This window comes from Triplophysa dalaica, chromosome 18 (assembly GCF_015846415.1).
Source record: "Triplophysa dalaica isolate WHDGS20190420 chromosome 18, ASM1584641v1, whole genome shotgun sequence".
Lineage (NCBI taxonomy): Eukaryota > Metazoa > Chordata > Actinopteri > Cypriniformes > Nemacheilidae > Triplophysa > Triplophysa dalaica.
The window spans coordinates 15,082,615-15,226,793 of NC_079559.1; the positions used below are offsets into that span (position 1 = coordinate 15,082,615).

General features: G+C 37.8%; 3 protein-coding genes and 1 long non-coding RNA gene across 8 annotated transcripts; 2 read left to right on the forward strand and 2 right to left on the reverse strand.

The window, feature by feature from the left end:
- Window positions 1-3,726: 3,726 nt before the first annotated feature.
- On the reverse strand, window positions 3,727-78,553 carry slc15a4 (solute carrier family 15 member 4). Its single transcript, XM_056772980.1, is given in 10 exon segments — window positions 3,727-5,652; window positions 25,578-25,736; window positions 45,100-45,258; window positions 59,853-60,033; window positions 68,784-68,861; window positions 70,256-70,397; window positions 71,576-71,616; window positions 71,618-71,869; window positions 77,486-78,103; window positions 78,389-78,553. Coding segments are annotated over 9 exon segments (1,731 nt in total). The 5' UTR covers window positions 78,053-78,103; window positions 78,389-78,553; the 3' UTR covers window positions 3,727-5,500.
- Window positions 47,135-47,963, forward strand: LOC130440102 (uncharacterized). The gene is made up of 3 exons (XR_008909520.1): window positions 47,135-47,291; window positions 47,535-47,653; window positions 47,863-47,963. It is a non-coding gene; the product is annotated as an uncharacterized LOC130440102 (long non-coding RNA).
- A 1,840-nt stretch (window positions 78,554-80,393) lies between the features above and the next one.
- Window positions 80,394-113,016, forward strand: glt1d1 (glycosyltransferase 1 domain containing 1). 4 transcript variants are annotated; one of them, XM_056730080.1, is made up of 13 exons: window positions 80,394-80,585; window positions 80,886-81,037; window positions 81,475-81,580; window positions 83,121-83,172; window positions 84,957-84,993; window positions 85,096-85,152; window positions 98,081-98,179; window positions 98,500-98,549; window positions 106,147-106,190; window positions 106,364-106,484; window positions 107,373-107,471; window positions 112,062-112,147; window positions 112,341-112,482. In XM_056730080.1, the coding sequence occupies exons 1-13, from the start codon at window positions 80,518-80,520 to the stop codon at window positions 112,348-112,350; spliced, it is 981 nt and encodes a 326-aa protein (XP_056586058.1). In that variant the 5' UTR covers window positions 80,394-80,517; the 3' UTR covers window positions 112,351-112,482. The 4 variants fall into 4 exon arrangements, with proteins under 4 accessions (XP_056586058.1, XP_056586056.1, XP_056586055.1 ...); XM_056730078.1 differs by lacking the exon at window positions 112,062-112,147 and having other exon boundaries at window positions 112,341-113,016; XM_056730077.1 differs by lacking the exons at window positions 106,147-106,190; window positions 106,364-106,484; window positions 107,373-107,471; window positions 112,062-112,147; window positions 112,341-112,482 and adding an exon at window positions 102,721-104,558.
- A 1,620-nt stretch (window positions 113,017-114,636) lies between these two features.
- Window positions 114,637-142,804, reverse strand: LOC130440353 (transmembrane protein 132D). 2 transcript variants are annotated; one of them, XM_056773431.1, is made up of 9 exons: window positions 142,423-142,804; window positions 139,373-140,279; window positions 133,084-133,221; window positions 127,962-128,151; window positions 122,548-122,691; window positions 118,900-119,105; window positions 116,739-117,003; window positions 116,467-116,658; window positions 114,637-116,350 (listed from the first exon to the last, which is right to left on the reverse strand). In XM_056773431.1, the coding sequence occupies exons 1-9, from the start codon at window positions 142,496-142,498 to the stop codon at window positions 114,986-114,988; spliced, it is 3,483 nt and encodes a 1,160-aa protein (XP_056629409.1). In that variant the 5' UTR covers window positions 142,499-142,804; the 3' UTR covers window positions 114,637-114,985. The 2 variants fall into 2 exon arrangements, with proteins under 2 accessions (XP_056629409.1, XP_056629407.1); XM_056773429.1 differs by having other exon boundaries at window positions 139,373-140,282.
- Between the last annotated feature and the right edge of the window lie 1,375 nt (window positions 142,805-144,179).

Here is a 144,179-nt window from a genome sequence, read left to right on the forward strand (position 1 = left end):
CATTTTAAGATGACGTATAGCCCAAAATATTTTTCTCCGTTTATATGCATCCTTGTTTTTCATAAGGGTTGACGGGTCTATCTGCCTCTTGCTAGGTGAAGGCTATATATGTTGAACATCAGCATTTTTAGTCAAGTGATCAATGTTCTCCATCTTAACAGATCCTACCTTAACTAAAGGTCTCTGACATCTAAATATGGCTACTTTCTTATTATAGCTTATTAAATTGCTACATAATCAGTATGCAAAATGAGTAGTATGTCCAAACGGTAGTAATAGAAGTATGGCATTGCTAAGAAACCACGAGCCGCACTCACCGCGAAGGTGTCGGCAAAGGCTTACTAGATTTTCAGCACTGGCATGCATGGAAAAAAGTGTGCTGCGACTGTGTGGCTCTCTATTCGAAGGCACTTGTCACATGTCTACATTTAACATAAAAAACTTGCGTACGCAGAAGACGTGAAATGTGATTATTCGGATGTTTTTTGTACAGGGAGTGGTAATAAAAACATTCAGGGCTTTACTAAGTCATTCAGAGCTTCAGCCCCCTAGCCCACCCATAGTGCCCCCCCCTGTTTAATACTTAACTCTTAAAAAAAAAGATCTTTAAAAGGTTCTTCACAGCAGTAACATAGAATAACCATTTTTGGTTCCACAAAGAACCATTCAGCCAAAGGTTCTTTAAAGAACCATCTCCTGCTTACTTTTTATAATGTGAAGAACCTTTTCCACCACAAAGAACCTTTCTTGATGGAAAACAACGACATATCTTAACATATATCAGTGCGATTGTTTTAACTCAGGATGCACACTGGTCTAGTCCTGGCTTTAGCTTATCCCTGTCTGTGAAAACGCCCCATGGTGTTCAAAGTATCAACACAATATTAGTTAACATGGATAATATATTTGAAATAATAACAAAAAAATATAATGTATTATGTGTTAAAGTTATTAGATCAAAAAAGATAATACAAAATTTAAAAACTGTGAAATAGGGAAATAAAACGTGCGGTCACATGACAATCATACAAATATTTGACATTTGTATAGAACTCAATACACATATTTTTTATTGTTGCTTATTTCAATAGCACAATACCTTAATGGTACATCACTGTCATACTCACTGAAATATTTTTGTGTTATTCACTGCAACGATCTGTGTGACGTGGGTCCACAGTTTATAAAATATGTATTACATGACAGTCACTGTTTGCAGATGACAAAATGAAATAGCATTGCTGTAAACTAAACCCAACCTGTTCCGTTTTGCATGTTTCCTCCAAATATTCCCCACTCAGAAATGAATATTGTAATGACAGACACGTCTAAGATAAGCAGACAGGCTGTCAATTCATTAATTGACAAGCTGTCTGCTAACAAAAGCAGTTTATTCAGCGTACTGAAGCATCTTCTTTATTGACAAAATAGCCTCTTATCTGCTTGCCAGCGGCGTTCAACTTTATTTTGCTAACCTTGGAGGTTCCCCCTTAGGGAGGAGCTCTGGTCAAACTACAGACGTCCTGTTTAATTTTAGCTTTCTTTTATCTGACGTTCAGCTTTTGCCTGAATACAAATGAAAACGGTGAGTTCTTTTGTAACAACAGACTAGAAAAGACAGGAGGAATGTATAACAGGATTTCATATTTAGCATAAATTACTCTTTAAGGATGGGTTGGCAGATTTGGTGTTAAAGTGTTGGTTTATTGATAAATTTATGTTTTCCATCTATGATAGACAAACATACAAACGATTATCTGTGCTGTTTACTCGAACACAAACACACCTTGCACACAAATGACCTTCAACTCAGCATGCGGATAAACTTAGTGATCCATGTGCTAATAGGAAGTAATAATGTATAGACGAAGGTGTCGTGTCAAACATACCATTAAAAGCACACTTGCATTAAAATCAAGAGAATGTGAAGTGTTCTTACGCTGTTGGACACGTGTATTGGAGAGCATCCACAGGACACAGACCGAGGATTAAGCTTTAGATAGGAAGAGCACTGAGATAATACTGTGGAGCCTATCGTGAACCCTTTGTAGCTTTGCAGTTTGTCTGTGACTATATTCTATATAATTGAACAAAACTAGAGTGGCATATTCATGTACGCCATATGGATTCAAAGTCTGGCTCCTCAAGTCTTTGGATGGTAATATTAGATTCTAACTTCTTAATCACAGGACTGTGTTGAAAACATGTAAGAACTCCCTGTAGCTACTACCAAGACCAGATATAGAGTCAAACGGTTTAACTTCCGCTATGTGTGTGTTGATGGTTCTGGCTAGTGGTTAATAATTTAATTTACATTAATATTAATTTAAATATAGGCAAGAATTGGTTCTTTTACTGGTAATCCAAATACTGGCTAGATATACTTTTGACTTGCTAGCTAATCTAATTTACTTGTTATTTCTTTAACTTGCTATCAGAAATAATCTACAGGGACTGTTCTTTGCAGATGTATACCGGAAGATAAAAATTTGGTCCAAAATTGCTTATGCGCAGTATGTTATGTTGTTGCTTTGAAAGCGTCTATAGCTGAGAAATGCCACTCTATTAGTATGAGAAGAACAAACTGGAATGGGCAGTATAGCAGCTCTAGTAAATAAACTAAAATGGTATTTGTTAACAATAGTTAATGCTTTAGCGAATGTGAACTAACAATGATCAACATGTATACAGCATTTATTCATCTTACTTAATGTTACTTTTAGCATAAACTGCAACATTTTACAATCAAACATTGGTAAAATATTACAAATAAATGCATTGTCCTGACAAAAACAAGGCTGATACATGTTTAATTGCTCACTGTTTGTACCAAATCAGCCTTTCCATGTCAATTTATGCTCAACTCTATTGCCGACTTTAAATGTGCTAAGAAAACATGAATTTGGCAAGCTGTCTGAGAGTTTCATATTTATCGTTCAACTAGATAGGATCTGTATTTGTGTGACTGAACAACCTTGTTGGAGTGTGCTTCCAAGATGGCCTCAGAGTGAATGGACTTGCCCCCGAAAGTAAATCTTGAAAAGTATGTGAATTACATTTCAATATGTTCATCATTTGCTCTGTGCAAAAAAAGATTTAAACACTGAGGACTTAGACACAGTTTATCTTTCCATTTATGTATTTGACAGATGCTTTTATGCAAAGCCCTTTACAGCGCATCTATACACATATTTATCATTACATTGATTCTTGTATCAGTTCATTCCCAGTGTATGCCAAACACAGTTTATTTAGTTTAGTTTTAAATTATAAATGTTAAAATAAGTCATGTTAACAAAATCCTGAGCCTGTGTTATCTGGTAACCAGCAAGTAAATCATGTTTCTATAAATAAAGCATTTACCTTATTAAATCTACTACTTACCTATAAATAGAGCATAACACTGTTAAAAACTCTGAGACAGCAGGGATCTATAAGATGTGTCAACAGAGTGACTCAGAATCAGAAAAGAATGATGGAGAAAAAAAACAAGATAGTGCAGCTTAAACATGACACTGACGGTCACACTCTCAGCAGGAAATGTCTAGTTTGTATCTTAGTTCTGACATGCTTGAGTGGAGACTGATGTTCTGATTTCACGCCCAAATGCAATTCAATGTCAGAGATTACAGGGTTTCCATATAAACTAAGAAAATGTGGAATGTAACTATATATGAGTAGCTCACTATATATATACACAGTGTATAAATAAACACAAACACCAACTCTCAGATGCATTTTATTAAGATAAACTGAAGATCGTTTATTTCCTTTCAAGCAAAAACTGAATTGAAAGAAAAATAATTGAATTGACATTAGCTTCATTAAAGATGCTCCAAAAAAATGGCTTTGCTTACCAAAAATATTTCAACAAAGCTTTTATAATACTGCATATTGACTGTCTGTCAAAAGTGACCCAAAGGATTTTCATTATAACAATCGGGTAATTCCCGAGGTTAACATTAACAACGATGTGAGAAAATGCATCAATCACAACATTCACAAAGAGCAACTTTAGTATTAAAGGCACAATCTGCAACTGTTGAAAAACTTAAAACAACACGTTTATTCGAAACATAACAAAACAGAAGTAAAATGGGTGTGTTGTTACTATTCTGTGTTAACGCCGTCACGGTACAGATAGAAAACTAACAAAAATAGCAGCCAAACAGGTTTCATTATTGCAAAATTAGCATTCAATTTCAAGCAACAGACAAATTATGAAGCCGAGGTTCACACGTGATGAATGTGAAACTAAGCCAGCATGTACGATTCATGATTTCATTTTAAATACGCAATAACAAATATGTTTGACTTGAGATTAGAACTTCATAACTTCATCCTGATGTTTGTTATTTATTAAAAGACATTGCACCGTATAATCCTATAAAAGTCACAAACCATAATAAATAAGCAGCAGTTTTTTTAATCCTTCACCGAGATATTTCAGTTGTAGAAGAAATCAACTGAGCTGTGAACATAATTAAGAACAAATTCATTATTTCTCTGGTATACTCAATATCATAAGCATTACAAAGAATGCAGAAGTGGTTGGTATTTGACGCTAAATCATAAAATAAAAGCTGATAGAAAATGAATGCCTAAAATTCTACATAGTGAGACAAACTCATGTAATGCCATAGGTCAGGTACCACAGTTTCAAACTATAACATGACAGCATTAAACATTAAAATTGCTTTTGTAATACAGTTTAGTTTTAAAACTGCAATTTTCAGTTTCAACATTACTTCACTGATGTTTCAACAATACTCCCAATGTGCTCAAGTGACTTCATTGGATACTCATTTCAAATATTGAATAGCCAACCATATTGCTGTTTCAGATATTAGTATCAATTAATAAGTGATAAAAGATACATTATACAGTGCAAATAGCTTCTGAAATACATACATGGAGAAAAAACCACCAACACACTTATATTAATCATTAAAAGTATCTTAAAAACAGTTTAAAAAGTATCGCAACATGCCCAAAATGACATTTTTAATACATCGAGATCAAAACAACAGTATAGCCTTACCTTATTGAGTGCAAACCACAATGCCAAAACACAAAATTTAAATACAATTTTACTACGTTCACTATAAACTCATGTCTTTATGAATGGTAACAATGTAAAGAACATTTGCCATTGTTTTAAACAAATTGTATAAATGTTCTTATTCTCATCTTAATCTTATCACCCCAACTTAATACCGTGCACTTCATATTTCAGTTTGCTATTGGAGTTAACCAACATAACATTATATAAAACTTTATGAGCAACTTAAGCATTTTAACCATGAATTAAGTTTTGATATCTGCCGAATTTGAACAGTTAAAATCAGACAGTTCAAGTAAACACGTTTTTTATAGTTAAGTCAATTCCTTAATAAACAGGTAGCATTTTTAAAAGACCTGTAAAAGTTTCAGGCACATGTTTTGGAGGTGGAGGAGTGGTGAGGGTGTGAATACGGCGGTGTAAGGCTCATGATGGGGGTTAGGAGTTGGTCAGAGAGGCTCTGTTGCTGCTTGCTCTTGTTTTCTGTTTGTCATATTTCAAAGAAACAATGAGGAAGATGAGGAGTGTGACTCCTTGTATGCCTGCCAGCAGGAAGAAGTAATAATTCAGTGTGCAATCGTTGATGTTTCCTACAGATGGAGATATAGAGAAAGAAAGACATACAGATGTTTAGCAAAATAAACGATACAACAGATCGCAGGAAAAACAAATAAAACAAATAAAATTGATAGTGCTTGCATTGAACACACTTCTGACACTCTTCACAGTCATCTGACTGGTCCAATTCTTTGGAAATTACATGGTTGAGTTGAAATTCTTCGGTCAAACACATCTGTCAAGCATGTGTTTTCAATGGAAAAGTAGCGCAGTGAAATGGAAAAACGTCAAAGATATTAATATTAACAAGATGCGCCACTGCCGTTACAATGAATGGCGAGGAATGCACAGCTCAAATTGGCCGCTCTAGTGAAGGAAGTCTTGCCTTCCAGTAAAACGATCAAATCTATAAAGACTGACGATTCTTGTGGGCGGGGCTCTCGCGAGGAACTTACCAGCCTGTGCGCAGTCGCAGTAGATCAGGCAATATAGAAAAAGGGGATTTTTAGTGCGATTTTAAGCTTAGCAAAATCCAAGTTATCATACAGTCAGTACATGTCATGTTTAATTATTGATGAAGAATATGCTGTTTAATCGCCAGCGTTTTTAGAAATAAATACCTTTTCCCAGGACTGTGGACTTGCTATGATGTTAATAGATGCCCAGAGGCGTTGCGCAAACATGGCCGCAGACTTCCGTAAACGGACTTTGAAAACGTGTTCAGTTTGAACCACCCCTAACTCTGTCAATTGCTACTATATTTTATTTAATTTTCACTTTTTCCGTAGTTGGATAACTTCTATAAAATCACATTATAAAACAGAGCGTAGTCCTGCTTTAAATAATATTTATAACAGATTTATTTATTTCATCACCCACCCTCAACGTTTAAGCATCTGTGAGTTTGCTATTATAAGTGTGTACAGGTAGATGGCGTGAATCTGAACATCTGTGTGTATATGGTGCTGCATTCATGTGTCAACCCTAAGAAAGAACAAAACTGTATTTCCAAAAGCAATAGAGCAAACAGGCAATCTGCTCTGCTCATACTACCCTTACTCTACTTCGATAAGCGTGTCTGTTCTAAGCACCCACTGGCAATCTGCAAACCCATCGACTCTCTGGTTTATTCAAGCAAAACCTAATCCAGTATCCCTTCGGCATTGAATCTCCCTCTCATGTCCCCCTCTATGAGCACTATATAGTGCTTCAGAGCAGTCAAGGGTTTATATCAATAGTTACAGAGGAACCATAAACAAAAAGCTACATCTTATCAAGATGGAGGAAGAGCTGAGAATGGATTCACCATGTTGGGAGCTAAAAGCGATAGTTCACCCCCAAATTCTCTCATAATTTATTCAACCTCTTGTGAGTTTAAACCTGTGTAACTTTCGTTTTTGTTTAGTAGTACTTTCGGGTTGTTTAGTAAAGGCTGTTGTTTAGTTACCAGGGTCCTTTAAAATATCTTCTTTTCTGTTCTGCAGATGAAAGTTTTACAGGTTTGAAGAAGGTGAGTAAATGATGACAAAATGTAAATTTTTGGGTCCACTATCCCTTTAAGCAGAGTTCACAGAATCTGTTGGCATTTTGTGCGCCTCATCCTGAACAAACTAGTCTGACTCAGTCCTGATGGGCAGTAGTACATTAAGGGGAATTCAGAACACAAATGCAGAGAACCAGCTCACACATTTTTCCTGTATAAGAAGGTTGTGGTCAAACCTTAAAGGGATACTCCACCCAAAAATGAAACTTCTGTCATCATTTACTCACCCTCAAAACTTGTATAAACGTATTTGTTCTGTTGAACACAAAAATAAATATTTGGAAGAATGTTAGGAACTGAGATTCATGGGACATCATTGACTGCCGTAGTAGGATGTTGAACACAAAATAAGATATTTTGTTGAATTGAGGGAAGTAAACAGTTCTGGGGCACCTCTGAGTACCATAAAATGTTTTCCTACTATGGTAGTCAATGGTGTCCAAGAAATGTTTGGTTACAAGCATTTGTCCAAATACATTTCTTTGTGTTCAACCGAACTTGATACATGTTTTGAACAAGTTGAGGATGAGAAAAAAGATTACAGAATTTTCATTTTGGGTAGAGTATCCCTTTAATCAAGAAATGTAATTGGTAAGAAATTGTCAATACTCTAGAAGGTTTACCAGAAGATGAAACCGAACTGCTTAGCATTATTGTGCTTTTGTGTTTATATAAAATACGTTATACATTTTTAGAGATACACACCTTGCTTAAAATGCATTCCACCTTAGAGGAACAAACTATGAAAAAAAAAAACGTAACTTAATAACTTAAAAAAGCATCTACAGACCGCAAAAAAGATTTGTTGTCTAACAGCCGATCGGTCTGGAAGTTCATGAAGCTCTATTTCCACAGTCTCGAGGAGCATAGCTGGCAGAAGATAAGTACTTTACAATAGACATTGATTAAAGACATGAAACGTCATGAAGATCAAAGTCCAAACACTGTGAATGAGCGAGTGGCAAGCCCATTAGATACTACATGAACCTGTTTCTTTCACCGTAGGCACATTTGTTATAGACATCTGAAAACAGCATTTACTACCTCAATGAAAGACCTTGTATGAACCAAGATCTACAAGATTGCACATACTCAGAAACGTCCTATCTTCCATACTTGATATGCATGTCTGTGATGTACAGCCCATGACGACGAAGAGACTTTTTGTTATTTTATGATTCAGAAAGCGAGTTTAGCAAGTGTATCATCTGATGGGGGTTTGTAGTCATTTGGGATGGTGCTATTGGAGAGGAAGGTGTTTGGCTGTCTAAAGGCTCCACATGAAGAGCTCACAAGAGAGGTGCAGTTTTGAACCCAACGTACTTGACGTCCCAAACCAATTCCACTTTCACTCCCCAATCATTTCCTGCCTCCTTCTGCTGTATCCATCCAATAACCTGTTGTGACTTCGAGAACCGCAGGATCAATTTCTTAGCCGTGTTCATGTACTCTGTAACAGAAGGGGCTCCCCAATGACAACAAGTGTTACAAGCAGGTGGACAGTTTGACTGAGAGAGCAATAGAGCTTGGGATCTCGCCGCCCTCCGGCAAGGGAAAACAAATGCCCCTGTCTGTGAAAAACGCTAAATTTAAAATACCAACATGCCACAGTACAGCTAAGAGCAAAACGACGATAAATACCAACAAACGGGTAACATTCATGCAAAGGGGCGACACAAAGTGATGGAAATAAGCAGAATAAAATATTACGTGCTGTTGTTTTTAGTTTGTTACGAGCCACCCTCGATTCTTTGTACTGGGAAGTGACGAGGCCGTTCTTCCCATGCTTCTGACAAGCTGACATGATTTAACGGTAGCGCTTGGCAGGATATGGAGGTTCCGGTCGCCTTGCTGAAAGGCAAGACCGTTAAGAACATTCAGTCAAAGAACATAGAGAGATATATATCACAGCGACACGCTCCGAGGAAATTGCTCGCGCTTCCCTTAGGAAAGTGGCAGCTGTCGCGGCTTTGCGGGCGTTTGGGCTGTAATGGAAAAATAAACATTACTGAGGCACAACTTCATGAGCCTGACGTGAATCTCAAACAGGGTGTGTAGTACGAGAACTAATGCGAACAGAAGCAACACCATACTGAAATGTTAAGTCAGTATTCGGTAAAAGAGAGAAAGAATGGGGAAGTCGATAAAAAAGTTTCATGATGCAAATGTTCAAGTCGCCCCAAGAAGAAAAGGATTAACCCAGCCATGTCAATTTTGATGCAAAACAGCAAACTGAAGTAGCCTTCTGAGCTCAAACAAAACAGTGTCTGTCAGTGGTAGTTTAGTTAAATTAATGCACAAGACAAGTCTTTGTGCGAAAAATATCTGATACCAAAATGGTTCCAGGCTTTTAACAGCTGCGAGAACGTCGCTATGGTTACCAATGGGTCCATCATTGAAAATGTGGTAGTGACTACCTGTTCAGTACACACATGGAACCATCGTTTAGTGAATTCACTCCCTGTATTTAAAAGCAGTTGTCACTTCCAAAAGTTTACAGTGTGTTTATGGCCATGTTTTCCTGAAAGAAAATTAGGCCTGCATAACAATTAGTCGCGACTAATCAAAAGCAAAATAAAAGTTTTTGTTTACATAATAAAAATGTAAGTACAAATACACACATGCATTTGTTACGTATAAATATTTAAAATACATTTTTCCTAAAATTATACATGCATGTATCTGTATATATATACATAGTATTTATACACATTGCAAATACATATATTATGTAAGAAACAAGAAAGAAAATTGCTAAGATTGACTTTTTTTGTAAAAAAATGTAAAAAATTTAGTTAATAGTTAATTCTACTAGTTGTTATTTCAGTTTACTTAAGTAATAATAAAGTAAATACTTTATGATAAAAAGTAACTTTCAATATTTGAATTGTTTATTATTTTATATTAATATTTTAAATATCAATAAATATATTTTATGCATAAAGTTATTACTATATCCTTTATGCATACAGTTATTCCATATTTTCTTTCAGAAAACAGGAGTTAACCTCTTATTTTGCTTCAAAGGAAGATGCATTTAAAAATGTCTATTTGTACTTCAAAACAAGACAAAAATACTAAGTAAGGAATTAATTTTTACAGTCTAGTTCTGTTGACTTTAATTTATTCCAAATGCACAAAAAATCTACTTTGGACTGGTAGTGTATATATATTTTCACATGCCCTCATTTCACGATACATTGCACTGGGTTCTGGAGGGTAGTGTCAGTGTATTATAAAGGCAGCTACAGCAGATACCATAAGGCACCTGGAGGTCTCACTCTACAGGGGCCGATGACTGCATTTGTCTTGCTGCGGGCCCTTCGCAGTCCATCATGTAGCGATTTTATTAACCTTTCCTTGGTATGACGTCCCGCATGACATGCATGCTGCTCTTTAGGTCATTTAACATTCTGTATCTGTATTTATCACGTGTGCTTCAAAAGGGTATACCTGTCACGCGTGAGGGCTTATCTGGCCTAATTTGGAGGTGGTGGGAAATTAAAGATGGAGAACTGAAGGGGGATGTAAGGGAATTCATTTGGCCCATTAAAGGTGGCTTACGTGTCATCGGGCGTAACCGGCTATGCAAATGAAAATCCGACACCTTTAATCCACTCCTGAAAGAGCAGGATTCAGAGAGAAAGAGAGAGAGTGGGTTAAAGGAGGTGGAAAGGCAAAAGAGACAAAAAGCCAAAGTAATGCCCCAAAAATTTAATCTTCACTCTTTCTTTTAAATATCTTGAAGCTTAGCTTTGAAAAGGCTTGGCAAATAAAAACTGCCAAAGCAGCAGAATGACAACAAAACACTGCTAGAAGAGAGAATCTGCAAATATTAATAACTTATAAAATTGTAGTTAATGAATGCCTTATTACCAGTGAGTTTTTTGTTTTTCTGTGCATTTTTTGTATACTGAACAACACCCACATCAGTCCTGTCAACCCTAGGATCTCCGTTTATCTTCAGAACGCAAATTAAGATTAAGAGGTCCTTGACCTCTATACACTGGAATGCAAACAAACTTCAAAGTGACATTGTAAAAACAGTCCATTTCACTCCAGTTGTTCGGCTTTAATTATATAAATCAACGAGGATCCCTTTTGTGCACACAAACAAAAACACAGACTATTATCAACAATTTCCTGAATTCTGTGTTACTTTCCAACACAAGTTCATGAGAGCATCCGGGGTCAACTCTGCACGACGCATGTGCCTAAAGATAAACGGAGGTCCTATGGTTGACAAACGACTTGAGGGCAAGTAATTCATGACAGAATTTTCATTTTCTACCAGAGGATCCTTTAACATCTGACAAACCTTTGTATTACAAAAAGGTCGACAGATTCAAATAGCGGGATTCTGCGTCCACATCACAGAGGTCAAACAATCTAACAATTTTGACCAATATGTTCAAAATTAAGGATAACAAGAGCTCTGACAAAAACTTTGCCCAACAACCATGGTTACTACACGTTTACTATAGTAACACCATTGTAAACAGTAAGGAAATAAACAAACAATAGTTGAATCGACATATTTAACAAAGATTATTGCGGTTTTGTTGTGCCATTGTTTGGGGCTTAAGCTGATCATGTGATATTGAGCGCTCTGTGCAAGGATGTGATCACATAACAAACTGATGCGGGAGAAACTATCATACATAGTATATAATCGAAAATTATAAATATCAGTTGGATCATTTAAAAGTGCGGTGTGCGGGCATAACTCTAGGCAACAGACTAGAGTGCCGTGTTCCGATGGCTCTCGCTAAATCCATGGCTGCATTTTAAAATGAAATTAATTTATAGGCAAAACGGCTTTTAAACTGACCGATGTCGATAATCGAAAAAATGCTTAATATCGATGTGGATAATCGCCCAGTTCGGTAATCTGTCGACCCCTACTCTAGATATAGGCTATATGAACTCAATGCAGCTGTGAAACGAGTGTCAATCGCAAAATAAACTAAAACTAAGTAAATAAGCGGTGCATCATTGATTAACATCAAACAAGAACAAGCACAAGGACAGACACACTTCACACAAACAAGCCGCTCTGTCTAATGTACTTGCAAAACCGTATTGCACGTGTGCGACCTCTTAGCACGGCGAGAGTGATCGAAAAGCATACAGAGCTCTCTGCTCTCGCAATGCTTTAATGTCATATGCCAATGGGTCTGTGCAGTAGGGCTGGGGGTTGTGATGATGTTATCGTATATCGCAGATGTCTCGCAAATATCCAGATGTCGATTACATCAGACAGATACCAGACGATAATTGATAGTAATGGAAAAAACACGTTATAACATTATCATGCGATGAAGGCCTTAGCATGAACTTCATGTTCATATGCCCAGTCAGTAACAGTGACAGAATTTTGGAAACGCTGTTTTGTTCGGTCGGTTGAATGTACTGCTGTTTTCTGCAGGTCGCTGTACAGATAGACCAAGAGAAAGACCAGCTGTGGCTGCAAAGTAAAACCTCTCTACCTCCAATATAGAGATGCATAACATTAGATCCAGGGGATTGATCATTACTTACAGGTAGAGGTTGCCCTAGACTTTTTTATCGTAGGTCATTTTGAGAAAATCTGTTATAATCTATTATTACCAATCACTATGGTGCAAAGTTGCGTTACATGGTAATTAGCATGCTCGTGAAGTCATCACGCTGAACTTTCGTTTACTCTCGGAACTTGCTGTATTTTAATACAACTGAATGCCCAATAAAGCCGTTGTTTTTTATAGTAATTTATATATTTCATGTTTCTGTTGTAAGACATAAAATAATAATTACAAACAAATGTGTTCATATGTCTACTCCGTAACAATGATAGGTGCTTGTAAATGGTGTTTTGAACACACTCACTAACTAACAAGAAACTATGGATCCACCGATACCAAGCTCATGTACTCTTACTCATCCTCGTAATGACACACCGATACCAATGACCGATACCTGACATGACAAACATAGAGGCCTATGATTTCTGCAATGCTGAAAATGCGGACGGAATCGAGGAATCCAGGCATAAAAACAGAATTTGCTGTACAACACGGAATGGCACGGAATCTGCCAAATGTATAATTTCCTAACAAGAAATAAGCACAGAACCGTTAACAACAAACAAAATATTCAGATACTGTTTAAATATGTATTCTGCTTATTTGCGTGATTGTGTGTGAAAGAGTGATGCAGTTGCATGTACTGAACCTGAACGCATTGTGCTTGTGAACTTTAAGAGCCAGTGTTTCACTGCACGAGGACACAAACAAATATCAAACACTATTTGCGGCGACCCGTCAAAATTAAAGTCTGGATAATTTAAACAAACGCTCTTTGCGGCCACCAGTCAAAATATAGTTATAATACACTCACAATTTACAACATCACCCCCTTGAATTTTTTATAATTCGACCACAGGGTATATTGTTTACTTGTTCTTGTAAAATTCTGCTACTTATCATAATCTTTTTAACTTAATTTAAAATAGTACTTCAATTTAAGTAGACCTAAAAACAAAAGAAAAGAGCTGTCCCATTAAGATACTGGTTTATTAACATAATTGTACATTATACTGGCATCGGTTATAGGTATCGGTATCAGCGACTACCCAAAAAAATATTGGCACTCATACTCTGTCTTTAAAAAAAGGTATCTGTGCATCACTACAAGTAACTTCAACTGAGTTTGGTGATGAATGTGCTGCTTCTTCACTGAACAGAGAAGACGCCAAGAGAGACTGTTTCAGGTTTCATGTTAGGGTTTATCCAAAAAGACGCTCGTTGCTTTTCTGAAGGAAAGAACTCTGTAAACACCTCACCACTGCGCCCCTCTGTGTGTATGCGTGCACGCAACGTGGTGGTCTATGACGATACATCTACACCGCGAGTCTCCGCTGACCGCAAGCGCATGCAAGAAAGCTAAGGAATGGAAAAACACACGTCCCTTCGCAATCGTGTTCAGGGCAGGGGTAGTAGCCTATGATCAGGCTCTAATGAATGGAAATGACAAAATGGGGAGTTACAAATTGCCTTTATTGTAATCCGTCAAAATGACGGACGGCCCTCAGATTTCTCAGTTGAATACAGTTTACCTTAACACTAAAACACATAATCACACACACTGTGCATCTGATCTGTGGGTTCAGGGAGTGTCTGCTATGATCACTCTTCTAACTCTCTTGGATAATACAATAATCAGTCCTAAAAAAGTAAAACAATGAGCTCAGCAGGTTTGCCACGTGTAGGTGGAAGTGAGTCAAATGATCAATAAACCCTTTTAAACACATGACTATACAGCAGACTGAGGGGACAGATATTGGTTAATTTAACACCTTGACGGGAAGAAAGAAGCCAATATTAAAGAAGTTCTTCCACTTTAGGCTGCCAATCGATTTTAATCAAACTAATTACGATATGACAATCAAATTTAATCCCATCAATATCTACTAAAAAATGATTCAAAGACCTAACGTTTTTTTCTGCATGACATTAAAGAGTACATAAAACGAGATCATGAAAATAACATTTCATGCAGTGTCTAATGTTGCCGTGTTTGAAAGTAAGCAGTGTGCCAAGTTGCAAATCCGAAAGAGAATGAATAACAAAGTTATTGGCTTGGAAAAAAGGGAGTCGACTCCGAATCACGCAAACGAGTCCCTAGTCTGGTTCTCGAACCGCTGTGGAAGAACGTCAATAAATATAGTCCCCGCCTACGTTTTGCTAGGAGTGCCCACTCATCTCCCACAAACACTGTAGCTCATGAGCCTCATTGGCTGTAGACCAATCACAGCAGACTAGACCATCTGACCAATCACATCAGACTAGGCTAGCAGAAAGGAGGGGATTAGACAGATGAATCGCGGAACGAATCATTTGAGAGTCAGTCAAGAAGTAAGATACGAATAACTACCTATTATAACGAAATAATAGTGTTTACCACCTATGTACATAAACTTTTTGTTGGACACTCCATAAACCAAAGTAGGACCTTAAAAATCCCTAGTTATGTACTCTTTAAAGGAATAGTTCACCCAGAATTGAAAATGCTGTCATCATTTAGTTACCCACCAAACAATAGCAGTACCCAATTGACTTCTATTGTATGGACACAAAACAGTAAATGTAAATGGTTACCGCCATTGTTCGATTACCAACATACTTTTAAATATTTTCTTTTGTGTTCTGTGGAAGACAGAAAGTCGTACAGGTTCGAAATGACGAGAGTGAGTAAATGAGGACAGAATTTTTTATTTGTGGGTGAACTATCACTTTATGCACACAGTATAATACAAAAAAATGATAAAGCCTATGCTATTTTGTTTACTGATCATTTCAATATCATAAGATTTTTTTTAAACATATACAAAGGATGAAAGCATTTGATAAATGTTCATTTTGCAATCAAGGTTGTTACATGTGAACATAGTCACACATTCACAAACAAGAACTAATCTTGTATTACGTCTGTCATACTTTTTAAAATAGTTTGTTTCAGACGTACCACAGACACCACGTGGCATCGTTGTTTTCCTTGCTTTTTAAGACACTGTTCAAAAACATAGTCCCATTTGTTCCATCATTGTACATCTGTTTTGGAACGCAAGAACAAATCCTGTGTGAACTGCAGTGCCAGTTTGTAAGCTTTAGACTTTAAGCTTGAGTTGTTTCAATGAAAATTCAGAATTTACAAACGAATCATGAGGAAATAACTGTTCCATTCACTATAATTTAGCATTTTTTACATCATAATTTGATAATTAAATTGACAGCCCTGGTTTCATCATCTTAAAATACAATTAAAAAAGCTCTTTACGAAGGGACACGCATCACAACAACATATTATAACACAAAGAACAACTAAACTTACTGAAACAAAAATGGACAAGAAGTGCTGTTTTTGTTAGCTTTATCTTCATTTATTTTTCAATGCTTTTGCTGGCCACACGCTCCTTATTAGAGACTTAACAGGCTGCCAAACGCTTTTCAATTACATCCACAAAAGACAAAACAAGAGCTGCCCATAAAGGACATTAAGCAGCCCCATAAACACTTGGCAGGCTGAATGCGGAGAGTGAAAAAGTACAGCTTGATTTATTTAGCTGGAAGTATGCAAGACTGCACCGCAGGAGATGAAGACAATACAGTACTTTAAATTTCCTCTTCCTCTCTTCTACAGTCTCTGACACTCATTATCTTTTTAACTTTTGCCCCCTGGGTGCAAAGTGTCTCTATGACAAGAACAAATCACAACAGAAAGAGAGAGAGAGAGAGAGAGAGCGAGAGGAAGGTCAGAACGGCTTCACTCTCGACACTCAGAAACACGACCTAACAAATAATAATGTTGCTCACAACACATCACCTATTTCCCCTCGTAGCTCTATCTGTGCGTGCTGAAGCCAACAACAATCTTTCAACAGCACTTGTCCCGATGCCTTGACAGCTTTTCTACAGGAGATTACACGAGTCAGCACACAGAGTTCAATGCCATTTGTCAGGGTCTAAGAAGGCAGAGATGTTCATATTTTATAGCTTGCTTGTCCGGGGGACGAGGGACTCTGAGCAACAGTGATGAAACTGTGAATAAATGCTGTCACATCGCTGTCACTTTACATTAAAGTATGCAGGTTAATAAATAACATGCAGAAATGTTTCGTTTTACAATAACAAGTAATTTCTTATAATTTCAATTATAAATTAAATTACATACTGCTTTTAACAAATATACTATCAGTTAAAAGTTTGGACACATTTGGCTGAATTTGTGTTTAAAATGCTCATGTTAAAATGTATAAAATGAGTTGTGCAAACCCATAATTGTCTTGATTACACTTCACAATAAGATTGTATTCGTTAACATTAGCTAAATAAATATTTTAACTAACTAACATAACAATAAACTCTACATCTGCAGCATTTGTTAATCTTAGTTCATGTTAATTTTAACGTTTACTCAAAACTATTTTAAATTAAAATATTTTAAAGTAAACATTAGTTGATGCACCATCAACAACCATGAATAAGTGTTACATTAACAAAGACTATAAATGCGGTTAAACTATATTGCTCATTGTAATTTCATGTTACCATTTTATGCTTTTTATGTTAACAAACACTACTGTGCCTTATTGCAAAAAAAAATCCATTTCAATAATGTTTAATAAAAATAAAAGTTTATACTTTGAAAGATGACTTTAGGCTGAAAAGAGAAGCGAGGTGTTCCGCTTATTTTAGTTTTGTTTTTGATTTTATTAATATTTGTAATAAGCTTTTAATCTTAGATTTTTAAATAATATTAAATCTCACAGTTTTGTTATATGCTTTTGTCATTAAATATTATTTTTGTTAATTCTTTATGCTGCTATTTGAGATCTAATTAAATTTTTAATTTGTTGTTAGTTTTTGTTTATTACTGTAATTTTAGTGTCTTAAACTTATTTCGGGAAACACTTCAATTTTCAAACATTTAAATAAAAAATAAAATATACATTTTAGTAATTGGCTTACGCATGTACTCCCTTAATATGGTTTCAAAGGCATCCCAAGATGCATTCAGTGAAGTTGAGAAAAAAGTCCAGATGATGCTAAGCTTAAATCTATTGGGTTGAAAACCTTTAACTGGTAATATATTGTTCAGATGATGGGAGACATACATATATCATATCAATTAGCACAATAAATGTGCTGCACGTGCATAAACACATTTTCCTCTTATGTTATCGATCCTCACCATATTGCTAGACATTTGAGGGACTCTTCACATGTGTAAAAACACAAGGATCAACCAGCGACACAACAGAGAAGAACTACCTCTAACTTGTCAACATCATCATCTCTGAGAATCCCAGCAGGAGGTCGGTTAGCTCCACTCAAAACATGAAAAACACACACTTTATCTTCACCACTTTTTTGATGATACTTGTCTGACATAATCCACTGCAGGCAAGTTTAACAGACAATGAATCAAATATTCAACATTAAAGTCTTGTTCGAGGAATCAAAGGCAGAATGAGCATAAGGCTTCCACAAAGACATTCATAAGAAAGCGTTTTTATTCTTTTGTCTCGGTCCGCTATCATCTCGTTTCCACCCATATTCTTTTGTTGGAACTCCTTTGAAAGACATCTTTCTTTGCTTTTGTCATATTCAGTGAACATACTTTCCTGAGACTCTTGCCCTTGGTTAAAACACTGACATTTCTGTAAGTGGCAGATACTGATTCCGGGCCAGAAAGTGAGGGTCACGTCTGCAGGCCCTGTGGTTCTGTGCACGGTTTAAGGTGACCTGTGATCAGACACACTTTTGGGAAAAACGGAGCAGCTCCCCGAGAGGGCAGAGAAAGGATTTAAAAGAATTTATTTGACCAACACCGTGAGCCAAAACCGAGTTTTGGGACGCCTTCAGTCCTGCAGATAAAATAAAAGACGAGAGAATACATCTCTGCAAGTACTTATCAAAGTCTACATCACAAGTTGTCCAAAAGTAATACAAGTTCTGGGAATCAGAGCTGAGGGAAGTTTGTTATAAAGGGTACATTTACAACACGCACATAACATCCAATTTTCCACTCAAACCAGATTAGAAATCACACAGATAGCACCTCTGTTGACTCTGTGTTACTAAAGCAAACACCATAGTAAAGAAACGAAAGTTTGTTGATGCTTTTTGAAAATTCATATTTGTGTGAGAGGGTCTGCAACAAGCCACAAAAGCTGGTTTAAAACTAACAAGAGGTCTACAAGACAAATCAAAATATCAGATGTGCATATCACAATAGGCACAATGCAATGGTTTGCAATAACTGAATGATTTTAATACTTTAAAAATAAGTTTTAGCTCGATGTAGATACTAAAGAAAGTGATGTTTTTCCCTCAAAAATAATAAAATGTTGATCATATAATTAGGTTTCCATGTAGAATGACATTACTTGTGCATAACAGTAACAGAAAAATACAATAAAGAGAAAACTAAATTCTTAATACATAATTAATAATATTAATAGAAGCTCTATTATACACATTACTTAAAAATATAAAATATTAGATTTTTTTTTAAAAACATTGAATAGTTTTAGTTTCTAGTAATGTCATTTAAATTGATCTTACTAACTTTAAGCAATAAGGTATGGCATATTGATCCAATTTTTCTTCAATATTGAGGAGCGCAATGAAATAAAATATTTGTTTTTGGTGCCTTAAAATATTTAGTTAATTCAACTTAAAAATATAAGTTACTCAACGAGTTTAATCAACCCAACAATATTTTTAAGTTTACATGTACATTTATGCATTTGGCAGACGCTTTTATCCAAAGCCGCTAACATTGCATTATACTATACATTTGTTTCTTAAGTTTGTGCAAGTTTTGTTCCCTGGGTTCATATATGGTGTTGCTAGCGCCATGGTCTAACCACTGAGCTACAGGAAAGCATATTTACCGGCTTATATAGGGAATACAAGTTGACTCAACTCAAAATTTTAAGGCAACCAGGTACCTTTTTTTAACAATAAATATGTTTTTACAATACAAGAGAACATCAACAAGGGCAACAGAGGGGATTTTGGCAAAACAACATCACCGTGGTGCCCACATCTCTCGAAGCACCGCATGATACACAAAAATGCATGCGATGCTTGCATGTAAGCATCCGCTTGCTTACATTTCAAGTTCTAAATTTGATAATGCAATTAGTGCAAAAATCGTGAAAATACGTATGCTGGGATACAACTACAGTTGGAGAGATCAACAGTAAACATTAAACATGTGCAGGCCGGCGAGCTGCGGTCTTGAACATTCACAGATTAAATGGAAATAGACTGAGAAGATCCAAGCAGGCGGAAGGTAATAAGTCACTTTGAGGTACCTTCTATCCATCTTCTGCCTTTAAGCATAACAAATGCAGCAAAGGATCAGCGCGTAATTACACCTGTTCGCCTGTGGGGGCAGCGGAAGCTCTGCAGTGTCTTTGTGCTGATAAGCAATCAGGATCTGATCCAGCGAGGATGCGCTGACTGTTGCCGATGGCCTCCACCTTTAAAGACCTTCATCAAGCGTTGGAGATTTCGAACGGATCGTGTCTCTAACTCATCCTCGCACACAACCAGAGAGGTAAGTTTAATTTGCTAAACTGTTTCCCGGAAGGGTGATCAAATTTGGGAAAATAAGTGCGAGCGAGTGTGTTATGGAGCTGAATGCTATGTAATCAGACCTGCGGCTAGTGATTAATACCTGGGCGCATGAGCCCGTATAAGCCGTAGTCTGTATGTGCATCCGCAGGCACGCCACAGGCTTGGACACTGTCTGTGTGTACACACACACTTTAAAAGTTTTATGCTCAATACTGCATAAATTCTCTCTCTACATTTCCTGCAGAGGAACACCATAGGAAACAAGGAGAGCAGTTTTAGAGTAACCAGCAGAGATAAAGAATAACATTATGCTCGGAGCCGAAAAATATCATTGTAAAAATTCTTGAAATGTTTTTTAAACGTGACACGGTTGCGTTAATTAAACTTAAAAATATAATGCAAAATTGTTATGTTTAGTAATATTTTTAAGTTGAATTAACAAAAAAATGTATGGCAGCCAGGTAACTTATTTCTTAAGTTACACTTTTTTACAGAACAACACCACAAAACCAGACCTCTTTTTGAACACAAAGTCATTAATGGACACACCTGAGAATCTAACTCTGATTTGAAGAGTGTCCGTGTTTGTCTCTTTGACTTTTTTCTTTATTAAAAGAAGAGGAGATAAATGATGCATCTTGAGTCGACATCCTCCCCTCATTTTCAGTCCTTTCTAACCTTACCGATAAAAGCGGCACAAGGGAAAAAAAGAATAAAAAGTGTCATATAATTCAAATTAAGACTCACTCTAATATCCCAATGACGCTTGCCAAACAAATCGTGCATGAAAGGACAGATTTACATGCGCATGCACTCTTGCGCTTATGCCATTAGCAGAAATGCCTCGCACCTGTCTGAGCCCGCTGTATTTATGGCCGCCGAGGCAGTTTGTGGGTAAACTGTTCATTTACCACGGATACAAAGAATGGGTGGGTGTACATCTGGACCATTGAACTGCCATTGCGCTGGAGATCGCATCCATCTATTGTCTCCTTTGTGCTATTTATTGTCTCCGCAGAGACAGATTTACAAACCCTTTCTGCTGTAAGCCTGACACGGCCATTCATTTGCATACACATTCTTAAAAGACGATCTGGCACTCAAGTTACCTTTTCCTTACACTTTAATCACAAACAAAGTATCTAAAAACGCAATGTGCTATAAAACAAGAACTAGATTTGTCATATTATTCTCTCCCTGAAACGGAACATGTACTGGTACTGGTTTTGATTAAAAGTTGCAGGGGGTGAAACATACTACGTGATTATAAGGTTAATATTTGTCTCCGCCTGTGGGGGTTTGACAACGTCAGCAGAAAAGCCATTTTAGAAGGAGACAGTTATGTCGAAAGACATTAAAACAAGCATTTTTTGCTAAAAACGTATTTATGTTAACTTAAATTATTAAAAGGTTATATAATTATTTCTGATAACAATCAAAAGAAACCGAGAAGAACCGTTACTTGGCTAAACTTGCCTCTCCAATAATTTGAATTTAGACAGCGATACCAACCTCGACCGCTAAATATGTACACTCTAAAAAATGCTGGGTTATTTGTTTAACCCAACAGCTGGGTTTAGCCTGTTGGGTCATTTTGTTGGGTTATTTTCTTGGTGTTGGGTCATTTTTTGAGTAACCCAAACGCTGGGTTACCAGTCTGGTCAAACTGAGTGACAGTTGAGAGAGTAAACCCCTCCCACTCCTCGACACATCAGACAAACTTTACCTTCGCGGGCATTTTGACCCACCTCATCTCGGAAAGCTGTTATTCGGAGAAGAAAAGGTATGTTTACGAGTTTTTAATGTATAAAACTATTACTGTACAAAAAAAATGCAAAAGTATGCAAAATTCGGCTGTTCGCATTAGGTTTGAAAGTAACGTTACAATCTAGCTTCGTTAGCTTTGTATAGCTAGTCTGTAACGTTATGCCCACGTTGTTCTAATTTACAGCTTTTTAATCATTTAAACTTCATTTTTGGTCAACATTTCCTCTGAAATGTGTGACTTGTGTGTGGAATTTAGTTCATTAACTTACGCATCTTGATATTAGTTTAAGGTTGACACGAGAGAGCGTCGTGTAAAAAGCAAACATCCAGCTCATTTTTTTTTATAAATACCACTAATGTTCGGTGACGGAACTTAGATTTAAGAGTCTTTTAGACGAGAATGTAGTTGTTAAGAACACAAATACGTGATTTATATATAAACATAACGCCTCTTTGAGATTTTGTTAAGACGCTGTCGGGGGTGTGAGCTTCAGGCTGTCAGCGGTCGTGTCGCCGTGGAGAGCAGCTCTATCTCGGCCATTGCTTCGGGAGTAGCCGCTATTATAACGTTAGTGGTTAACAATGCGATATAGTTAATTTTGGGTATATGAGACTAACAATTGTTGCTCTTTTTAGACTTATACTTATTCCCGAGTGTGTCGAATTAGTGTAGAGTTGTTTTAACGGTTATAATATTATTTTTTAAGACTGTATTTCGCTTTCTGTACTATATCCCACTCTTCTTTTTTCCCCCACTGACAGCGTGCAGAATAACAGCTAATATTAATGGATCATTCTATTCAAGAGAAAGTCAACTGGAACGTGGATGTTTTCATAACAGGCTTAAAGGTAAACATTATTTAGGTAAAATGTTAATGTACTTCTTTATATGTTTATTATAATCCATTGTGCTCTGGGTAGCCCAGTTTCCTTACATTCTTCTCTTGTCTCTTTTTCTCTTTATAGATGAACAAATTGATTAAGAAACCCTCCTGCTGGACATCCACTTCCAAAAGTGCACACCACACTGTTGTCTACAACTCCGAGGAAAAGAATCCTCTTTAGTAAGACTGCTCCGTGGATATGTCAGGTTAAGCAGTGCTGAAACCGAAAGAACTAACGCTCTTTAAAATGTTTCGTGAGTTTATATGAAGAGGAAAGTTACGGTGTCCCTTTTTCACATCCATAACGCTTGTTTATTTCTTTTTTTTATAGAAAACTTGTGCATAGACTTATATTTTATCATATAAATGCGGTTCTATCAACAAGGGTTTAGTAAAATACTTTTTATAGTGTTTTGAAGTGTTAAGTTGTCTAACTATTTATATTTACTTGTGCCACTTTAATAACCTTGTTAAATGTATATGTTAAAATCTAAACTAATGTAATTTATTGAAGTTAATTTTCCTTAAATATGTATAAACATACATTTCATCAAAGTGTTTTATATGCCATTTTATTGTTCATTGAGCATAACATATTGCATGTTTTTATGAATTCCTTTTGTCTTGCATTTTGATCCTTGATAAAACTTTGATTCTTACTGATGCCTCGAGTATTTCTCTGTGATTTTGTTATTACTATTTTTAAACATTTCGGGTTTGTTTTAAACCATCAATGTAATTTTTAAGCAAAAGTTGATTTAAATAAATCAACCCAGCATGTTGGGTCAAAGATTTAACCCAACTGGCTGGGTTAAAATAACCCAACGCTGGGTTTGTCCATATTTGACCCAATGTTGGGTTACCAAAATAACCCAAATTGGGTTGTTTTAACCCAGCCTTTTTTTATAGTGTACCATACAGTTTCTTTAAATGCGTCAAACTACAGGACCCATTCAACATATTGTTAATAAAATAAAAAATTTAACAAATCATTTATTTAATACAATTATTATACAGTAAAATAATAATACAAATTAATATTAACACATTTTAGACACTAGCCAAACACAAACCGAAAGTTAACTGGGGGTCGGGCGCGCGCCTCCAATGAAACGGTCTATAGAAGATAATGTGCACTGAAGAATTGTGCACAATAAACCGACACGTAAACAAGATTTGTTTTGCTTGTTATCTTCAAGCATAAAAGATCCAACAGGAGTCATTTCTGTGCTTTTTGAAAACTTGCAATTATATTATGTACTGAATGAAACATTTTTAGAATGCAATAATGTTCATGTCCTGATGTACACTTGCAAACTGTTGCACTAGTGCAGTAGATCTTAACGCACAATAAAAGAACAAAAAAATACAGCAATACTTCACAGTTTTGTATCACAGTGCTTGTATCTTGTAGTGCATGTATAGAAGTATCATACAGCTACAGACATAATATTCTTCATAAATCACTCAGTGGACCAACAAATAAACAAATACACTGAGGCATACACATGCAAACAATTGCTGAATGGACACTCACCTCACAGGTTTAGTTACAGATGACCACGCTCAAGCCTCTGTGCATGCACACGTACACGCAATACACACATCATCCATCAAACACATGCCCCGCACACACATGCACTCCACACAGGGGCTTTAGAGCTGTGACCACTCTTCAGCTCGCCATAATAACAATAAATTACACTTAAACAGAATGCTGATCAGGGACCATCTTTCATCATGGATTTTTTCATCAAGATGGAATGTGAAACTGGTCGAATTTGGGGTTATTTTTACTTCATTGAGATTGTTGGCATTAAAGCATTGGTTCTCAAAGATCCAAGATGCAATTATGGTTTTAAGGAAACAGTTTAGTGTCTGTATATTTTAGTGTCCTGACTTCTATAATAAATACAATATGGACAAAGAAAATAGAATAAATGCTGCCGGTCTCATTCTTTAACTCTTTCACCGCCATTGACGAGTTCTCGTCATTTAAAAAAAACGCTTCCACGCCAAAGACGAGTTACGGCAATCAGTGTTTACACTGTTGTACAGCAGGTTGCGCTATTACACACCTTTGGGAAAAAGTACAGAATCCCAGAACCTAGAACGTATATGTTTTAGCAGTTTTTAATGATTGTGTGATGAAATGAGTTGATAATGAGAGTAATCTGGGCGGAATCTTTGACAAAAAACGTTAATGAAGAAACCTACCCACATCTACGGAGTGATAAAAAAAAAATGAAGATAGAAGAATACGGTTGTTTAAAAGCTGAGACTCTGTTATTTCATTTGACATATTGTTTGTCCATATATTCTTTACAGAAAATTTACTGTGAGCAATTATATTTGGGTGAAAATGTAAAAAAACGCTGGCGTAGGCTGGCAACTATTTTTTAATGAGGCTGGCAGCGAATGAGTTAAAGCCAAAAATCAGGAAAAAATATATTATAGTAATTCATTGTAAAAAAACTACTTTAAATTGTAAAGTATTTTTAAAATGTGTTATACACATTTAAATATTTCTTATTCATCTAAATGAGAACGTCCACAAATCCCACACGAGAAGTATAACCCTATGCAACCGTTGAGGACAAATTTTTCTGCAAATAATAAAACACGAGACTTACCGAAGTCTGTGTGTGAGGACATCCAACCGATGGCTTTAAGAGAGACAATAGCAAGAAGTCCATATCCCACAAATGATCCGATGCCAGAGAAGAAGAAGAACAGGCCCATTATAGCACTCTGCATCGAGCGTGGGGCTGCAGAGTACGCAAACTCAAGACCTACAAACACAAACAGATGCACAGATCAATTAACAACATCTTAAATACATGATTCAAATCCTTTAAGGCATCCAAGAAACTTTACACAAATGTACAGCTAGAGAAACGGCAAAATGGTAATTTTTGTTTCATTCTGTGAACTACTAACAATATTTCTACCAAACTTTAAGTAAAAATATTATTTCTATTTGCAGGAAATTAAACTGGAGAAACAGGTCAAAATAACAGAAAATATCTTCTGCATTTTTTCAGACCTCAAATACTGCAAAGAAAAGAAAATATTCACTATAAGGCAATACAACAGTAATATTTGTACATGGATTAAGGAAAACTTTAGGAAATTTTTTATGTGATGACCTGTGAGTTTATTATCACAGTTTTCCTGTGGTTCTTGTCATGCTGTGAGTCTCTCACATTTCTGTTGAATGTCAATCCTGAGGTTTAATTTTGTTGAAATTCAACAGACATGGTAGTGAATTGGCCACAATACATCTAGAAAAGTTGAATAAATGAAAACACTGTTGTTCATGATGCGATGAATGGCTACAATAATAAATAAAAATGTACACAAGCTGTTTACCACCCAATTTCCTCTATCAATGTTAATTATGTCAGACAGATTTATAATGAGCCATGTACATATAAGATGTTTGAATCAAAAAGAATGACAATGACTTAAATAGCCAAGCCCTGATTCACCATGTATATCTGGTCAAGTTAAACTGCAGTTAGCAAAAAAAATCATCGTATTTGCATGAAAACTGATTATATTTGTTCCACTGTGTAACACATCTCTACACAGCAGACAACAAAACCGCTTCATAGACGTCAGCCAAAATGTGCGATTAAACCGCTACAGCATGTCTGAAGGTGTGTGTGTCCATACACCCGTAACACTCAACGGCCTGGCAGCGAGCAAGATTCTGAAACACCTACTCAAGTGCCAAAATCAGCACACATCTCTAAATATTCATTGAGAGAGAGATACAGAGCAACAGAGAGAGAGAGAGAGAGAGAGAGAGAGGTTGCTGAGTGTGAGAAATAAAAGATAAAGTAGTTGAGGAAAGATAGAGGATGCAGAAGAAGAAGAGAAGATCAAATCGCTTTCTTTGACCCCGAGTGTTGGCTGCCTGCTGGCTGACATTGATAATTTCATGGCGCCTCAAACTTGTCATTTTTAAAATTATGGCTTGTGGGCACAACTGTCAGACTCGTTTACGGAGTGCGGTTAGGCCATGAATCTTCTCTGTGATAGATGGATAGATACTGCGAGAGAGAGCAGCATTAAAACAGTTTAGAAGAAGAGGGACATGGCAAACAGAGCAAGAGAACAAGCGTCTAATCCCGTCCCAAAATCCCACGCTCACGCCCTCACGAGAACCTTCTCTGAAAGCAACACACATCATTAGGAGACATGAGAAGGAAAGGGGCGGAGGAAAAAGAATCAACTCTATAGAGATATGGAGGAATGTGGCTGCTTTATTACAGTGTTTACAGCAGTCTACAGGTACGCCTGACCTTTTCCAAGTGTTGTTTGTGTCAGGGAGACTGTGTCTGCAGTGCAGAGATGTATGCTTCTCAATGGGCTGAAGAAATGCTATTAAAACAACCACATCCATTAAAAATCAATATGCATTGTAAACATACTGAAACATCTTATTTTGGCTTTTCTCTCTTTTGCAAAAAAGAAAGAGGTGACCCATCATGGTGAACTCTATGGTTATCCAGGTGCCACATTGCGGCCAGTTCACAAAGGGTTTAAAGGTCAAACTAGACAATCTAACAAATGCTAATTTGTTTCAACCAATGGTTGGGTAAAATAAGACAATCCAAACTAGAAAATGCCAATGTACCCATGTATAGGTTATAATAACTCAGCATTTATTGAGTGTATACTGTGCGATGATAAACCATAATACTATTTTAATGTATTGGTAATGACTTTTAACAACGAAACACAAAGGAGATTAATACACAATTACTCATTGTCAAAAAAGAGAAACACAACATGAAAAAAATCACATTTTGTCAATTTGATCAATAAATCTACTAATGCTAATTGACTAAATATCTCATTTTAAAATGACTGTATATAACATAAATCATTTTCTTTTCATTAAGTATTGATGCAAGTACCAGTCTTCAGATAAAAAAGGCAAAGCAGCTTAAGTCTGTCCATTTCTTGAAAACATTTCAATTCGATGTCAAAAGTCAAAGTCTGCTTTATTTTAAATTCTGCCACATGTACAGTACATACATATATAGAGGATTGAAATTGCGTTACTCTCAGACCCATGGTGCATACAAATAACACTACACAGAATAAAAAAAGATTATTATATATTTGTAAAATGCAACTAATATAAGCAGGGATATAAAAAAAAACTGGTTTTCACTCTATCTGCCATCACATACCCAGTGAAATATACAACAGTGCAGCAGTGCTTGTGTATACGGAGCCCTTTTAGGGACATGGTGGTGGAAATAAATGAGAGGGAAGAGAAAAATATTTTTTAAAGTTTTTGCGTTATCTCGCAAAATCTTTGCGTTCCCCCGAGAAACATTGCGTTATATCGCGAAACTTTTGCGTTCTCTGGTAAAAACTTTTGCATTATCTCGCAAAACTTTTACGTTCTCTCGCAAACATATTTGCATTATCTCGCAAACATTCAAACGTCCTGTTATTCCGCTCCCTACATTAACAATGGATCGGTTCATACTAGATTCCCGGACCAATAACATGTGAGCTAAAAGTTGTTATAACACAAACAACACATTATTCCTTAGACAACAACCTAGTCTTCCTCAAAACGAGAATATAAATGTATCTCTATATGAGCAGGCGACATGGAGTAGTTTATTACTATTTTTAGTAGCCTAATGATCTCCCTTTATAGAGGATCCCTTCGGTCTTGTCTCAGCCGGCTCCCGCCTGGGGCTCGATTTGTTGAAAAATTGAGTTCAAGTTCATTGTTTACGTTACGTAGAATGAGGTGTCATTTGTGTTATAAGAACGTTTAGCTCACTAGTTATTAGTACGAGAATCTGCTTCTATAAACCAATGTTTAAGGAGCTAGTCTCAAACTCAGCCAGCACAACATTAAACATGAAGTGTTTGTCCGAATTCAAAATGATTTGCGAGATTACGCAATGTTTTTGCGAGATAGCGAAAGTATGTTTGCGAGAGAACCCAAAAGTTTTGCGAGATAACGCAAATGTGTTTGCGATATAACATAAAAATGTTTGCGAGAGAACGCAAAAGTTTTGCGAGATAACGCAATTTTTCTCGGGGGAACGCAAAGATTTCGCGAGATAACGCAAAAGCTTAAAAAAATATTTTTCTCTTCCCTCTCATTTTTTTCCACCACCATGTCCCTTAAAGGGCTCCGTAGATGTACGGCTGTGCAAAGAGTATCTGTCATCTATTTGACCACATGAGGGTTCAAACTGCAGCTTGGAGAACCCTGTAGGCCAGGATAGGTACTGCAATTTTTCCCAATGGGGCGGTTTCCCAGAGAGAGATTTGCCTAATAAGTTAAATTAGGACATTTAAGTAGCTTTTACAAACATGCCTTAACTTGTGTGCATTTTGAGACAAAACTATTTTAAAATATGTCAGTGCAAGCTGTTTTCAGTTTAGACTCTTGCATTCATTTTAGCCTAGGACAATGTGTATGCGTTGAACACCTGCATGTACTTGCAAATAAGACAAAGTATACATTGCAAGGCTGAACTATACTTAAAGGTGGGGTAGTTGATTTGGAAAGGTGCTAACTTTAGCCTGCTAGCACTGAAATTATAATCCCAACCTCTATGCGATTCGCTATCCAAAGCCACGCCTCCTCCAAACACATGAATGTAATTCGTTCTCAAAGCATGTACTTGCCTGTCCAAAAGAAAGAGAGCAACCATCGTCTTTCAAACCCTTTGCCTGCCGGAGCTGTCTACAACATGTAAGAGCTGAACTGATGTTAATTTGAGTTTTTCCTCTTTCATGATCCAGATGTTTTTTCGTCACTGCTGGTCGTTTTGGAGATTTACTTGTTTTGATTAGGCGAACTGTGACACTGTCCCAGCAAAGCCTCCAGGAGAGTAATTAATATGGGTAAAGTTGTGAAAGATTAATTATATATGATTGTCTCACAAGCTAAAATGTTTGTTAATTATTTTCATTAACAAGATATGTTGGCTGTTAAACATTCTTTTTGGCATTGTGGGCAAGATAAAATATGAAGACTTTTGTGGGCTGCCAAGGACTTTTATTATATCAGGCCTGCCCATAAGAGGGGTAAGGCGGCCATTTTGAGGAGGAGGGTCTTCTTGTTTGGTGAGGTGGCATGTTTTGGGGAGCATCAGCTCTGGATCAATTGGCGCACTTCTGAGGATCATGAGCTGGGGAATAACTTGGTTTTGAATGGCCGTAACCCAGTGGATTCTACATTTTCACCTTTGGGGACATTGGAACTATTTTTGTCTTCATTTGGATTTTTGTTACCTGCGTTCCATATCTCATCAGAAAAGGACTGAGACGACCTACTGATGAGTACTTTGATTATTTTTTCCTTTCCTTTTACTTGCCTGTGGATTTATTTACTGGAAGCTACATCCAACGTTTCAATTGAAGAACTTTCATTCATGGGACTATGTTTGTTTGGGTATTTAAATGTCAATAACCTAGTTGATGTTTGATATTATTGTAAGACCAACAAGTAAAAGGCAACAATTTGGTCAAACGTTTCCCGTGATAGTAATTAAACCCTTCTGAAAAAAGTTGTGTTTGTTACAGATGGTGGCCAGTACGGGGAAGCAAACATTTAAAAAAACTGTTTGAAGTTCGATATTGTGCCTTTTATATTTAAAACTAGCTTTGTTGGTTTTTGACTGTGAAGCATGGATGACCCCTCTGGTAATGTTGTTGAGCAGGCTGTGGCTGAGCATGTCGAGTCTTCAGAGTCCCTTCCTTATCAACCTTCCCCTGACTTATCATACAGAGAACCAGTGCCAGTCATTGAATTAAGTTCCTTGATGAGTGACATGTATATTGACAGTCATAGTCAGGTGGGAGGAAGTGAAGAGGATGAACCTCCTGTGATAAATCCTAGTAGGGAAATGCTGGAATCGTTTGAAACTAAAATAACTATACTCTCTTCAACTCTTCAGACTCTGCAGACGGAGGTGCAAACAATTAGAAATGATTTCATTGCCTGCAACGATAGTATGGTTAACCGGGAAGCCTGTTTCAGGGATGCACTTGACAAAAGGATTGATGCATTGAAAGATGGAATGAACCGATCATTGGCCCATTTAGAGAATGAGATGGTGAATTGTTTCAAGCGCCGAGACGAGCAATGGAGGAAAGAAATGGCACGCATAAAGACAACTAGTACCCCAGTTTCGCTCCACCATTTCAGCCATAGTCTTTCAGAGGCAGGGCCCCTTTCCTCTGTAATTTCATCTCCAACAGCTCCTAAGCCACCTATCAATTTGGAATTTCCCTCCTTTGGAGAACATCGTGAAACTTGCGATGTCTTGGAGTTCATTGAGAAGTGTGAAAACTTCCTCTCCCTTAGACCCCTCACAGATGTGGAACTGCTAGCTACCATTAATGCAGTACTAACTGGCCCGGCGAGGAGTTGGTGGGTGGCTGAAAAGTTAAAGATACACAACTGGGATGAGTTCAAGGTCTCCTTTATGACTGCTTTCCTTTCTACTGATTACCAGGCTGAGTTGGAAGACAAGGTCAAGGCTATGGTTCAAGACCCAAACCAGAGTATCCGCGACTTTGCATACGATTATAGGGCCCTGTGCTTGAGATGGAAGGACGACTTGCCAGAAGAGGAGGTGGTGAGGCGAGTTCTCAATAGTTGTAACCCTTCCCTGGCAAGTAGTCTAAGAGGGGCTGTGCACACCGTGGAGCAGCTGGTAAAAGTGGGATCTTTAGTGGAGAGGGATTTGAATTCAAAGAAGGATTATTGGGCTCGAGTCAACCAGCTCAAGGGAACAAATGAAGGAAAGAAGAGTGCGGCATTCCGGCGTGATCAACTACCCAAGTCGCCAAGTACCTCCGTTCAACATGTTTCATTGATTCAAACAACTACACCACCTCTGCTAAAAGTTGTTATCGGTGTGGGGAATTACCACATCGAAGCCATTGTTGACACTGGTTCAACCTATTCCTTAATGAAAAAACAGCTATGGGAAGTGGTGAAAAAAACAGAAGATCGCCTGCTGCAGGGTTCAAGTAAGACTTTCATTGTGGCCGATGGAAAGGCTCATGTGTCAGAGGGTAGAACCCTTGTGGATTACGATTGGCATGGAATGGTCTGGTCCATCGACACCTATATAATGTCAAATGAGCAGCTGGCATTTCCCCTGATCCTTGGACTTGACTTCCTGAGACAAACCAGGGTACAATTGAATGTTGCCACTATGAGCTATGAGTTGATGGTTAAAGGGCAAGTTAGAATATACCCTTTTCTCCAGCAGCCTCAGTGGGAGCAGTCATGCGTTCTAAAGAGGGAACAGGTTACCTCTTTGTTCATGGCTGTACCAACCGGGAAGGACGGAGAGATTGAGATGGCATCAGCAACTAGCATAAAGGACGTCATGTCAAGACACCAACCAGAAATCCAACCCCTCTTAAATAAATGGGCTACGGTCTGTTCGGGTCTAGGGAGAACTAAACAAGCTACTCATCGGATTATAACAACGGATGACCTGCCAATACGGTCGAAAGCGTATAGAGCTTCTCCCTTAAAGAAAGAGGTGATGGAAGGCGAAATTGATAGGATGATGCGGGAAGGCATTATCGAGCCTTCTCAATCCCCTTGGGCATCTCCGGTAGTACTTGTTCCAAAGAAGGATGGAAGTCTAAGGTTCTGTGTTGATTATCGCCGTCTTAACTCCAAAACCCCCCAAGATGCTTACCCGATGCCGCTCATCCATGAAATACTAGAGTCATTACATGGTGCCAGTTATTTTAGTACACTTGACTTAAAATCGGGATATTGGCAGGTCGAAATGGAAGAAAGCAGCAGGGAGAAGACAGCTTTCATAACCCCCTTTGGGTTGTTTAATTTCCTGACCATGCCCTTCGGGCTAAAAAATGCAGGGGCTACGTTCCAGAGGTTGATGGAGAGAGTGTTGGGTAAACTTAGAGGAAATGTATGCTTCGTCTACATAGATGACATAATTGTCTATTCCCCAAGTAAGCAGCAACACTTAAAGGATCTTGAAGCTATCTTCCAAAAACTGAAGGAGGCAAATCTTACCTTAAATCTTAAGAAATGCCACTTCATGAAAGCAGAGCTTAAGTTTTTGGGACATGTGGTGTCTGAGCAGGGAGTAAAAGTTGACTCTGACAAGGTCGCTGCCATCAGTGAGTACCCAATCCCGCAAAACCTGTTGGAACTTCAGAGATTCTTGGGGTTAGTTGGGTGGTACCACAAATTTATTCCCCACTTTGCTGAACTGGCTGTCCCATTGAATCAACTCAAGCGGAAAGGTGTGAAGTGGGCATGGACTGACGAAACCCAGTTAAGCTTTGAGAATCTCAAATATGCTTTGCAACACGCCCCTGTATTAGATCAACCTGACCTGTCGCAACCATTCCAGGTCCAGACAGATGCTAGTTCATTTGGCCTGGGGGCAGTTCTAACTCAGAACATCAAAGGAGAGGAAAACGTGATTGCATATGCCTCGAGGGGTCTGAGAGGAGCAGAGGTGAATTATTCAACCTCAGAAAAAGAATGTCTTGCAGTGATATGGGCTGTCGAAAAGTGGCATCACTACCTGGAAGGAGTTCCCTTTGTGGTGTGTACAGACCATGCTGCTTTGACCTGGGCTTTTAACTCTCCTAAAACTACGTCTCGGCTGACGAGATGGACCTTGAGGCTTCAGCGTTTTCATTTCCAGGTACAGTACCGCAAGGGAAGGATGAATGTAGTGCCTGATGCCTTGTCTAGAGCTCAGAGTTGCAATGTCTCCTTAGCAGTGTTTGTGGGCAACCAATCCTCACATTGGAATTTGGATATTCCATCAACTATTGCAGAAATACTAAAAGCTCAAGCTTTGGATGTTGGGGTGAGTGAATTGAAGGGGAAAATTGGAATCACAGATGAGGGTGACCGCATCAGATGGGAAGACCAGCATGGAGTTTTGTACAGAGTGTCACCCTGTGCTGCCGGCATAAAATACCAACTTGTAGTGCCCGAGAGTCTAGTCGCAACCTTTTTGGATTATTTTCACAACAGCCCCCTGGGGGCACATCTTGGGCGAATGAAGACTCTTCGGAAAATCTTAGAAGTTGCCTGGTGGCCCGAGGTTCGCAAAGACGTATGGAAGCACGTGAAGGAATGCACGGTCTGCCAGAAATATAAACCTGGTAACACCAAGCCCTTTGGCTTCCTCCAATCCACAGAAGTAGAGGAGCCTGGCTACATGTTAGGAGTGGACCTTATGGGGCCCCTTCCTAAAAGCAAAAAAGGGAATGTGTATCTTCTGGTAGTGGTCGACTATTTTACCAAATGGGTAGAGCTCTTCCCTATCAGAGACAGCAAGACTCACCGAATCTGCAAGATTTTGCAAGAAGAGGTGCTAACAAGGTGGGGAGTTCCAAAGTTTTTACTGTCTGACCGTGGACCTCAGTTTCTAAGCCAACTGATGGAGGATCTATGTAAGAGATGGGGAATAACAAGGAAGCTCACCACCAGCTATCACCCTCAAACAAATCTCACAGAGCGATTCAACAGAACCGTTAAGACCATGATCGCATCCTTTGTAGGTGGAAGCCATCGCGACTGGGATAGGTGGCTCGCTGAGTTTCGTTTCGCTATTAACACTGCCTTCAGCGAAACTACAGGACACTCTCCTGCCGAACTAGCACTGGGCAGACAGTTGAAAGGTCCCCTCGAACGACTTGTTGCTCATCCGCCAAACCCAGAGCATTCAGGATATTCCCTTGTAGAACGACAACAGCAACTTAAGCAGGATGTTCTTACGGCTATGAGAAGTGCGCACTCCAAACAGGCCAGGTATTACAACGCCAGGCGGAAGTTTGTTCAGTTCCAAATGGGAGACCTGGTTTGGGTCCGTGCTCATCCTGTGTCAAAGGCCGATGCTTACTTTTCATCTAAACTAGCCCCTAAATGGGAGGGACCTGTGAAGATAAAGAAGAAATTAGGGCCAGTGAACTATCTTGTTGAATGGGGTTCGGGGGAAAAGGTGGACAATGTAAATGTTGTGAACCTTAAACAATACTTTGGGGAAGGATTAACCTCCGGCAAGGGGGGGGGACTCTGTGACACTGTCCCAGCAAAGCCTCCAGGAGAGTAATTAATATGGGTAAAGTTGTGAAAGATTAATTATATATGATTGTCTCACAAGCTAAAATGTTTGTTAATTATTTTCATTAACAAGATATGTTGGCTGTTAAACATTCTTTTTGGCATTGTGGGCAAGATAAAATATGAAGACTTTTGTGGGCTGCCAAGGACTTTTATTATATCAGGCCTGCCCATAAGAGGGGTAAGGCGGCCATTTTGAGGAGGAGGGTCTTCTTGTTTGGTGAGGTGGCATGTTTTGGGGAGCATCAGCTCTGGATCAATTGGCGCACTTCTGAGGATCATGAGCTGGGGAATAACTTGGTTTTGAATGGCCGTAACCCAGTGGATTCTACATTTTCACCTTTGGGGACATTGGAACTATTTTTGTCTTCATTTGGATTTTTGTTACCTGCGTTCCATATCTCATCAGAAAAGGACTGAGACGACCTACTGATGAGTACTTTGATTATTTTTTCCTTTCCTTTTACTTGCCTGTGGATTTATTTACTGGAAGCTACATCCAACGTTTCAATTGAAGAACTTTCATTCATGGGACTATGTTTGTTTGGGTATTTAAATGTCAATAACCTTGTTGATGTTTGATATTATTGTAAGACCAACAAGTAAAAGGCAACAATTTGGTCAAACGTTTCCCGTGATAGTAATTAAACCCTTCTGAAAAAAGTTGTGTTTGTTACAGAACGTGTTTTGGTCCTACGCCTTTCATAGACGATACATAATGCTAAAATATTATTTGACCACTATCAGGATGTAAAGATATTTTCAACCAACATGACACAAAATGTTTCTGGACAGGATCACCCACCCTGCCATTAAAGGTGCTGTGTGTCGTTTTCTGAAGGATCTATGAAGAGAAATCCCAATATAATACACATACATACCTATGTGTTCAGAGGTGCATAATGACCTTACATAATGAAGCTTTATGTTTTTATTTCCCTGTAATGAGCTATTTCTATCTACATACACAGCGCTTCCCTTTCATGGAAATCACCATGTTGTTTCTAAAGTAGCCCTAAACGGACAAACTGCTCTACAGAGTGCGTTTCATAAATACATTATCTCCTTCAGCAAAGAAGCAAAAACACGGCGTTATCCAAGTTCTGTATCAGCCACAGTAGTGCTTCAAAAGGGAAGGGTGGAGTGAGCAGTTGGTTGCAATTCATAACTTCACCGCTAGATGCCACTAAATGTCATGCACTGGACCGTTAAGGCTTAATACACCTCTGTCACTACAATCTATATTGATATGAAGCTGCTTGCAAACATTGCAAAATTATGTAAATAATGAAATTGAATTGAAGTAATTGAATTAAATATACAGTTGGGGGAATTAAATACAACAGAGGTACATTATGACTCACTTTAACCCTCTATAAAGCACCCAAGAGTCTCAGTATGTATGGGTGTAACGACAAATGTTCACCAAAACCTATGTTAGCATTCGGAAAAAATGATTGGTGAGCCGCACTGTAGTTTCTTGCTGACACTCTTGGGTGCTTTATTAAGCGTTAAAGTGAGTCATAATGTAATGCCATTGTTCTGACTTCAACCAAGCAGAAATTCATTAAATTATCTCCTATTGTGTTCCGCATGTGTACTTTTTCTTTGTACGCTGCAGCCTCATAAAACCACCCTTCTGTGAAGCTATACGTGAGACTTTTCTTGTGGAGGTCAGAACGGTGCATGACGCCTCCATTGAAGCCCTGACGCGAGTCACGGAAAGAGATCTTAATAGGCTTGAAAAATAACTGACCACTGCTCCACGGGCGTTGTTTTGTTCTTCAAGTAGCAGTAAGAACATGCGGGTTAAAAGAGGAATGAAAAAAACGTAAATCTTAATGTTGTGAGCATAGCAACAAGAGTCTAATGACACAGCCTCGCGCAATATCACACAAAAGAAGCAAAAATAAAAAATAAAAGCTGACCTTTTCTAGGTTCGGAGCTAAATTATTCAAACACTCAAAAACAACTTTCATTTGCAATACAACGGTTTTAGTTTTTCCCTCGCCGAGTTAAGCAGTCGCCAATATTTCTTTCTTGGAAAACAACATTAGCCTTTAACATCTTTTGGAGACAGCCTTATATAATTAAACTTCCCAGCGGAGAAAAAGCTCTGTCTGGTTTTAGGTCTGTCCCCTCAACCAGAGTACACACATCTAATCTCTGCAGGTGTCGCGTGTGTGCACGCAAGCGTGCCTTCACAAAAATGTAAAAAATTCTGACTCCTGAATCAACTCTCGCCTTCCGCTGTCGTCGGACGGCCCGCGACAAAGCGAGCTGGCAGTGAACTCCATTAAAAAGGATTTATTCAAAAAGAATAGGGCCAAAGAGGGAAATTTCCAGAGACATTTGTCAAATTCTCTTCATCCAAATTCCCGCAGGTTCCCCAGAGGTTGAGATGGAGCGTCTGGGCTTAATTTTTAAGGGTTCACCGTGCTATCGGGAGACATTTGCATTTCATAGGAGGAATGGGGCAATGGAGACCTGGGGTGAGATGGAGAGTTGGTAGACTAGAGTATGAAAGTGTGTCAGCACACTGCCGCACAGACTTGAAGTTCTTCAAGAAAAACCTGTGTTTAGCTGCTGCTGAAGTCACATTAAATCTTAGTCTGGTTGCCTAAAAGAGTTGAATTATTCTTTTAACACAAAACAAGCTTCTGCCAAGATATTTTGTTTCGTAAAATGGATGATTGTTCTGTGGTAGAGCTTCCGGATAATCTTCTGAATTATCACGCTAGCATCACTCTTAAACCAGAACACATCAAATATTAATTTTAAAATAGTTCATTAAAATGAAAATGCTGTCATTGTTTACTCGTACTCATATCAAACTCCACTGACTTTCTACACAAAAGGAGAAATGTCCACAGGACTGTTATTTTGATGCAATTCTTGTTAATGGGGACAAGCACAAAAACACAACCCAAAATTGGAACCAATTCTCTCCTACAAATGTTATCAGAATAAAATTAGCATGAAATGTTAGTTGCATTCATGTCCAAATTGTGAGGAATATTTGAATGAATGAGAAAAAATATAGGGTTGGGCTCTTCCTTCGGAAAATAGAATGTTGGAATATGGAAACCAAGCAACTTGTCAGTAAGTAAAGCCCAAATATTGGAGAGAGAGGTAAATTAATGCGTTCAATGAAAGATTATAAGAGCACATAAATAAAAAACTTATTACCTGCATGGATAAATAATTTGTAATAAACAGTCCTTTATTATGTGCCTTGAACCACTATTAGGGAAAGAGGTGCACTTAAATTTATAACGCAGGAAATTAAAAAAGCTGAAATTATTTTAATTTCATAAAATTGGAATTAAAAATCAATGACAATTCGCTAGTTGCACAGGATGGTGCCGGTGAGCTTTTGGGGACGGCAGAGCTGGGAGACTGGTGCGTTATTGACTTCCATAGTAGGAAAGAAAACTGCTATGGTGATCAATAGTGCCCCAGAACTATTTGCTTTCTGAAATCCTTCATATCTTTTGTGTTCAACAGAACAAAGACATTTGTAAAGGTTTAGAACAAGTTGAGGGTGAGTAAATTGTAGCAACATTTTCATTCTTGAGTAAACTGTGGTATGATATTTAATTTTTACTTCACGTTGACTTGAAATAAGAGACCTGTGCAATAACTGCAATTCTTCCAAATTTCTCCTTTCAGTTTACAGGAATGATGTGTCAATTATGAAGGAACGTTTATTAAAAAAAACATGTTTAGGACTTCGCCTTTAAATTAAAGGGTAGTTCACCCAAATAGGAAAATTCTGTCATCGTTTACTCACACTCAAGTTGTTCCAAACCTTTATAAATATCTATGTTCTCCTAAACACAAAGTAAGATATTTGGACGAATATCAGCAACCAAACAGATCTCATCCCCCATTGACTCTCACAGTATTTATTACTATGGGAGTAAATGGGGGATGAGATCTGTTTGGTTACGGACATTCTTTTAAATATCTTCCTAAGGGTGAGTAAATGTTGACACAATTTTCTTCTTGGGTGATCCCTTTAACGTGACAAAATGGTATGCAAAACTAAAACGTCACAGGTTTTGTGTTTTACACAATTTTGCTGTTAGAGCAGCAGTGCTTCAGGCTCATCACTGGCCTCGTCTGTCTTCCAAACCAATTCGTGCTCAAGTAAAGTGGCTTATGTAAGAAAATGAGAACAAATGTGGCACACAAAACTCGTCTTCATCATTCCACCGGGTGACATCCTATTCAGCGTCTTTAATCTTAATATTTGTGATGCCGTCTTCGCACCTCTCCAATTTCTCTATCATTTCACAGCTGACTGTGATCAGGAAGCGTCAGGCTGCCTCTGGTATTGATTCTCATAGCTTGATGGCTCTCTTCTGGTTTAAAAAGTGCCTGTGCAGATAGCGTCTTATATCTTTTCACAATACTCCTACCCCTGGAGACGTGATGGAAGAGCGGAAGATTACACTTAGCCTTCCCCATCTCATCATTCTGGAAATTCAATCAGGGGCCGCTACGTCCACTGTGGACATATTATTGCAACAGCGCTGTGCCTTTTTCTTTCAATTTTTTGGGTCCGGAGATAAAAAATGAAATGAAGATGTTAACTGTTAGGGACAGCCACTATCCCCACAAGAAAGAAGAAAAAGACAGAAGTAGAGCGAGCTTTTAGAGCGAGCAGCTGTACTAACAGAAAAAGTGTGTTAGGACGTCTCTGGTTGAGAAGCACATACGGGAGGTGTGTCTTGCTAAATGTTTCCAAGAGGAGAAAAGGTTTCAGGGGATAGAAGCACCTCAGACCATTATTAAAGGGATTCACACTAAAAAAAATCATAAAAAATCATTTTATGAACAAAATACAATTTTTATAACACAAATGCATTATGATCGGCATGCCATGTGTGCTCTTAAACGGAATAATGGACCAGGTTGCACACACACATGACCGACACTGCCTCCCAGTTTGATCATAAAACCAACATAGACTAATGTAAGTTACATAATACCAGTTTAAAAACTAACTCCTCATGAGAGCGCTGTCAGCAAAGATACCTACTCTATTACACAGTAAACAGAGATTCACCAGCGATTAAACTTTGATAATAATACATCTTAATATTAAACTGGTAATGTTTAGTTACAGTGAACTAAAAGTATGAAACTGACTGAAGTAAATTTACGATTTACAGTATCTGATAAAATGTCGCTGTTATGCAGAATAACAGCAAATAAGCACAATGTTAAATTTAAGACTGACCAGTCAAAATCACTCGTCTCAAATTAAGATCACAACCAGAATTGAGACACGGCTCCCTTATAAATCATATATAACTTATCATTTGGTGAACAAATCTTTTGATAAAGTTTTCCTCCTGTTGTTTTAAACAACGTTTATCAGCTTTTCTCCATTTTCCAAGACTTGATAACAAAGTTCATCCATTTTCAATGAGGTACTCCACATTTCTTCTTCTTGTTGAACCTGCTTTGTGTTCTTCCGCTTCACGAGATTACTGGAGAACAACCCCCCAGATGGCGCAAAGTAAGCAAAAAAACAAAGCGTGCCCGAAAGATGATATGATTGGTCGGTTTTACTGCCACTCAAAATTAATCTCTCCCATTGTTTTATAATAGTGTCAGCCGGCCGTATGCTTATTGAAGGCGCAAGACGTAACCACACGTTCGATTTCTGTCAGCATGCGCAGGCTGCTCAGACAGCGTATGACATGAACTGCGACTGCTCCTTGATCTTGAATTACTCTCGTGAGACTTGGAAATCTCACGTATCGCAACGATCCAGGATGTCAAATATACATATATAATAGGGAAAAGCGGATGACTTTAATTGAAAATAATATTTTAAAGTTTTTAAATATCATTTTTAAGATAGTTTAGGTCATCACAGAGGGCTTAAAGAGCCCTGGGGGTTCGCTACTGCTTCTAAAACACTTCTATGAAGTCCTGCTTGCAAATGACTCCTTGTCAATCTGCTTGATATACTATCTAACTTCGGTCAATATATAAAGGCAAAACTAATGCTTCTGTTATTAGTTTTAATTAATATAACCTGTCTGACACAATCGATACAGTGTCATTTCCCTAGCCATTGTAGGAATTTGCACATGCACTAGCAGACTTAGGTCATACTTTGATGGATCCGCATGTGTTTAACTAATGAAATAAAGTTGACGCCATTGTTACGGTTTATTGCTAAAAGCTATAGCTTATTACACGTGCACTGAGAGGAGCACCGGCCAATCATAACAGCATGAGAAGCGGGAGCTCGCTGATTTGGTATGGGTGGGACATCTTCAAACACAGGCTCTAAGCGGGGAACCAATCATAACAGACCTGGTCAGCTTTACCAATCAGAGAGATCCGGAAGGAGGGATTTTTGTCAGAAGAGGGACAGCGGTGAAAAATAGAATTGAAATATTTGAAATATAAAGCGTTTTTTGAAAATAGAAACATGACTATTAAACACCCAAAAACCATAATCAAAGCTTCAAACAGAAAAATAATTGCTCCTTAAAACAAATAAATGATGACAGAATTTTTGGGGCAAACTATCCTTAAAGTAAAAAACAAAAGTGTTTTTGATAGAGCGAGTTCCTTCTCGTTGGCTTTAATGTTCTTATAAAAGACCTTGACTTGTTTTGGTCTTGTTATTTGAAGGATCAAAAGCCATGGGTAACAATTTAATCTTAAACTACAGTTCTTAAGGGCCAGAGGAGAAATCCAGTAATCATCACTACTACAGGTTTATTCTTTACAATTCAGTATGAGGTGAGAGTGTTGTTCCTGCCTTGGCCAAATGCTACTTATTAGTCTTGCTGGTTCATAAAGGCTAAGAGAGGAGACGTCACAGGCTTTGATTTCCTCTGTGTGCAGAAATGGATGTGAAATTGCTGGTGTGGTGTGTGTACTTATAAGGAAAACAGGAATATTCAACCACGACCTTGAAGCTGGGAGTTGTAAATGCACACAATTGTGTTCTTGGGGAGATGAACACAAAGAGGTCAGAGTTTTAAATATGTACACTGACATGTGCAAACTAAAACAAGTAAACCTGTGCTCAGCACTGTTCGATTGGTCAGAGAACAAATGACCCTAATGAGGTGGAACTTTTAAATGGATGGTCAAAACCAGCAAATGCTCAATTATTCGATGAATCATTTGGAGTCAGTGTTGAATTTTTCAAAGCGGCTATCTGATTCAGTTATCTGAACGATGAGTCATTACAAGTCTTAAATCAGCACAAGACCTCAATCTATGTAATAATATCGTTCAGTCATGAGGTCACTTACAGGAAAACCTGAGATTCCCATTTCAATCGAATTGACGGTGTAATTGACTTTAGAGATAAAGAAGTAAAGTCTTGTCACATGGACCTTATTTTACTACCCATAGGAAATTCAAGAGGGAATCAATGGGCTGAAAATGCTAATTCTCTATACTGAGAAAAGCACTATTACTCAAATTAATGTATATCACGTTTTGTTATAATACATTGCATTTTTGAAATATTTTATGCTTTGCATCTTTTTTGTGTCGTACATTTAAGGCCGGTTTCACAGAAAAGGCTTTCCTTAAGCCTTAGTTAATTTAGGATGTTTAAGTTGATTTTATAAAATTATTCTGTAAAAAAATACTGTTGTGCATCCTGAGACAAAATCCATAACACTTACATGCAGCAATAAAAAAATTAGGAGCGCATTTAAAATGTTAGTTTACTTTTGTACTAGAGTTTACTATTTATAAGGTAGCCTATGTGTTTGTAAAATGATAATTTTTGTTTCATTCTGTGAACTACTAACACTATTTCTGCCAGTTTCTATTCGAATTTATTTGCAGACAATAAAAACTGGAGAAACAGATGGAATTAACAGGAAAGACACTCTGTGTTTTTTCAGTCCTCAAATACTTCATAGTTCAAGTTCTTATTCACTTTTAAGCAATACAATAGTAATATTTGTAGATGTATTTAAGAAAAGTAAAAAAAATGTATGTGATACCTTGATTTTGATCACAGTTTTCATGTGTCTAGTCATCCTGTCAGTCTTTCACATTGCTGTTGGATTTTGGATTGATTTTAATGAAATTCAACTAGTCTCACATAGTCAGGCCTTCATACTGAAGGTTTTGGAACTTATAGCCGCTTTCTTTGGCTGAGGCCCGCCCAAGAGGCCACATGACTGACAGGTAAAGCAACCAATCACGTTTTGTTTCGGAAATCTCCCCGCAGTAGCAGACCGGTGTAAATTTATGAACGTATCAAAAGGTAACACAAACAACAATGATTATAAGTCTATGCCATGAACCTCGCATACTTCTAAGAATTAAGCGTTTAGTCGATCATGATGAATTCTTATAGCAACCGTTGTAAACACGACAGCTTACGTCTTAAATCAGACGGCTTTGTGTTGTTTCCAGGCGGAATGTTACACAACCCAACACACGTCTTCCGGAAATGCTGTGAAATTAAACCAATCAGATGATGACTTAGAACATGCTGAAATGTTTCCAGAAAAGTGTGCCTTATGCATCAGACGTTTAGCCAACGGTCCGAGGCTGAGACTAAAATTCAACAAACACTGGACTAGAATGGCCACAATACATCTAGAAATGCTGATTAAATAAAAATTTGGATCTCTCTTAATTTTCTCCACAGCTGTATTTTTAGATATCAGAGCTAGTTGTTTTTAGTTAAGACAGCTCAAACATTCATTTTAGTCCAGGACTAGCCTTGTCTGCGAAACTGCAATAAAGTACAGTATGCATTATAATAGTTAGTACATCTGGAAAGTTTCCTGCAATTCTCATCATGACATGAATTACTGCAACTACTGCAGATCTCAGCAGCAGTTGCAGACACAGGTAATAGGAGCAGGTCCACACTGCATTAAGTGCAATGTTTCTACCAAACTTTGTGTAAAGGGATTTCGTTTCCTTTTATCTACTTCCTTATTCATCTCAAGCCCACTAGCTTTCTTAGACTTTCTTGTATTCCAGCAGGAGCGAGATGTTTTTCCCCGGCCATCTTAAATGCGCAACTGGAATAATGTATCGCCAAGTGCTGATCGATCGGCGCTGATTGATACAGCCGCGGATGCCTTACCAAGCAATTTCAGCCACGGTTTGGACAAGAGCTGCTACACAAAGGCAAGGCAGAGAGGAGTTGACTGCAGATTTTAAAGGACATGCATTGATTAGCACGGTCATTAGGACAGATGAATGATCCTACAGAAAAAAACTCTACAGTACACGGAAGAGACCGAGATCTGGAGGACAACACACACATTAAACACTGAAAACAATGACCAGTTCATTTATGCAAAGACATCTTGCTTGTATGCATTTCTATATATAAGAAACAAAAACATGTCCAGATTATCATTACTGTCGTATAATAAAAAGTGCTCTATCATTAAAGACCCCCCTTACATTTGGCGCACATTGTGCACCACTGAATGTTGAAGGTCATGTTATATATAAAAAAACAGGATTTGCACATTGGTTTTAAAAGATGAATAAACCAATACCCTTAATATTCTCAAACACACACTCTCTCTGCTTCATCCAGACCATTATTGGAAGCTAAGCTGCAAAAACAGGTCGTTCAGAAATCATGGTATTCACACAAGAACCGTGAAAACATTCCCATACAACATTTACATATCACCTCCTATTCAGTATTCACCAGCTTGACCCGGCCTGACAAACTACAGCATGAATTACATGACGAGGTCGGCAAATCATGGGGTTTATTCAAGAATTTTTCATTGTTGTGCGATCTAAGAAATACGCATTCAAAAAGAAAAGATATGAAAAGCTCACTTTTGCTAATGGGAAAATACCAGTTATAACCCTGCGTTACAATCGACCTTAACATAGGGATAAATTACATATAAAACCAGCGTTAAACACAGTGTGAAAAGCCTATTAGAAGATCTGATTCTGAAGATGTGTAAGTTGCTAAGAAGGTTTATGGAAAGTTAAGTGTCAGATATCAAAACCTTAGGACCACCTACCTGCGATACTTGCGAAGATTTCACTGACACCAATGAGGACGTATTGAGGCACCTGCCACCATATGGGCAGATCTGCTGCATAGTAGGTGGCGCCACCGAGCGACTGCTGGATGGGATCTCGGGTGTGGATGATCTCCAGACGCTTTGTTTCTAAAATGCCTGTATGGGGGAGGAAGGACAAACATGGAGATGCATCACATATACATATTTCATAGCTGAATGCAAAACACATTTGTGACCCTGGACCACAAATCCAGTTATAAGTTTAACAGATATATTTGAAGAGCTCTTTTTCAAAACGCTACAAATCCATCCTTTTTTTAAAAAAAATGTTGGTTTATTTCTTTTTGAAAACAAACAAACAAGAGAACATATGACATCAGGGACTCATACTATAAATTAATATAAATCAAATAAATGCAAATGCATGAAATAAATAACAGCCAAATAAAATAAATAGTAACAAACTAAATAGTAAAATAAAATAAATATTTTCAATTTCATGTTTCAATATTTTCCACCACAAACAACAAATTTAAAATTAACACGCAAAGAAATACCACTAACGAGTGAATTCTGATTGGTCGAGAGGACATATGGCAATTAGGCTAAAAACTAGCCCTGTAGCGACGTGTCGACTTAAAAAATTCGACAACGTCATATTTTTGCGTGGACGCTTCGCAGCAGCTTGCCACACACACGTGGGAGACCAAAACATGGGTTTGGGAATACTTTAAATTTAGTCCCAAACGTAAAGGTGTTGTTATTTGTTGGCATACCACGCCAGCACAACAGCAATGTTGTAGCATATGAAGCGGAGGCACCCCATTGTCACTCGTGAAGGAGACAATAACAAGTACGTATTAACGTTGGCAAAATGAATTACATGTTTGTGTAGTGAAGCTTGAGCTCTGCGCACTTCGGTGGTGCTACACTGTAACGAATTGCTGTAAAAACTACAGCGTTATTTTACAGAAGCTGACTGTATTTTAAATAATACAGAATATTGCTGTAAAGTGCAATGCATTCTGGGGTCACGTGACGGATTAACTCAATGTACAGAATATTGCTGTAAATTTCAAATCTACAATGGCGGGATGATCTTCAACAGTCGAGATTGGGGTAGTGCGCAAAATGAATGATTCACACCTGTGGTAACTTATCACGTATTTTTTTTCCATATTTGGTAACTATCATACTGGTAACTTTATATAGAGGTATCTAAATTCGCGGTTCATATTGCTAACCCCGGATTCAACCTCCATCCGCGGGGACCGAAGGAGTCTTGCGGGGTTTCAGCAGCGCCGTCGCGGTAAGATTTCAAACATTCTCCGTCGCTATAGCACCTGAGGACAGAAGTTGTTCATGTTATTTAGAGTTTTTGTTCACACCAGGAGTGAAGGCGTATGTGACGAGCTACAGTTCATTGTATTAGTAAGTTGACGGTTGTTTTTTTAATGTTGAACATCGCGCCCGCCGTAGACTCGGTAAAAGTTACATGCTTCGACAGTTGGGATACCACACTCGCTCGTGATTATTTTGTGGTGTAATTCAAATTTGCAAATGCAGTCATCCGTTAAATCGAGCGCCCAAATTAAAATGAGTCACCATAGCTTGAGGTAAGTCGATGTTCACGGAGGATAGCCCGGTAAAGTGATTAATGTACGTAACCATCTAGATATACAGTATATGTATCGGAGGCCAGCTGAGAGCTTGAGCAAAAGACGTTAGCGACACCCTCATTGTATAGCAGGCCTGTCTCCCAAATAGGACCGTTGGTGGGAGTGAGACCCGTTACAAAATACTAGTGTGACAATTTCTTGACCGTGACATCCCTAACGTTAGTTGGATTACATTTCTGTATAAGTACGGTTTTAAGTGTAAGTTACTCTGTTTAATTTGCTTAGAGTTTGGTTGTAGAGTCACTTATACTAAAATGTAGTTAAAATGTAAAATGCTTAAAGATAATTGTATAGTCACTATTAACTATTACTATTGTCACATGTATAATTGTTTGTTTTAGAACACACTTTGCTATGCAGGCCACTGGATGCTGACTACTGAAGGTTAGGTTGTGTGTGACGGTTCTCAGCACAGCTTCATGTCTGGCCTTCCCACTCTGTTCATAGCATGTTACATATTCAATCTTGAGTACCAGGATGGGGCAGCATGTACTTGGAGTCCAATGAAAGGTATTAATTGAACAACTTCCTTACCTGCTTTTTATAGATATGTTAATGTTATATACCTGTTAAGACCTTTAAAACAATATTTCTCAACGAGAGATGCAATTTTTTTGGGCAAATTATTTAGAAGTCTCCCCTATTTAACACTAGCAAGCTGATGATTTAATTCATGTGTTTTAATATAATATATTTTGTACATTTAATATATAACATTTAGTTTTTCCTGACTCTTTGTGGATATTAATCCAGAGAGTGGAACAAGAAGCGTCATCTAAAATGCCAGGATACAGAAGAAACAGGTTGCAGTGAACCCACATGTCGCCGCTCTTCTAAACACAATGATGAATATTCAGTGTAATCGATGAAAAGTAAGAAGCACACACACACACACACACACACACACACAGACACACGCACACACACATACACACACACACACACACACACACACACACACACACAGATCTCATCATTGAATTACATCATTTTATTATTCTCTGACTGTAGATGTTGTCCTCTGTTTTTCTCTGACTATAAATTGAATATCTAACATTATTCTCTTGTTTCGTTTCCATAGTTCCAGCTACTTGTTGTGCTCTGATGGATCAAGATGTGGACCGTTTTACAGACTCACTTGGGCCTTGTTTTGCAATGTTGTTTCATGATGGTAATGTTGGTTAACGTGTTTTTTAAACATGAATGTTTAAAGAGCCATGTTGGATACTATGAAGTTCTTACTGAATAAAATTATTTCATGTACAACAACGTACACAATTTGTCTGTAATGTATTTTTGTATCAATTAAAAAAAAATAAACACTGTATATCCAGTATGCAAAACATACTGGATATACAGTGATTTATGTATTTCTTCTAAATAAAGTAAATTAAAATCAAGCAATTTGCTGTAAAAAATACAGCATTATACTGTTGCTATTCAAAATTACAGTTTTTCCTGTATTCTGCAATTACAGTAAATGGCTGTAAATTAAATAACAGTACTGTGGCTGTACAATTTACAGTAACTGGCTGGCAACCCTGCTGCCAGTAGTTTACTGTAAAATTTACAGGATTTTTTTTACAGTGTAGCTAACTATCTTAGCTCTCCGTGCAGTTTGTTTGTGCTAGGTAGCTACTGGCGCCTAGACCGCTGTGTTTAGCTAACGTTAGATATCGTCTAATGTTGGCTTGAATGCAAGCTAGCTAGTGGCTGCAGAACACCGCTGTCTATATTAGCTGACGTTACCAAGCACAGAACAAACTGCACGGAGAGCTAAGATAGTTAGTTGGTTGATTGGTAAGCCTAGCACCACCAAAGTGCACAGCTGCTAGATTGCCACGTTAGCCTTCAAATAAACTAATAGCATAGCATAGCACTACAATGAGGTTAGGAGTAGATTTAAAATACCCCACAGTCATAGCTGTTGTTCTAATATGCATTGCTTTCGTAGTTTCTAGGGCAAAGCAAAGAACCTTGGTGTCATATCTTGGGAAAGAGATGTAATGCCCGCAAAATATACGCAAAAACAGGAATTTTATATTGTGTTAAACACTCAGGAATGTCTATACTGTGCACTATACGTGATTTTTTTTGCACTACAACTTTAGAATTTTTTTGAACAAGAGAGTTATGTCGGTACTGTGAAGAATAGACAGACTGCGCTTTCATTTTGTATAACAGTAAAATAATTGTATTTATTTTATATTGCGTAAAGCAGAATACCTTTTGCTGTGCAAAACGGTTGTTTAATAAAGTATATTATTAAGATTTTTTTGTTATTTATTTGAGATACATTATGGTTTTTATTAACGAGCAACAGAAAAATAAGCGTTAGATAAATTGCCAAATTAGTTGTTAGATTAGTCGACTAATCGATAAAATAATCTTTAAATTAATCGTTTAATAAATAATTGTTTACTCCCAGCCCTACTAAAAACAGTTTCTGCACTTATAGCGTTTTGGAAAGAAACATTTTAGAACATTTTAAACAAGGAAATATAGCGATTCGGCATGAAACATTGATGGAGCAATGAATATGTTTAGTACACAGCAAAATGGCAACTCATTTTGTTTTTTAATTTGGCGTTTAATGCGTTTTGGATAAGAGCTCTTCATTTGTAGGAATAGCCATCAATACATTGTTTGGGTCAAAATTATCGATTTTTCTTTTATATCCAAAATCATTACCATATTAAGTAAAGACCATGTTGATATTTTGTAAATTATCGAACGTACATATAAAAACTTTATTTTTGAGAGTGGATGCAGCACGCCTACAAACTTCACTCACGTCACGCTCTTTGGGAATGAATCACTCAAGTTTGGTATCTACTGTATGTACAGCTTAGAATTTCTGCTTTCGCGTTCATCTACACGACACAATTTCATTACAGCGGTAAACCATTAAAGAGCCTTAAAACAAACTTGTTTCTTGTAAGCAACAGCCTGCTACAGTGACTCTGATGGACAACTTTAAAGGCGATTTTCTCAATATTTAGTTTCTTTTTCAATTTCCAAATAATTGTATTTCTGATGAATATTGCCATATCCTTACAAACCACATATCAATAGAACGCTTATTTATTCAGCTATCAGATGATGCATAAATCATAATTTTGAACGTTTTATTTTCTCTTGTGAGTGGTTTGTATCCCAGGGTCACATTTGTTGGAATATAAAAGATGGTAATAAAGAACCTGTGGTACGTTCCAGTGTATGGAATAGTGACAGACCAGTTTGATGAATCGCTCACTTTTTGTCCATTTTGAGATTATTGTAAACAAATAAATTGAAAATAAATTAAATTTCATTTCGTGCACACCTATCATGTGTTCTCATTTCCACCATCACCCTCTCTCCTTTCTAAATATAGGCATCAGCTAATAAAAAACACTATTACAGTTTGTATCTGTAGTGGGCACGTTTCTGGCTCAGTGTGTCCAAGCGACAGATGTGTGTATGCATGTCTGGAGAGAAAGTTCATGTAACAGTGGATGAAAAAACGTTTGACCAGTCCATTAATGGATTAAATGTCAGGTCAATAGCGGCGCTTCATGCAGGTCTGAAAGAGTTTACCTCGCACACACACACACACACACACACAATTACATCAGCTTGGGTTTAGCAGGTAATCAGAGAAGGTGACAGAAGCAGAGATTGCCGAATTGGTCTATCTAACAGCTTGATCTGATAATAACAACGTTGCAAGCCTTTATTCAGATAACTTATTGTGAAATCTTGGAAACCTTCCGTCATTTAGCTTTTATAACTGCATATTTGATATATGATGTGTTTCCTGCAGAACTATTGACTGAATCTACAGCTGCACAAGCAGGGCTTAATTTCAAGCGCTAATGGAAAATGTTCGTGCTGACCTGCTACGTGCATATATTTTACTAAAAAGCACGTATAATAATTATAATGGTAATAAGTATTTTATTTTGGTAATGAACAGGCTGTCAAGTTTGAGATGCTGGAATATTGTGTGTGCGCGTAAGGTGCCGGCACAATGGGTTTAGCTATTACTTATAACGGCACAAAAACTGATGATTTATGGTCAAACATATATGACTATGAGTATGTCCTTAGATAATGCAAAGTTAGCTACTTTTAGTTGTGTGCAGACTTGCACTAAAAGCTGTATAATGTGCTCTTGCAAAATAAAGAAAACGTACAGGATGCGCTCAGTCTTCTCCCTTCCTTTCTTCCCTTTTGTTTTGTTAATCTGTTAATTGTCAAATATTCAGCCTTTATATATTCCCCTCACATGTCTTACATCATATATTGAAGGAAACTTGTCATGATGGACACTTCAGATAGAGTTATTTGTTGTTGGACAAATGCTTCAAAGAGACGCAGAAGAACTGATGAATTACAGTTAACGGATTATTAGATGCTGAAATGTCTAACGTTATACACGGCAATATCCACCTGCACTGCACGTATAATTTAAGCATAATGTTAAACTTCTGAGTTTTATGGAAATGTTGAGGGCTGTATTTTATTTGTTGACATGCACAAAAATTCACAAATGTTTCCATCACCTTGCACATTTGAACTAAAGTAAACTCAAGATAAAATCCCTTTCAATTTCATTGATAATTCTGAGATTATTGTCGCATGTCCGTTTCCATTTATGCTTTTCATTCGCATTTTCAATAAATCTAAATAGTTTAAAAAAAACTCAAGAGATTGCACATTCCTGTGACTTCTCCGCAGCCCACTAACTTGATGGATCTGCCATGTCCGATTATTCCAGCACCTCGTAATTGACAAATTAAGCAGTAGGCACAAGCAAAAGAAAACGTACAGTGTTTTCCTTATGGACCACAAGATCACGCATTGTGAAATGTCGCCATTCGACGTGTCTTTTTATCCATTTATTCATTCATTATTCAATTTACACATTCATAAATATTTTCATACTGTATCTACATCAACAATGTTTTGCTAATAAGTGAATGATTATGACAGAAAGACTGTGCTGTATTTAAACTGTGAGCAGTGTGCAGCTTAAGTGGTTCAACCTTGGGAAACTAATTATAAATTATCGGCTACAATATATATATCAGCCTGATTTTTATTATCGGGGCCATACCGATCTATAAAGGGAAACTGATCTAGGATAAGACTTTGCACTTCATATGTTCAAACTATAACACCTATACAGGGCAGCTAACTCAAAGTTTTCCGTTAACAAAACACTTTCTCATCTATCGTCTCCTCACCCAAACACCAGAAGCACTTGCTCTGATCTGTGGCTACGGTGTGTACAATTTAGACTGGAATACAAATGATGCCTTGAATTAAACAGTCTTTGGTTAAAAGTGTGCCCTGAGGTAGATTAAAGACCTCACTTCTGCACTTCCAAGAAATTCTAAACCTAGACAGAAAGAAATAACATTTATTTCTGGTGAAAATTCATTGGAAGTGGAATTGCCCCCAGGCATCGTCTGCCATGTGGCGGTCGTTTGTGTGTTAGCAGCTTTGTTGTGAGAGTGGCTTGTCCTAAAAATGCCCGCTTCCCGAGAGCAGAACAACAAGTGTGTCCAGGTGTGTGGGCATCATCTGTGCCTGCGGGCAGCTTTGAGTTTAGGGTTGTGCCACTGCCAAACACCCATCTGTTTGGGCACTGTTGTGTAAATGTTTTGGGAGGGTCTGGAAGTGTTTTGAGTATTTTAAAACCCATCAGCCATGGCTGGATTCATGTGAGGATTAAAAGTAATCCAGTACAAGAGGTCTAATACACACAGGAACACACAAATATATGCGTGTTGGCAATACTAGAAATAAATAAACTGTATAAACACAAAAAACTCACTTTGATGTTTATTGGACCACTGCTTTGCTCTAGAGATGCACTCTGTATATAGAAAATAAACATCATCGGTTTGACATTAAATATTAATAGTTGTTAATGAATAAATAACATTTAGAGAGTTTAAATTTAATTTAATCTTCAGAATCTGTATTGGTGGATAAATTTAGTATCGGTTCATCTCTACTTTGCACTTTTAGTTCTGGCCAAATCAGAAGTTCTGAATGTTGGTCAATCTGCTTTTTCCCAAAAATATGAATGTACAAATTTTTTGGGGAGTAACAATATCCATACAGTATAATGTCGTAAAATGTTGAAAAACTTTCAAATCAGACTTACTGTCTAATGGCCTAATGCCCATATCCAACACAATTCCATAATGTGGCAAATTTCTGATAGAAAATCTAAACTGAATGAACAAAATGTATACTGAAAACTGCAACATAAATGTATTTATTTCATTTCAAATGATTACAATTCAGATTTACTTTATTTTTGGCCTGCACCTGAGCCCTTGTGGTTTGTTGATATGCACTGCGTTTTTTAATTTTCCTCTTTCAGATAGAAAAATAACATTTGATAGTTGAAAAATATCAAGTGGGTAGTAACCAGACTGTAAGAAGTCAGCTTGCCATATCAAAAAAAAGAACCAGGTCTGAACTACATTTTAAAAGCAATTATGCATGCACATATTGATGGAAACATTAGTGACCTTGGAGACGTCAGGTGAAATCACAATTACATTTCGATGATTCCTAGTAAGACCTATAATTTGCATTAAAGTAAATAGGGTCAAATTTTATTTTCATGTTGATTTTTAATAGCTTGTGCGAATCTCTCTTGTCATTCCCACTACTTTAGGGTCGCCACATTTAAAGCAATGACCTACCTTAGCCAGACCCCGCCAAAAGCAGCAATTATTTATCATAATTTGAAGATATTTCATACACATTCTACACTCTTTCAAGACTTTGAACAAAGACCTGCAATTTACCTATACACTGTGTGCGTGTGTATATATTAATGCGCTCGGGGGTATGAGACATGGTCGAGCTGAGAAAATAAAAAATAAGAGGGAAGGGAAAGGGACAGGGAAAAGAAGGAACTGTGGCAATACTATAGGTTTGATATTAATGAGGGCCACTAAAAGACTCTTTTCCCAAGATATCTCATCTATATAATAACCCCCATTAGTTGGCTTCATTATGTCTGACACACGGCTCTTACCACTCCATGCATCTAAATATATACAGCGTCTACAATAGTCCTCCCTTACATGTTTTTTTTTTATTGAATATATTAACACCCAATAAGCATTCTTAAACAGCGATTGTATCAGGTAGTAGTGTATTAATGAGTCAGTGCATGTCATTGAGTTGGTGCACAGAGGATGGGACAGTCCCTCTTTCGAGAAAGAAAGCAGGAGTCCCAAAGGTTCTCATTAGTCTGATCTTTAGAACACACACACAATACAAAGTGAGTGTGTCTTGCATATATTAATTCTGCAAGGGTGCGCCGGCGATTTCCCTACTCACTTTTGGCTACATCAAAGCACTGGTTATTATTAGATAACATCTGCATTGTGCGCTGAATATAGACATTCTACGTGTTCAGGCTGTGTTATGCGATACCAAGGTCATATGCATCTTCATATTACCAAGTGAACAGTAGTTGTCTGCAAACTGTTCAAATCATAACATGAAATGGTTTGATAAATTGAAGTTTAGCCCTGTTGGGTGTATTTCCTATTGAAACAGTAAGTTGGGAATTGTGAGGTAAAGGTTTTGTTTAAATAGCCAACAGTGTTTAGTTTACATCACATCCCTCAATCAAAGAGAGGCTACTTGCACTTGCTATGCCGAAAGTAGGGGAAGAGGACAATCTCAATTTAGAGAGTTTTATTTTTGTCCTTGCTAAAATGATGAGTCATAAAAATGTTTGTCCCGTTTTCCCCGAAGATAAAGACTATATTTTGAAATGCATATACATGTTAAAAGTTCATGTTCTTAATTAAGGAAAACTTTCAGGATTACACCAACATGCAGATATTACTAATAGACTACAAATTACTTAAAACTTAAAATATATATATACATTATAAATCTTCAAGGTTTTAGATCATTAGCTTTAAGAATCAAGTTCTGGAGTACTGGCGCCAGATTCTCTAAATATAAGGACAAAATATAAGATTGCTATTAGGAGGAATTATATGAGGTTTGTAAGAATGTTCCTAAGTGCATTTCTCGAACATTTCTTTAAAAGATATCAAATATTTTTTTGTACGAAAAAACATGACATATGCTTTGTCGATTATTATACTCGCCTGCTCATGAGGTAACAGTACATTTATCCATCTAATAAACTGAGCGTGCGATATGTTTAACAGCATTAACAAACACAAGTTAGCTAAAATGTTAGCTAACATTAGTTGTATATGTGTGACCGTTTCCATTTTGAGTTGCTTTGTAGAATAAATGTAAAAGTTTTAAAAAAACTGTTTGCGAACAGGGATAATGCAAACAATGGGAGATTAAAATGCATTTGCTGGATAAATTCCCCCAAATAAATTAAACTTTTTTTTACAAGTTACAAAAATGTTACTTGACTAGCCAGAGTTGATCTTGTTGCAGAGCATCTGTAGTGTTATTATAGTCATTCATAAATGCCTGAGCAAAGTCGTCAAAGTATTTCTGTATCTGCCTCCCAGAACTGTCACGACTGAATTCCCAAACAGCAGGCATCCATGAAAGCAATGCATTTACTGTGTTTCGTCTGCTTTCTTTGCGCACAAGTAATTATTATATATGAAAATTATTATATTTAGTGGCTTCTTGTACTTTTCTTACTGATTTTTAGTGCCATTTTAATAGGAAGTAACGATTTTCATCTCTTTGACTCGTAGGATGCAAACTGGGCTTATTCCAATTTTCCTTATAAGCTGAATTTGCACACGGCTAGTGATCACCACCAATTTAAAATGTGTCAGTGTAAACACGTCTTTAAAGAAGACTTTATATTGACAAAAATGAAGGGTGGTTGGTTAACACAATAAGAATAAGTGCCAACATCAACCACAATCCTGCTAGTAAAAAGTGTGACAACATGAGACCTTTACCCACATTTAAGTCATTCTATTAACAGGAACCATCAAATAAAAGCGGAAGCCAATCAGCAGCAGAAAACACCTGTAAAAACGCAATCATCCTACAATCATTTGATGTCAATCTGAGGTTGTTTTGACTGTGTGGAGTTTTTCTGAATTTTGTGGTGTTTACTGCTTAAAGAATCCCTCATGATGACTACAAACCCACATTCAGTCGGGTTTGATGGCAGCCGAGACAGAAGAGGAATTTAAAACGTCTAAAGCTCTCTCTCCCTCACCGTGCCGAGCCTGACAGCGGTTTGAAAGAGTCAGAGAGTGAAAGAGGGGAAAGAAAAATATTCATACGCTCTCACACTCCACGGCGTATGTCCCAAAACTCATCTCACTCAAAAAAGCGCTTTAGTCTGAAATATGTCAGTGGCTGGACGCACTGCACACTGTCAGGCTGACTAAGCTCGGTTTAATCCACTGGGCTGAGCTGGAATTGGACTGGGGACTGACTGGAATACTGGGTGAAGTCACAGCGAACAATGAGATGCAGCCGACCTGTCAGCGGTGTCGTCTTCTACAACCTCTGAACAAGCACTCTTTCTCAACGTTTGCCTCAAACTTTTGTGTGTGCGTGGACACAATTGCAAAAAGTGACTTTTCGCATTGACAGTGCACAGTGTCAGATAGACTCTTCTTCAGAGGGGACACATGAGAAATACTATTGAAAATAATGTACTCAAGTATTGGAGAGGTAAGGACCGTCTCTAAAAAGCTTGCGAGGTGTCTTTCTAACAGGTTATTTTATGCATCATAAGCATGCCCATAGTGAGGTCCAACATGACCCATGAGTGTAAGTATAAGCGATGCGTCAGATGTTATTTATTTATTTTTTCACGCAAAAAATTACAATTCTTTCATCATTTATTTCTTCTCCAGAACCATAGAGAAGATATTTCGAAGAATGATGGCAACCAAACAACACTGGATCCCTTTCATTTCCATTGTATAGACACAAAATCCCTGATATCTTCACAAAATATCATCTTTTGTGTTGTGCAGAAAAGTCACAGACATGTTTTGAATAATGTGATTGTTGATAAATGAAGACAGAATTTGTATTTTGGAGCGAACGATCCTTTATCTTTTCTTTAATAAAACATACACACAAAAAAGTGAGTGATTTGGACGTAAAACAGACCTTCCCGAAAACTCTCTTCCGGATTCACATATACATCGTAAATGTCAGATTTAATAGTGAAATGTGTGTATGTTAATGAATTTCATGTGCTTGCACACTCATTCATAAATAGCATAATCCTATAAATTACAGCTGCGCAATTACGTATCTAGGAATGCTGTGGAATCCTCTTGATTTCATTCTCAGGCTATACGCATAACAATAATTTAATAAGTTAACATGTGTCCACCAAAGCATTTTTAGCCAGGTGAAATAATGCCTGGTGCTCTTCTGAAAATAACCAGCTGGTGGCGCTTGAGAACGCTTTGGATGGACTGCGCGTTTTTCCAGAAACATGTTGGATTCTATGATTATGGAAAATCCACAGCAGCAACATGTTACGATTATTTTATTTTTAAGATTATTAATGAATATAAAAATGCAATTACCAGCAATGTTAACTTCTCAATTGATGTATAAGTGTGATGGCTGAAAAATTTACTGTTTATCCTGACTCTCCTCCACTGTGATTGGACAGCTGTGTTACACGTGGTCTGCGTTTACCCAAAGTTAAAGAGTAAAAAACGAAGAAAAAAAAGACAAGCGAAACTCATAAAATATCATTATGATACAGTTTGACAAAAAGAACACAGAACATTTGAATGTTTTATAGACCACTTACAATTCAAACCAAATAACATTTTTAAAACACAAACTTGTTTATGAATCCGAAATTTACGTCAGAATGACAGATTTCATTCTGCTCGTGTTCTACGAATGAGGGCCAATGTTCAAATCCTTATTGTCATCCTTATTGTTAAACACCAAAGATACATTATTTTGTGAAAAAAATTAGGTAACAGTTTATCAATGGTAAATGGCTAAAATGCTGTCAAGTTAGACAACCCACTAAGTCCTCTAACTTTTTTTTCAGAAAGCTCCTCTGGAAAAAAATATGTTAAAAGGGAACAAGAGAATAATGAAAAGTGAAAAAGTGCTGACTCATGTTGGTATTTTCAAGGAAGGTGGGCTGTATGAATATTAACTGTCAGAACAAGCGGAAATATCGATCTGCCTTCTGCAGGGTTCAATAGAGCCGGCTCAAGGTTGGACAGTAGTGACAGAATTCAGAGGAGAGACCAGTGGCCTGTGTGGAGATGTCAAAAGCAAGTGTGTGTGTGAATGTACTGTATGAGCCCCTCATCCAATCTCTGCGAATAGACCCAACACATGACCGATCGCTGCACCTTATCTGACAATGAAATGCATTATCTAACATCTCTTGGATAAATAGAGTCATCAATTTAAGATAATCAGAGTAACAAATAGGTAATCCATATAATTAAGAACAGACTATGCTGATATTGATACTTTGCATATATGGCATTCATCTATACAAAAGTCATCTAAGGGGGCCTCCAGAAGATTCTAGGGGGATTATCTCTTCTTTCTTGCTACATGTATACTTTCCAGAATTTGTATTTATCTTTATAGTACGATGTTTTTACTACAGTTCCCTTTGTTCAACAAACTGGGCTTTGTACAGTAGTCTTTGCAAAAGAAAAATTCATTTTAGGTTGGGTCCTCACAAAAGAATCATCATATTTGGGGGTCCGTTGCATCTTAAAGTCTTAAACCACTGATCTATACAACCTTAAAACGAAAATATAAAAAATATATAAAATAGACCGATTTTTTACAGGTATTTTCAATTTTATACATAATTGGTTATCATCAAAAATCTTATATAGCAGTAAATGCCATCTGGTGGGGCAGTAAAGAATAGCACTTATGAATGGGGTTTACACAGAGTTGTTAAAAAACAACTCTTAAAATTTGTTGTTTTTTCTTAAAATGGTGTTTTGTGATTCAGAAATGCATGTTGAAATATTTGAGGGTAAAACAAATAAAATAGACAATTGATCTTGCTAATTATTATAGTATAATGTTTACTTCACTATCTGCTGTAGACAAGTAAATTAAGCTATTAATAAGACTATTAAATGGACCATTTATGATTATTAGACACCTAAATAATCAGTATTTGTCATAAAAACAAAGCATTAATCTTCAATCTCTACAAAATGGAATTTCTCAGGCCCTCAATCTATGCAAACCAAGTCTGCAAAGATTCACTCTTGTAAAAAAGGTTTGATCTCTCTTGCATGATTCCTCCAGATTCATATCAAGTATTGAATCATTCAATCATGACGACCGTTGTACAATGATGCAATGCGATACACATGCCTTTACTACAATACAAAATCACGTGTGATGGTGGTCTTGGTGTTTTAAAATGTTCTGAAGGGGAGTGATGGGTGAACCTGCATTTTATTTCACAGAAACAGAACAAACTTTTAAAGGTCTGTCACAGTATTAAACTTTTATTTCAAACAAAAATAAAAATTCTGAAAATCATTTACTCACCCTCAGATTGTTCCTAACCTGTATAAATGTCTTCGTTCTTCTAAACACAAAGGAAGATATTTGAAGAATATCAGTAACTGAGCAGATCTCGTCCCCCGTTGACTAATAAATTTTTCTTACTATGGCAGTAAATGGGGTACAAGATCTGCTCGGTTTCTGACATTCTTCCAAATATCTTCCTTTGCAGAACAAAGAAATGTATACAGGTTTGAAACAACCTGAGAGTAAGTAAATGTTGACTGAATTGTCATTTTTGGGTGAACTATCACTTTAAATAAAATGTGTATGGACGTTCTGCTATCACACTTAATCTGTCCGACGCCCCACATTACTCTGAGGTTGTGTAATGAATGTGTACATCTAAAGCTTGCTACACCCCACCCTAGACTCTCAAACACACAACTGAGTTGTGAGGGATAACTGAAAACAGCATCAAGGTGACAGAATCAGGAACAAACCTTTGGTCCAAAGCTACACCTTTGATAATAGTCTCAAATTGTGTAAAAAAATGGATCTGTGTGTGTGTGTGTGTGTGTGTGTGTGTTGACTCACCAGCCGCCACAGCTGAGCACATCACAAAGAACATGCCCACAGCGATTCTCTTCAGAGGGGAGGGCAGCAGGCCCTTGCGTTTCAGGATGGGGTCTACCACTTTATCCTTCAGGGGGATCAACATCAGGATCAGCACGGCGTCAAACATTGTTAGCCAAGCCGCTGGGAAACGAAAGGAGGTCTGTGAACAAGAGAGTGAAAAATGCATCACGTACAGGACACAGAAAGGAAAGAAAACTGGGAGCAGAGAACAGCTGGTTGACAGGCTGTGGGTTTACATACAGGTCACTTATAATACTCTGTTTTATCACTCAATCTGTCCTTCCATTGAGAAATAGGTATTAAACATAAATCCGTGTAGAGCATGCGAGTTAGAAAGAAAGAGACTGCAGAGAATCACATCATTCCATCAAACCCTAGCGCCCTCATGTGGTCACTGCTAGATTACTGCTGCACCTCTTCCAGCATGTGGAGCCTCCTGTGCTACCACAGATAGAGGGACAGGTCTCTTAATAGCCCATAAAATCATTAATCACTTGCTAAGTACTTTAATATCACACAGGGATTTACAATCACGAGGCAGAGCACCTGTTTGGTGATGAACGGCTGTTTGCATCAGTCACGTGTGAGAAATAAACTATAGCATTTTGGTAAATGGAGCAAAAAGGTGTTGAAAATATTTTTCAAGGGTAAATGTGCGCAATTTAAAACTTAGCAGTTCACTGCAAATGACAACCTTAAGGTGAAAAAGAAAAAGTTTTACCAATAGTTTTCACCATATTGATAGGTCACAGATGTCATTATTTGATGATTTAAATACCCATTTCAAGTCTTTCAAGTTTTTTAATATTTTTTTAGCATTTTTGTTTAAGCATAGTTTTACATACTTGGGAGTTTTCACATCCATACAGTAACAGAATTGTCACATCCATCACTGCCCATATTCCTCATAAATGGGCTTCTGGTTTGTACATTTGAATTCACAGAAATTCTACAAAGTATGTTGTCTCTAAAAAATGTTGTCACATCCATAACACATGAATTTTTCCCTCTTTTAAAATAAAACGTGATATTTTTGCTGATGTCTGGACTTTATCTTTATAGGTTAAGTGAATTACATAAACAGATGGTTCATTATATTGGTAAATACGTTCTTTGAGAAATGTCACATCCATTACGCTGGAACTGCCCATCGGTTAGGAAATAATTGTAGATTTAAAACTGAAGGAGTGCTTGAGGAAAGAAAATGAGCAATTGCAAGCATTAGAAACTGGAATTCTGGTTCTTGCCTTAGCACAACTCACTACCACTATGCCAGGTCATTATGGGTAATTAGTGCTCTGGTTAGTTGCTTTTTAGGCCAAGTCAAGCCTCCCCTCCCTCAAAGGTTAGAACATTCTGTATCTATGGGATGTTATTTTCCTACATCTTCTGTCAAGCAAACAGTAAACCGAACACATGGAGAAGTAATATCATATCTCTTATCAACAAGCTTTATGATTTAGGGTCATTCACATCCATTTCCTACATGTGGCAGGAGTTGTGTAAAAAAAGTTGATAGAATTATGAAAAAGTTGATAGAACTATTTATTACTATTTTTGAGGATGCTTGCCCAACAATCACTAATTGTAATGCTTAAAGATGTTTCTGGAAAGTAGATCAAATCTAGGCAGGTTTGCTTCGGTTCTTCACGAAATCATTTGTCATTATGATTTCATGTAAAGGCATGGCTTGATGCGGCTATTCGCTACTGTGAAAAACAGCCAAATTCCTGGTTCCCTTGTACCAAGGATCTGATTGGATCAAATGAAATCAAAGCCCTGTGCCATTTTACCATCTGTACCATCAATTGACAATAATCATACCGTAGTTGGGAAATTTAGCAGAAGAAAATACACCCTGAGCTCAAAAGAGGTTTATTATATATCCCTGCATGCGCTTTTGCATTATACACCTTGTACATCTCCAGAACAACATTAGACGGTTAAGTGAAGAGCACGTTGTTTGAATATGTAATTTATATCAGTCCTAAAACTTGTTACTATTTAACAGCTTCTACTCCCTCATTACATTAACATTTCTTTGACTAACCACTGACTAATTTATACACGTCCCTCTGAGCTCAACAGACACTTTCAGAAACTCCCTCAACAGACACTTTCAGATACTTCATTCTTCTTTTAAAATCGCCAGTTTGCATCATTCCATCATCATATAATTTTCTCCTACATTACTAAACTCTCTATGGATATCTCTTAATTAAGAGATCACAGTTTGGCCTTGTTAAGACTGCACACTGAATTCCCTTTAGGCTGTGCATCCCACCGAGACGACCAATTCACAGCAGCACATGTTCATTTAGAAGGGAAAGCCCTCGCAGTACAGTATGTGTGCGTGTGTGGAAATGTGAACAACTGTTCCGCTCTACCACAACAGAAAATTTGCACACCTCAGCAATGCAATACAGAACACATTCCTGTACTCCAACATGTGCTGCAATGAAAGTCTAAAAAAAGAATGTGTCGTCAAAATGTGCTCCAGAAGACCTGTGGTTCTTGACTATTATCATAAACGAAGGATATCACTACATTTAGATTTTGTTACAATGCAAATTGCTATTAAGGATAAAGCATGGGTTTACAGAGAAATTATTTCAGAAATGTGAATTTGAACCCATGATACACTTTTCTCGAACAGAATGTAGCAGAACGTTTGGAAAACAACAGTCAAAAAAAATGAAGGAGGACGGAGTCCAGCGACTGTCATGAACACAATTCACTTGGACAGTCTGCCTGATAACTTCTCTTTTTTGCGGGAATGAAAGTCCTAAAAGAATTTTAATGAGGAGTACCTATTAAAACATTGTTAAGTAAGGGATAATGTACAGGCAGCCGGTTAAGTTAGTTATCGAACAGAAAATATTTTTGAGTGGAGACCTTCTACGGGAAAAACCTGTTTACAACTGTCAAATGCCAGGAACCAGGAATTTGGTACAATATTTTTGGGTAAAAATGTTGTCATTTAAAAAGATATATATTTATATAACAGTTTGTGTAATATTTAATTGTACCTGTCCAAACGATCTACAGCATCCGGGTCACCATGGGTTATTAGTTTTGAGCGGTTGTTTGAGCAGTCAGGGAGTATCAGATCTTGGAGTGTAAGGAATAGCCAATCAGAATCAAGTATTCCAGAGCACTGTGGGGTGGAAAGGTTCACAAAATCTGCGGTTCGGTTCGTATTATAGTTCTGTGGTCAAGGTTTTCGGTTTGATTCGGTATACATAGTTAATACATCAGCACAAATATATATGCCATTATAATCCATCATTTACAGTTTAAAAAAATATATATATATATATATATATATTTAAAGGTTATTCTTAAAGTCAGATTATGTAATAAAAAAACTAGTGGTGGGCATAGATTAATTTTTTTAATCTAGATTAATCTAGATTAATTCCAAGATTAATCTAGATTAATCTAGATTAAAATGGCTCATTTGAATTCTGCCGAAGGCATTCAGATATGTGTGCTACCCAAATAATGACTAAAAGTAAGTCTTTGAGAACGGGTGTCTAAAGCCAGGTGGCGCATTAGACCAGGGGCTCATCTCCTGTTTCCAAAATGCATCACAAACTGCTTGAGAAAGCTGTTCTACTATGATAATTGGTGATGAAAATTAAATTATGTTCAATAAGATGAACTTGTGACTCCTGAGATAGGCGCAGGCTCCCCGTGACCCGATGTAGTTCGGATAAGCGGTAGAAAATGGATGGATGGAAAATGAACTTGTGTTTACTTCCGCATTAGCTAAGGGATGATTTCCGTTTAGGTGGTACTTGAGACTGGAAGAGCTCCTACAGTACATTTACATTTATTCATTTAGCAGACGCTTTTATCCAAAGCGACTTACAAAGAGTGAGGGAGCAACAAGCGATATGTCATACAGGAGCCATAATACATTAGATCTCAATACAAAGTTACTGGTTTTAACTAAAGCTAGACCACTACCTGTTGAGAGAAAGTTTTTTTTTTAAACCAATTCCGCATTGCACAATGTGCAAACAACCTTAGTCTTGTCGATGTTTCTATTGGGAAGCTTTTTTAAAATTAATATTACCTGAAGCAAACCCGGTGGCTTCATAGCTGGATCCATGTTAGCACGTCACGTTTGATGCGGTAATTTCACAGTAACGTTATGTTGTGTTCAGACCAAACGCGAATGGCGTGTGAAGCGCGAGTGATTTATATGTTAATGCAAAGAGCCAATAGACCTACTTGCTGCGCGAATCGCGCGAATGAAGCCCTGGTTATGAGATGATGAGGCGGCTTCCGCTTCCGCGAATGACGCGAATCACGCGAGTTGAAAAATCTCGTTCTCGCCCCGTACAGTGCAGTTAAGCTGGTATACATCCGCGCTAAAATATCAAGGTGAAAGTCATCATAGCTTGCGTAGTATAGACCCAGCTCCCAACCCAACTTTGAGAATAGATTAACGGCGACATTTTTTTTAACGCGCGATAATAGTCTCACTGCGTTAACGCCGTTAACGCCGTTAACGGCCCACCACTAAAAAAAACTGAAAGAATGAGGCATCTTGATTTTGACACAATGTGACACTGACAATCATAAATTAAACCTACAGGTGCGATTAAAATAAATCAAGAAGGGAGATGTTGTTCATTTCAACAAGCTTTTCATTTACTTGTAAGCAATTTTAAAAAAGCACAGATGCTTTACTTGATTTACTAACAAGGCGCGCATAAAAAACACAGGCGCAATATCTCATTCCCATAATGACCAATGCAATCTACTAAACATTGCACAAATTGGCGCAGGGTAGTGCTGCTGATAATCCGAGGGTCAGGCGGATCCATTGATATAATGGAACATTGTGATTAATTGTGGGTGGGACGCGGGTGGATAAGATCAATTATTAATCATGAAAATATCAACACTATCTAAAATGTTAACGTGTCTAAAACCTCATTTTCACCAGGCACTGTACAGTCTCATCAAACTGTGTGTTGTGAGGGGAATGGCATCACGGTGTCACTCTCCCCTGCACTGAATGAATGAATCCTCTTTTCAGGGTAAATAAAGAACAATGGCTGGTTATCGGTCTTTGTAGTCCACAATACAAACTGTCCAAACAGCCACAAAAAACAATGTGAAAGTTGGATGCTCAAAAGCAAAATAAGCTTTTTGAAGAGGTTTTGCTCATTAATCTACTAATAACAGAATGCAAACTGACACGCGTCGCAGATCCCCATCTTTCCATCTCAGCAGCTCAGATTAGAGATGGGTGATTTATTTTTAAAAGCGGATTTAGGTGACGTTAGAGCTCATCCAGGCATCACTAGTGCAGGGTTTAAGACATACTTTTTTGGGCTTTAAATAAAGCCACAAATACAAGTACAATGACAAAGGCAAACCATGGTAAATTACCTTGTGTGATTCATTTAAATACTCTCTTCCCATAATGTTTGCGTCTGAAGAGGAACACCGACAAATGCATTTGCAATAAGGTCAGTCGCATCTTTGTCCACGTCTTTCAGCACTTATTTTCACTGCGTGTGTTTAGTAAATAGTCAAAGTATTTTTACGCTAAGAAAGGCATTTGCGCTGCCGCAAGATGTTGGTAAATCTGGCCCTTGGTTTAAAGGAGCAGCATGTAATAATTTTACTGTATTAAATTAAAACAATACCTTAATATTTTCGTTAACATTTAGGAAACATGCCAAGTTCATTTATTGGTATGTCCAAAAATCAATGCTATAGCCCAGGGGTGTCCAAAGTCAGTCCTGGAGGGCCTGTGTCCTGCAAAGTTTAGCTTCAACCCTAATCAAACACACCTGAACAGCTAATCAAGGTCTCACAAAGCAGACTAGAAACTTCCAAACATGTGTGTTGAGCCAAGTTGGAGCTAAACTCTGCAGGACTGTGGCCCTCCAGGACCGACATTGGACACCCCTGCTATATCCAGTTATTCCACTCGAGAGGGAATGTCTGTTTTTGTTTTGGTCCGTGTGACCCCACCCATTCACAATTTACCCATTAGTGTATTTCAACAGCTCGGTTGCCAGTTGGCGGCAGCATATTGCAGAAAACAAACGATCGGGGTCAGAGTGGATTCCACCCTTTCGGTGCAAACTTAGAAAGAATTACTTTATTATTTTACAATTTACAAGAAATAATATTCAATTTTATTATGGTTATTTAAACGAGACATAATAAGTTATAAGGTGAAAAGTTTCCGCTGTTAAAGTGATCGCATAGATGCATCACGCGAGCACACATAACACATAAGCACACAAAACATCTAACCACACACAAGAGTTCACATAAATTCTAGCTAGCTTAACCGATAGATCATGATCTGTGCTATTTTTTGCACATTAAAGGTGCGATGAAGTGGTGTTGTTTATTGTTTTATACTATTATAGAGGTCTACTTATGGCGCTGGCGTGGTTTTTAAATCCAAAAACATCAAAATCAAGAAGTAATAGGCTATTTTCTACCCAGGTAAGTTTGAAGCATTTAAAGCTTGGTTTAAATGGCCCTGCTTGCATTGAAGACTTTAGAAGTAAACGCCCACTGCTTTGATTGGAAAGCAGTTTGCGTGGTTGGAAGCTTCTGTGAATTTGGTTAAAGACGTAACGTTAGGTTACACATTAGCACCATTCACAGTTTTCACAAGGCATCAGTATTATCTGGAGACCTTCTGTGATTTATAAATGACCTCCTCACATCAGTATTTCATGTGACGCATTCACACAGGAGGATTTTACTCAAATTTACTGACTTATTCCCCGGGTGTGATGGCAAGGCTTTGCGTATAGTTTGTATAGCCTATAGTTGTATTTCATTTAATGCTATATGATCGTACTTTTCAGCATTGAGTCCAGTGATCCTGAACCGGACAAAAGATCACATGTCACATGTCTCAAATGTAATGATAGTTTCTATGATAAACATGAAAACGGGAGACTCCCAGTATCTTATGGATATCACCCAGCACCCGAAAATAATACCAAAACACTTCAAAACAGCCTCCATTATTCGCAAATGGTGTATAAAACCTTTTCAAAAGATTTCTGAGTTGGCAGATGAACATGAGACCCGATTTTAGCATTTAAACATGGAAAAAGGGATAGTTCACCCAAAAATGAAAATTTTGTCATCATTTACTTTACCCGCAGATTGTTCCAAATATGTATACATTTCTTTGTTCTGAACTTTAAAAAAACAAAGAGATCTTACCCCTTCCCATTGACTGCCAAAGTAGGGAAAATAAATACTATGGGAGTCAATCGGGGGGCGAGATCTGTTTGGTTACTGACATTATTACAAATATCTTTCTTTTTGTTTATCAGAGCAAATACATTTATACCGGTTTGGAACAACTTGAGGGTGAGTAATGATGACAATTTTGAGTGAACTATCCCTTTAGCAAAGCAATGCTCTGGAAACCACTTACAACACCTGAGCATGTGGTGAAGTCTTTTGTGGAGGCAAAAGCAAAAGCAAATGTCACAATTCTAATTTAACACGGTTACAGTAAATGTTGATTTTACAGTTAACAGAACATAAAGGTGTTTTCACTTCTCCTCTTTGATAACCAAACTGTTTTCTTTTTCCTGCACCAGACTAAAAGAGGAAGGCCACTTCTTCTTTGATTGTTGCATTTTTTGCAATTATTAATAATATAATATTGTTAATATTACAGTACTATATTTTATGACTTTGTATATTACTTAATCACAGAGGAAGTTTAAATCTACAAATTTTGACAATTTGAACGTTCAGGTGGAGCTAGATTTTTCACTTCATTTTTATTTGCATTACGAGTTTAATCTGGATATTTAATATGATTGTCACATTTAACCAAGGACCCCGTAAAAAAAGCAACAGGTACTTTAAATCTGACTGTCTCTTTAATATGACCCGGGCACACTAAAATAAAACATGTTATAACACTGGCAATTACGTATTTTTCACTTCCCTATTGTCGATTCGCACTTCCTCTGTTTTTACCATATGACTCTCTGGAAGACTCTTCTGAGAAACATTTCACTCCAATCTAACAGTTTAAACCACACACAAAACATACAACAAACAAGCTGCTTGGTTACATCTGTGTGACGGAGCATCATGTGACTGCAATATCATTGTTGATTAGACGGACCAGGAGTCGTGCTTAAGGATTATTCACCGTGAAACAATTTTGAGGTGACTTAAGGCGGTGGCACATCCGTTCTGACACACTAACCTAACTCTGCGTTCATGCATACAAGCACGCACAGACAAAAACATAAATAAACAGCGACTTCAGATGAAAAAGCGGCCACAGGGTGCTAATCTGTGATTAGTGAAGTTTTGGTTTTGAAGTTAATACCCTGGTTTCAAAGGATTTCTCCACCTGCTGTGACCCAGAGTGTCCCGAACAGATTCACTGTCCACAAACATCACAAGCACCTGCAATAACCTTAGGCGTCTGTTCCATATTTAAACAGAATAAGACACTTATTTAAAGGTGCTATATTCTATAATTTTGAACACATAGCTCGGACATTGTTTAATCTAAAACACGCATAATTTCGTTTTGAATTTAACTAGTTTTTTTATTGAAGCAAACACCTTAAAACTCAGTTTGCCCCTCTTTTTTTTTGTGTCATGAGACAATGTTAATTTTGGGTGAACTCTCCCTTTAAAAAACTACTGCATTACGTGGAATCTGTATAGAAACATCAGCGACAGAAAAACGACTGGGAAAACGAATGAGAAAAGCGACCAGAGCGAATGGCGGCAAAGGAGGCCAAACCCATTAATAATTGAAATCCTCATTAACAAAGCAATTATATTATTCTTTCGGGCTGATCTGGAAAGGATCTGAAAGAAATGGCACAGAGATGGCTCTGCTCTTACCGGGTGATAGTCTGAGGAGTTGGGATACGCTCCAGGAATCCTCAAATGGAGGCTCTGGAGATAATAAGTGGTCTGCATCTGCAAGCAAAGAGAATAGCGGACATAAACACGCAGCTTTGTTCACGTCTCATTCAGCGGTAATGTACAGACTGCTATGATCCATTAAGCGCTTGTTAAGACACTGTACAGAATATTGCTATTGATTACAACTTGAAACAAGTCAGCAGGCGAAAGTGGTAGCAATTTTTCAAACCCTAAACAACGACTCTGCAGGAATGTTCGCCGATATCTCTTCATGCAGATAGTCATTATGCATTTTTCCTTCAAGTCAGAGATGGCATCTTTAACTTAAACCTTCAGTCAGACCCTTAGGACTTAAAAAGCCCAGTAACCTTTTTAATGGTAGCAAGAGTCTCTGCAGACAAAACACACAGGATGACAGGGTCCTGAGAAAATGTGACCTTTTCACATAATTGGAAGAAGAGGATCTTGTTTCCACGTGTGATGGGCAAGACAACGATTCTAACTTATTATAATTTAATATTCATACAGAAGCAGCTTTTAGTGCAAGAAATTACAGTAAAATTTAAACTTTAAACATAAGATGACTGTTTATTAACATTACAAAATAAAAAAGATTTAATGCAAGTTCAATCAGAGGCTTACAACAATCTTTAGATGAAAAATAAATGTCACCTGAATGGGCTAGAATGATAAAAAATAACAGAAAAAAAAGTTTCTTCATTGTTGTAAAATGCTTAAATATAAAACCTTAAAACAAATGGTGTAGCAATTTGCAAAGTGGAATTAAACTGCATCGCAACGGCATCTTAAACTCAATGTTATGGCCAAATCTGCATGTTTGACACATCTTACATACAGTAAACCGACAATTTAACACCTACAATAGGAAAACAGTAAGAAAAAGAGCCCATCTTGAAAACCAAACTGTTTTGACGCCTAGACTTTGCGTTTCCGTTTTAGTACAACATTAATTCTGCAGTTAAGACTGAAGAGGCCCATGCTGGTGATCAGAAGGCTGTCATTATATGCCGCAGAGGTTTCCCAATTTTTATTGCTTGTCCTTTCTCTACTTATTCCCGGGAGCAACGCGCACATAACGTTCTTCAAGGTAGTTCCTGTCTGCTTCAAGGACTTAAAATCCACCCTGTCCTATAAAAAGGCTCCAAATGGCACAAGCCCTTCATATGTCACAGACAGAATCTTCGTCTCTAAGCATCGATCACTTCTATTTGTCATCCCAACAGCTCTGTTCATCTCACCACGCATCAAACAGCATCTCTCCTTCTGCCAGAAACCTTGAGACCTCAACCTAATAAAATATCAATGCAATTCCCTATTTATCTTATCTCAAGACTGAATAAATGTCAAAAATACATTGTCTATATAATCCTCCACAATTTTGCAGGGAGAACTGTCGCGGGAGGAAAGCCAATGATAAAAAAACATACCTGAAAGTACACGGTCCAGTATGGAATAAGGGCCAGAAAAACAGGAAGTATCTTAAGCAGGGATTTCACTTCCTCCACCTTCTCTTCTGGAAATCGCCCACCGTAGGTCACCTTGGCACTGTCCAGTAGAGTTGGCTTTTGCCTAGAGTTGAAGGTGGGGAAATACAATGGGTTTAAATGCATTTTTGTCTTCACTGGATCATTAAAGGTATGGGTTCCAAGTCTAATAAAACTTTACAATCACTTTATAAGTAGAAATGTGCTTCTTTGTTAAAGTTTTAAAGTGACACTTTCTAGAACCCTAGTGTACGGAAAGGTAACAGGGTTTATCGCCTTTAAGAGAAGTTGAAATATTGGATAAAACATTGTTATCCCACCAGCCTAATGCTAACACATTGTTAAAGAGAGTCAATAACGTTAAAAAACATCAATATTATTAAAAGTGTATTTTTAACATTTATTCTGGTGCACAGCCTTGCCCCCAGCCTTTCAATGTAAGTGTTAAGACATACAAAAATATCTGCTGCATAAGAAATTCTTAACAATCTCCAGGATTTGGCCAAGTTAGAAATGTCACATCTGTTTTTTTGTCAAGCTTTGATTTAGAGCGCATTCGCCACTTGACATAAAATTATGCCGTGGAGAGACAAGTCACATAATAGACATGCAGGAGTGGAGCTTCAAAGAGTAAGATGTAAAACAAGTGATAACTTTACAGACTACTAGTGTCATATGCAGGAGTAGAGTTCACACTGAGCCATGTATTACTATAGTCATCTGTAACAAATCTGTTTTTATTTATTTACCATAATGTCGTTTAAAACCTGTATATGACTGGTTCTTCTATGATCAAAATTGTGTTTAAAAGAGATGCATTCATTTACTACTGTATAATTGAAGCAGTATCTAGTGGTGAGGTGGCAAATTGCAACCAACGGCTCACTCCACCCCTCCCTTTCGAAGCACTACGGTGGCTGACACTAAGATGTTGACAGGTCTTCGCTTCTTTGCCGAGGAGATAGCGTATTTACAAAACATGGTTTGTAGAGCACTTTGTCCATTTAGGGATACTGTAGAATCAACATGAAAAATTCCATGTAGGGGAATCCACGGTGTATGTAGATAAAAATAACTCATTCTAAGATTCATTATGTATATTAAATTGCATTTCAGTCAATAGATCCTCCAAATAATAACACACCTTTAAGCAACACACTGGACCTTTAAGTAGCAGATAAACATTTATTTGCTTGTAACAGTCTAAATGGACTTTCTTTTATGAACTGCAATGTTTATCAGTAAAGTGAATGTAGCCCTCACCTGAGCAGACTAGGCTCTTTTGGGCCACGTACACAGAGGGCCTGAGCCCAGGATGCTGAACATGCCGCTGAAGGCACTGCCATCTGCAGGCTTGGTGATGAAAACGGTGTAGCCCAGAACGAATACAATGAGGGAGACCCCGAGACAAACTGCCGGAATGATGTAGCCGATTGAAAAACTAATGTTCTGTTGAATGTAGGCTATTCCACCCAGTGATAAGATCGCTCCTAGGTTAATGCACCAGTAAAACCAGTTAAAGAACCGCCGTGTTGCCTCTGGACCTCGGTCTTTCACCTGTAAGGGCAAACCCACATCAAAAATGTACATTTACTGTTATTTCCAAGACAATCATTATTTCTGTTAAAAGGAGTTGTGCCACAGTGTTTCATGCATTCTGACCTCTTTACAATGTTAAACATGCTGGCTTCTCATGCTTGACTTGGTTAACTTGTCAAAAACGAGTTGGATGTATAACATAGTATTTCTGTGCTCGATACATTCCCCCAAGGTCTGTATAGGTTTCAGAAAGTTTTTTTCGAACATGAAATTCCCTTACGTAACTACTTTTCTTAGTCCGTTATTGGACAGTTGTGACCCTGGACAACGAAACCAGTTTTATGAGATTGAGATTTTTACATAAATCTGAAAGTTGAAAAATAAATGTATGGTTTGTTACGATATGACAATAAATGGCTGAGATTCAACCGTCTAAACTCTGAGAGTGTGAAAAAAACAAAGTATTGAAAAAATGGCCTTTGATGTAGCAGGCCATCCACTCACAAAAGTAAAGTTTTGATATTTTTATGATAGGAAATGTACTAAATATCTTCATGAAACATGTTATTTACTTAGTATACTAATGATTCTTGCCATTAAAGAAAAATCAATAATTTTGACCCATACAATGTATTTGTGCCTTTTACCTAAAATGTTACCGTGATACTTCAGATTGGTTTTGTGATCCAGGGTCACAATTCTCCCGGGAAAGCATGCCGACGTGCTATCCACCGAGAGCGAGAAAAAGAGCACGCCCACACGTCAACCAGGGAAAGCAGGAGAAAAAGCATGCGCACGATCTAAAAGATACATGAAGTATGCAATCCTACTCTATACGTCAGGGGTTCTCAAAGTTTATATTCAAAGGTCTGAATCTGAATTCTTGTCAACGTCAAAGGTCTGGTACAATTATTATTACAAAACTTGCATTTAATAAACATTTTAAACAACTTTAAATACATTTAAAAAACAAATCAACTCTATATGAAGAGGTTATTTGGAAAAACAGATAACTCCGTATAAAAGAAAATGTATTGTGTTTTTATTGTGTTAGTTAGTTGTATTTTATATTATCACTTGATCAAAAGAACCCAAATGCAGTTTCATCAATATTAATTTGAATGCACGATAAAAACATAGTTTTTTAACATCCTGTGTAGGCTACAAGTTATGTTTTTGCAAATCAGCTCTTCATATGCTAATCATAATAATCACAGAGTCATCCAGTCATATTTCCGTCTTAACTGTTACATACAGTGCTGCCTTTATACAACATATTTCAAAAAGCCGTTCTCATCTACATACTTTCTGCTTATGAAATAGTACTTCAATGTAACTTTTAGTGAATTGTGCAGCACAAATGCCGTCTGGGCAACAAAAAATGCAAATATTTACAGAGAAACTTCATCCACTTTCATATGCCCAGGCAGTCTGAAACAGTGAGAAAGTTTTGGAATCGCCGTTTTGTTCGGTCGGTTGAATGTGCTTCTGTTTTCTGCCGTTCCTACGTTGTGCTTTGAAAGGGCGTGTGAGCGGTTTGATGCAATTCGTAACCTCACCAATAGATGTTGCCTAAAAAATTATAAACAGCACCTTTAAATTCATACTGACCAGTTCTTAACCGAATCATACAAAGGCAGCAGCAAAGTCAACATCACTGCCATAGAGAACACATGTCATGTATTTGATTTGTTTGTGGTTCTTCAATTAATTAAAGTGTGGTGGTGGCATGTACTAAATGCTCTAATTCCTAGGGGAATTACATTCTATTCTGTAAAACAGAATGCTATTCCCCCAAAAAAATTATTATAATTATGTCAAAGACTAACCAACTAGTCAATATGACTATCTACACTAACCTAAAGGATTATTAGGAACACCATATTAAAACTGTGTTTGACCCCCTTTCTCCTTCAGAACTGCCTTAATTCTACGTGGCATTGATTCAACAATGTGCTGAAAGCATTCTTTAGAAATGTTGGCCCATATTGATAGGATAGCATCTTGCAGTTGATGGAGATTTGTGGGATGCACGAAGCTCCCGTTCCACCACATCCCAAAGATGCTCTATTGGGTTGAGATCTGGTGACTGTGGGGGCCATTTTAGTACAGTGAACTCATTATAATTGTTCAAGAAACCAATTTGAAATGATTCGAGCTTTGTGACATGGTGCATTATCCTGCTGGAAGTAGCCATCAGAGGGTACATGGTGGTCATAAAGGGATAGACATGGTCAGAAACAATGCTCATTTAAACGATGCCCAATTGGCACTAAGGGGCCTAAAGTGTGCCAAGGAAACATCCCCCACACCATTACACCACCACCATAATTGCATTAATGAGAAATTGAACAGGTGTTCCTAAAAATCCTTTAGGTGAGTGTATATTGTATTTTAAAAAATGTCACCTTTCCCTTAAAGGTCCAGTGTATGAAATTAAGCGGCATCTAGCAGTCAGCTTGGCAAATTACAACAAGGCTCTAGAGTGCGACCAATTTGGTCGCAAATGCGACCTTATTTTTCAATGGTGCGACTAAAAATAATCAGAGGTCACACCGGTGCGACCAGTCGTTCGAGGGAAAAAAGTCTCCTCAACTCTGAAAGTCTGCCTGTGATTCAACAACATACACACATTTGCCCGATATCGTGGTCTAAACCAATCAGAGATAGTGAAGGGCGGACTCCCCTCTGATTGGCCATGGTCCAGATATTCCTGTACGTGTGTAACAGAAGTCGCGTTTTTCTTTTAACAGTGACGGAAAAATCTGAAGGCCGACCGTCATTTTGGCGGATCACAATGATGGCAATTTGTAAATCCCCGTTTCCCTTCAGCGTGATATGCTCGCGAAGTGACCTGCGTGTTTTCACCTGTCATTGTTACAGACTAGACATATGTGATCCGATCTGGGAAAACCCGTCGGATGTCGCGCTGGGACGCGGGAAAGACAATTCACTTATCAAAGGAAACCACATAACATGAAGAATCAAGGAGTATCAATGCATATTTCCCACCAGTCCTGTGTGAACTATAGCACGCAAAGTTTTTTATACAATGTTTTCGTGAGATGAAAGAGCTCCCAGTCTGCAGCACCAGGTGTTATCCCTGCTCCGCTGCTCATGTGAGCCGCACCGCGATCGCAAAACGTACAAGGGATGATCAAAAGTCCAGACACTATGCACATGATAAACAACCTAAAGCTTGCTTCACTGCTTATTAGTTGTTGTCCGTAATGTTTGTAAGTTTCCTTGTGTAGTGATAATGGCAGAGCACTCGTTCTTTAAGAGTGCCCTGCAGCATATTCCTTACTTTCATTTTATTCAAACGGTTTTGTACAGTATTTTCGGACGTCACGAACTCACAAACTCACTAATTACCACCCTAACCATAGTGACGGGTAATAATAGATTATGACAGCTTTTTTACGAGCCTGTCAGTCAAAATGTCAGAAGATAAAAAAGTGTAGCGCCACCTCGGGTGTATGTTTGAAATGCGTGTGCTGCAGTCAGAGAGAGGTGAGTAGCCGTCAGAGTTAAACAGAGTGGATATAGCCGCGGATGATGAGAGAAGATGAAAAGAATAATTGACAACTTTTACCTGAATAATGTTTAGTTAAGACCTGATCCGTCCGAAAATCATAAGCAACGCTCTGACACGGAGACGTCAAGCCCTGGTCCATTTATCTTGAGATCTTTTAAGTTTAAATTTCAGTTCACTAAAGCACTTTAAGCACCAACACTTTTTCAGTAAGTTACCTTTCTTGTAGATTTGTGCTTCAAATAAAGAACTTTATGTTGACCAGATTGTTAGTTAATCATTTACAAGTAAATTTTGCCTATATGAACATTAAACAAAAGTGAACTGGTGAAACCAGTTTAATTCGTTAAATGCAATGTGGTCTAAAATTTGGGTGCACCTTACTTTTGTGCTGGTGCACCTAAGAAAAAAAGTTAGGCGCACCAGTGCAACCAGTGCAAAAAGTTAGTCTAGAGCCCTGTGCAACCAACAGCTCACCCCACCTCTCCCCTCTGAAGCATGTTGTCACGATTTTGTTTCTTTGCCGCAGGAAATAATGTATTTGTGAAACACGTTCTGTAGAGCAGTTTGTTCGTTTAAGGCAGAAATTGTCCGTTAAGGGTGAATTCCATGCAGGGAACCGCAGTGTAAAATAGAAAAAGCTCTTTCCAAGATAATAAAAACATAACGCTTCATTATGCATGGTCTTTATACACTCTACACATTGGACCTTTAAATATTGTCAAAAATGCCCAAACAGTTCAGATTTTTCAATAACAATAATTCATTAATTCAGCACAGTTTGTTAAATAATTTAGCGGTTCCAATAAACTTGCAACAGAAATAGAGATGAATAAAGATAGATGTCAGTTTTGCTTCCTCAGTTTTAAGGTTAATGTTAATTGTATAATTTTGTTACATTCATCTCAACTGCCACGGAGAAAAGAATATTACTCATTATCATGTGGGTTATAGTTTAGTTATTTAGTGCATGCTTTATTTTTAACAGGGATATCCCCATAAGACAAACTTGTGACTACATTGTAGTGGGCTACGTTAAAGTTTTTATGTCACTGAGAAGTCTCGAAATGAAGTGAAAGTGGTAGATGTTTAACCTGGAAGAGAACTTCCCAGCATTTCAATGGAAGGATTTAAAGTTATGAAACACAACCACTCCATAAGAAATGTTTGGTTGTCCCTGATGTGACTCAACCTGCTGCTGTGCATAACTGCATTTCTTTCTCCAGACTACTCAAACAAATTGCTGAGACAATCAATTTGATTGTAACCTAAATACTTCAGCTTTTTGCTGTTATTACAACAAAATCTGAGAAATGTAAATTTGCAATTTGAAGCCACTCACATCAACATATTCCAAAAATTTCGATCTTGTGACAAAGTAACTCAAAAATGTGGTATGTGCACGTTGTCATTTAATAAGTGAAGTGAAAGTATCAAGAGGTATATGCAAAAGGGCTCACAAGAATTCATGCAAAAAACTCCTTACAGGCATGAGAATGTTGAAATCGTGAAGTACTGTACTGTAAAATATTTATTGTCCCTAAACATTACAATACTTGGTCAAGGGTTTGCATGTTATACAAACTGTTGCTAAAAGAAATTATAAACTTTCTTATTGGCCATTGATGATATTGGCAAGTAAAAATCGCCAAAACATGACGGGATCTGCAAATCAAATTTTACAGATTGAGAAAGAGAATTAAATCTAAAATATTGACTCATTCTGAATGGTTCTGAGTAACTAGTTGATTCATGCACACACTTGCATTTACTACTAAAAATATAATTGTGAAAACAGGAAACCACTAATACAAGACAGAAGTCTGTCTTGCACAAGTCTAAAATCTGAGTATAACTGGTATAACAATACAAGATCTTGAATTACACTCGAAAACTAGTGATATCTAGAAGACAGGACCTGCCAGGGTTCACATGAAAGATGTGAATCAATGTTATTGAAGCAACATGCTGCCATGTCAAAGGTTAGTTTCATAAGAGCTCAGCCACGCAGACAATAGAGTAACAATATTGCATCGAGAACCAGGTTGGGCCCCCCAGAGATTTGACTCTACCAAAGTTGTGGTGACTTTTATTATTACCTGATCTGCCCCGAAAGGGGTGATGTTTGATTTCACAGCCCCCACGCCAAGCGCCACCAGCACGAGGCCGCTGTACACCGCTGGCCCACAGTACGGCTTCCGATTGATGCAGGTGACGTTGGCAGGCACAGACCCGTTAACAGGAAAACACTCAGCCGGCTGCACTGGGAACGCCATCTCTTCTCCACACAGGTAATTCCTGGTATTCTCACTTGCCACAAATGGGAAAAGCAACAGTCCTATCAGGTACAGGACAAAACTCAAAGCTATGGTTAAAAACTTGCCGAGGCACGCATCCGCCAGCCATCCGCCAAAGGGTGAAATCAAATAAGTGACCCCCATGAAGATCAAGGGGGCTTGGCTGGCCAAAGTACCATCCCAATAGAAGGGGCTACTGTTGAGGAAGAGTACCAGGTTTGAGGTGATGCCGTAAAAGGCCATTCTCTCTAAAGACTCTGACAGGAGCACGGCGGCACATGCCAGTCTCCTGCCTTGAAACACTGAATCTGATCTGGGTGAAGAAGTGTCCAAAAGAGGAGTGCTCTCATTTATATCCCTGCCCGCCATGGCTTGTTATAAGTGTTTTATTCGAGGTGGTCAAATGACCAAAATCCAACCCTACAGGAAATAAAAAACAACTTGGCATTAATCGTTTTAATCAGTTATATTAATAACACGTGATACCAAAACACTACATGTGGCGTAAAACTAATGGTCAAAACAGATGTACAAATGTATTGCTCTGTTTTTGTAAATATTTCTGTCGTGCAAAACTTGTTTTGACACTTTTAACAGCCATAACAAAACACGAGCGGCAACTGACATCTCCGTCCTATACCATTGAAAGTTCTTCAATTATTCAACAAGCTAACAACATATTCGTATAAACGACAGTAAACATACCTTTACTTCACAGTTAACAGTACTCCACATTTAGCTGTTTACACCGCGACGTTTATAAATGTCTCCGGTTAACATTTTGTTTAGAAGTTTACGTTAAAAAACGCGAAAACATGAAGTTTAGCCACCGAGTGAGTAAGCTGAGTAAAAAAACAGCCAGTCACAATACCACCGCGTGACAGCGCGCGTACACTCATCAGCGTCACGGTGGCGCGCATGCAGCGCAGCCATCAGATCTGTATAAGATCTGGACGTATTTATCATGCATTCTGTGAGCTATATGCTCATCTTTATTTTTTACAAATCATATATTGAAGCTCCGGGTTAGCAACCAATAGAGATAAAAGGAAGAAATAAGGTTTATTCTTCTGGCTTGCATATTTTGTGTGCAGATAAATATACCGGGTGGTGCCTATTGATTTAGATATTTTGCTATTTGCTTTTTATTTGTATTGGAAATGTTTTATACATACATAATTATACCTAATTTGCTAATTGTAACACCTAGTCCTATAATCTGAATATGATTATGTGAGTTTCCCTAAAATACAATATTTAGCAAAACATATTTAATTATTACTTACAAAATTGTTAAAGCATATACAGCAGAAAACAAATGGGGTAGAAGGGAAACAAAGAAATAAGGAAATAAATTAAAGTGTATTGTAATTTTTTATTTGTAAGTTAAAAATGACAAATATAAATAAATAAAAGACCGGACATAATTAAATCAATTTATAATCTATAATATACTTCTGTTTCTTAATATGTATTTCATAAATACCAAGTTATTAGATCATAACAGTATTTTAGAATATTATAACAAATTCATTTTGTAAAAAAAATTGATGAATCTGTGTCATCATACAGACTGAGAAATCAGATTCCGATCTATGACTCAGTGTAGGAGACAGACATCATATTGATGACGAAGAGGTGAAAACTAAAGTCATCTTACCTCATTCAGGTCTATTAAAATTCATGAAATTCATGAACTCGATCTTAAACGGTCTGTACTAAGGAAGAGCCACTGGCAATTTGCTGTGGCATGATAACAGCATTGAAGTTTTTATTCACAGCTCCTCTCTTTTATGTGCACTATTTTCTGTCCTCTTCTCTATGTGCAATAGACACTTTTTCACACACACACACACGCACGCACACACGCACACACACACACACACACACACACACACCTGTTTGTACAGCTATCTTTATGAGGATATACATTGACGCAATGCATTCTCTACCCCCTTACGCTTAGTACCTGACCCTAACCCTCACCCTAAACCTAACCTAATTATAATCTAAACCCTAAAATCAGGTCTTGGCCCTCAAACAGCCCCTTAAGGGGTCTCAGAAAAGTGAGGATCGGCCAAAATGTCCTCACTCTGCTGGTCTAAAACTCAAACTAGTCCTCATTAAGATAAGTGTAAAAGTACACATACACACACTGCTGTGTGTATACATAATCTCACAAAAAGACTTAATAACATGTACTATGATTACATGCACTTCAAATCATCTTGCACTGTTCCCCAGCAAGCTGCCTGACTTTGATGTTTACAATGTTCTCCTTGCACATGTAAAGTATTTATTTGTAGCATTTGCATATAGACTGTAATTATTGTCTCTCTTTCATTAAACTACTAGGTTAGTTTGTGTAGGTAGTCTGTGTATGGGTTTATTCTTGTTTTACGAGTCACGACATTTCGTTCCATTGTATATCCAAACATGTAGGTAATGATTAAGCTCAACTTGAACTTAAATTCAAACAGAGGATGGTTAAGTATTTAAGTAAATAGTTGATCAGTGTAGTGTTATTTCGTATCCTTAATTAGCAATTTTTTTAGTTATCATTTTTTTCATAACGTATTGTGTTTTTCGAGTATCTGAAATATATTTAAGTGTTACATTTTGCAGTTTAAACTGCGCACGCATTATAGTTCCGTGTGTTTCCAGGGGGTCTTAATTCTACGCGGACTTGTGTTTAAACAAACTGCACGCGTGTCGGTCAGGGAGGCTGGTGCTCTGACGTGACAGTATAAGCTCATTACACTGTCAGGTTAAGAAAGTAAAACACTGTCCGTCAGCTCTCACCTCTTACTATTATTACCCCACCAGATGCTGGCATGCGCGTGCTCTTCCTAGCCTGCTTAAGTCCAAAAACAGGGAACTGTACCACAGCCGAAAGAATAAGGTACAGTATCGCTGTTTTCATTATGAAACCAGGAAGTAACACAGACCTCAGTTTATTTTTAGATGTCACAATACAGGCTTACGTTAGTGGTATGCGTCTTTTAAGACGATCACGGGATATGTCGATCGGTTTGCCTTGTAGTACATTACACATTCATACAGTGACGTTATGCCACGTATGGCACGTGAATGAAATGCATTCTAATGTTGTTTTATAATGCATTATGAATATACATCGCATATCTCGTTCATTGTAATAGAGAGCATTTTGTGTTTAATAAGGCGTGTTTTTGGTTTGCAGGGATCACATTATTGCTGCAGGACACAGTTGTGTTCTTTGTGATACAAGGGAATTCGCCTCTGCCTCCGATGTGACGTCAGTGATGACGAAAGCGCCAGGGTTCGAGGCTGCGCTTGCCATTCATCTTTTCAAAGGAGGCAGGCTTCTTTTAGGTGACAGATCCTAAAGCCTCTCAAACAGGCACACACAAACAAATTGTGCAGCTATCTATAATTTTGGGATATCCTCATAAATACGGGGTAGCAGCTGTTTACTGGAGAGCACTTCGTAAGTCGTAAAGAACGGTCCAGAAGCACTTCTTAATGTTTTTAGAACCCTGGTGTTGAAAAAAAACACTGAATGAATGACAGAATGTCTTGTTTAGATTAAACGCCACTGCTTGGATTTTTTAACAACCTGAAGAGTGGCCAATTTTGTGAAGTGAGCACGATAAGGATGACTGCTTTCTCCCATCCGGCAAGATAAATACACTGTTTCACGCCTCAATGGGTTTTCGTCACTGTATGGATTTAAAAGTTGAACTTCTGTGGATGTAAATAAGCAAAACAGGGGATTTTCCTCTCTTTCATGGTTTTGCATTCCTCTGCAGATAGCGGAGTGCCATTCGGTGTGGTGTTTGGAGGCACAGACGTCAATGAGGACGTGAAGGATGAGCACAAGCGAGCCGCAATGGAGAGAGTTTTGCACAAAGCCAGGTCAGATTAGATTTAATATTCCAGTGGGTCGTAAATCGTAATAAAACATCTGGTTTTATGAATGATGTTTAGGAAACTAGTTTATTGTAAAGTGTATTGTTATTTGTTCAACAGGGTGTGTATTTGATAATACTGGATAATAGAATAGTTAACGGAGTTGCTGTTGTTTGATCTCTGTAATATAAGTCAGCAACAGTCTTAATATTTACCCAAAGCGTGCCGGCTATGGTTTCTCTTTATTCGCCAGGTGTATTTTTATATAATCTTTATGATTAGGACAGGCAGATTCACTCCCTTGTTGCAGTTTTAAGGAAATGATAGTCACCCGGGAACATGAGCCCCTCCATTTTAAACACATCTTCTAAAAAAGACCCCCTGGTGCTGTCGCTGCCAACTCAACCTTCACATCCCCTGAAAGAGAGAGATGAAGGACAGCGATTAAAGAATAGAAAGCGAGTTGTAGGAAACCCGTGGGGTTTAGCTGCAATCATTTGGAAAAAGAACACACTTTTTATTTGCAGCAGTGCGACTGAAGTTTACCCGCACACCACAAAAAATCAAAGTGTGATGAAGGAGACCTGATGTATGTGCATGTGTGTATTTGTGTGTTTGTTTTGAGTTTGAATAAAGAGAGCTGTAGGATGAGACAGAAAGACAAGGCGAGGCTTTAAACTTTTTTTCTTTAAAATATGCAATTCACAATCAAAATATCTAGGAGAAGAAAAAAAAGGAAAAGCTCAGAAATAAACAGAAAGTTTACGCTTTTGTTAAGTATGAGAACAGATTCTGCACTATTTATAGTAGAATTGCATCCGAAATACGTTTTTGTTTACATAATTTATGTCTGTGTATTGTAAATATTAATTTTGTATTTATAAAAACATACACATAGCTGCATTTATTTAAGACCATTATAAAAATTACTAAACTTTTCTAAATAATTCAAATTATTGGTGAATATAAAAAAATACATGAAAATATTTCTTAAATATGTATACTGTACATGTTTGTGTATGTCTTTAGAAATAAAAAACTGACCATGCATAGAACACAGACATGAATTATGGATACACAAACTTTTATTCTGGATGCGATTAATCGTTTGACAACCCTAGTTTGTAAAGAAGTTTGAGTTAATTTAACTCAAGTTCACTGATAGGTTGCAATGAAAAACAAACTAAAGTATATTCCCCTTCAGACAGAGTAGTATTTTAACTAGTTGCCTCATACTGTCGGAGCTCTCTTTAGCCTCTCATCGTAACCTCACCCGTCTCTACTCATCTTTACTATAAGAGTTACCCAGCGATCGCATTGCCACGCTTTTATTTGCATGGCTTGACTTGTGTGATTGCAGAGTTTTGGCTGGCACTGACAGCTTTGATGTCTTTTGATGGAAAAGTGTAGCGGAATTGCCGGCGAGATGAAAGCGGTTGCATGCGGACGTTTCTCTCCGTCAGAACCCAAAGCACAAATCTGACTTTTCATGTTATTTTACATGTTATCATGTCAACCTGCTCTCTTCTCTCCCTTTCACATGCAGGTTTGCTGTGGCATTCACTGACAGATTGAAAGAACAGGCTGAAACGCTTTTGGTAAGAGACTTTGTGTTTATTACTCTTATTGTTGGCAGGTATTCAGCCAAAACCTCTGAAACCTTCTTATTTACATGTGAACTTCTGTGCAGTGAACAAGGTTTGACAACTTGCCTAAAGTTAACATGACCCAAGTCAAAATTGCCCTTGCTTTTTTGCACGTTCCTGGTGTTACTGTACATGACACAGTAGTACTTGTTGATAATGTTTGTCATTTTTTATTAAAATGAAATAATCAGTTTTATCACCTGAAATGACATAATCAAGGTATTATCAAGGTACCATGTCTAATTTAAAGAAAGGGTCATGGTGTCGTATTTTGAATACTTTTCGATAATTTGTTGTAATAAATAACGTAATAAATAGCATATAAATGGCCCAGTTACACTGAAGGATGATTGAAAGGTTATTGAGTGTAAATAGGTCAAAAAAGGTGTCATCGCTTAGTAAGAGCGATGAGCCAGAGACACATGTACTGTTCTAGCTGATGCTATAAATACAACAGAGGAAGGATTAAACCGCCAAAACTGCAATATCCTGCCCTGTATCCTATTATAGCATAGAATTAAAATCTATATTTCCCCTTTTATCCTCAAATAAAACCCCAGACATACATTACACAGATGTACAAGCTAAGCCAAGGCAAGCAGGATGTCTGTGTGTCTGTTATTCAGTTCATGCAGAATTCAGTTCAATGGTATAGAAACACACCAGGGGTCTTCCTCCCACAGGGCTGATAACATCCAGCCAATTTCCCCTCCGTCTGTGTGAAATTATCTGCTTTATCTCAGCTCGCAATTTACACATTATACTTTTATTACCTTCCAGCTGCTATATTGTTTTTTGTGTTGGTATTGATTTAAGCAAATCCCAGATGTGTCAATTCGGCAGATTCCACGGAGATTTTCACGCCGAGATTTTCTGTTATTACAGTACATTAGCCAAGGACATGTCTGAAAGAACATGCATAAATCACCATAAAAAAAGGGAATTCTAATGGCTGACATTTAGTTTTTATTTCCTGATCTTAGATAAGGCTTCAATTACATAAAGAGAATTGTAATTTATATGGTTATTACCTGTTTTATACTGTATATAATTTGCAGGTGTGTTCCTGAATTTCATAAAGATTCCTACATAATTTGTTAATACATTAGCCAAGGACTTGTTTTCTAAATGCATATGTATCATTTATAAATCAGAAAAGGCACCATTCTAATGGCTGACATTTAGTTTTATTAAACTATCTGCAGAGTCTCGGTCAGAGAACCTTATAAAATTGTGGTTTCAGGCCTGGAAATGTCATGGATGGTTTGATTGTGAATTTACATTTTTCTTGTTATGCTCGGCTTTAAAGGGACAGTTTCTACGAAAATGAAAATTCTCTCATAATTTACTCACCTGACATTGTTCCAAACCTGTGTAAATTTCTGTGTTCTGCTGAACACAAAGGAAGATATTTGGAAAAATGTCAGTAACCGAACAGATCTCATCCCCCATTGCCTCCCATAGTATTTATTTTTTACTACTATGGCATGAATGGAGGATGAGAACTAAGTTCTTATCGACATTCTTTCAAATATTTTCCTTTGTGTTCAGCAGAACACAGAAATTGATACAGATTTTGAACAACCTGAGCGTGAGCAAATGATGACAGAATTTTCATTTTTGGTTGAAGTATCCCTTTAAAATATTAAATCATTCTTTTTAAGTAAGAACCTTTTCTATGAAATGTTTTCGACTGAACTCTAATCTCACTTTCATTTCATTTCTGTTTTCACCAGGTATGTGAAAGCAAGAAGATCCATGTTCAGCCTCAAGGTAACTTTTAAAAGCACAACAGTCTCTCTAATGGCAGTACATCAGAGCATGAGGGCGACAAAACTATGTTTTTGAAATTCCTCCCTTTGCTTGCATTTTTAGGGATTGAGACCAGAGTGGCGTCACATTTCAGCTGGAGAGACTTCTTACACAGTACAGGTACAACACTTTCACCAACTTTCCCCGTATCTTGCTCTCTTGTGATGGTAAGGCAGAATGAGATCGAGTTTTTCCCAGATCCTCAGTAACATTTGACCAAATATACAGGTTTGTTTTTATGATCTCCCTTACTTCCGTTATTATTTCATTGCATTTAAATTACTAAATAATTCTAAAATTTGGATATAGGGATAAAGAATAAGCAGATCCCCAAAGGTTTGACTGGCACAGTATGTGACATTTACAGCTCTATTATATGATTGATGGTGTTCTCGAAAATTGATTTGTTCTTTATCTTTTTGACACACTTTAAGACCTTTCTTTGGGTGAATTTATCATTCTAAAGTGCTGAATCTTTGTTCATCAAACACTCTATCTTGGTATATATGACACAAGTCCATCATTTACTATCGGGAGTGTCTATAATGGATCTCTCCAGCTTGTCTTAATGTTCTCTGTTGAGTCAAATGAGAGGCATACATCAATCTGACAATACAGATACAAGTTTTCTACGCACAATTGTTCAGCTAAATTCTTAAACTCTCATTTTTCTTCGCCCCACCCTCGCCTTGGACTATATCATCAAATAGACATTTTTAAGATATGTAAAGTGGCAAGAAAAATTATGTGAACCTTTTGGAATTTCATGGTTTTCAGAATAAATTTGTCATAAAATGTGATGTGATGTGATCTTCATCTAAGTCAAGGATATTGACAAAACAAATGTGTCTAAAATAATAACAGAACATTTTTTTGATCTTTGATGTATTTATTGAGAACAACCAAAATAAACTTATAGTGCTTGTGGAAAAAGGTTGAGAACCCTTGAGTTGATGACCTCAAAAAAGCTAATTGGATTCAGTTCTTAGCACACCTCCAGTCTTGCTACGATAATAAGTTTGGAGGTGTGGACTACAGCTACATTGACTGATAAAATCCCCTCAAATTTTTGGAGTTTGCTCTGCACAAGAAGAAAACGTTTATGTGAGCAAAGCCTCACCAAAAAAAGAGCTTTCAGAGGATCTACAATCAAGAATTGTTGATTTACATAAAGCTTGCAAGGGTTACAAAGTTATTTCAAAGACTTTAGAAATTTAGTCTACAGTTAGGCAAACAATCTACAAATGGAGATACTTTGGGACTGTTGCTACTCTACCAAGAAGTGGGCGCCCAGTCAAAATGACACTAAGAGCACAACAAAGACTCATCAAATGAGGTAAAGAAACAACCCCGAATGACAGCCAAAGATTTGAAAACATCATTGGAACTTGCTAACATCTCTGTTCACTGAACACGGCAGAACACCACGAAGGAAGCCACTAGTTACTGAAAAGAACATTGCTGCATGCCTGAAGTTTGCAAAAGAGCACATTGACACTCCACAGCAAAATGTTTTGTGGACTGATGAAACTAAGATTGAAAAAAATCACAGCACTGCATCTGGCGTAGATAGGGCAAGGCATATCATTATTAAAACCACATCCCAACTGTAAAGTATGGTGGAGGGAACATCACGATTTGGGCATGATTTGCTGCATCATGGCCTGGCCAGCTTGGAATCATTGAGGGGAAGATGAATTCCCAAGTATATCAGACAATTCTTCAGGATAATATGAGAATGTCTGTACGTCAGCTGAAACTGTGTAGAAGGTGGGTGTCGCAACAGGACAACGACCCAAAACACCAGAGCAAGTCCACACAGAATGGCTTCTGAAAAACAAAATCCGCCTTTTGGAGTGGCCAAGACAGAGCCCAGACCTCAACCCAATAGAGATGCTATGGATTGACTTGAAGAGGGGCATACACGTGAGACGTCCAAAGAATATGACAGAGCTTAAGCAGTTCTGCCAGGAAGAATAGGCTAAAATTCCTCGTCAACAGTGTTCAGGTCTGATCCACAGCTAGAGGAAGCGTCTGGTTTAGGTTATTGCTGCCAAGGGGGTCAACCAGTTATTCATTCTAAGGGTTCACTTACTTTTTCCACTGTCATTTTGAATGTTGAATGAGTGTGTTCAATAAAGACATGAAAGATCAGAATTTTTTGTGTTATTATTTTTAGACGCATTATGTTTGTCAATACCCTTGACTTGGATGAAGATCAGATCGCATTTTATGACAAATTTATTCAGAAAACCATGAAATTCCAAAAAGTTCACATACTTTTTCTTGCCACTGTATATATACAGTGGGGCAAAAACGTATTTAGTCAGCCACCAATTGTGCAAGTTATCCGACTTAAAAAGATGAGAGAGGTCTGTAATTTTCATCATAGGTATACCTCAACTATGAGAGACAAAATAAGAAAAAAAATCACATTGTAGGATTTTTAATGAATTTATTTGTAAATTATGGTGGAAAATAAGTATTTGGTCAAGAACAAAATCAATACTTTGTTATACACCCTTTGTTGGCAATGACAGAGGTCAAACGTTTTCTCCAAGTCTTCACAAGGTTTTCACACACTGTTGCTGGTATTTTGGCCTATTCCTCCTTGCAGATCTCCTCTAGAACAGTGATGTTTTGAGGCTGTCTCTGTGCAACACGGACTTTCAACCCCCCCTCAAAGATTTTCTTTGGGGTTGAGATCTGGAGGCTAGGCCACTCCAGGACCTTGAAATGCTTCTTACGAATCCAATCCTTCATTGCCCGGGCAGTGTGTTTGGGATCATTGTCATGCTGAAAGACCCAGCCACGTTTCATCTTCAATGCCCTTGCTGATGGAAGGAGGTTTTTACTCAAAATCTCACGATACATGGCCCCATTCATTCTTTCCTTTACACGGATCAGTCGTCCTGGTCCCTTTGCAGAAAAACAGCCCCAAAGCATGATGTTTCCACCCCCATGCTTCACAGTAGGTATGGTGTTCTTTTGATGCAACTCAGCATTCTTTCTCCTCCAAACACGACAAGTTGAGTTTTTACCAAAAGTTATATTTTGGTTTCATCTGACCATATGACATTCTCCCAATCCTCTTCTGGATCATCCAAATGCTCTCTAGTAAACTTCAGAGGAGCCTGGACATGTACTGGCTTAAGCAGGGGGAAAGGTCTGGCACTGCAGGATTTGAGTCCCTGGCGGCACAGTTTGTTACTGATGGAAGCAGCTCTCTGCAGGTCATTCACTAGTGTGGTTCTTGGATTTTTGCTCACAGTTCTTGTGATTATTTTGACCCCACGGGGTGAGATCTTGCGTGGAGCCCCAGATCGAGGGAGATCATCAGTGGTCTTGTATGTCTTCCATTTTCTAATAATTGCTCCCACAGTTGATTTCTTCACACCAAGCTGCTTACCTAAAGCAGATTTAGTCTTCCCAGCCTGGTGCAGGTCTACAATTTTGTTTCTGGTGTCCTTTGAGAGCTCTTTGGTCTTGGCCATAGTGGAGTATGGAGTGTGATTGTTTTAGGTTGTGGACAGGTGTCTTTTATTCTGATAACGAGTTCAAACAGATGCCATTAATACAGGTAACGAGTGGAGGACAGAGGAGCCTCTTAAAGAAGACGTTACAGGTCAGTGAGAGCCAGAAATCTTGCTTGTTATTTTACCAAATAATTTATCAATTAAGTCATTAAAAATCCTACAATGTGATTTTCTGGATTTTTTTCTTATTTTGTCTCTCATAGTTGAGGTATACATATGATGAAAATTACTGGCCTCTCTCATCTTTTTAAGTAGGAGAACATTCACAATTGGTGGCTGACTAAATACTTTTTTGCCCCACTGTACTTTGTGTATATATTACTGCAGGTGGATTTCCATACATGCACATGGGGAAAGCAGTTGTTCAGAGAAGTATGATTCAAAACTAAACATGTGGATTCATAATCATCCTTCTCGAACATGCCGTGGTGATTTTGAATCAAGACACCCTATTTAACATTCATGTGAGCACTGCACTCAGAGCTCTTGAACTCAAACTTATAAACAACTCAACTCAATCCTGATAAGAGGAAACCTGACAGCGGTGAAGAGATGATGTGAGTTTACATTTTCTAAATTGAACGAAAGAATGAAATTAAAGAAACATGTATATAAAATAACAGATTTATTTGCAACTATTGACAGAGTGGCATTGTTTAAAACCGCCTTCTTTGGTGATTCTAGTTTTAATAACACAATCTGTATTTTTTTGTAACACTTTATAAGGTTATATTTGTTAATATTAGTTAAAGCATTTGCTAACATTAAATGACAATACACAACACTACCACAGCATTTTTTAATGCTATTTCAAGATTATATGTATGGACGCACTGAGTTTGACACCAGTATCGGTATCAGGCCTGATGTAAATGCACAGATACATAACTGACAGATTTTATTCTGATTTGACTGAGCAAATTTGGTGAAAGTTTGTGAAAAGCACATGAAATTATTCATTGTTCATTATGTTTTTAAGGTGGAGTTCTTTATTGTTATCATGAAGCTATTCCATTTGTATTAGTCTCAGTGTATTGTTAAAAGGTACAGTATCGGTCACTGTGAATACGAATAAATATCTCTCGTACACTGCCTTTAAAATATGGTATCGGTGCATCCATGATTTTCAATATTTACTAATATATTTGAAATCTAAAGTTAACATTAGTTAATGCTCAGTGAACTAACATGAACAGTTGTATTGGTATTAAATTAATTCTGAAAAACGACATGTTTATTCTTAGTTCATGTTTGCTAATGTTTAAAAATACAACCTTGTATGACGTTACCATGTAAAGCGTTTTGTCCTAACCAGCAGTTTTTTGTTTCTTGCAAACTTCAGCAAAATGAATTGTCACATCTTTTTCCAGATCATGAAATTTCTGGAAACTTCCTTAAATTAATACACAACTAAATCAAATGTCATCTTACTCAAACTACTGATAGACATGAGCATATGAGGACAGTTTGTGAATAAAAATATTACAAATTGTACTAAAAATAAAGCATGTGTCTAAATTGTATTTTAAATTTGTAATAATTTGGTTAAGGCACCTTTTAGAGGGGACTTTCGATATACAGTTTTTTATAGTTGTGCCGACATCACAGCCCATTTTTTACTTTTAGGAACGGCTATCACAAGAAAATAAAATGAAATGCAGAGACATTCAAAGTTGAGTTATATACTTAAAATATTTAAAGACATCATAAAAATGCAATGTTGATTCTGAAACGCTAAAAGAACAGCGTGATATGACAACAATCTATGATAAGATATCTGCCACATTTCCCCTTGAGTCCTCGCTTGATTTTTTTGTCAAGTAGGTAAAATGACCAGAATTGTCATCCCTGATGAAAAGACACACCACATATAAAACCAAATCCAAAGAAAGCGATTCAATCTCTCGGCCCAGAGCATCTAATCCATTCTCCTGGGCATATACGGGCCACAGTGTCGGGCGAATCTACACCAGCACGCCTGCTGCTCTTCATTCAAGATTGATCTCTCTGCATAAGCCTGTGCTTGTTTGTGGCTGCCCCTGGGGCTTCAGACACTGCTCTGAGATCAGTCAGCCCAAGCCTCGGCAGCTCTATCAAAGCAGGTTGTCTGACCTCCTGCCATGTCGAGTATATGCTGTGGTGGATGATGGGATAGCTGAGATGTCAGCTCTGGATCACAGCGGGGTTTGTGGGGAACACAGGTGGGAGGTCTACAGTTGTGTAGAAGTTGGGCTGTATAAGTTTTTAGCTGGAGCAAGTTGGCACGTGGCGGAGAAGATGTGGCTGGTCCTGTGGGATTGTGCTTTGTAGACCCCGTCCTATCACACGATGATTAGAGTCACGCCTGCAGGGCGTCATGGGAAATGGGGTCCTGATGCAGAGATGATTTAGTGTGAGTGGCAAGACTGAAGTTTCATTTCTTTTATTTCTCTTGGAGACTTTGAGCCGTCTGGAGGTGAAAGTGTAGCTACAGGGGTTGACAGTTGTTGGAAAACTTGGAACTTTGAGGAGTGTATTTTGACTAGGCCGTTGAGCTCCTCATGAGTCAGATATGTAGGGATGAGTGTTTTTAAAGTGATAATTCTTTTGCGTAATGAAACAGTTCAGACCCTGAATTCTGATTGGGTGAGCTGCATTCCATTGAACATGCTTGCTACAAGATTTTTATGACACAATTATCATGACCAAAATAATGATACTATCTGTCACAATTAGCTCTAATTTCGTTTGTTTTGTGCATTCTCTTTTTTGACAAATGAATCACACGCAGATTAACCTGAGTGCCCTTTTAGAACAAGACATAATACAATAAAATATTCACCTAGTAAACATGTGCCCCAAAAGTCCCTCCTTATGATCAAAGGCTTTGTAACTTTAAAAACAGACAAATTAAATCTCTTACAGGGTACAGGGACGAGATAGACAGGTGAGAGAAAAACAGCGAGCACAACAAACGATTCGTCCAAATAAGTTCCTGGCACACTGTGATAAATAACCTCCTCCCGTAAGCGAGAGTGCTGCGCTTCTTTTATTTACTGTACCTTATTCCCATCCTTCTGTGACAGGTCTGTTTGTTACCATCCTCCCCTTTTACTTTCATGTGAACGCTTAGATCTAACTGAACTGTAGGAACGACACTTGTTTACCACTGCATTCGCACATAAGGGCGAACACGTACTGTTGTCTTTCCCCGACCCTTTGAGGTGTAATTCAGCCCGCTATAAATATATTTCCCTCTCGGTTATATCAGAGAGTTGTCAGGGCATTTTTAACCATGTCTGTATTAAGTGCTGTCAATGCTTGAAGATGAAGGGAAGATAAAAGAATAGAAGCAATTGGCACGCTGATCAGACGTTTGAGACAACCATCCATCCATATATCCAGCCATTGTGAGTCTGAAGCGATGTACGGCAGACATAAAGGACGTGACACATGAATGATGGAATGAAGGAAACTAGTTTTGCAACTATGGTAAAGTAAAGAACACATTCTCTCTTCTGTATGGTCTGAGGATGGCTGTAATCCACTTTAAACTACTTGACACACAAATCCTCTAACACTAGATTATGATATGGGCTTTCAATACTAAGGCTTTCAATGCTAAGATTGGTGAGAGAGAGATTTTGCACATTTACATTCAAGGTGACCACATTGAAAGAAACATAATTTAGTGTGTTACGTTTAAATGTTATATTATATTAATATAAATATATTAAAGGGAAAGTTCAACCAAAAAAGAAAATTCTGTCATCATTTACTCACCCTATTGTCATTTCAAACGTGCACAACTTTCTTCCGCAGAACACAAAAGAAGATATTTTGAAGAATGTTGGTAACTGGCACCCATTCACTTTCATTTTCCGGGCATGCAATAAAAGCGAATGGGCATTGATTTGATCTAAAATACATTAAAAGAAGCGGTTCTTTTATGTAAGCCTTTTTTTAATAAATAGTATATAGTTATGCATATTATTATCAAATATATTGTGTATGTTGTATATAATTGTATATTGCGAGACTAACCCCCACCAAAAAAAAAGGCTTATGGGGGACCCCCATAAACTTGGTTCAATTTAAGCACTGAAGTACGATGACAAGCACATACCTCAATACATCGCCTTGTGTGATTCATTTAAATATTCGCCTCCCATAAAGTTTGGGTCTATAGAGGAAACTCCTACAAATGCATATGCAATAAGGTCAGTCGCAAAAACATTCTGTCCACGCCCTTTCAGCGCTTATTTTCACTGCGTGTGTTCAGTAGATACAAAGAGTACATAAAGTTGTTTGCGCTGCCGCAAACTGTTAGTAAATATGGCCCTTTATATTTTTTGGGGGGTCCATAGGCCGTCATTGTTGAGCCTGACTGCCCCAGTTCTCATTCACTATTACGGTATGCAAAAGAGGGGCAAAGTATTTTCATTTTTTGTGTTTGTACAGAATATACAAATCATAATGTGTAAAAAATGCTATTATGACAATTGAATGTGGTGGTTAAATACAGTATTTCCAAACTATATTACGGTAATATATCCACATATTATATACAGTTGAAAGAAAAAGTATGTGAACCCTTTGGGCTTACATGGATTTCTTCATAAATTGGTCATAAAATGTGTTCTGATCTTCATCTAAGTCACAACAATAGAGAAACACAGGTCTGCTTAAACTAATACCGCACAAACATTATACGTTTTCATGTTTTTATTGAACACAACATGTAAACATTCACAGTGCAGGGTGGAAAAAGTATGTGAAACCCTAGGCGAATGACTTCTCCAAGAGCTAATTGGAGCCAGGAGTCAGCCAACCTGGGGTCCAATCAATGTGATGAGATTGGATGTGTTGATTAAAGCTGGCCTGTCCAATAAAAAACACACACCAGTTTTGAGTTTGCTGTTCTGAAGAAGCGTTGTGTGATGTGAACCATGCCTCACACAAAAGAGCTCTCAGAAGACCTACGATCAAGAATTGTTGACTTACATAAAGCTGGAAAGGGCTACAAAAGTATATCTAAAAGCCTTGATGTCCATGTGTCCACGGTAAGACAGATTGTCTACAAATGGAGAAAGTTCGGCACTGTTGCTACACTCCCTAGGCGTGGTCGTTCTGTAAAGATGACTGCAAGAGCACAGCGCAGAATGCTCAATGAGGTGAAGAAGAATCCTAGAGTGTCAGCTAAACACTTACAGAAATCTCTGGCACATGCTAACATTTTTGTTTACAAATCTACAATAAGGAAAACATTAAACAAGAATGGACTTCATGGAAGGACACCACGGAGGAAGCCACTGCTGTTCAAAAAAAACATTGCAGCACGTTTGAAGTTTGCAAAAGAGCACCTTGATGTTCCACAGCACTACTGGCAAAACATTCTGTGGACAGATGAAACCAAAATTGAGTTGTTTGGAAAGAACACACAACGCTATGTGTGGAGAACAAAAGGCACAGCACACCAACATCAAAACCTCATCCCAACTGTGAAATATGGTGGAGGGGGCATCATGGTTTGGGGCTGCTTTGCTGCCTCAGGCCCTGGACGGATTACTGTCATCGATGGAAGAATGAATTCCAAAGTTTATCAAGACATTTTGCAGGAAAACTTAAGACCATCTGTCCGCCAACTGAAGCTTAACAGAGGATGGACGATGCAACAGGACAACGACCCAAAGCATAGAAGTAAATCAACAACAGAATGGCTTCAACAGAAGAAAATACGCCTTCTGGAGTGGCCCAGTCAGAGTCCTGACCTCAACCCGATTGAGATGCTGTGGAATGACCTCAAGAGAGCGATTCACACCAGACATCCCAAGAATATTGCTGAACTGAAACACTTTTGTAAAGAGGAATGGTCCAAAATTTCTCCTGACCGTTGTGCAGGTCTGATCTGCAACTATAGGAAACGTTTGGTTGAGGTTATTACTCCCAAAGGAGGGTCAATCAGTTATTAAACCCAAAGGTTCACATACTTTTTCCACCCTGCACTATGAATGTTTACATGTTGTGTTCAATAAAAACATGAAAACGTATAATGTTTGTGCGGTATTAGTTTAAGCAGACTGTGTTTCTCTATTGTTGTGACTTAGATGAAGATCAGAACACATTTTATGACCAATTTATGAAGAAATCCAAGTAAGCCCAAAGGGTTCACATACTTTTTCTTTCAACTTTATATTATATATTATAATTTTTCTTTATGTCAGAAGAAAAATCTAGTTACAAATGTAATATAAATATCTTAAACTTTTTAATCTAGGTCATAACCCATTGTATTTTATTATGTCTTTATTTATTATTTAGTGGAAGACAAACATATGTAAGGCTATGTAAATAATATGTATTATGTATTGATAATATGTCTTATTTAATGCATCGTCTTTAAAATTCAGCGTTTTTCAAACACTGTAAAACACATTTTCCCAATTGTCCACTAGGTGGAGTGTTGTATTATTCTGTGGTGGCCAAGGCTTATTTCTGCTAAACCACTTCAGAGTGATCATTAGACCTGCTGTTGCTTTCTTTAGGTTTAGACTTCATCCCAGTGTAGCAAAGCCTTTGAAATCAGAGTCAGTCATCAGCTTGAGTTACTGCTGTTTGATCATCTGTTCACACTATTGTAGTGACAGTAGTGCTCTGGTTCAGACTGATATACTGTGTGCTGCTCTTTTATATGCATAATAAAGCATGTTTGTGCCTCAAAACTTTTATGTTGCCTCACAAATGAATACATTTCAAAGCAAAACAAATAATCACAAGAAACTAGATTTCAGTCACTCAAAAGCCCTGACATGTTCTGCTTTTTTGCCTCTTTAAAGGGTTACTGGTAACTGGATGAGTGTGTTGCACGCAACATTAACATGATGGGTTAGATTCAAGTGGAGTGTTTGTATTGAAAAAATCTTGAATGCTCTCTAAGATACAAAAAATAAATGTGTAAAAAATTTACCATAAACCGGTCTCTCCTAGTTGCCGATATTGTACAGTACGCCAACTGCTTAGAGGATTTTGTATGTTTATCTCAATGCTCAGATGACATAAGATTATGGTATGTAATCAAGCACTGACCAAAGTAAAAAAAACAGCATATTACCAATTGAGATAAATGTTTTTTATTAATAATAATGTTCTCCTTTAAGAGCAGCAATGTGTTTTACTTTCCATCTGAAAGAATGGACTTAAAGCTGTTGTGTGACAGTTAAAAAGTTGTTAACGTGCTCCCCCAGATCAGCTGTCTAATCCTTCAGCTTTACCTCACATCACATATCTGGCTGTGACCCTCCGCTGTTTCTAAGAATGGATTCTGACCTCATACTGACCTCTAACCGGACTCAACCTTGACTACACTATCATTGTTGATGACCAAATCTGATTCCAGATCAGATGGGAGCAATTTTGGCTAAAAGCGGCAGTGCACAACATTAAGCGGCTTGTGTGGATTGTATATAGCCAAAAAAAGTAGCTCTGATCTGCAAGGGTTTACAGTTCATTTAATTTATGACTCTTGCCAAAACAGAAACGGAAAGCCACTGGTGAAGCGCCACCCCAGGCGACACATTGATCATTATAATGTGGTTCGCAAAGTTTGAACAATTTCAACTTTGACCCCATTCGCCTGCAAAGCACATTCAATACCAGACAATTCCAGTACATTATGTACTATTATGCAGGATGTGCTGATCCTGTGCTTATCTTCATATCAACGGCACATGGAAGTCTTACATTGCCATTCTTGAACATCTTAAAGAGTTTATGATTGGTAAAATCCTCCTCAGTGATGCTGTGTGTAATATTTTTAATGTAGTGGTAAAACTGGCACACTTGTATTGAGATTTGTATTGAAGGCCTGATGTGAGTAATGTGAAAGGTTCTTAAAGCTCTTTGTAAATTGAAATACTTTCTTATAGCCCAGATTAATGTACAAAGAGAACTACAGTATAAGCCGTTTGTAGTCTGATTTTCCTAGAAAGCATAAACACTATGATTCTGTAGTGCTATCAAATAATGTTGCTTATTCAAACATTCTGCCCAGACAAACATGGTCATCCTGACCTTTCAGGAAATCCCCATTTCTATTTTGTCAAATTGGTTCTGCACAAATGACTCAGTTTTCAATGTCTAGTGAACCCAAAGGACTGTTTTGTTTTTTAATCAATACAGCTGTAAAAGTAGATGTTAAAATTTTCCAGTTTACTGTGTGCCGACATGTTGTGAAGCAGCATCAAGTCCTGGCTTGTGGTCCTTTCCCTCATCCTGCAACTTCCTGCCTTTCTCTCCACAGTCCTATCCCAATAAAGCCATAAGGCCAAAAATACATAAAAAATTAGGGCTGTCAAATTATTAAACGCATCTGGAAGTGTTAAAAACATGCACGCATATATTTAAGAAAAATATCAAATAAACATTTATATATAATTTAAATTATTGGTAAATATTTCTTAACATGTTTAGATATATGTGTTTGTAAATACATAACTATTATTTGCAGTACAGATACATATATTATGTATACACAAACTATTATTCTGGATACAATTTATCAAGATTACTCGTTTGACAGCCCTATAAAAATACTTTACATATGTTTACTTGATCAATATCTACAACCAGACATTATATATGAGACATATTTGTCATTTAGATATTCTTGATCACATATATGTGTGTATGTAATAGGAGCTCTTTGTTTTGTTAGAAAAAAGAAAGTATGATGTGTGAAAACATCTTTATCTTGAATAAATATGTCACATCATTTAATACATTTTTTGTTAAGTATTGAAAGCGGGCGCCACAGACACGAGGGTTAAATTTTACTAATTTATAGATTTGTCACTTTTGTCAACTTTAATTGATGGATTTCTGCAAAAATCATTGAAGTAGACAATTTATGACAAGGAATATTTTAATCAACACTGTTCATACCCTGAACTGACACTGACCAAATGCTGCATATGACGCACATCCACACACACATATATATACTGCACTGGTATTTTTGTGGATAATCTGGAATAGGTGGGATTTAAAGAGGGATGATCTGGGGTAAAGCACAGATTTGGGTGGAACAAATATCAACTACTGACAAAAAAGGCAAGTGAGGACTGGGGTTGTGATGACATCATCATTGTGCTTATATGCAGCTCTGCTTCCTGTTTGGTTTTCTAGCCATTCTCAGCAATGCTGCCCAAAGATCTGGATTAAACCAATGAGCATATTGTGTCCTCTAGATTTTGTTTCCTGTAGATGCTGTGATGCACCTTTTATAAACGGACATCCATTAATAATATAACATATATACACCCTATCATTGATGAAGTACTGATGCATCTGCCTCTGTTTAATGCCTGTTGCATCCGTCACATTTTAATGACCTTGTTTGATGGATTAGCCTCATTGCATGATGAGGTTCATTATGTATGCATTGATTTATGTCACTTTACATTTCCATACTCACAGACCTGATGTCTAACAGTTTCACGCCATAAAGATTTATTTTAGTATTTGTTTTGTTTCAGGTGTGTCTACTGAGAAGGTGGAAGATCTACGTGTGTTCCTGTTGGTTTGTGGACTCAGGCGAGTTAAGGATCCTCTTTATCTACTTGAAGCTTTTTCAGGTATGTCGCTGGCGTTCTTTAAAAAAAGGAATACAGTTCAGCTTGAATCACCTATTCATCATGAATAATAACACCATGACAGGTTTCTCATGAGATGTTTCCTGTGGGAGGATTCTTCATGTATTGAACTCTTAGAACGCTGTGACTGTATTACAAAAATATACTGTTACACATTCTGTTTTAAAAATGATCCTGACTAAAATCCTCATGATTTCTAGAGTCAAGATGTCTCTGTCCAAACAGCATAGTCTGACCAATAGGTACATTAAGTGGTACATGTGTGGTGTGTCTAATCATATTTGTTGGTCTTATTCTTACAGAATGGCACATACAAAACCCTCTGGTGCTCCTCATCATCATCGGTCCAAAGGTAAGTGAGAAATGAAAATGCTAGAAAGATTGAGCTGCCAAATCTGGCCTATCAATAATTGCCAGATTCTCTTTCATTGATTTTTTCTATTTAGTTAGCTGACCTCAGTCCATATGCAGTCTATATTACATCTGTATTGCCACACTACATATGCAAAGACAAGAAGAAACATTATCAACTAGAAAACATACATGCATATATTTAAGACAAATATAAACATTATTATTTCTATACAATTTACATTGTCATGTAAATATATCCTAAATCTGTAGGCATCTATGTGTATCAAGGTTATTTTATTTTGGTTTTTGTTTATTGAAATTAAATTGGGGCAAAAATAATTGGAAAAATAAACTAGCGAAAAATTAAATTGTTGCATCAGAAATAAACTTTAATAAGTTTAAAGCACTAACATTATATAATAAACATAAAAAATCATTTAACAAAGTTGCTAAATATTGAACTAAAATTAAACTAGAAATCTAAAAATAAATACTAATTTAAAATATTATTAAAATTGAAACAAAACTAAAATCAAAACTATAATAACTGATGTGTATGTGTTCATAAAGACAAAATTAACATGCATGTCACGGTCTTGTCTGTTCCCTTCCGTGTTTCCCCGTGCTTCCCCACGGACTTCACTTCCCAGCATCCTCCACACTCCCTCACCGGTCCCTCTTCAGTAATCACAGCACCTGTCAGCAATCCCCTCATCAACTATGGACTATAATAACTTACTCTGTTTGCACTATTGTTGTCTGGTCTCGTATTAGCTATTTTGTGTATATGTAACTCCAGGTGTGTTTTCCAGAAAGCTGGTTATGTGACATACCCGGGTAAGTTTAATGGTTAGTTAGCTGGTAACCCCAACTTTCGGTTGCAAAAATGTAGATAACTTTCAGGGTATGTAAGTTACCATAGCAACTCACTCTCTGAAGATAACCTGCTGCGAAGCAGGTAATATTCCAGGGTTAGCTGAGTTTAAGAAAGTGTTTCTAATCTTTAGGGGTTGTCTGCGCATGTGTGCGCTTTTGATGAGCGTCAAGTGGCCGTGGAAGCACAGATTACGTATAATATATAATAATCTTACAGTAATATTGCAATTATACTTCCAATCTTACCCATCGCAATTTTTTTATTAACTTTATTATTTAACCTTTTAAAATGAAATAATCTTCAAATAAAATTATGTAAACTTTTATTGTTAAACTTTATGTATTTATATTAAATATGGTATATACTTTTTTTAATCTCTAAATATCACTGGATTTATTTGCACATTTTACACTTTCAAACAGTTAATGGATGCAAATATTGAAGTATTTTAACTCCCGAGGAATGCATATCATTAATCTTGTCCACTTATTTGGCAATATTTGATGCATTGGGTCAAAGATAGTTGTGGCCTAATGGTTAGAGAGCCAGATTTCATACTCAAAGGTTGCAAGTTCGATGCCCAGGCTGGTAGGTGTCCAAGGCTTTATTAGGTGACCCCCCAATGGGATAAGTATGGTATATTGTTCACATATTTAAATTCTTAAAAATAACTCATAAAAAATATATAAAAAACTTAGATTTTAGGGTTTTCAAACTTACTGTATTACTTTAAAATGTAATTCTGATCCTCAGCCTCCTCATACAGTTTAGTATTGAAAGGCCTTTCTCCAAATTACAATTAGCCTTTCAGGATTGGCCGTTTCCACCTCTTTTAACATTTGGAAAGCCATGGCCTTTTAGCAAATAAAGTAAAAATAAACAAACTAAAAACAAAATGTATGTGTATTTGAAAGGGATATATAAAGGCTTCATTATTATTGTGAATATATGACTGGGCCTAACATTTTAAACCTCTACCTCTGTCACAGCAGACCTTCATCCTCTGCTGCAAATTAATTATCATACATTGTGATAATGCCCAATGAAGTAGTTTCTAGCAATGCAAAGTCAGTTTTCATAAAACCCAATAAAGGTATATTGTTTAAGGAACATACAGAGAAGGAACAAAATGAGGTTTAATACTGCCTTCAAAATGACCAATGTGATCAAATACATATAGACAAAACACAATTTTGGTCAAATAGATACGTTAAAATAACAGTTACAAACATCTCAACAAATCTACAGTTTATGTAACAAAGATAGCCATGATGAGTATATATTTTAAATATTATAGTATACAAATAGTGCATGTATTAAAAAAATATAAAAAAAAATCTATATTTAATTAAATAATAAATCTGTGGTCTGTGGACAGCATTACTGTGACGATGCACAGTTCACAGACATATATTATGTATTCACAATCTTTTATTCTGGATGCGATTAATCGTTTGACAGCCCTAGTGCCCAATAAAAAAAGCACATAAATTCAAGCAAATGATTTTGGGTGGGAGAAATCTTACATTCAATTATTAGATTCTTTTCAACACCTCAAAATTGAACTTGTCTCCGAAAAGTTTTAAAGCAGGACTCTCTGGATAATCTGTCCCTCAAAATAAAGTACATTGAGAGACCTAAACTAATCACTCCATTTAACACTCTGTCCCCAAACACATCCTTTGTAAAGCAGCTGTGTCCGTGTTGGCACACTTAAGGCAACATGCTTCTACTGACTCCAAGGGAGCGCTAATTGGATGTAGCAATGATAACAACATTAGCCTCCTTTAAGCTGGATTTATCAAAAGGTATTTAGAGGCTCAGCAGAGCTAGAGCATTGGAATCATGGGAGGATTGGTGCTGGGAGGAGTTGTGACGGAGGTTTGGGATAAGCTCGGGTGCTGCGTGGGGGCCTGCGGTGATTTACAGTGCTAGGGGACGGCGTTAGCTAAAGGAGCTAATGGCTACCCCGTGGCAGAACATCTGCCGGTCCAGATTATGTGCCAAGCCAGGATGCTGCCATTCTGCCAACCTGGTCACCCTCCCTCTTTCACCAGACTAGCTCAAATATATTTTAGAGAAAAGAGATTTCAGGAGATGGGAAAATAAAGAAACATTACAAAAAGAATGTTTCTGTCTCTAAATATGTCTGGGGAAAGAGTCAGAAGACTAGCAGAGGATATTTAAGGCCCTTAGACTTATATTGTTTCCTCTTCTCTGAACACTGCTCAGTTTTAATTGTTTTACAAAAGTTAATTTTTTTCTTCGGACTCAGTCAGTGGCAGCTTTTTTACCACAAAGTTGTTGTTGGAACACAGTTGGGTCTGAATGGTCATCTGCACTGTTCCTTATGATTATAACATCTGTACCATAAACTTTAGAAGTAAACATAACTTCCCTTAAACTTTAATTCTGCTCATTAAAGAATAGTTTACCCAAAAATGAAAATTCTGTCATCATTTACTCATTCTAAGATCGTTTCAAACCTGTTAACATTTCTTTGTTTGGCTAAACACAAAGGAAAATATTTGGAAGAATGTCAGTAGCCAAACTGTTATCATCCCCCATGGACTCCCGTAGTATTTATTTCCCCTACTATGGCAGTAAATGGGATCTGTTCGTTTACTTACATTCTTCCAAATATCTTAATTTGTGTTTAGTAGAACAAAGACATTTATACAGGTTTAAAACAAGCTGAAGGTTAGTAAATGAGTTAACTTTTCCTTTAATCTCAGCACCTTTATAACAGATCAGGGCTGTTGGTATAGTGGCTTCACTCGTTCTTCAGTCTCTCTGAAACATACCTTTAGTGTTTTGTTCTATCTTATTTTTGCATTCTCGCTCTCATCTGTGACTTTACCACAGACATGCAGTTTTTCCTCCTGCCACAAAGTGATGTTTCTGTGATGTTACTTTGAGTTTCGCACATCAGGTGGATATTTTCCTTTTCCTGTCTATTTGTGTCTCCAGTGATGTTCAAAGGTTTTCTTGTGTGAGTGTGGTTAGCTTGGGGCAAACCGACAATATTGCCATCACCTTGTGTGCTGTTGTAAAAGATGTGTAGTGTTTTTGTTTGATAAGAATATCCGAAGAGTGCCGTAAGAATCATTGTTTTGCTAGGGGCGGAACTTATGTTGATGACATCAAACTGGTCTTTCGTGTCTTTTGTTTTTACTTTCTTGCTCTGTTTTTGAAAAAAAAAAATTCAGAGCTGCATTCCACTGAAGCAATGCAACTGCAGGAATGTCCACCAGAGCTGTTGCCCATGAATTGAATGTTTCTCTACCTTAAGGTCTCCAAAGGCGTTTCAGAGAGTTTGGGAGTACATCCAACCGGCCTCACAACCGCAGACCACTGTATCCACACCAGCCCAGAACCTCCACATCTAGCATCTTCACCTCCAAGATCGTCTGAGACCAGCCACCCGGACAGCTGCTGCAACATCGGCTTGCATAGCCAAAGAATTTCCACACAAACCGTCAGAAACCGTCTCAGGGAAGCTCATCTGCATGCTTGTCGTCCTGATCGGGGTCTTGACCTGACTGCAGTTCATCGTCGTAACCAACTTGAGTGCGCAAATGCTCACATTCGATGGCGTCTGGCACTTTGGAGAGGTGTTCTCCTCACGGATGAATCCCGGTTTTCACTTTACAGGGCAGATGGCAGACAGCGTGTGTGGTGTCAACCTTGTGGATCGAGTGGCCCATGGGGTCGGTGGGGTTATGGTATGGGCAGGCATATGTTATGGACAATGAACACAGGTGCATACTGTGATGAGATCCTGAGGCTCATTGTTGTCCCATTCATCCACATCCATCACCTAATGTTGCAGCATGATAATCCACAGCCCCATGTTGCAAGGATCTCTTCACAATTCCTGGAATCCGGTTCCTGCATGGCCAGCATAATCACCTGTCATGTTACCCATTGAGCATGTTTGGGATAATCTGGATCGGCGTATACGACAGCGTGTTCCGGTTCCTGCCAATATCAAGCAACTTCGCACAGCCATTGAAGAGGAGTGGACCAACATTCCACAGGCCACAACCAACAACCTGATCAACTCGATGAGAAGGAGATGTGTTGCACTGCGTGATGCAAATGGTGGTCACACCAGATACTGACTGGTTTTCAGGGACCCCAATACAGTAAAACTGCACATTTTAGAGTGGCCATTTATTGTGGCCAGCCTAAGGCACACCTGTGCATTAAATCATGCTGTTTAATAAAACACAGATTTAGACAGATTTGTGAACGATATTTGAGAGAAATAGGCCTTTTGTGTAAATAGAAAAAGTCTTCGATCTTTGAGTTAGCTCATGAAAAATGGGGCAAAAACAAAATTGTTGCGTAGTTGTATTGAATTAAAATGTGCATCAAATATCGCATGAATAGGCGATAAATTTAAAGGCTGATAGCGGAATAAAAACAAACCGCGCTCATGCTCTCATATCATTTTTGACCTAAATTCCATGTGCTGCGGCCGCCGCGACCAGCCAATACATGCAAAGCCCTCATCATAATGAATCAGATTGAGCAACAACCCCGTCCTGACCCTAATCTCGCAAAATCTATGGGATTTCAAATGCCGTTTTTTTCCCCCTAGGACAACTGGCCATGTAGGAAATTATGATCAGTATGAAACGTTGTCTTGTCCACGGGCCATGATTTGGTATTATTGACAGTATTTCACAAAGTAGATGAGAGGCTGGAATAAAACAAGCAAGAGAAAAAAATAGCAACTTGGGATTTGTGTTCTTTACTGATAATAAGCAAAGATAAGCTATAGGAACTTCTGCATAATAACACAAATTCTCATTTCTCATTACGGCGTGACCTGATGTTACTTTTCTGATTCAATGGCAGTTTGATGGCACGTGCGAGTCCTGTGTGAAAACATGTGAGCTGAAACTTGGTTGCATTGACTGTTGTGTTTGACTGAAGGAGATTAAAAGGTTTATTTGCAATATTGGCCAGATTTCATTAATTAATTATTTCATAATTAAAGACAAATTTTCAAAGAACACTGTAAAAAATAACTAGTTAGATTTACTTTTTTCAAAATTTGCACCTATTTAAATCCATTTACCATAAAAATATCTGTAAAATTTAGTTTGAAAATTGCGCGCAAAACTTTACCCCCCCAAAAAACTACTATATTAATATATATTTTAATATATAATAGAACATATTAATTTAATACTAAAGTAGTTTTTTAAGTGTTGCAAATTATTTTATTTAATCTATCTTAACCAGTTTGATCAACTTGATTGCATTTTGGTGGTCATTACATGAAAAACATACTGTTTGTGTCCCAAAACATTTGAAGTGCATTAAACACAAACCTCTGCATGCTTCACATTAATTTAACATTTATTATAAACTTGTAATGCGTGCTAGAAATGTAAAAAAAATATTTTATTTAAGGTGTCTTTTAAACAACTCAAGGTCACCATACATGAGAAGTAATAGAAAAGACAACAACAAATATCAATATCAATAAAACACAAGGAAGAAAAACAGTAGTTACGGGGAAAAAAGTGCAGATAGTAATCATGTAGGATAAACTATTGAGTTTAGTTTTAAATTGAGATAAGGAATCTAAATTACAGATGTTAGTGAGGAGAGAATTCCAAAATAGAGGAACAGCCCGGCTAAAGGCTCTGTGAGCCATGGTGGTAAAACACGTAGGTGTATGAAGGAAACCCAGTGAAAAAGAACTGAGAGTTTGAGAAGGAACATAGGGCTGAATGAGATCTGAGAGGTAAATTGAGCGAGGTTATAGAGACTATTATACGTGAGAAGAAGATTTTTTAATTTAATGCGAGATTTGAAAGGAAGCCAATAAAGCTGTTGAAGAGATGGGGTGATGTTTTGTATAGATGGTGTCAGGGTTATGATATGAGCAGCAGAATTCTGAATCAGCTGAAGTTTCTAGAGAAGCTTGTGTGGTATAGCAAATAAGAGAGAATTACAGTATTCAATGCCAGAAGTGACAAGTGAGAGGACAAGAATGGCAGTACTGTATGGGGTAAGAGATAAACGAGGGTGAGCAATATATCGAAGAGGACAGTAACAAGACCGAGTTATACTTTTACTATGTGAGCTTCAAATTAAAGAGTACTGTCAAAGATGACCCCCAAATTCCTAATCTGGCGAGAAGGTGAGACGAATCAGTGCCTATGAAGAGTACAGTCTTGCTACCATTAAGCTTAAGAAAATGAGCAGACCAAATTTATTACTTACAAGATTTATTTCATGTAGACAGTTAGAAAGACAAACAAGGTGAAGAATGGAGTCAAGCTAAGTAGATACATAAAGTTGTGTGTCATCAGCATAACAGTGAAATTGAATACCAAATTTGGAAAAAATATTACTAACTGGGAGAAGGTAGATTGGAAACAGTAAAGGACCAAGGGCAGAACCTTGAGGAACGCCACATCTAACTGAAGAGGGTTGGGAATGGAAACTTTTTTGAACTGTGTACGGTTAGAGAGATAAGAAGTGAACCAGGCGAGAGCAATCGCAAAATTATCAATAGTAGTTAACAGTTTCAGCAAAATAAATGTGAGAAATGGTATGAAAGGCTGCACTTAAATAAAATAAAACAAAACAAGAATGGATTAATAATAATAATAATAATAATAGATAATATTTATTTTCAAGATGGCAAAATGCGAATAGTTTTTTGTTAAATAATAGTTTTTTTTCATTTCAGATAGATCCGGTGTTTACCGTAGAGGTTGAGGAACGTGTTAAGAGGTAAACATCTTTATCTTCTTTACATCTGATCTGTTTCTGCGTTGATCTTCATCTTTCACTCTCAGGAACTCTAATCTTCAAATATCAGTTCTTTATTACTGCCACCACAGACTCGCACATGCTTATGTTTCTCTGGTTTTATGTAATTTGTGTATTTGTGTTTGTGTGTGTAGATCTGCTGGAGTGTTTCTAGCAGATGAATTGAGTAAAGAGGAGCTGCATGCTGCTATGCAGAAATCATTTACTCTGGTAAACTCCTCTCTCTCAGAGGGAATGTCTGCTGCTGTCTTAGAGGTTTGTAACATTATAACTTTTTTTAGTTATAATCCTATCAATTTATGTGCTTGGTTCCAGCTATTATGCAGTATTTTTTAAAACAGTGTGGTCTAAAAGTCAGTAATAATTTGTGTTAATGCATTTTTATCTATTTGCTTTCAATTTAATATTTTTCCCATTTATTTTGTTTAAGCACTTTGAGCAAATAGTTGACATAAAGAAATTGAACATTTCTTTGTTATGCTGAACACAAAAGAAGATATTTAGAAGAATGTCAGTAACCAAACAGATCTCATGCCCCATTCACTGCCATAGTAGTGAATCAATTCTGTTGGAGTCAATGGGGTTGAGATCTCTTTGACTGACCTTCTGACAAATACCTTATTTTGTGTTCAGCAGAACAGATGTTTGGAACAACTTGAGGGCGAGATCACTTTTGGGTGAACTATCCCTTTAATCTCTTTGCGCAGTGCCCATTACCGGATATTATATCATGGTCACAATATTATTGTTGGACAGAATGCAGATCTAGTTAATCTGTCCTCACACTGACCAGATTAGTTCAACCCACAGTGGGATTAAAGTGCTAAATGGCTGTTATCATAATTTCACACATGTGTGACCAAGCCTAGATTACACTTGTATCTAGAAACAATAAAAATAATCAAATCAATCCTAAATAAAAGCACTGGGAGCTACTGTTGTTTTCAACATTTCAACAATGTACTTTTCAGTAAACGGGTGTACACACAATGCTAAACTCATGGGTTTAAACTCCAGGGAACACATATACTGATGAAATACCTTGAATGCACTTTAACATTGAATGAAGAATTTGCCAAATGAGTACATTTAAATGCAATGTCCACCAAATCATGTTAATGTATTTGAATCTGTCGTCTTTAGGCGATGGATTTAGGTTTGCCTGTTTTAGCGAGGGATATTCCAGGAAACGGTGCAATAATCAAGCATGAGGTCACAGGTCTGCTGTACACCAACCCTCAGGTAATATTTTTAACTGTTTAGATTATTGAACACAGCTTAATTCTTTATATTGAGATCATATAACAGTGCTTTTCATAAAACACTTGTATAAATGTCTCCGAGAGAAAATAACATTGTATACTAATAGAAAATACAGCTCCTGAGGTAAATTTGAAGGTTTCTGTTAAAGGACCAGTCTGTGAAATTTAGCGACATCTAGCTGTGAGGTTGCAAATGCCTTTGGAAGCACTGACACAGAACTAAGATGTCACTTTTTCTCTTCTTTGCTGAAGGAGATAACTTATTTACAGAACGTGCTCTGTAGAGCAGTGTGTCCGTTTAGGCCTTCTGTAGCTACAACATGGTGAATTCCATTAAAGGTGTATGTAGATAGAAATAGTAAAAAAATAATTATTCTAAAGTAATAAAAGCATAACAATACATTATGAAAGGTCTTTATACATACTTTATACTTTAAACAACAGTGCATGTATGTTATATTGCATTTCGGTCAATAGATCCTCCTTAATCTTACACACTGGTCCTTGAACATAAAAACATATTAATACATATTTTAATAAAGTCAGTAAACAACTCCGGTTTTAACCATTTGGGTTTTATAACTAAATTGTACTCTAAAACCCGCCATATATACTATGTTCACAATGCAGCACTATATGTTTTGCTATTTGCTCTTTCTCCAAAATAGATTAGATAAAAAAGAAAGAGAGAATAATGTTGACTTAAAACTAACACTTCATACCACTTTAGCCTGTTGTGGGTCTTTATTGTGATCATTGGCATTCACCTTACAGCTTAGATAAGCCCATAGCAGCTGAAGAGGTCAGAGAGCAGAACTTCCATCCCTAAACCAATCTGCACTTCTGAACAATTTCAACCATCTATTTAATATGCTTATCTCATAGGCTTAAAAAGCAATAGTAGATATGTCTGTGAGGGAACCAAGAAAATCTATAATAGGTTGCTCTATCATATACAGTAAATACATTAAGTATATAGCTGTCAAATGAATGTATATTATTTACTGTACTGTAGGTAAATGCTGGATCTGGATTAAATTAGATGTGTTTTAGTTGATGTTAATATTGAAATCTTTTATAATATTGACCTGGTCTGAGATCAGTTTGTGGCATTGTTTAGATGTCTCCTGAATCTCTGATGGAGATATTTTGTTTAGTAAATTAGTCCATTTGTTTTCGATTTAATCTCATTGAGAAGTAATTTAGAAAATAGAGTGATTGTTCCTTTATATGGCTTGCCCTATGACCCTCCGTACACATGCTGTTAGGGTTAGAGTCACCTACACTGACCTTTGACCCATGAACAAAACACCTGTTGCATAACAAACCCCAATCTCTTTGTATGTTACTCTGCTACACTGCAACAGTGTGTGTGATTTCCTTTTGAGATTAAATTGTAGCTGTTAAATGCACATCTATGCTATTGCTTTCCTCAGTCAATGAACATTAGGCTATTAGGCTATTTCAGATGTTTACACCCACCTGACTTTAAATGAATCATGTTGACTTTGTGTCTAGCACTGAATGTTTCTATCTATTGTAATAGTTGTGTATGAGTCTCTTGATTGTCCTCAATGTAAAAAGAGGAATCTCAACATCATACAGTTACTGCTGGACATGAGTCAAATATCCTGAAATGCTGAAAAAGCAAAGATTCTGGAGGACATGGGTGATTGTTTTGAAGATCTTTGGACAGTCTAATGACTCATGACAAACAATAAACCCTTTAACAACTATAACTAAACATAAAAACTGAATTGAAAATCTAAACTTTTGCAATGGGCTATTTTTAGAAATTCTGTTATTATTCTTTAGTGTGAACTTCATGTTAACATTTCTTTAGAGAAATAACTTGCTCAGGGCAGGACTAAATTAAAAATAAACCTTAATTTTAAAACATCCTCTTATTTTTCCAAAAGTTTCAGCTTTTACCATATTCTGCAAGGGGGGAAATTTTAAGCACAACTGTATTTTAAAGAAAATTGGTCACCGAACAGCACTGGTCGCCATTCACTTCTATTGTATGGACACAAAACCAATGTAATTCAAAGGGGGCCAGTTACAAACATTCTTTAAAATATCGTCTTTTTTTGGTTCTGTGGAAGAAAGAAAGTCATGCAGGTTTAAAATGACAAGAGGGTAAATGATGACAGAATTTAAATTTTTAGGTTAACTATCACTTTAACATTAAAAAGTCAGATATATATGAACTGTCAACATTTCAGTCTAATAACTGTTAAGCATTTGTTTGTGACTAATCAAATCAACATAGAGGGATTTTTCCCAACAAAGATTTCTCTGATGACTTTGAACCCTGTACAGTATATGTGTGCTGTTCTAAGCCCTGACCTCTGACTTTATAAGTGGCTGGGTTAGAGCTTTAGAGCTCTTCCACCATATAACATCCAAAAAATCATCAGTCGAAAAAGGGTGGCTTGCCCACTTCAGTTGGGTGGAGAGTTCCTGCCTCAAGTGGAGGAGTTCAAGTATCTGGGGGTCTTGTTCACGAGTGAGGGAAGGATGGAACGGGAGATTGACAGACGGATCGGTGCAGCTTCTGCAGTAATGCGGTTGCTGTACCGGTCTGTCGTGGTGAAGAAGGAGCTGAGCCGCAAGGCGAAGCTCTCGATTTACCGGTCAATCTACGTTGCTACTCTCACCTATGGTCAGGAGCTGTGGGTCATGACCGAAAGGACAAGATCCCGGATACAGGCGGCCGAAATGAGCTTTCTCCATAGGGTGGCTGTGCAATCCCTTAGAGATAAGGTGAGAAGCTCGGTCACTCGGGAGGAGCTCAGAGTAGAGCCGCTGCTCCTCCACATCGAGAGGGGCCAGCTGAGGTGGCTCGGGCATCTTTTCCGGATGCCCCCTGGACGTCTTCCCGGGAAGGTGTTCCGGGCATGTCCTACTGGGAGGAGACCCCGGGGAAGACCTAGGTCACGCTGGAGTGACTATGTCTCCCGGCTGGCCTGGGAACGCCTCGATGTCCCCCCGGAAGAGCTGGAGGAAGTGTCTAGGGAGAGGGAAGTCTGGGCATCCCTGCTTAGACTGCTGCCCCTGTGACCCGGCCCAGGATAAGCGGAAGAAAATGGATGGATAGATAGATGGATGGATATCACATGATTATATATATTTAAGTGATAATGTGACCAACTATATTGCATTACATTACATTGCATTAACCCTCTTACATTTATTCATTTGGCAGACGCTTTTATCCAACGCGACTAACAAGTAGGAGATCATATAAACATTTTGTCAACACGCTAAATGGTACAGTTAGTTAACTAGGCCATGCAAGGAGGATTAAAGCTTGAGTAAGCAAGGGTGAGAATGAACAATATTTTTTCTCAGACACAAGACATAGACAGTTACTTGTTATTCGATTAAACACAGAACAGGTTCAGTATGTTTTGAGATGTTTGAGATGTTTTTTTTAAAGTACTACACAGCTACTTATTAAATGTGCAAAGAGATGAAGAATAACATATGAATTGTAGTTAAAATAATAAAAATGAAAAGACACTGTGTGATATGACTGTAGAAAGATTCAAAGTAGTGAACGAAGGAGACAGGAACCGGCTAACATTTAAACATTTAATCAAACATAATCAAAAGTAAAAAGACAGCCGGCCACCCCTCACGGTCGACGGCCGGCGAATAAAACATAAATACCAATACAAACATGTTCGGGCCGGTCCTCTCTCTTCGACAGTCCGGTCGCTCGTTCTCTTATATGCTCCCGATCTCCTACGTGATTGGCTCATTAACAATTACTCACCGGTCTCGAACCACGGTCTCGCCCTGCCTACTCCACCACAATGACATTAAACTTAATTTTATTAAAATGTATTAAAATTCTTGTTTAAAATAGCAGCAGTTAACGAATCAGAATCAAGTATTTCTGAGAGTCATGTTTGAGCATGTACATAAATGATCAGTGTTTTACCTTGATTTGGAATTGTAAGATTATAATAATAATTTGATATTTAAGTCACTGGGTTGGAAATCATGTCAAATGTGGGTTTCACATTATTTGACTTCAAAACATGTACGCTAAAGGTATAGAAATAAACTGCAGTTTTAGGTTTTAAACATTAATGTCAATAGAGAGCCAATGGACTGCAGCTATGATATGTGTAGGACTCTGCTTTAGGAAGGCACACACCTGCCCACCAGGCCACATCTCCTCATGTCATGTACACTCTGGTTTCATCATACTACTGGATCGAGGTCAGAGGCTCCATGTTGTGGACGACACTTTTATATGACACACGAGCTGCATCACCTCATTTTTCTCTTCTGGTTTTGGTTCCCCTGCTGAGCTGAAATCAAGCCTGATACCCTGTCTATCACATCAGAGGGAAACCTGGCAGCTGATGGTGTTTTAAGTCAGATTAAAAGGAGAAAAATCGCACATGCTTTTAAAATGGATTCTGAGACTCATGGTGTTTGCATCTCATCAATGTATTTAAAATGATATAATAGTTTGGTGGAAAAAATAACATCAGGGGAAAGATATGAAATGTTTTAGATATTTATTGATACGTCAACTTTCTTCCTTTTGCAGAACACAAAAGAAGATCTTTTGAAAAATGTTGGTAATCAAACATCGGATAAACTCATTTACTTCTATGATATGGACACAAAACCACTGTAAGTGAACCGTTGTTCAGTTAACAACATTCTTTAAAATATGTTCTTTTGTGTTCTGCGGAAGAAAGAAAGTCGTACAGGTTTGAAACGACAAGAGGGTGATTAAATAATGACAGAATTTTCTTTTGTGGGTAAACAAATGAATGAAGTGGTTATCACCCCTAACACACAGTTCTTGTTCTTGCTTTCACAGGAATTTGTGATCATGTCCAAAAAACTACTGGATGATCTTGAGCTCCAGGAACGAGTGGTGAGAAATGGAAAGAATTACATAAAAACATGTCACAACCTGATGGAAGAGAGAAAGACCTATCAGCACCTGGTGGAGTCTCTTCATTGACATCACGATAGGATCAATGTTTGTCTCGGGTCTTTTGCAAATTTGAGAACTCTGCATTTAGAGGTCATGAATGGACAAATGAGTTTTTGTAGTTGAAATGCAAACTTTAAGACCCCCAGGACATCAGTGGTCTTATCTCTGGAATAGGATAAACAGATGAAAAAATGTGGTTTATAGGAATGATTGCATAGGTTTTTATTATTCATGCTGCATCAGAAATGACAAAACTGTAACTGTTCATTTACTGTAGTAAAATTGGATATTTAGGAATAGGATATTGTCAGTGGAATTTATAAGGTCAGACCAGAGAAACAAAGGGAAGCATTGCTGATCTTTTATGTCAGTTGATTCAGTTGCCAAAACCCGGTACTTTCAGTACTATTTTAATCTTCTTATATAAATACAGTACATGTTATGGTTATCATTATTGACATTTTCTTAAGTATAGACTGAACCTCTGATTTTGTGAAAACAGATTATTATTGTGTGCTAATTTTGTTTGCTGTAAATAAAGACATTTGGTTACTTTGCTGAGCACATTTTACTTTACATATGAAAATATGTATGTTTAGAGATTGAGGTCAAAAGATAAGTTTGTGATTAAATTATTTATTCTGTTCATTGTTACATGTGGCTAAGACTGTATGTCTTTATCTTAAGCAAAAGTTTCTGATCCTTGCTGTATCTCTGTTTTATTTCTTATACTGCACAATGCAATGAAATATAAACTTTTGTATACAAATTTGCGTCGCAATTGTTATTACCCATACTGAGCGTTAAAGGGTAACTATAAAAATGTCCTGGATTGCATATTATTGAGTGTTTAATGTTAAAGGGGTCATTTGAGTCTGCTAAAACAAATATTATTGTTTGCTTTAGATGTAATACAATGTGTATACACGATTTAATTTAATAATTAAAAATGCTGTATTTTCCACATACTGTGCATGTTTGTATCTCCTCTTTACTCCGCCTCTCTGAAACACGCTGACATTTTACAAAGCTCATCGCTCTGTAAAGCGAGGTGTGCTATGATTGGCCAGGTCACTAGTGTGTAGTGATTGGTCGAATACTGCACTGAAATGTAACGCCTCTTCAAATATTCAGAACATCAGGCTGCGACGGTACAATGAGTTTTACAAGACCACCCACCTTACTTGCCTGTAGATTTGGGTGGTTTTAGTCAAATCACTCCCTGAGCTGACGTCAAGTTGTGAGGGTCTGGTTACACACGGCGTTTCAGGCAGGTCTGGGTGAGCATTAGCTTCTAGAAAAAATACAGCTTTTGTTCTGACACTTAAATTTTTGCAAATTCACGTGTCTAATACATTCATGGGCAACTTATAACACACAAAAGACAAAGAAAAAAACGTACTTCCGGTCTGCCAATTTGTCAGATTTGCTTCAGTCTGTGGAATGCCGGCCTAAATTCATTCGCAACACTGACGCTGTGTGCGGTAGACCAATCACAGCAGACTAGACCATCTGACCAATCAGATCAGAGTAGACTGACAGAGAGGAGGGAATAATCAGTCAATAAATCAGATAATAACAACTGCCTATTATTAGACAATGAAAGTGTTTTTACACCTTGTTTGTTCGTAAACTTATTGATGGACATTGCATAAAGCAAAGCAGGACCTTTAACTGCTTTAACAGGAAGTGAACTGCAACACATCCTACATTTTTTTTACTATAAATCCAATGCATTGTACAGATGTGCATTCATATTTTGCTGATTTTGTAAAAGAAAAGTGTAATCACTTGCACTAACAAGTGTGTGTTGAAAGTGATTGGGCTCTTTTGACCTTAGATTAATAGACGGTTTCATCATATGTGGCCCAAATTTAACTTCCAGTAAACCTCCGTAAAGAATCAATAACCTTTGAATAGTTTGAATTTAATTTAATACAATTAATATACAAAAAAATATTAAAACCAATTAATATGAACATAAATTAAATTATAACCAAACACAGACCGGAAGTTAACTTCGGGCCAGACGCGTACATCCATACAGTAGGTACAGTTTATACAGTGATCAATAATTTATCTAGCAGCACAAACAACGGGCCCTTATAATGTTTTGTGGCTTTTTAATGGAAAACAAAATTCAAAACTGACTGTGCATACAAATGCGGGCAAAAATATGGCAAAATATCATACAAAGTGAACTCCCATGTGATTTTGTATAAAAAAAAGGATTATGTAATAAACTGTAGATTATAACTGTTTTACAGTGGATTATAGTTTGTGTCATCCAAGTGTCAAACTGATAATTTATTCTTTAAATCCTTCAACATAGCCTGTTGAGAAAGAGAAACTTGGCAGGTCACCTCAAGATGACTGTGTATCCTCCTTTTGCAATACAGAATTCATCATCATATAGGCCCATTCACAAATAAAACATCAGCAATTTAGCAACTTCGTCCCGAAGGCATTGAGGTGACCATAGAGACACCATGGGTACAAATATCAAGTTGCATGTCAATCAACAATCACAACTGTTCAAAGGACTCAACAGCTGGTATCTCAGGTGGGCTACAATGCTCCTCTTTGCCCACCCAGTTAATGCCATGTTCATTCTCTAATGGTGATGTCTTGGGTGAATTTTGTCTATCTAGGGATGTAAAGGTGGTAAACTGGACCCTCTTCCTCTTGCTAGTGGGTGAGTGTAGGGACTCTATTCTTATTGGTTTTGCTCTAAGCGATCCTACGCTCCCAACACCAGAGTCATTGGACACTGAAGACACCTGACAGGAGGTCCTTCGTGTAAGTGTGCCTACCGGTTCAGTGCTCGGAGCAATGTCTATCACAGCCGTGTCGTGAGTGTCCTGCTGCACTGGGCTTCCAGTGACATTCATAACCAGCTCGGCATCTGTTCCCAACCATATCCAGTCATGTCGATGGCCAGGGTGCTCGGAAACCTGAGGGGGTGTGTGCTTGTTCCGAAACTTGACCAGATATGACAGGCAGTTTATCAGGAATACTACGATGGCCAGGCAGAAGACGGCGAGTAAAGCGTACATCCCGATCTCGAGGTCTGTAAGAGGACGGTTTAAGAGTGGTCCATCAATACCGTCATCCTCATCGTCTCCATAGTCATTGTTTGGGGGTTTCGGATTGAGTGTTTCCTCCTTTGGAGGGAAATTCACCAAGTTCCCAGAAGCTTTTCCAGTGCTTACCATAGAGATCTCCGGAACCTCATTAGTATTCCAAGAAGTTCTTGCACGGCCATCAGCGTCTGCTTTTCCCGCACTCAAGAGATCGCCGGTGTTCACAATATTCCCAGGTTTGCTCACTCCGGCCGAGGCATCATCAGCTCGCCCCATTCCCAGATCATTTGCAATGCTCCCCACAGTCGAGTCTTGCGCTGTGGTCAAAACGCTTTCCTCTCGCTCGGACTCTGAACTTCTGCTTGGAACTTGTTCAGGCTGCTCTTTCTTCTTCTCAGTGTCCACCCCCTCTCCTTTTCCACTCTCACTTCTGATCACAATCCCACCAGGAGATGGTCCTACGCTGCCTCCCGTAGCATTTGTAACATTGCTGATGATGTTATTGTTAATGCTGCCGTTTTCAGGACGTTCACTGTTCGTCTGGAACTTTACGGTAACGCTGCCGGTGCCCACAGCTAGAGTGCTTTTGCGTTTGGATTTTTGACACACCTCACAAATGGTCATCTCGGCTCTCACCAGCGCTCCTTGACCTTTACCTTCTGCTACAACAGTCAAAGGTGAATCCCTGACAGAGATTACACCCTCATTCAGTGATGTCACAGTCAGGCGGAAGTGAGTAGGATCATAAATATCCAGGGGGGTGAGGGAGCCATCGCTAAACTTAATCCAGGAGCTCAGTACTGCATCCTGTAACAAAATAGTTTAAAGTTTAATGAAGCTGGAGTATGTTTTGCGCTTATTTTAGCACACTGAAACAGTGTTGTCTGTATTATTATACAGCCCACTATTTTCATATGAGGTACCTGTTTGGGATTGCTGAGCACTTCCTGTGTGGTCGCCGTGGCGCTGATGGCTCTGTTGCTTCCTGTGCTGAGCTGCAGACTGAGCGTGAGACCGCTGACCAACTGCAGGCCCAGCTCAGTGATGGTCACTCGATCATCCACAACCCTCACTGTCTTCTCTGCCAGTATAGAGTCAGACAGCGGAGACAGAATCTGAACAAACAAGCGCATGGTTAACAGGAATCAGTGTACAAGATCAACATCGATGATTTAACATCCTGCTGACCGTTCACCTTTAAAGAAGTGGTGCCCACATCTTTTCCAGACAGAACCCTGCCCCCCTGCAGGTGGGCAATATTAGGGTTCTCCACCTTTAAAAAGTACCGCACCAGCTTGGTCACATCCACCTGCCAGTCAGAGCCAAGGAAGAAGGCTTGGGGCTCCCGAGGGTCTGACGGCTTCGCCACAAAGTGAGTGAAGACTCGAACCAGAGCGTGCTGGAACTGCAGCATACATCCTCGGCCCTTACGCTCCTCCTCACTGCTCCAGCCTGCTTTACTGTCAGGCACATACAGTATAGATGTAATTGATAAAAAAATAGTTATATAATTTGATCCTTTTACAGTCTTCATACTAGTATATATGAGAGTGATGCCTTGTGCATGCAGAGTGTACTAAAGTTTAAAGGCAAAGTTCACTCAAAAAGGAAAATTCTGTTATGAATTACTCATCCTCAAGTTGTTCCAAATCTGTTTACTTTAGGAAGATGACAACTGACATTTCTGGGGCACCATTGACTACTATTAAAATGTTTGTTAAAGGTCAAAACTGTTTGTTTGTTTGCTTGTTCTTCAAAATATTCTATTTTGTGTTCAACAAAAGCTACAATCATACTTTCTTTCTTGGTCAATGGTGCCCCAGAAATTTCAGTCGCTGACATTCTTCCAAATATCTTTCTTTGTGTTCAACAGAACAACGAAATTAAAAATGTTTTGGAACACCTTGAGGGTGAGAAATTCAGGACAGATTTTTCAATTTTCATTTCATTTTTTTGTGTTCTACAGGACACAAAAAATACAACAATACTTTCTACTATGTTAGTCAACTGTGCCCCAGAAACCGCAGTTGCTAACACTCTTTCAAATATCTTTCTTTGTCTTCAACAGAACAAATAATTTGGTCACACTTCAGTATAGGGGGCAATTCTCGCTATTAACAAACCATTAACTACAACTTTTCCCCCAATAAACTCATTGTTGCTTATTAATGGTTATTAAGGTAGTTGTTAGGTTAAAATATTAGGTAGGATTAAAGGAGGTAGAGTATGGTCATGCAGAATATGTGCTTTATAAGTACTAATAAACAGCTAATATACCAATAATAGACATTCTAATAACAACTAGTTAATAATGAGAATTGTCCCCTATACTGAAGTCATACCAATCATTTAATACAGGTTTGGAACAATTTAAGGATGAGTCATTGGACACAGTTCAAATAACTTTAGAGGAAAGTCCATAAACACATAAATCACTGAAGCACCTGATAGGATCAGAGTGTAAAATAATGAGAGGATGTTTTTGTCTCATGTAATCCGTTATGCAATCATATTTAACGTATAAGCATCTCATAACCTTGCACAATCTTGCAAAATGTTTTTCATAATACATATTCCACCTACAATAGGCAGTGTCATCCAGTCATGATGTGCAAACCATGCCAACCCAAAAAAAAAATTCACCAAAGATAGTTTAGATTCTGTGAAGAGTCTTATATTTGAGATGCAATGCACACTTTTTGACACATAATATGCCATTTAGAGACACATTTACTCATTCTTTACCTCAAGAAAATGGCAGGCAAATGTTAGTCATAGTGTTGTAGTACTCAAGACCGGTCTTGGTCTAGAGATTTGTCTCAAGACCAATTTTGATGATCTTGGTCTTGTCTCAGTCTCGACTGTCTTTGGTTGCGGTCTTGTCTTGGTCTCAAATCTGAACTTTTGTGCATTTCTGAGCAACACACAGCTATTTTGCTATTGATATTGATTGAAGATCACAGACTTAAATTATCTCGGGTATTTACAGTTTTTTATGTTTAGTTGTTGGAATTTTTACCTCTACAAAAATTGTAATATGTTACAGCAGGTGGGTGATGAAACATGGAACATTATACATCCTACACATACATTTGTGCACAATAAATCACCCAAGTTACTTCTATTATTATTATATTATGACTTTTTAGTGTTTTGTGGATCTTTAGAATTAATTTTGGGGGTGCTGGTCTTGGTCTAGATGGGGTCTTATACTGCCTTGGTCTTGTCTTGGTCTCACCCCCTCAAAGTCTTGGTCTCGACACCCTGTGGTCTCGGTCTTGTCTTGATCTCGATTTTAGTGGTCTCGACTAAAACACTAGTTAGTCCACACTTTTGGTAAAACTGTGTGTATGTACCTCTTTGTAGAAATGATAGGGATTCTCCAGCTCTTGATCTGACTGAGCTCTGTATCAGACACTTCTATATCCAGCGGAAGACGTGGAAACCAAACCTTCATCTCCAGCTGAGCACTCAGGTAACTGTAGGTGAAGTTCACCAATGCCCTTAGTCGCCCCTGGGTTTCTTTTCCATTCACGTAGACAAAGTCACATCTGTCGGACACCTGAGGACATAAAAAACATACACGCTGTTATCCTTGTCACCAAGTGAGCTGGTTTTCATGTTGTGCTGGATTTGTATAGAATTTTTTATAAGAGGATTTGTTGGTGCTTAGCATCTGTGCAAACACTCATTTTGGGACCAAGAGTAATTTAAGTTCAGATCAGCATTTACAAGTGCACAACTACAGAATTTATCATTGGAGGGTAATTTCGTGTCCGTATTAAAGGAACAGTTCCACAAAAAAGATGTGGGATTTCACTTGTAAACTTTAGTTAGTATGTATAATGTAAATGCTAAAAATGTTTCGATGCTCAAAATTCACAGGACGATAATGAACGGCTCTTGATGGGACTACCACAAACTTACCCTCGTGTGACATCCCAAATGCCAAAATTTACATGAACCCTCCCCACTGGAACACAGACAGGGTAATTGGCGGGACATCTCAAACACGCTCTTAAGGGTAGACCAATCACAACTGACTGGGTCAGCTTGACCAATGCGAGCGTTCCAGAAGGAGGGACATCACAGAGAGCCATTGAGAGAGGCAGTCGGGTCAACAGAAGTTTGCAATTTTTGCGTGTCACGTGATTCCTGGAGCCTTCAGATAGTTGTTTTCTCTTTAAATGCTTTATTTCATTCATTTTTTTATTCATTAAATGACTTACGTCTTGAAATTTAAGGTTAAGAGTTTATCACAATCTGTCTGTTTTGCTGCAGCTCCATGCATTACTAGTAACTTCCGGGAACTATTGAGATGCTCCACAAACCGCCATTGCTGTGAAAAAGACTGAGTCATCGAAGTTGACGCATCTCTCTCTCTCAATGGTTCTGACTTCATAGAACCAGGAACTCAACAGCCTGTTTTCTGAGAATCCAGATGACGGTGTAAAGCACAGATGATAAATGTAATATATAACGCACTTTTGGAAAATCGAAAACATGAACACTGATTGTTTAGCACATCATAAACATAATAAAGACTTTGGGCAAAAATAGGAGCCCTTTAACACTGAATCATCAAAAAAATTATCAATTGACAGAAAAGGTGTAAAATGTTTGTGGTGCTGTAATTCTGTACATTCATAGCATGAAAATTGGCAAGACTAATTTAGTTGTACCTGATTTGCATTGGGTGTTAAAAAATGTGAACAAAGAAAGTTCATGGCTGTTGTGACTTCCCCCATGCCAATAACTAAGAGTAAACTAGCACTGCTTTAGAAAGAGTATTAAAGTGCATTTCCACATCAAAGAGAGAACGCCACAGGCTGATTTAAAGGACAAATAAATGAAGATTGTAACTTCTTTGAGGTTGTACTTCATACTCAAAATGATGCACAACAAAATACATGATGTCTAATAATACATCAGTCCAATTTGCCATATGATTCTGTGGTCAGATTGTGTGCACTGTGATCGTTCAGGAGATACTGCTGAACAGATGCAGTAGTGGATGAATAGATAAGTGTTGTTGTATGTTTTCTACTTCTAATGATGCCAGAAATGCATGATTTCATTGAATAAGCCACAGCTGAAGTTCTATTAAGTCCCTCAGATTGGTAATAGTCACAGTTTGGTCCTGAGCTGTCCTTCCACATTAACTTTTCGTAAAGAGGAAACAACCCTTCTGAGCACAGTCAGCGTGTGAGACTTAATGACTTTCAGATGACCTTTCTATCCTTTCTCACCTTTTCTCACTGAGATGACTTTGAGATGATCTTTTGAGACCTTACTTTTGTCTCCGACAATGACATCCCAACACAGTTATTCAATCTTCCTCTCACTGTCCTTCAGTCTCAAACACGCACAGAGTTTGACATAGAAATGACTTTATGAAGCAAAACTTTCTTGTTACAGTCATGCTATTTCTATAGAAGCCTATGCATAACATTGCCCCATATACTTCTATTTTAAGTGCATATCTATCAATATTTTTTTTACCTCATAACTACACATGCTAAATTTGTTCAAGAACGGTGTTTAATTTGTTCAAGAACAAACTCTTTGCAATCTTCAATTTAAAAGTGAAATGGATATTTCCTGTTTGTTGATTGTCTTCTAAATGGTGTTGCACTGACACTACCGATACCAATAGCCGATTATCCCGAGTGATGTCTGCCGAAGCTGATGATTTAATTAATATTTCTTAATTTTTTTGATTATAATTAATACTTTTAATGACTTTTAATTAGGGATGATAGGATTCATCATGAGCCAGTTAAAGATCGTTTATATGTGACGATTCAAGTCGGTTGAGACGTTAAAGGAATCGCAATACATCTTTCGAACACTAGGGGCCGCTGTGTTTATTGCAAACTTGCTAAACATGAATATGCTGATATTTCTTAAATGTAAAACATCCTAGGACAGCACAGACAAAGTCTTGAATTTTTTTATAAAGAGACTTGTATTTTATTCTTTTTATTTGATTTGGAATTTGTTTTAAATTTGGAGTGTAGTTTTGAGTTTTTACCTAAAAAATTATAATACAAAGAGATGTGCAGTATTCAAGAAATAATAAAAGAGTAGATGTTAATTTTTAATTTGTGTCAACTCATTTTGTAAAAATAAATCCTGAATAAATTGTACCGTGAGCTGAGTGAATTGTTACATCTGTACTATTAATATTGAACATCAAACTAGTGAGGTTTCTTAACATTTTCTATATACAGCGCACAAATTCATTGCATTTTGTCTTGGTTCCACCTCTCCTTGTCAGGTATTTCTTGGTTTAGAGGTGGAATCATACAGAATTCTCTGTTTCTTGTGGGGAGAGATGGTTTTGACACTTATGGCCTTCCATAATGGTTTTGACACTTTTGGCCTTCCATACTCTCCCCGAGTCGCGTCATCGTTTCCTACCCTCCTGTTTCCTAGTTTGTGTTAATTACCTTCCCTATAAAGAGTCCTCATGTTTCTTTGTCTCGTTGCACGTTCATTGTATTTGTATGCAGTACCTGTGAGTTTCAGATTGTCTCGTCCAAAGTTCTTGTCACCTGGTTCCTGTTCCGTGTTTAGTAAGTTTAGTTTATTCAGTGTCTCATCAAGTGTTTGTTTTGTATCCAGTTTTAGTCCGTCAGTTGTCCTTGTATTTGCTTATATTTTACCCCTGTCGTGTTTTCCCCATTGTGGGTTTTGTTTTGCCGTTTTGTCCAGTTTTGTATATATTAAATACCTTTTGTTACCCCTACCATCTCGTCCTGCCTGTGTTTGCCTGCACTTGGGTTCTGCTCACACCGCCGTGACACATTTTCCTGTCCTTTTTTGATCGGCCCTGTTCATTGACTGGTTTTAAACTATCGGCGAAAAACTGCTTTTATCAACCAATTCCGATTATTGTCCAATAAATCGGTGCATCTCTACTTTTAAAAAAAAAACTACATTTGTTTTGTATTTTATACCCACTTGCATTGTAAATGAAACACAGACATGCGCACACACACCTTCAGTACATCTTCATCTGTGGAGCTGCAGTCAGTAATGTCAGAGACGTCCATCACAGAACCGTCCTGTTCCACAGCAACGGTTCTCACTCCCACCGTAACTCTCTTACCGGTCAGCACAGCAGTGTTCAACAGCTCTGTTTCCTACACAGACACAGAGATTAAAGTAAAATATTTGGTCAGACAAGTTTAAACTTCAACAGCTCTAAAAATAGAGGGCAAGTTATGAAAACAAGTAATGAATTTAGTTCTAATATCTGTGCCTTTTTCAGCACGATTGGCATGAAATAATACAACACGTAATATAAGGTACAGATTTTTAAACCAGATTATTTTTAGATCTTTAGATAATCTGGGCTACAGACTCATAATGTGGTAACGGCGCTGATAGACATTTATGTAATCAAAAGTAATTTGTGATGAGAACAAATGGAAAGGAAAAAAGGATTATCTAGTGGGTGAAAACTGAAAACCTTATTTTCTAATATTGCCTACAGTGAAATATGAGGATCCAAAATAATGGTGAAACCCTTTGATCTTTAAAGCTCCTGACAGATGCACAATGGCAGCTGAAATAATTGAAACTGGTCTTCAGGATTAAATGTCACTAAATTTAACATCAGGTAATGCATTAAAATAACAAGCATACTGTAAGCTATATCAATTTTGTATTATTAAAATAGGAAGAAATTTACTGTTAACGTTGATTGTATCAAACTGTGATGATTTGTTCACTGATAAATACTTTTAGATGCATATGTATTTTTCTTTCATTATGAAGTAAAGCACCACTTTCAATAATAGTAGAATGTGATAGCAGACACCAACAAGCACAGATAAAATCTAGATTACGATGAAGGAAAATGGATGCAGAACATATTATAGGTTGTATACAATAGAATGCTCTCTGGATAAACAAGGCCCAATTCTTCTCAGAGGTCTGGACATTCTATCCTGTGCTATATTCCTCATCTCTGGGATGGAATCCAGTTGATATTAAAGCTGGTTTACAACACATCTGATTAATAGAGCCTAAATCTGCTCATGTTTGGACACAAACCAAAGGTCAAAGTTACAGGTCCTGCAGAAGAAGTTTGTCACATTTACAAGCTCATTCTCAGACCCTGAAGGAAGGAACTTTTAGTGGTAAACAGTTGTGTCTAAAATAAAGCAGTACATGGCCAAACCAGCTACCAGTTTACCTTACAAGAAAAGATGTTTGTTGAAAGTTCCAATGAAATTCCAACTTTTTCATGAATTATTACAGTGTTTACTGTAAATATCTTATCGGTGTGGGTCATTCTCTTTTTAAAATTCATGTGCCCTCATAATCGTAAATCGAAATCTGAAAATGCACCTCCACTCTATAGTGGTTATCCATCTCAAATGACATAAACTAGCTGGCTTGAGCGGAGCATCCATAACTAACTCTCCTACAACTATCAGTCTGCTCTAGGGTTGGGTATCAATACTAATGTTCCGATTCAAACCTGTATCTTACATTTTAAAGACACTTGGGCAATTGAAACATAACAGTCGCTTACTGTGATCAAACAGGATCAGGTTATTTTACATTTAAGATACAGAATTACAAACAAGATTTCACAAAATGAGCAGTAAAGAGAGGCTGCAATCATATGAACCGCTGCCTTTTATGTGAAGGGGATGTTAAATTCGACGACACACCCGCACCTGCCATGTTATTTTATGGGGATGTGCAACCGTGTTTCATGCATTTTTACGTATTTACAATGTTAAACGTGCTGTCTTCTCATGCTTGACATGGTCAACTTGTCAAAGAACGATTTGGATGTATGACATGATGCCATGATACACTCCCCCAGCGTTCGTATTGTTTCAAATAGTTTTTTTTCAAAAATAAAAATCAGTTTCACGAGTTCGCCCCACAGATACTAAGTTGGGACGGATAGCATGCATATTTCGAATGCTGTCCCAGGGGAAGGGCTCCGAGCTCGTTAAATCTCCCCGAACTCGGAGCACCTGCCCCTTGGCCTGGGAGAGGTGCAATTTTCATTGGTGCAAGTTAAATTGGTGTGTGCCCGAACTGGGGCGTAGGTCCTGTTGAATTGGTGCTTACTGAGCAGTGGAGTGTAGAAGTGAGGGAAGTGGTGGGGGATGAGGGAATGTCTGCTGCGGCAGAGCATGGGCTTGGGTAAGTGTCTGCTGCGGCAGAGCATGGGCTTGGGACAGAGCGTGGACTTGGGACAGAGCGTGGACTTGGGACAGAGCGTGGACTTGGGACAGAGCGTGGACTTGGGACAGAGCGTGGACTTGGGACAGAGCGTGGACTTGGGACAGAGCGTGGGCTTGGGACAGAGCGTGGGCTTGGGACAGAGCGTGGGCTTGGGACAGAGCGTGGGCTTGGGACAGAGCGTGGGCTTGGGAAAAAGTGTCTGCAGCGGCACAGTTACCACAGAGGCAGCCTCATGCTAATGCTGGTAACCAGGGCGGGGGCTTAAGGGAACGAGGATAGGCCATAGGAGGGAAGGGAAGCTGGGCGCCAGGGCCTGAGACGTTTAACGGAGGCAGCCTCACGTTAGTTGTCAACGGCGGTGCTGCTGGCTACAAGCTTGGCCTTAGGGAGGGAGGATAGGCCGTGGGCCTGGGGGAGGGAAGGGAAGCTGGATGCCAGGACCGGTTACGATTAACGGAGACAGCCTCAACTTAGTTGTTGACGGCGGTGCCACTGGCCACTTAAGGTAGTGAAGGGGAATGAGTGGATGTGTTCTGGAACTGCCGGAGTAGGCCACTTTGTACCGGCGGTTGAAGGTAATGGGGGCAGGGAAAAGAAGCCTGGTTCAGCTCATCTACAGCTTTCGGCTGCTAAGCGGAGATCGAAGGCGGGGCCTCTGTTTGCAGCAAACCAATCATTTTAGTAAATGACTGCAGGGTGATTGGTTTTCTGGGGTCAGGGCTGGGCTCATCAATGTCTTTGATGATTATCAATGTATGAGAGCTGGCTATTGCTGGGGAGGGTTAGCCATAGATGAGTATGTGAGATTTGTTATTCGCTTAGATACCATTTACTGGAGCCTGAGACTGAAAATCTGGGGACTTGTTTGCTTTCTGGCCAGGGACCACCCAAGAATGAATACCTTCAATACCTAACGTCCGCCCTGTGCTGATGAAATCCTTTAGTTCTCATTTAGGAATAGGTTATCTAAAGGCAAAAACAAACGTGTAAAGCAAACAAGTTGCTTTGTTTGCGTGTGCGTCAATGAGCAACAATGTTGTGAGAGATTAAGGAGAATGGAGGCAAGACACTTTCTCTATACATAGGACGATTGCTGTGATTGCTTATCAATAGCCAGCCACATTAATTGATTGCTGTGATTGTTAATTGAAAGTTAGTTATCTGAACGTACTCCTCCCGAACCTTGTTAATAATACAATTTTGTAACAACTTTTCACAGTCACTTATTATAAAGATATAGCCCACCCTGGCATCAACCGACAAGCGAGACCCGCTTACCATCAAGATTGTCTCAGTGTTTAGAGCAATTCGCCGCCAACGTCGTGGGTTCGATTCCAGGGGATTGCACATACTCAGATAAAATGTATAGTATGATGCAATGTAAGTCGCTTTGGATAAAAGCGTCTGCCAAAAGCATGAATGCAAATGCAAGTATACTAGTACAATGTCATTTTTTTTTTAACTGTACCTTTTTGTGTCGATGGGGTTGTACCCTTAAAGCTTTCTTTTTGTACCCTTGCGGATACAATACATGAAATGTTGTAACTTTTTTGGGTACATTATTGTACCTTATGGATCTATTGAGGATTGGGGCTAAAGGATTGACTGTGGTGGGACTATGGAAGGTTTCAAAGCAACAAAATAAACTTAACGTGACTGCGCATGTTCGCATTCGTCGACTGCCCTTAAAGGAAAACTTCGGTCAATATGAAAATTCTGCCATTAATTACTCACTCACTCTCAAGTAGTTTAACATCCCTAGGACCTCCGTTTTTCCCCAGAACAGAAAATTGAGGTAGTTTTGTAAGTTTTGGAAGCTTTCTGAATCCTCTATAGATTGCAATGCAACCAAACACATGAGCCATCTGGTGTCAGCATTGCACAACGCATGCGCGTTCTGACCACACAGGCTCAATGCAATGTCATGTGCCTTGTGTGTTTGGCTCTCGTGAACGCACGCTGGAAACATGACAGTGTCATGACAATATCATGTCTTGTGAGTGTGTTTTGTCTTGTGTGGAGACACGTGGCGGTTTGTTTTGACATTTCGGCGCGTGTCCTCCTGTTTTCCGTGTAGCTCCGCCCCCTCGTTTATCCGTCAGCGTCCCATTAGTGTTTAATCTCCCTCATCTGTCTATTCTTCTTCCCGCCAGTCTCACTTAATGTAAAGTCTTGTCACCTGCCCGTCCCGATCCCTTTGTCATCTCACCTCATTAGTTTCCTCCTATTTAATGTCCCCGATTCCCTTACTGGTTGTCGGTTCATTACGTCTCATTATGTCTGCATACGTCTGCTTGTGTGTGTTATCTCACCTCTTCGTGTTTGGATTACCTTGTTCCTGTTTCCCCTTGTGTTTGGACCTATTATTTAGATTATCCTGGACCTTGTTTTGTTTTGCCCCCTCGAGGGAAGTTTTCTGTTTGTGAGTCTTGTTTTAGTTTCTTGTTTGCCCCATCGTGGGTTTATTATTTTGTGTTATAATAAATATTCTGTTAACCCCTTCATTGCTGCCTGGGTTCTGTCCTTCCGTACGTGACACTGACGTAATTCCGGTGAAATTCCTAGTTTTCTTCTACTTCCTGCAGATTTACAGGACGATTTCGTTTGTGCGCCCCCTGTCGTTTCAAAGAATATCTCAACGGCGAACGCATCAAGTATAAAGGTCTCGTCCATTTGGGAAGTTGCGCTCGCAGTAAGTGGAGGCTCGCGAAGCGGAACCTGGCGCGTTTATAAACGTGGCTTGAGGTTTCTTCAAATGCGACAAAGATACATGAGCATTCAACTTATTGTTTATTTAATTAAAATACAACTAAATTCAACAAATATTAATTTTTAATATTATATATATATATTTTTTAATACATTATTATACAAAAAATTATAATATAAATTAATATGGAATTGTAAACAGTTATATTATAAGACACTAGCCAAACACCGACTGGAAGTTAACTAGAGTCCAGGCACACACGTCCGATGAAACGGTTGCAACTGTTTGCGGCAAAAGCACAAAAAGAAAAATGACTACCATAATTTGAATAAACAATGTTTTACTGGGTTTTGTGTGATATAAATGTAGGATTTGTGATGATCTACACATTGGAACCATAACAAATTATTTATTTCAGAGTTTACAGATTACTTTCCCTGTTTTTTTCATAGAAGTAAAGTGTTTTAATATATTCAAAGAATTACATACCATAACTAGAGGAGCCAAGCCTACGAAGTCCCTCTGAGTTGTGTAGATCCGCATGATGCCCTCTGACAAGCCCATCTTTCTGACATCATCGGGAAGCGTCAACTCCCACTTTATCACCTGAATCTCAGACTGACTGCTGACTTCCTCCACTTCAAAATCCATCTGTAGAATTGCTTGTAGTTTTCCTAGTCTGTAACAGAGAGCGTCTTTTAATATATCACAGGTGTTCCTGTTGTTTAACACATTCTTTCAAATAACCTTCACTGATGAATGGTTCAGATTAAGACTAGTAGTGTACTCTACAAGAAAATAACCAGATCTGAACTTGTGTGATATCAGAAATCTGACAGAACACAACATGACATTTAACAAAACACATGACCCCCATTAATCTGAAGCATATGTCTCAAATATTACAGCTTTAAAATCCACAGTCTTATGGATGAAACTTTAAAGGAGGCTACATATGTATTTTGCAATGATATATTTGTGTAGCCAAAAGACAATTATTTTATAAACTGCACAATGCTGGGTTACCCAGAGCCGGGTCAAACACCCAACTGCGGGGTCAAATATAAAACATTTGCTGACAACATGCATAGCAAGATGTTTGAAAAAAGCCATCTGTGCCATTCTCAGATCCAGTTTATCAAATAAATATGCTTTACTGTGTTGTTGTTCACCGGCGGTCGTCCGTGAGGGGCCGAGGTTGCGCTAGTGTTTTTTTTGTCCGTCATTTTGACTGACATGCCGTAAAACTCCGTCATAATCTGTCATTACCCATCACTAAGGTTCAAGGTGGTGTTAGGTGCTAATTTGTGTGTTCGTGACGTCATCACGCTCTACTGGCGTCCCGGAACTTGTTGTATTTTGATACAACCGAATGCCCAATAAAGCCGTTACAGTTTTTGATACCATATTCAAGCCCTTTCCAAATCACTTTTTATTTTGCTCTATCTTGTGTATTTAACAAAAGTTATGGCTGATGTCGACTGAAGCGCTGTGATTTTTAGGAACGGATTGTGGAGTAAATCGTGTTTAACGGTCAATGATGAAATTAAAAGCACAAACAGTCCCGTATCACAAGAAAAAGTCACTTTCCAGTGGTGAGAGACTTACTCTATTAACAATTTATTTAAAAAAATCCTAGTGTTGAAGTCTATAAAATACTGTACAAAACCGTTTGAATAAAACGAAAGTTATGAAAATGGTGCAGCGCACATTTAAAGAACGAGAGCTCTGCCATTATCACTACACAAGAAATTAGCAAACATTACGGACAACAATAATAAGCAGTGAAGCAAGTTTTACGTTGTTTATCGTGTGTTTATCTAGACTTTTGATCATCTCTTGTATGTTTTGCGATCGCGGTCCGGCTCGCGTGAGGAGCGGTGATAACTCCTGGGGCTCGTTTCAGAAAGCAGGATAAGTGCAAACTCAGAGTAAGTCAACCCAGAAACGGAATACTCAGGGTTTTTGGTTTCAGAACGCGAGGTATGTCAAACCCGCGACCGCGGAGTAAGTCCAGCCATTTCCGAAATCCAGGTATCTTATACTCCGAGTGAGTAACCAGAGTAACATACTCGGAACCTAACCTGGTCGGGAGCAGGTTTTATTCCGCAAACGCAGGGTTTGTTACAATCTCCGCCCCTTTTCGAAGCGCGAGCGGTGTTGAAATTACATACGTCATGTGTTTATTGATTCGTGTTCCTAATCGCGCTCTATTTAGTCACACTGAACTTAAAATGTCATGTTCGTTTATTCAGGAACCCATAGATGAGGAATCTGCATTAATTCGCAGAGAGCCATGATGCACGCGCGTAACCTAGAGTGAATTACTCAGGGTGATTGAACAACTCAATCAGCTGTTCTGAAACTGAAAACTCAGAGTAGCGATTCTCTGGTAAATCAACTCAGAGCTCAGATTTTAACTTGGTGTTGGTTGAACTTCCATATTGAAACGGGCCCCTGGTGCTGCAGACTGTGAGCTCTGTCAACTCACGAAAACATTGTATAAAAACTTTTCGTGACATAGTTTACACAGGACTGGCGGAAATGTGCATTAATACTCCTTCATTCTTCATGTTATGTGGTTTACTTGGATAGGTGAACTGTCTTTCCGCGTCCCAGCGCGACATCCGACGCGTATGTCTAGTCAGTAACAATAACAGGTGAAAACACGCAGTTGCTTTTCGAGCATATCACGCTGAGGGAAATGGGGATTTACAAATTGCCCTCATTGTAATCCGACAAAAAGAACGGACGGCCATCAGATTTTTCCGTCACGGGTGAAAATCCGTCAATGACAGAGAATTTCAGTTAACGAGACCTCTGGTACACTCACGAGCAGGAATATCTGGACCACAGCCAATCAGAGGGGGGTCCGCCCCTCACAATCATTGATTGGTTTAGACCACGATATGGGTCTAATGTGTGTCTGTTATTGAATACAGGAAGACTTTCAGAGTTGCGGTACTTTTTTCCTTCGAATGGCTGATCGCACCGGTGCGACCTCTGATAATTTTAAGTCGCAACCATTGAAAAATAAGGTCGCATGTGCGACAAATTAGTCGCACTCTAGAGCCCTGACAAGGTTATTTAGTTTACTAAAAACTAAACTTTAAAAAGGTTTCCGTTCATTGAAATCAAATAAAATATGACAAAATTATTGGAAAACTTAAACTAAACGAAAAATTTGAATGTTATGAAATGCCATAGAAATTATAATAATAAACAAAAAATGAAAATAAAATTAATTAACCAATGTAATGTTATAGCAACATAAAAATAAACAAATCGATAAAAAAATGACAAAAGCATATACCAAAATTGGTTAGACTTGCTTTTAGACAAAAAAATCTAAAAATAAAAGCTCCTTTAAAATAGGGTTGTTTGAGTCATACCGATTCTAGTATTGGAAATGTCACCAATACCACATACAATTCTGGTAAAGGTATCGACGAGTACTTGAATCCATGTACCGATCCGAAACCATTTTCTTAAACAGGACCTATTTATGCCCGCTAGCTTTGCTTAACATTGCAAATGGGAAATTGCTTCTTCTTTGCTGCTCAGAATGATAACACATGAAGTTCTGCTGTGTTTTCACAAGTAACTACTGTTTAGAACAACCAAGAAGAAATGAAAACGTGCTAGCAGTATGAACACTGTTTCGTAGTATTTCAGAGTGGATGAACCAGCCATTAAAACCGTGACTTATAATAAATATATAAAAATAAATAATATCACTGTCAAATGTCTGTCAGATAATAAAAATACTCTAGTTTAATGTATGTATTTGTCCATGTTTTATTAAGGGATAAGTCTGAAGCACACCATAAAATACTTCTCTCAATTCGTACAGGGCTAGATGTATATACAGCTGTATACAGAAAGATACACAACCAGGTATCAGATCAGTAGTCGGTATCGGCCAATACCTTGAGCCCAAGTATCCGAATCAGTAGGAATCAGGAAGGGAAAAAGGGTATCAGAACATCTCTCATTTAAAATATTAAAAACAAATCTATAAAAAACTCTGGAACAGCAATATTATTTCACAAACTATTTAACAAAGCTCTTTACAGTGTGGCATACAAACAAAACTGTATACCAACAATTTTTTTTCAAACACCTGTATGACCCCAGCACGCACATACATTTAGAGTTCAATCAAGAAAAGAAGATATTTTGAAGAATGTTGGTAACTGAAGAAAGGAATTTCCCATTCACCTCTGATGTGTGGACACAAAAGCAATGCAATTGAATGGATATTGCCGTTGTTCAGTTACCAACATTCTTCACAATATCTTCTGTTGTGGCGAGTAGATGATGACAAAAACATTTTTTATGTTGAACTATCCCTTTAAGACCACTGTTTGCATGCAGTGACACTAGGGTGACCACCCGTCCCGCGTAGCGCGTGCGCGCACAGCGTTTGAAGCCCAATTCATGCGTCCCGCAAATTGAGGCCGTGTCACGCATAATCAATGCTTGCTCCAAAAAAAGTTGGTAGCTCTATATCCTCGAGCCCCAGGCAGCCAAACGAACATTACTTGACAGTTCAGGACGCTACTGTTGCCACACCCACCCCTCAGTTGAACTGCTGACTAGGTTGTTCCGTTGTTGTCATGACAGCGCGCGCACATGCACACACTGGGAACATAGTTGCCAAGTCCGCTTGTTTTTTTATCAAATCACGTTAAAAAATCCTAAATTGCGGGTAGCGTTTTTTTGGGCTTATTAAAAAAATTATTTGTTGCTTGTTAGAAAAATGCTGCTCATCCGTGCCTTCGTGAAACCAGGCTCTGTATCCTTACATGATTGTGAGCAACATTTCACCATTCGTTATCTCCCAAACTAAAAAAACAAAAGCAACTATACTTTTTGAAAAGGTATAAATATTTATATAGATAATATTTATAGAAAATCAATCATGATTAAAACAGTAAAGCAGTATCTTGTATTTTTTATAATAATCTTTTTTTTGAGAATCTCTTTTAAATTCATCCCATCTGTGTGTGTCTCCACAATATTATAAAAAAAAAATACACATTGGGTGCCTTTTCATGAGCATACATCAGCAATTACAGATGTTTAGGGGAATAGGACATTATTAATATACAATGTAAGGTGGTATGTGCTAGAAATGTCCGAGGGGTGGGGGCACCGCCGCGCCATGCAATGTCCCACATTGTCCCTCAGAAACATACCCCTTGTCCCCCCTTGGGCTTATTAGCAGGTGGTCACCCTAAGTGACACAAAGGGGCGGTTTCCCGGAGAGTGGTTACGTTTAGTTCCAGTCTAACTGTAATGTTAGAGGTGTCTTGATTGAAAACAACTTACATTCACTTATTTTGACATATCTTAAAATCTTCCAGTGTGATTGTGTTGTCTCAAGATACACACCAGTAATGTTTTTGTAAATAAAAGTTTTGTAAATTTACTTAAATATTGTAATTTAACTAAGGCATAGTCCTGGTTTAAGCTAATCCTTGTCCGGAAAACTCTCCCTAAATCTTTGCTGACAATGTTTATTCAGAGACACCAGCAAGTACTAAAGCAAACTGCAGTCTTATCGTCTGATTTAAAGTAAGTCACCAAACATACTCAAAACACTCACCGTTTTCCAGTTGCATTAGACTTTCTCTGACAGATAACTCCAGCGCTTCCATCCGGGCCTGTATCCAGGGTGACGTCCCACAGCAAGATGTTGCTAGGTGTAGCTTTGCGAAAAGACACACCCTTTTTTACCATGGCCCTGTTAGGAAAAATGAAATGTAAGCATCATGGCCCCAAGGACTGAGTGGTAGGTTCTTAATGTTCTAAAGAAGAATGTTTTAAATGGTCAAATAATGCCAGATTCACATTTCGCTTCTTTTCCACAGGAGCGACGCGCATGCGGTGCAAACATTTTCATGTAAAGAGAGTAAGCATTGCGGCTCGTGTTTTCTGCGTGGTTATAGAAGCGAAATGTGAATCGCGCCTAGCAATCCTCTCCAACTAAAATGCTCAAAACACAAGTGTATCCACACAGCTATAACAGATATACTTGTGAGCTTCTTGACTGACATTAAACTTGGTGATTGGATATTTTTTTATATTATTGAGTGGGTGTGTGCTTGGTGAGATAATGTTAGGATAGTCTGCTCAAAGAGTGTAAAGTTGAGCCTGACAGTGCAGTTTTCACACAAGGTTAAAGAAAGGCATGTTTGTCTCTGTTTGCCTACAGTGGACAGAAAATCGTTGACCTTCACATCAGACTCAGCTGGCCAAATCTGAACAATCACATCAACCCCATATACAGAACTATAAAACTATATGCTAAATTTCTCCCTGCTTGAATCTTTAAAAAAGCCTATACCTACTGCTTACAGCCCATGTCAATCAAATATCCAACATCAGTGTCTGATCTCACTGATGCTCTTAAATCTGAAGGGTTTTCCCAGAAGAGTGGAAGCTTATAGGAGCAAAAGTTGAACTAACTTTATTTTAATGCTTTGAAATGAAATGCTCATGACTTTGAAAGGAAATGTTCAATCAGCACATACGTATGTGGTGTTAGAACCTCATGTGTCTTGGAAGGTTGTCTGAGGACATTTGAGTCAAATTATTACAGCCTGACTTTTATAAACTGTCATGCTGCCCCCATATTAAAGCATAATCATAGTACAGTATCAATATAATATTGTAATATTGATCATAAAACAGCCCCATTATGTGCCCAAAACTCAATATATAGTGCAACGAAGCTGTTTAGCCAAAGGGACCATTGTGATGTGGGACTTCGTTCTAAAAGCTTCCCCAAATACCCAGTGAGCAGCCGAAAAATATATATTGTTTTTCTAATTTAAAAATAGGCTATTTATAGATATGTGTTTGGGTAAATTATCATTTTTGTTTCGTTCTGTGAACAAAATTGATCCAAAATTTCAAATACAAATATTGTTTCTATTTGCATTTATTTGCAGAAAATGAAAACTGGAGAAACTGATAAAAATAACAAATGCTCTGTATTTCAGACCTCAAATACTGCCAAAGAAAACAAGTTCATACTTCTAAGCAATACAACAGTTATATTTAGGAAGTTTAAAAATGATTAATTTTTGTTAACAGTTTTCATGTGTCTTGTCATGCTGTCAGTCTTTCACATTGCTGTTGGATGACTTTAAGTCACTCCTGAGGTTTGATTTTATTGAAATACAACAAACACTGGACTGGAAAGGCCACAATTCATCTAGAAATGCTGATTTGAAATGAAAATTTGGAATGGTCTCCATTTTTTCTATGTCTGTATGTGTATAAATACATTTATTCATATATTGTATATATATGAATTGCAATATGGTATTAGATATGCTTAGAGTCCGCTTGACAGCTTTGTAATGGAGCTTGAGACTGAGATTAAACACAGGGAACATTTTAAATTCATCAATGAAAACCAAAAAAATGCATGTTTTGTACATATAATACAGGGTTTGTGTTATGTATTTGTTGTTTCAGAAAATGTGATGTTTTTGAGAATCAAACTGTGTATGTGTGTGTGCCCGTACATGTGCCTGTAAGACCATCTGTACTGCTTTGTAAGATGTAATCTGTTTCTAGTAAAGGGCTCAAGCGAGCTCTAATCTTGGCCTTGGCACAGAGGATTCTGGGACTGCTGTGTCATAAGACTCTTTGGTCTTTCCTTTTCTTGCACAAATGTCTGTGCATCTTTCTTATTATCCCTCACATCTATCAGGTGACTGAGTGCATTTTCACTTTATGAGAACATGTGACCTCTTAGATGAAACTACCAATGTAATCATGAAAAAAAAAGGTTTTGTATTCATGCTATTTACATGCATGTTTGTAAATGACTCATTCAATTTCCTGGTTATATTATTTTAATAAAAAATCAAAGTAAGCAATACTTATTATTTTTGGCTGAATCAACTTGAAGGTTACTCTAACACCATGTCTACACCGGAGGCGAACGACGGGACGTGACGCGGTTTGTTCTAATGGGATCTGCATCCAGTGCGGAAAAAATGTAAAATTATATTTGGTTCCAATAAGGGATGCACTGATAGGATTTTTTGGGCGTTACCGATTTAACAAACAACTATTGGCCGATTCCGATACCAATATGGATCAATTGCATACAGTACTGTACAATACTAGCTAGCTTTTTGCATTCAATTTATTTTAATCAACATGAATTGGATCCATTTAACATTTTAAGAGAGGACCAACTGTAAATGTGCCTTAATTTTAAATGTAAGTTAAGATTAAAATACAATAAAACAACATTATTCAAAGGTTATTTTTGCTATCCAATATTTTTTTTATTAAAAACTTTAACTCAAATTTGACTTAAAATGGATAATTTCTTTAATATATTTAAATAAAGTCTGTGCTGTTGCTATTTACAGTAATTATTTTGCTCAGAGAAAAAAATAAGATATTCAGACATCCAACTCATTGCAGGTAATTAATAAGCCAGGGACCTATGACCTATTTTACCTAAATTCCGTTAGATTTTTTCCGAAATTCCATTTTCCCGTTTTATTTTTCTGGATTCTGTGTTTTCTTTTTTTTGTTCATTTGAACCAGTATCTTACATATAATGTTTTTTTCTTTTGCTGGTTTAAGTCTAATTACATTTAATTATTAGTTTTGTAAAAAAATTGTAGCTGGTTTGTTATTAGGTAAACTGGACTTTAATTTTGACGACAGACTTTAATTTTGACGGCTTGCCACAAAGTTTGACAGCAGCTTCACTCAAATGAAACGATAAAATACGCCTAAGGTAAACTCTGTTAGAGCAGTGCACACTTTATGTTTTCGCATCCACCAGATGCCAAAAAGTCCATTACAGTAAGTTACACAAAACCACACATTCACACACAGAATAAGCAGATTGCAAATTAAACAGCAGCTGAATAATTATTAGCGCTATTCATAGCACAATTTGAATTTTATAAGCTGTCTGGTGGTACTTTCTGGCCTGTTTTCCGCTTCACAGAAATCAAATGTCCCTAATAAACACTAATAAACAAAAGGCCCTTTTCATGTTATTGCCGATATGCCGATGGTCTTAAATTAATACAATATCAGCCGATTAATATCGGCGACCGATACATCGGTGCAGCCCTAGTTCCAATGCATGCTATTGTCTTTTGTCCAGTGTAAACACGGTCTAACAAATGTTATTTTAAGGGCAGAATCGCACAGGAAATGACCTGTAACAACAACAACTGAATATTACAATACCATTGTATGTATTTTCTGAGGTGTAAATCTAGTCAGAACTGTACTTTCTTGACTTACCACTATCTACTTCCTCACTCTCAGGCTGATTTAGGGTTGTGCAAGAAAGACACACATATACACACATACACTTATCCCGCTCTGACACTTGCATCACCACAATCCCCAGAATCATCTGTCCAACACCGACATTTAACACTGCAAACAGAATCAAAACATGGCAGAGGCTTCTCTACTTTTGACGTCTCTGCCTAAAACTTTCAGAACATCCAATCTAAATCATCTCCCGTATGTCACTGTTCAGAACTTAACACTGCTTCTGTAGAGAGAGTATCAGAGCGAGCTCAGCGGCTGATATCATGAGTCTGCTCACGAGCCTGTTTGTCAATTATCTGTCAAAAATTGCTGACATTTCATATAATGAACGGGGGCTTTGAAATGTCATGCGCATACACACACGCATACAAACAAAATGCCAGAGCTTTAAACTGAGAATATGATATAGGCTTTTGGAGATACGGTAGTAGGGAGAAACAGACATAAACAGTCCATGGGCCAAATACAAAGTAAAATAGACTCGGATTGCATTCAAATAAACACTTCATTTGCCTTTTTGAAGAATGTATCCATTCTGTCACATATCCCCCCCATCAAATAATGGCTCTGCCCTCCGATCATTCAAATGTCATTCCAAAACATTTATAAATGTGATAGTTCACCCAAAACAAAAATGATGTCAACATTTACTCAGCCTCTTGTCATTTCAAACCTTTACAACTTTCTTTCTTCCGCAAAACACAAAAGAAGATATTTTGAAGAAAGTTGGTAACAAAACATAACTGGACCCTTTTCACTTCTATTGTATAGACACAAAACCAATGGGGAATGGGGAACATTTAAAAATATTCTTAATAATATCTTCTATTGTGTTCTTCAGAAGAAAGATAGTCGTACAGTTTGACAAGAAAGTGTGGGTAAATGATAACAGAATGTTTATTTTTGGGTGAATTGTCACTTTAAAAGGTGCCTTTTTAAAGTCGAGATGTGACTTATTTTATTATTTTGCTGACATTTCTTAAGGCATACCAAGCATTTTCTATCAGCAAACCCTGAAAATAACAAGATCACCTTAACATCAGGCAGAGATACTCAAATAAATCAATTATTTTACTTCATACAGTGAAAATTATGAAGAAATCCATTTAAATGATGAACATACAACCATCTGACCAAAACAATTGCTGAGGAGCAGTTCATTTTTCTGTCCTCATAATTTATGACCAGTTGTTATGCAACTCTGATACGTGTCAATTCCTGTGTTATAAATATGACAGTGATTCCAGGTAAAATTTATCATGGCGACTCCTAACTGACAGATTTACATCTGCAGAGATTTAGATGAGCAGTAGTAGTCATTTTTTCACAAAGCATGACTGGGTTGAGTTTATACAGTGATCCATTCCTGTGTGATTTAACACGCAAAACTTAGAGGCCTTGATAGTGAGTTTAAACTTTAAAAGTGGTGGTTTCTCATCGAATAAGTGAAGCCATTTTTCATTTTTCCTGTATTATGAACACAAAAACTAATAACATTTAGGACCACCAAAAGAAGAAAAACACAAGAGAACGCAAGAGAAGTGAGCTAAGAAGAGATCTCCTGGGACATTTAGTTGTATTTTTTAGGTTTGCAGTGACTGATGTGTGCAGCTTAAAGGAGATCTGGTGTGGATGGCCAGAGACAAATTTAAGGCGACAGTGATAAACAGACCCATAAGAATAAATCTGAAAGACTGTTGTAGCATCCACTGCAACAAAGAACTGACCTATATCATCAGTTTTGGCAATCAAAGGGAATTATTGAAATAGTTAAATCCAATGGTTTACTTTGTTTGAGTGCAGTAAATGATGACAAAGTAAACATTTTAAACAAAAGTAATGGTGTATAACAAAAAGAGATAATCAAAACTAAAAAGTTTATTCTGATATTTTGAAGAATTTAGAAACACAGTTCTGGGGCACTGTTGACAACTATAAAATAGTTCCTACTATGGCAAGTCAATTTCACAGAATTGAAAATTGCATATATTCTTCCAAATATCTTTCTCTGTGTTCCTCAGAAAAAAGTACAAAAAAAATGGAAAATGTCAAACACATTATTGTAGGTGAACCCACAACCTTCAGGATACAGTATATATATCACTCAGTGTGTGAAGAAAGCTTGCAGGATCAACAGAGACTCCAGCTACCAGTTACCATCGCAGCATCAGGACCATAATTATGTATATCGATATTCAAATTGAGTGGTGTAAATTGGTTATATTTTATGCAAATATGTATATAGTGCAGGTACATTTTGACATATTGTGTCGATGATCATTGTGTCATTTAGAACCAGAGTCTGCGCAGTAGTGAGCACGATGTGAAGCCATGGTATCAAGGTCCCACCCATGTTCCTCGATGACTAAATCATAAACAAATTAATCATGTGCTCATGATGGTTTTTATAACATCTACTAAAACCAAATGAACCCTTGAACATACATCAGCAAGACAGAAACTAACTAAAACAACAGAAACCATCTTTGGCAAAAAACATATTTGAAACATTGAAGCATAGCATTTCACAAAGATCATAGCATGTCTCTCCAGGTAAGACTCACCTGATGGAGAAGGTATCCAAGTTGGCCGAGCTCCTCATATAAATGCTAAAAGATGCAATATCATTTCTCTTTAGCGGTTTGGAGGAGGTCTGGATAACCACAGTCTCCTCTAGTCTGAGCACAGACATTGGCGTGGCCCCTGTTTTGACCTGCAGGAGGCGCACACTCCCGATTCTTTGCATGGGGGTCACAGCTATGTATTCAGCTTGAGGCTGCCTGGAATTATCACTGTCCCACCTCTTCCCATCTTCCCCACTCCCAGGACATGGCCCGAAGGCGCTGGGTCGAGCTTGGTAGTAAAGCTCCACAGGGTTCCCCTGGGTCGGCCCAAATCTTTCCCGACTTGATCGGCCCTCAGCTCGGCTGAACCAGCCCGTGGGAAGGTCGACCTCGGCCATACATGTCCCACGCTTGTTCCCAATGAGGCAGGAACCGCGGACTTCCTGTGTCTGCCAGAAGGAGTAAACAGTCACACAAGGCAGCTCATCTTTACACCCTCTTACCTTCTCTTCCCTGTCCCAGTCTCTCCCAGCCACATAGAAGAGAACTCGCAATTTGGGAGAAGATGAATAGACCCAGCGGGTCAACACAAAAGACTGTACTCTCCAGTTGAGGGCGAAAACTGCCGGTGAAGGTCGAAATATCTCCACTGACTGCAGTAAGTCTAAGGGGATCTCCTGTTTTGTGGAGAAGGGACCGTAGCTGGCATTGATCACCGGGAGACGCTCTGGCCGGAGAACGACAATGGGCTGTGTGTTACTCTGCATGCTGGAATTCCTCATGATGTCCTGTCCTGCCTCTTTTAACAGGAAGTATTCAGCATCCAACACCTTGTAACTAACAGGAAGAAACGTGGGATACGACGTGGAGGATTTGGTGGCGTCAGAGATCTCCTGGCTTTCCAGATCTGCTGATGAACAAAAACACAGATGGGATAAAAAAAACGCACTGTAATCCATTTCTTTTTGGATGTTTTATGATGAGTTACAACAAAGATAACAAATTTTAAAGGGAAAGTGTACCCAAGTGTTGTCTTCATTTACCTTAAATGGTTAAATAGTAATTATTTTTGTTCTGCTGAACACAAAGCGAGATATTTGGAAGAATATCAGTAATCAAACAGATCTCACCCCCCATTTACTGCCATAGTACGGAAAATAGATACTATTGGAGTCAATGGGGGATAAGATCTGTTTGGTGAAAGTTCAAGGAACAGTTCATCTAAAAATCATTTTTTAATTCTTCACACTTACTACGAACCTATATGTTTTAATCTTTTTTTTAGTTAATTGGGACCATAGGGTGCTAAGCTCTAGAACATCCATTAAAATATATTAAAAGAAAAACATTTCCACGAGTAATACAGGTATGCATGTTAAGTTCAATATAGCCAAAACACGAATCGAATGCTATTCACTCAATATTGTTATTTAACCATATTGTTTTATGTCGTGTGAAATTGTACATTCTTCAAACATGTGATAACATCATAACAGAGGCTTTAGGAAGTCTATTGAGGCACGGTTAAAGAGAGACATAATGGTGTTTCATAAACCATCACTAGCACAAAATTGTATAACTGTGCTTCACATATACTATATACTGTACAAAACTAAAATAGGCTGTGCTGAAATGTAATTTACGGCCAGGGTAGGGCATTCCAAAATAGGAAGGGAGTAATGTTGTGTTTTTTTCTGAATCCTTGTAATAAATTACATTTGTAAAATTGACCCATTACATCCGGTATCAGTAACATATTTGTTATTTAATATTAACTTCCGGTTTACAAAAACGTTGCATAAGAGAAATATGACACATGCATATATGCTGTTGTTCTGAATATCAGCAGCACTTTTAATTACCTGCAAAAAAACATTGCAGGATTCAGTATAAGGGCACTGCTGGTTCTTGATTCATTATATATACATTGTGCTACAACACAGAAGTGATCTCAAATGTTCTTGAAAAACCATTAAAATAGACAGAATAAACATCAGTTATCCGACCAAATGTGTGAGTGAAACTACTACAGGAATACATTTGTAGGGCAGAATGAACACTAATCCTATTTAGACCACGCCTCAATCTTCAGAAAGGATTGAGAAAGCCCAGAGAAACAGAAAGTATTTAACAAATCATTATTAACCTATACTGCATAAAAAACAGTTTTATATTTAAGGAATTTAATGCTTTTAAATGGGACGTTTCTACATGTTTTTTTTTATTTAACTCCTTAAAATGATCATGAAAGTGATACAGAAATAGTACACCCTCTATGATACACAACCTTAGAATGGGTAAACTTTTCCTTTACAATGAGTCTAGTTTACCATTCTCAAATGCAACTTCACAGATACCTTTTATTTGTAATGAAATAATGTGTGTTAGATATCAAAGCTGCTCTTGAACATATCTTACACAGCTGCACAATGATAGCTGTCGAGCACATGATTATATTATATATTATATTGCATATTCCACTGTTCATCATTTTTTTTTAAGTTTTAAACAAATAACAAACCTTTAAACTAACACATCTTACATGAAATGCATTACATTTTCATTTCACTTTTGACTGTATCTGACCAATAGCACCAAGTGAACCAGAACTTTCAATGAGTCCCTAAAACAGGTGTATGAAGACTCAAAATAAAATGGACCATTAAATGGACATGAGAAAGAAATAAGATTCAATTGCAGTTAGATCACAATTCATGATTGTTGGTATTACACTAAATCCATACTAAATCCATAATCTTAATGTGTCATCTTATACTTCAAAATGAGAAGCTATTTCGCTTTAATCAGGAGAACAAATTCTGTATAACTTCAGTTTAGCTAAATATAAAATTCAAGCTACTGTTTGTAACAGTCGACCTTCCTGTTACATTTCACATTCTCAACATAAACATAAGCTGCCATTAAATTACTTTAAACACCATAATATCTTTACTGGTTTGTTCTGGTATTTTGCTAACTTTTTGACCTCAGCACTGTCAACCTGTACACAGCTGATCATACGTCTATTCAAGTAATGAAAGTCCACATACCTTGCGTGACTACAGTCGTGAATACAGTTGTCAAGAATATCTGCAAAATCCGCCATTTGTGAGAATAGACGCTCATTTTGGCAACAGGGGTTGTCTCTGATATGTCCCATCAACCTTTCTTCCAGTCCAACGTTTATGAACCCTAAACAATAGGCTAGATACTAAAAAAGCACATTTCCCGTAAAGCGCATCAGTGATGCTGTTCAATCTGTGAACGCGCAGCGTCTCACTGAAACTCTCGAGAGCAACAGCCGCTGAGATAAAAATTACACTATAAGACAACGTCTAGAAGGCCCTTCATGATCAGTTTCTCCGATACGTTTGGTCAACTTTGTTTTTAAACTGTCGTCCCTTCGCTGTCTGTCACTATCAGTGCTGAAGATCCTCAGTGCGCGAGCGACAGGTGATTACTGCAAGTGATTTAAACACGAGACGAGTCTCCGCGAGACACAGTGAGAGTCACGCGATTAACTGCTCAACGAACAACCACCGACATACACACAGTCAGATAGATAGAAAGACTGATCGGTCGATTGATAGGCTACATAACTAAATATTAAATAAGTATACACGATTATATAATATACAGAGCAGTTTAATGCTTGTGTGGTGTTTATTTCTAACTATCAGTGGCGTTTCATAAAGTTGTTGTTTATTGCATATGCAAATCGAGTAAAAGAAACGATAAAACGACACTAAGAAAGGATATTTTTTAAAATTGCGTGCAGATGACGGATTGAATTCTGTAGATCTGGTATTTACAGTGTGGTATGACACGGACCCCTAGTGGCCCTGGTTGTTATTCAACATTTGTACTTTTAAGACCATCGTGCACACGGCTGAAATTAGTTATGAACACCACTCATCAGGGGCGTCGCAACCGTGAAAACACCCACACTTTTCCCGGTGAGAGGGTTAAACACCCGCACTTTTTTTGCAGTTTTTCCGCAGTTTTGTACAAACGCCTTACAGCAGTCGCTCCAGCGTTTGTCTTGCCGCTCTGTGTCTGCGCTCGATGCGCCTGCTTCCTCTCCTCTCCCCTCCCACTCAAACAGAACACCGGCTTTGAGTGTGACCGGATGGTGATTGGCTGTTCTGCCTTAATTCCCGCCTCTCTTGGTGTGTTAGATTTATCGGTTAGCTCGTGCTGAGGAGGCGGGAACGGTAATGGTTATTTACGTCTTCCTTTTCCAGCGAGTGTTTATGCTTTCGAGGTTTTTAAATAACCTTGATAGGTGTTTGGGGAGATGTTCTGTTTATGTTTTGTTGATATGTCGAGTGTTTTCTGAATTATATTTAGTTTTTAGACTAATGCTAATTGCAAATTGGGATATTGTTCAGAATAGCTAAATTCGGTTATTTATGTGGCATGCAATGTATAAAGTAACTGTGATGAAGAAGGGAGGGAATTGACGAGGAGGAGGGACAAATTGTCCTTGTTAAGCAGTGTATTTATGTGTTTATTGATTTTGATATTTTGAACATTGCTTTTTTGTTAAGATGAATACTTTTGTGGAAACTTACCTATTATGTTTGATTGTACCTGTTGAAGAACTATGAACGAAAAGTGTATATTATTTTAATGTTTAAAAACAGAAAATTGTTACATTATTTATACCACCAGAGAAAAAGCTTTGTGTGGGCGTTTTTTATATCTCCCCTTTTCAAGGTGCATGTAAGCAAACTTTAGCGGTCACAGTCACAGTCCTGTCAGACCCATGTGACTATCAAGCTTTCCACTGTCTTTCCCCCCTGTG

Excerpts from the sequence above, each read along its gene's own strand:
- glt1d1 (XM_056730077.1), top strand. The coding sequence starts at position 80,518 with ATGCGCGTGCTCTTCCTAGCCTGCTTAAGTCCAAAAACAGGGAACTGT. Across the intron at positions 83,173-84,956 it reads AACAGGCTGAAACGCTTTTG|GTATGTGAAAGCAAGAAGAT; the intron begins GTAAGAGACTTT and ends TGTTTTCACCAG. Across the intron at positions 84,994-85,095 it reads GATCCATGTTCAGCCTCAAG|GGATTGAGACCAGAGTGGCG; the intron begins GTAACTTTTAAA and ends TTGCATTTTTAG.
- LOC130440353 (XM_056773429.1), bottom strand. The coding sequence starts at position 142,498 with ATGAGCGTCTATTCTCACAAATGGCGGATTTTGCAGATATTCTTGACA. Across the intron at positions 122,692-127,961 it reads GCTTGGCTCCTCTAGTTATG|GAAACAGAGCTGTTGAACAC; the intron begins GTATGTAATTCT and ends GTGTCTGTGTAG. Across the intron at positions 119,106-122,547 it reads CAGATGAAGATGTACTGAAG|GTGTCCGACAGATGTGACTT; the intron begins GTGTGTGTGCGC and ends TTATGTCCTCAG.